This window comes from Pholis gunnellus (assembly GCF_910591455.1).
Source record: "Pholis gunnellus genome assembly, chromosome: 9".
NCBI classification, from domain to species: domain Eukaryota; kingdom Metazoa; phylum Chordata; class Actinopteri; order Perciformes; family Pholidae; genus Pholis; species Pholis gunnellus.
In genome coordinates, this window is record NC_136535.1 from 24,236,223 (window position 1) to 24,378,444 (window position 142,222).

The 142,222-nt window shown below is 45.3% G+C and overlaps 1 protein-coding gene and 1 long non-coding RNA gene across 3 annotated transcripts; both read right to left on the bottom strand.

The window, feature by feature from the left end:
• Nucleotides 1-56,322: 56,322 nt before the first annotated feature.
• LOC306701321 lies at nt 56,323-58,688 on the bottom strand. Its single transcript, XR_013767233.1, has 2 exons — nt 58,403-58,688; nt 56,323-56,612 (listed from the first exon to the last, which is right to left on the bottom strand). It is a non-coding gene; the product is annotated as an uncharacterized lncRNA (long non-coding RNA).
• Nucleotides 58,689-59,443: 755 nt separating this feature from the next.
• epha4l (eph receptor A4, like) lies at nt 59,444-109,479 on the bottom strand. Of its 2 annotated transcripts, none has more exons than XM_079165739.1 (17): nt 109,259-109,479; nt 107,430-107,497; nt 104,284-104,947; nt 86,652-86,807; nt 80,025-80,360; nt 73,288-73,412; nt 73,006-73,165; nt 72,042-72,153; nt 69,670-69,728; nt 69,082-69,195; nt 68,237-68,422; nt 64,704-64,765; nt 63,655-63,864; nt 63,357-63,506; nt 62,746-62,942; nt 60,774-60,932; nt 59,444-59,677 (listed from the first exon to the last, which is right to left on the bottom strand). In XM_079165739.1, exons 1-17 carry the CDS (start codon nt 109,353-109,355, stop codon nt 59,563-59,565), a joined length of 2,970 nt encoding a protein of 989 aa, XP_079021865.1. In that variant the 5' UTR covers nt 109,356-109,479; the 3' UTR covers nt 59,444-59,562. The 2 variants fall into 2 exon arrangements, with proteins under 2 accessions (XP_079021865.1, XP_079021864.1); XM_079165738.1 differs by having other exon boundaries at nt 63,357-63,567; nt 63,647-63,864.
• Between the last annotated feature and the right edge of the window lie 32,743 nt (nt 109,480-142,222).

The following is a 142,222-nucleotide window of genomic DNA, read 5'->3' on the forward strand; positions in this document are numbered from 1 at the left end:
GTGTTTTCGATTTGCAAAGTTTTGCCGGAGCTTTCAGCCACATCATGTGGCCTTCACCGGCGCGTGGAGTTTGCTCACATCCAAAAACCATCCATGAGCATTGATAACCGCCTGCGATCACATGACTGAAATTCCAAATATACTTGCATCATATGAACAACTGAACCGTCTCCGTGGAAAATAGAGCAAACGTCATCGGCTGATGAAGGCTACGAGTTGTGGCTGAAAGCACAGGAAAATAACCAAGTAAGTGGACCTTTTAGCATTTTTAGTTTACAGAATTATCTGTAAAATTCCCCCAATATCTCCCTGGATGTTTCTTGTCCACATGTATTCACGGTATGTGCTGTATGTGTCTGTTCACCACACCAGCTCCCAGCTGCACATCCACACTGCGTGCACCTGTGGGTGGATAGATACACCCGTGATGTCACAACATGATATTTAGCTCTTAAACACCCTGGTTCTGTGCATCGCTACTCTTCCTCCCCTCCTCCGTCCGACACTGTTCTGGTTCCGTTTGGACGCGATGAAGGGCAACTCAAAACAGCTTCATCTGCAGCGCGGCGGGGGCGGAGTCTGTGAGAAATGTGGCAGTGTTGTTTTTTTTTAGGACCCACAGGAAAGCTGAACAGAAGAGAACCAAAACCAGACGTGCTCACGAGAGAAACCGGTGGAAGGGAACCGGACTCTGCCTCTCGGAGAGGTATGCATGTGTTAAAAAACATCGGCTCTGTTATGCTTTTGCTGCATTAAGACCTGCTGCTTTGGCAATGCACACACACACACTCGCACACACAGACACACACACACACATGCTCCGACTCACTCTCCTCAATGCGTATGGTTCGCATTGGTTCTGCTGCTGGCTTTTGTAAACAGCGCTAACCGCTTGTGTATGTCTGAGTCCTGCAAGTTCTCAGACTTCTGAATGAAAGGCCACCTCTATCTCTCTCTCTGTTTCTCCCTCTCTCTCTCCCTCTGTCTCTGTGTCGCTCTCTCTCTCGTTGCTGCCCTCTGACCTGTTTTACCGTACGGGCTGTCACAGGCGTGCGCTCTTGTCACGCGTGTTTAGGTAAGTCTGTGACATGTGATCCCTGCAGGCCAAGGGTTACACACATTCACTGTCGTCCGCCGCTGTCGACTGTAAGTCGGTAAGAGGACAAAGAGTGTGTGTGAGTGCCCATTAGTTTTTGGCCTCGCTCACTCCTTGCACTGAATCCCTTCCTAGATGCATCACTTTGTGGAACTTCGTGACAAAAAAAAGAAAACGTAATCTTGGTCTTAAATTGAATCTGGTTCAATCAGACAGGCATGCAGTGCATGAATGCGCTAAATTGTAGTGCAACTAACGAGCGTGACCGTCGTTAACCTTCGGCACAATTAACGATGCTCACTCACTGTTGCCGGCGTGACTAGTGCGACCAAAGGAGCAGAGTCATCAGCCACGGTCTATTCCATCAGCACCTCTAAAGTAGCGAAAGTCAGCTTTTCAGCTCAAAGGGTACCGTTTCGTGCACTCTTATCACGTGCACTTTTTATGTGCGCCTGATGAGACTTATTTAAAGTTTTCTGTCATCATATGCACAACCGTTACACAGAAGCACTCATTGACAATGAATACATAAAGTAAAAGCAAAATAAAATAGTGCAAGTTAACAGGACACAGGACTGCAATGCAGATAACTTCTGCCATGCTTTGCCGTCATCGTTGTGTTAAAACCATTTCAACAAGCGTACGCCAATTCTAGACATATATATATATATATATATATATATATATATGTATATACAGAAAAGTTGCTGGTCAAATATCTAATATATGGTATCTGTGCTGCATTCATGTGGTGTCGGAATAATCGGCAAAAGGAATTGGTTCGTGATCATATTTCATGGTTCACCTGATCCGTTATATGCTCTTTAGTTGTCGCACAAAATACTAGAATCAGCTATCAACATGTTTAACACGGTCCAAGTAATTCAAATACAAAAACATCGTCTTTGTAGCGTCCATGTTGTTTTTCAACTACGGAAATGGAACCATCCGAGGAGCACGGGAAAGCACCAATAACCTGATGTACCGTAACGCTCAACTAGAGTCTGATTCAACCGGTCCTGACCAGACTCTGTGGTTATTGAATCTCCTCCGTGTGAATACAAGTAATGTTACCGGTACTACCAGTGCAGAGACAATGACCAATATTCACACAGGCCAAGGTATTGGAATAAAAACCCTCCTGTAGATGAGAGACAGAGAAACAACATCCACATTTCTAGCTTGTTGCTTCTCAACAAATACTAAACACTTCCAGATTGACTATGAAGACAGAGTGTGTGAGTTGAGTTGGGAGGGAAGGCAGTTCATGAACTTCAGGGGGTTTTAATATTTTCATCCTTTGATTCGATGCCCTCTAATTTTGCTTTTTAATTTCTTAATTTGTTTTGATAAATGTAACTGTCACCCAAGTTTCCCACATGGACAATAAAAACAGAGTAACTGGAAGATGACGTGATTACGCTAGAAGTCAAATCAACACACACACACACACACACACACACACAAAGAAAAAACGGAAAACAGATCCACAAAGTGCTGATGATGTGATCCAAACAATGTTTTGACAGCGTAATATTTTTGGTTCCGGTAATTTAAGGATCCGAATTGAAATGAATTGAAGTGAAAAGCGACAGAAGACAGACACCCTCTCAGACACGAACGCAGATACACAAACACACGCACATCTTGTCCACATTAAGACAGTAACCCTAGCCGTGTCTGCCCCTCATCCCCAGTCACAGGAAGTGAGGTCAGCATAGAGACAGAGTATGTGTGTGTGTGTGTGTTTTGATGTCCCCCCCCCCCCCCTGGTGTCTCCTTTCTCTGGGAGATTAGATTTCAGCCATCACTGAGGCTTGCTAATTAATGTCACAACCTGCTGGCTGTGTCAGCACCAATTTACTACACACACACACACACACACACACACACTCACACACTCAGGCCAACACTTGGCACCTATATGCACACACACACACACACACACACACTTCCTCTCCTCACCTGTCACAATTAATGTCATACTTTTGCTTCTAACTTTCTGCTTTCCCTCTCTCCGTGTCACTCTATCCGCACATTTTGCTTCCTCTCCTCCGACACATCGCCGTCTTTGTTTCTGCAGTTCCTCCGCTCCCGCCCTTCTTTCACCTCGCTGTCACTACCGATTCTCCACCTCTTTCGTTCCCTCCCTATACGTCGTCCCCCCTCTCTCCTTATCTTTCCTTGTCAGCGCCCCCTTCTTCTTCTTCTGCCTTTGCTCCCTTCAGTACATTTTTTTTCTCCATATGCTGCTGGAAATAATGCGCTCCATTAATCTTTCCGTCATCGTCACTTCTCTTTACTTCCAGTTGTCCTCGTCTCCTGTTGATCCACTCTCATCTAAAGACATTTAGAAAAAGGATACAGCCTACAACAAATCTAAAACTTAATGGGATAGTTCACAGATTTTGAACATCATGTTTGTTAAGGGGAGCACGACTCAGCTGTGAAAATAACCCCTAATGATGTCACAGTGATGTCATCAGGGTTATGTCTTTGAAAGTTTGAAAGCCACGAGCTATTACTAAGCAGAGAATGTCAAATGACAAGTTGCATTATGGGAGGTGTAGGTCACATTGATGGTTCTTGTCTGGTAAGCAGGAACACGGACCAATCAGCTTCCTGTCAGGAGCTACTGACAGCGGCAGCCATCGCTGAGAGGTGACTGTTCTTTTTAAACATCAATGGCAACAAAGAAGTTAGCGTAGCTGCAGCTGTAGCACCAGTTATATCACAACTGGAAGAACATTTCTTCATTGTCAAAGGAGCTAAGAACGGCACTGAAGGCTTTCCTCAAAAGGAAAAGATGTTTTTGATCTTCTCACAACTGGCTCCAGTAAGAGTTTGATTGACAGATGGTTCATCCAATCAACCTGCTACCTGTTTATTTGAAAGTGCCCGCCCCTTTTCCAAACAGTTTCCAATGACGGCCTCACAGATGGTTTCTGTGTAACGAAACATCTGGGCGGGCCTGCTCAGTAAAAGCAGTTTTTGCGCAGAGAAGAACAATCTAAAAAGCTACGGCGTAGAGAAAAATAATCATAAATATATAAAAAACAAGAGTATGAATGCAGGGTGTCTATAAAAACAGAAAATGAAATAAGAAATAAAACATAAACAACACAAAGCGTATAAAAATATTCAAGATTATTTTTTTTCCAATTTAAAGCAATTGATTGACAACCATTCATAAAAGTATACCCTTTACATAGATTAGCATAATTTGACATTCGGATTGAAACATACTGTATCTAGTGTCAGCTACATGACCCCCCCCCCCCCCCCCCCTCCCCCCCCCCCCCCCTCCCCCCCCCCCACAGGATGCCCCCTGCGTAGCTTTCCAGTACAGTCATGTTTGGATGTGACCTCGTGTTTAACCACATCATTCCCTCCGGCTGGCAATCAATAATTTGTGTCCAGCCAGTCGGACATCTCCCTCGCCCTCGGATGCCTCTGTGTGTCCACGTCATGCTGTGCGAGTATGTTAATGTGTGCGAGTGTTTGCCCCTATCATTAGCCCTAATGATTGACAAAGTCCTCCCATTTCCACCTCCCCCCTACCTCCTCTCCCCTTCCTTCCCTTATTGACCCTCCTGTCAGCGGCCTGTCACCGGGACTTCCTCGTGTCATCAATAGAAGGACTTTATCTCGATGGGCAGTCACTCCCCCCTCTCTCATGTACCTTATGGCTTATCTGGGATACTGTATCTGACAGGGAGGTAAATTGAGTGTGTGTCCGCCCGAGTGCATTCTTGTATTTCTCGCTTTAAAAAGGGCAAAATGTCCAAACAGAAGTCGAAGAGGTGAGGAACGAAAACATTTTGCTGATCACTTCCAGGCGTTAGATTTCAAGCACTTTGAGTGTTTAAGAGAAAAGTTCCCACCCCAAAAATATCCCTCACTTAGGCATATAAACCTAGTGTTTAACCTGAGTTATATAAAGTACAATTACAATACAACGATCCTAAACATGGATCGGTGTTTTAAAGGATGAAATGTTGCACTGCAAAATTAGAATTAAAAAAATCTAGTCTCAATCTTTTCCTTCAAATATATTGTTTGTGGTGTTCCACAAGTATTCCGGCTTCCATTTACTCAGAATGATCAAAATAATGAATGTGTCTCTTTTGGTGACTCACTGTCATTATGAAGGAGAGATGAAGTAATGTGGTGATTGGCCTAATTCATCGGCTCAAAGTTGTTACATGTGCATATTGTCTGCATTCAAATGATCTTTAAATCTAACTGTTCTAAATTGAAGATGACTCTTTTTGGCGCGTCTAGTCATGTGACTGAATCATCTCCCTATTTTCCCATTTACTTTAACATTTTGATAAGAAATGTATTTGGGACATTGCTTTTTTTACTGTTTTGCTATGTATCATTGCACATATGCAACAGAATCTGAAAGTGTGTCCATTATAGTTTTCCCCATCAGTGTGTGAAACAGCAGGTGAATGTTTCCTGGGATAACATCTTGCACAGGTCGTGCTTTGGCTTCGCTTTGTGGTTCGTTTGGAATGAATACAAGAGGAACCGCTCAGCAATCCACCGCGACAACAGAGACGAAGAGCATCAACTCCACAAACCTAAAGGGCCGTGCAGTTCTGACCAGCTTCTATTGACTTTAACTCATGACGTGCGGTTCATCGGTCAGAATGAAGTTCCTCACAAGCGCAGCATTTCCAGTCAGTGTGTGTATCAGAGCGACTGATGTCAAGGGTGTCAGATTTTGGGGTTTCTCTCAGACAGTAGTTCTAAATCTCATTGTTTGACACAAGCTCTGAGACTCTCTATCGCTCCCCCCTCCCTTCCTCCCCCCTCACCTCTCTCTTTAGCTGGGTTTCTTTTTTTTACTTCAGTAAGAGGAGAGCGAGGAAAGAGACGAATGGTGGAGAACAAATTAATGGTAAGAGGAACGTAAGAATGGTTAAGAGGTATTACAAGGGAGTAGAAGAAGAAGAGAGGGAGGGAGAGAAAGCGGGACGGAGAGATAAAGGGGGAGAATGACAGATGGGCCCAAAGAAGAGAGGGCTGCTGGGTTCAGCACTGCGGCAGAGCTGAACATATGACAGCTTTACAGTGGGCTGTGTGTGTGTGTGTTGGCTCTCCTATACAAGTGTGTCTGTCTGGGTTGGCCTTTTGCAAGTGTGTGTGTGTGTGTGCACGAGTGTGTTCATGCACATGCTCACGTCCGTGCCTTGGCAGGGTGCCAGTGTTTACCTAGGGCATTTTCTGTGTGTTGAATGTAGCCAGAGGGACCGTTCCTCCACCTGTTATCCTTCCATTCTTCTCTCTTTTCTGTCATCCGTCTCTATATTGACTTAACCAGTGATAAATCAGAGCCGCTGTATGTGTGTGTGTGTGTGTGTGTGTGTGTGTGTGTGTGTGTGTGTGTGTGTGTGTGTGTGTGTGTGTGTGTGTGTGTGTGTGTGTGTGTGTTTGTTTGCGTGGGAGACGCATGTTTACCTTCGCCGCGGCACATGTTGGTTCAGGGCTCAGGGAGGATTTCTCACCCATCTTTAACGCATTGAAATTTGTTTACAAAGTGTTGCTGCGCTCATTTGCTCTTCGCAGCTTGTTTTTTCCCGATACATCAGCCCTCCCGGCACGCGGAGGTTTTCCAGAAATAGGCTTTGACAAGCATTACGCAATGAAATACGGTGTGTGTGTGTGTGCAGGCGGATGTGGTTGACATCTTTTGTGCTGTTTTTCTTCTTTATGCTCATTTGTTTTCTTTCGCTCCAGATGAAACCTCCGTTTCTGCCTCCACCTCCCTCTCAGCAGCTCGTGCTGCTTCCCTCCGATCCTCCCCCCCCCCCCTGCCAGCCGTCATTTTCGCACTTCCTGTTTCTCCGGCTCTTGGCTGCAATGTCTGCAGCCGAGGCGAGAAGGTCGCGAGGCGCAGGTGTGTGCTGGAGTTGGCGTCGCTCCGTTTCTGTTTTTTCGGCTGCTCCGCTGTTGTCCCCGCTGCTGTTGAATCTGGCACGGTGTGAGCATGTTCTATGTTCTATTGTTCTATTGTTCCCTCCATGAATATTAGGTGTTATGCTGAGCTGCTTTGTCCGGCCTCCACGGCTTCGTGAAACGATGTTATGTGCAGCAATTAGCATCGTTTGGTGTGTTCCAGACGGCACTAACTGTGCAGATAAGTCACCCATTATAAAGGATTTGAATGGCTTCACTAACTACCCATTCAATGCATTGTATATCAGTAATACACCAACTTCTAGTGTGCCAGGGTTGTGAAAAATCTCCTTTCCATATTGCTAATCAAGAGTTGTATTTTATTGCGTGTATTCACCATAGGTTTTCATATTGCAGGATGTTTTAATGTCAGAAGCCTGGAACTGACTTGTGTTCCACATCGCCTGCTTGAATAAAGGATAGAAGATTATAAACTGTGATAATTCACTCAATAAAAGAACAGGCATCATTGTAAAGACTCCCCTGTGAGATGTAATATCCCATCCTTTGTGCGCGTATCTTCGATCTTGGCTCCGGCCTTTTGTAGCTCAACCGTGTCACATAAAACGTCTGTGACGGAGCAAAGAGAGCAGATGTCACTGCTGCTGTTTTTTTTTTTTTGCTGTAAGGTCAGAACTGTGTCTCTACAGCGGCCAGCGGCTCGCCTAATAATGGAAGACGTGAGATCGTGACTGTCACGCGCCATTGATCTTGAGTCAAGGGTGAAGTTTACTTTCATAAACGTGCACCGCATGCAGGACACGCGCGTTCATAAACACGCAAATCCTTTTCGCTTTGCGGCCTTGGCCTAGCCTAAAACACACGGCATTGATCCACAACTGATTTGGCTACGAAAAAAGAAGTTGACCAGAGCATTCAGGGTCCCTGGCTCGTCTTTAAACTGCCGAGGTGGATCACAATAGGGCGCAGGGTTGTAACGAGAGGCCGGGCAGTAAAGCCAGGACTTATCACTGCGCTGTGGGAACGCTGGGGAAACATTGGATCAGTGTCAGAGGGAAGGTTGATTTAGCGTCGCATGTGAGCCGGGGATGTGTTGTTGTTGCGTGGAGGGTTTTACAGGGTCTAGGGAGGGTCAGGGACTCCGGTGGAAGAGAAACAAAAACAGAACCAGAGGCGGATGAACGCAGACAGGGAGAAGGGAAATTTAAGAAAAAGAAAGAAATGAAGACAGAGACCGCCAGACGTTTGGGTCTTGGGAAGTCTGCCTGCGTCTGCGGCCGGCGACAAACTATTTGTCATGAGTCAAGAATGACAGAGGGGAGAGCAGCAGTGGAAACCACAATGTGATCTCTCGCCTCATTCATTCACTCTGGGATGCCATCCTGCTTCTGGTTTGTCTGTTTAGACGTTGCGTGTGCATGTTGAGTGTGTGTGTGTGTGCGATTCAGCAGATGTGCATGGGCTTTACTTCCACGGATGTATCTGTGGTAGCGAACTTGAATGTTTGTGTGTGTGTGTGTTGTGGCAGATGTGGAAGCTTTTACTTCCCTTGACAAATATACTGTGGCATGTTTGCATGTGTGTGTGTGTGTATTTCTGTACCTAGGACTGTGTCCCAGAGCTCGTGCTGAACAGTATGTAAATGCCAGGCCATGCTGGTCCTCCGGGCAAACAAGCCCCATAGGGGAGAGGAGAGTCTAGAAATGACTTTTCCGCACGCTATTTCCGAATACATTCCCCTCTGCTGCTGCTGCTGCTGTCTGGGCCGACTCTCCAGGTCCACACACACACACACTATAACACGTAAACATTCACCCCTCTCCCCCATGCCAACCCATGCTGAGTTAGTAAAATGCTACTTAAAGGGTAAGTCTGGTGATATTCTATATTGTTCTTGATTTCAGCTAATCCTATATGGAAAAAAACGAGGGCTTTCCTCGACCAAAGGACTTCTTAGTCTACTAAAAGTCATGCGATACTCATCAGTTCGATAGATCTGTAAAACACAAAGAATTAAACAAAAGCTTTTAATCTTGTGTTTACCAGAGATGTGCTCATAAATGTCTTGGAAATCAGTTATTCTGCATGAAAAAAAAGCATGAAAATAGACAAAAGAAATCTTAGTCATCGTGGACCAAAACAACCATTAAGTTGACAAGTAGACGCCAGAAGCAACAATGATTTGAACCTACTAACAGCCAAAGCCTGGTGCGTCTTATTCCTCCGTGCCGTAGACGTTCCATTGTTTTAACTATCAAAAACACATCAACGAGACACACTTTAGCAGTGGTCTTTCATTACCATCAACACACACACACACACACACACACACTGTAGTTTATTTTTGAAGCAATCCACAAATTGAAGGTCCTCATGAGTCCAATTGGTTCTGAGGGACGGGATCCAAACCCAGGACCCGAGTCGGACCAGGTCCCGATTTTAATCAGGTAAAGTAGGGCCTTCGGGTTTTGCTGCCACAGGTCTCCAAACACGCTCAGTAGATGTGATTTAAGTCTATTTGTGACACTTCTTTAACAGTTTTCAGAATGAATCAACACGATTGGTGCTGAGAAGTCACCAATAGGGAGGAGAAATGGAGAAACAGTAATTTCTTCATTTAATACCATCAAAAAATGAACCCAACAAAAGTAAACTCTTCCCGAGCTGTTCAAGGACTCCTCTTTGAGAACTGCTGAAACACGACATCTACATCAAGCACGCGCTCTTGTGTCAGCACCATCCTCTCACTCACCTGATCCACTTAACCGCTCCCAATTAATCCAGGAAGTCCCACTGAGATAAAGGATCTGCCCCAATCTCGGCAGCCAATTGTCACTCTCCTGATGAATCCACTCACCTGGTTGGCTAGATTGCAATCAGTCGGGCTTGATTGAAAGGCAAGGGCACAAAAGGACAAAGACAAAATCACTTAGGCAGCCTATTAGGCCTGGAACGGTGTGTGTCCCGTTCGGTACAATAACGTAGGCACTGATAATCTGCTGCTGATAAGGAAGCGAGTTTGCAGACCTCAGGGGGCTGTCAAGAGGTGTGTGTGTGTGTGTGTGTGCAGAAGTATGTTGCTGTGTCATAGATAATACGCCTGTGTGCAAGCAAATGAAGGCCATAGAGTTTTTACCAGCCATAGCAGTATTGTTTTCACCAAGTAGCCTGTGGAAAAAGAAGGTGTGCCAAGGTCAGTAGCTGTTAGTTCAATGTGTCGGATACATATTCAAACAACATTTAGTTGAATATAGTTATTGGGGCGGACTCAGTAGGGACATACACTGCGGGTTTCGGGACCATAAAAAATGCCAGTGCTATAAATTCAGTGGCATTTTAAATTCAATATCAACATTTTTGTTGTAATTAAATTGTACAATTAGTCAGTTGCTTATAAGACTCAAATCTTTATGGCCATTATTGACTTCCATACATCTGTACATGTCTTGTGAATTCCCTGTGTGTGTTTGTGTGAGTTTGTTTTATTCACTATGTGGGGACATCTTCACATTGTGGGGACTCGCCTTTCTATCGTGGAAAAAAAATGCAAGTCACCATAATGTTTAGTATTTGGTTTCATATAAGGGTAAGCCTAGGTCATGGTGAGTCTACAGGGAATTAATGTGTGTGTGTGTGTGTGTGTGTGTGTGTGTGTGTATGTGTGTGTGTGTGTGTACAGTGAATGTGTGCCCACGCTCTCTCTCTCTACTCTAATTGTGGTCTTGGCCCTTAATTCACAATCAGTATGGCCCTTGGATTACCATAATACACTTCCTACCACCAGATTCTCATGCAGCACAATGCAGTCAGTTTTGCCAAAACCTCAGTGAGATTAAAGCTTAGAGGGTCTGAGTAGAAACCCTACAGAGGATTATGGTCCAGCCCCGAGGTCCCTTATTTTAGAATAGAGGCCAGGAATGTTCTACATCACTAACGCCCCTCTAATCCTTCACTGTACCGATATACTGTATGTGTGTGTGTGTGTGTGTGTGTGTGTGTGTGTGAGGGAGGAAGAGGGCACAGTCAGTGGATTGAGGATCTCTGGGCTTGTGTATGCATCAACAGTCAGGTGGAGGTCAACTGGGTCTGTTAACAGATGGATTGACGCAGGGATCAGAGGGTCGCTGTGTGCACATGTGTCTGTGTGTGTGTGTGTGTGTGTGAGTGTGTGTGTGTGCGCATGGAGGAGGGGGAGTGTGTGTCAGTAGGGAGGTGTCCAGTGCTTTTTTTACAAAATTTGCAAGACTGAATTCTGGGTGAAGGTTAGAAAAATAATGAATCCGTGTTGCCTCTTTGTTGAGAGCTTTTGTGTTTTGTACCCACAGTATGATTTGCTTTGTTGCTATTGTAGAAAATTTGATTTTAAACCCAGTTTAAAAGGCCCGCACATATAATATTTACCCAATTTTCCCACTGCGGCTCGTCGATGTTTTGGGGTGACAAGAGGAGACAGCAACGTGAGCGGAAGGAGGAGGCCTCCTTTTCATTAGCACAGGTACAATAGTGTGTGGCATTCACATCTGCTGGTATTGATTTTTGTTTGTAGATCTGCCTTTTGTGAGAGGTTAAATCCACCGCTGTCTAATGATGCTTTCATGTTGCGTGTCTCTTCATCTCCCTCCCTGTCGCTGCCTCTGTCCCTCTCTCTTTCTAATAAAGAGAATGGGGCAATATGCATCAGACATCAAACGACATCAAAGCCTTACATGCTGTTTACCTCCGATGCTTTCTCTCCTTCATGCTCCCACTCTCTCTTTTTAGTGTGTTTTTTTGCACAGACATTACCTTTCTGCAGACGCCCGTTTGATGTGGAGCATCAGCAAACAGTGTGCTCGCTGTACACTGAGGCATTGTCCACATCTAATAGGCAAACCGGCCCTGCAAGTCACCGGATTTTCCACACTTGCATTGTAATTATATACAGTAAGCGTGTCTTTCTTATGTCACAATCACTGGCATCCCAGGAGAGGGATGTTACAGGAATGCAAAGCGCATGGCAATATGCTTTGCTCGACTTGGTTTTGGGGGATTTTGTGATTTATTTTTGCCATCTGCCAACATCAGCGTTGCCACCAAACAGAGACAGGGGTGTTGTTCTGTGGACCTTTCAACCTGTTGGCAAGTTACACCCAGTGTATGAAGAAGTCTAATGCCCTTTGATCTTGCATTAGGCTGGTCAGCCGGCTCCAACCGTGTGTGTGTGTGGGGGGGGGATCATAGACTGTATAAAACAAGTAAATCGTGACGTAGTCCTCGTGGCGTCACCCATTGGTTTGTGGACTGCCATTATAAAGCCATGAGTTCAGCAATTTTGCCATCGTCATCTTGGAATATGGCCGTCGGGGTTTTTTGCAACCGATGAACGGAAGTGACCATATTTGGACTGCGGAGGAGTGACGTAGAGACACCAGAAACGTCTCTGGAAGCAGTAGAGACCTGTCAATCACAGTAGTCCCGCCCTAAAACATACCCTGCCTTATGGTCTATTTGAATCTAAAAGGTCCATTAATTTACTAAATGATAGTCATTTGTTGAAGAAGACGTAAAACTAGTAATTGAGACCATAAAGTCATATTTAAAATGTTTACTGAGGTAATAAATCAAGTGAGACGTAGAGTCAGACTTCCATGCAATCTGACTTCTTTTTGTAACCAGAGGAGTCGCCCCCTGCTGGTCAGTAGAGAGAATCCAAGACACTTCCGGCTCGGCTTCACGCGGTATAACCGGAGGATTCCGCCTGGTGGGGACATAAAATCTGTTTACACAGTCATATTGCAGGGACTGGAAAAAAAACAAAAGTTGAACATCTTGAATATGATCGATTGCGCCAGAAAAAATCCCTTAGTCCATGTTGTGACAAGTCCACCACTGATGCCAAGCAGCATCTTAACTATGCCCAGGCAAAACAAGACTGACGGCCGTATTCATAAAGAATGGATTCTGGCCGCTGGTAGAACCATGAATTGCGCATCACTTGCAACTGCCATCTTCCCCGTCTTTAAGTCCTATTTGCAAAAGTTGTGACTCTAATGACATTACAGCAAAAACATGCCCATAACGTTTTGCAGCTGAGTGCAATTTGCCCTTTTGTTGCATCTGATTGCAATTATCCATGTGGCAGAAGTATAAACGTTGCCCTTGCGCCAAGAACACAGACAGCCGAACGATTGCAGATAGAAAAAGAAAAATTTGATTTTTTAGACCACAAGCCAAAAGGTCCTGTGTAACGCTGTGCAGAGGCATTCCTCTAAACTTCAGGCAAGGAATTTAAACATGACAGGAGTACTGTGTTTGAGATCAAATATCCCAGTCTGTCAGTATACTTGTAAATGCGCTTTAGTCAGTGTATCATCCTACTCCTTATTTTTCGGAGGTTTTCTACGAAAAGCCAGCAACACGTGTCAATTTACGCTCGTTACACACATACTGTCTTTTCAAAATAAACTTCCTTTTGGAAGAAACCCTGAAATACTTAGTTAAGTTTAGGCAACAAAACTACTTGGTTAAGTTTTGGAAAAAATCGTCATTTGGGTTAAAATATCCACAGAAGTTACGTGACAAACAAATCAACATTGACTTCTCGTTTCACACGGGAATGAACAGCGGTCTCCTGGCCGAAAGATCGCTGTTTGTTGGCTTAGTGGTGCATTTCATCCTTTTGTGGACGCCTGGAGAATGAAATGGACTTGCATTTATATACCTTTCTAGTCTTCCACTACATGGCAATATTCACACATGCACATCAGTATCTTGCCGAAGTAAACATCAACAAGCGTTCTGGAGAACCACCGATCATCCGATTAGTGAATAACCCATTCTTTCTTCGGAGCTGCACCCTCCACATGATTAAATTATTTGAGCAGTATTAGTGGCCGCATATGCCACAATCCTTTGGTGAATTCGTCATTGAGAGCCTACAGCCATGCTATTGTAATTGTAAAGCTGTACCCAATGCTAACACCGACACACATGCTCACAATGACAGGGCTACCATGTTTTAACATCATTTATTAGGTTGCTTTCTTTTCCTTGCTTGTTTGAATGATGATCATTTGAGAACAGCCATTTTCTTTATGACGGGATCTCCCTGATTGACATTGAATCTGCTTATTAATCAGGAAAATGAGATAGAGCAATTTTAACATGGCATGATGCCTTCGTAGTGCCCCTGGAGGCTATGTACATGTGGACAGGGGTCAACGTGGGGTCAGTCAGTGAATGGAGATGCATGAGCGTGGATGTTTCTGGCTGACCGATGAGGTGCGTGTGGGATCAAAGCGTGTCAAGGGTGTCCTCGGGAGTTCGGCACTGACTAAGACGTGTGTGTGTGCACGTGGGGTTGTGATGAAGTGAGGTGTCCTGTCCTCCTCCAAGGGCCTGTAACTCAGGGATTTCATCAATCACTCGGCCTTCCTCCCTTTGCTGTCCTCTCACTCTTTTAATTCTCTCTCACCCTGCCTCTGTCACATTCCTCAATCAAACTAGCTGTCCGTTGTTTTTCTGTCTCTTCTTCTGTGCCCTCTATAACACTGGTACCCTTCTAAGCCTACACTTTGTCATGTTTCTGACTGTCCTTCCTCGTCCATCGTCTTGCTTTTATATTTGCCCATTTACTTCTTTTCTCTCTCGCTCTCTTTATCTTTTCCTCCCTGTCACTCACACTTGTCCTCATCACCTTAAACTCCAGCTCCAGGTGAGTCCCATCGTGGCTGTGATCTGCCAAGGCCTCCCCCGGTAGTCATGATTTATGAGTGCTTTTACAGGAGGTATGTTTGCCTAACGGTCAGCTATCAAGGAGAAATCCCTCCTCCCAGCTCTTCATTTCCTTACGGACTTTTAACAGACCCCAGCTGTCAACTCCAATGACCCCCTTTTTTAAAGAACAGTCCGAAATAACAGCTTGCTCGCCACCCACACATACACCTCCAGCTGTGTGGATGAAGATCTTACAAATTCATTTATGTGACTGATTCAGGACACTTGGGGTTTTCTGCGGTGCGTGACCCTGTTTGAAAAATCCCCGTCAACCTTGTTATAAAATTCTTATTTTTGCTCACCAGGGTGCTGGTGTTGGCCTACTAGTCGCGTCGTGCTTTGTGATATATGAGTAATAGCTCGACACAGGCACCTGAGGATGGCTGCCTGTTCTTTGTTAGGGCTCCTTGAGGCTGATAAAGGAGGGAATCAAACATAAGTTATGCCTTCTTTGGTTGGTTCTTGTTTATCTTCGCATTTCAACCTCAGCTTGAACCAGGCGACAGTTTCTAGTCTTCTTCAATACAGCATGATGTTCATTTAGTATATTATGGTCCATTTAGAGTCAAATAGACCATAAAGCAGAGTATGCTTTAGGGCGGGGCTTACTGTGATTGACAGGTAGCTACCCTACCAGCTCCATAACCAGCGTCTACGTCACTTCTCCACCATCCAAATACGGTCGCTTTCATTCACTGGTTGCAAAAAAAGCCCAGATGGCGACAGCCGTAATCCAAATGGCGACGGCCAACACGCCGAACTCGAGGCTTCAAAACGGCAGTCCACAAAGAAATGGGCGACATCACGACGACTACGTCCACTTCTTATATACAGTCTATGGTTTGAACCGTGCACAAATCCCACCAAATACACTTGGCAGAAGAAAAAAACAACACACATTGTTAATCCCCAAACTCAGCGTGAGTTTACTACTGAGCGTTAGTGGGAAAAGTTGTCCTGCTGAGTTCCCTGGCTAACCTGGAACAAAACGCCGGCAGGGGCGGTTGAAAGAACTTCAGTGTAACGTTAGAGCCGGTGTCGGGGCTAGAGCTGTTTTTCATTTGCATCCCTGAGTAAAGTACGAGACGAGAGAGAGGGGATGGAAGAGGAAGGGAAGTATGAGGATGAAAAGTTGTTTTGAAGGATGTTGTTTGGGGGGAAAGAGATGTAAGGATATGGGGTTATCCTCCAGAGGGGTGTTTGCCATAGCTTTGAGGCCTTGGCTCTTGAAGCGCTGACAGACGTGTGCTTCATAGCACATTTAGCAGCGTGTTGATGTAAGTCCAACAGCATGCATACGGAGACTCCCAAACAGGTGGGGGGGAAGAGGAGAAGGTGCTTCTCATATAAAAGCTGTAAGAAGTTGTTTGAGGTTTTGAAACCGTGACTGATTTGCTATTTGCATGTGCAAATGTGTGTTATGTCTGAGTGCATTCTGTCGGTGTTTCCTTCCCATGTGTTTTTGAAATGCGCGCTGAAGCCGTGTTCGCACTGCGGGCCTGACGCGTTCGTGTCCACATGCTGCCCGTATCGGATTCTGATGAACTGTTTACATCCATTTGGTTGTAACTCGTATCGCGTTTCAGAGCGAGCTGACACGCTCGAGCAACGGTAACAAAAGACGTCGCATCTGTTCTTAAACTATTACCGCTGCTCTTGATTTTCAACATTATTCAAATGCGGTAAGAGCCTTTGAGACGGAGCTAATCTACTTGCCGTTCTTCCGTTGTTGGATAAAAAAAAAAAAAACGTTTTAGTTGTTCACACTGATTATAAAACATCATCTCTGTGCCACATGTGAGGGAAATGGGATAGAATCAGATGCATTGTGCAATAGAGCTGCAACTAAACTTGCATGACTTACCTCCAAATATGTTGCATTTATAATGAATTTATCATGTTATTTGTCAACACAAACATGCAGATAATCAGTTCAAATCAGTACTTTATTATGGCTTGTCATGGAATCCAGAAAGAAAACCTTTTGATTGATGTGCTAAGAACTATTTAATATAAGCTTTCTCAAAAACTACAACATTTTGGAAACACTTGGCAGGGATTTTTTCCCCCTCTCTTAGTGTTCTTAAATAACATTTGTACATCTTTTGGAAGCAGTGTTTACACATGAAATGTCACATGCAGGAGGAAAAAGTCAAAGTCTCTCAGGGAGGGTAACGGACGGCTCAAAAGCGGAAATGGTTCAAATCAACCCTCAACATAATGGGAGGGTTAAATGTTTAATTAACTAACAGAATAGTTAAATCAACTCTACCATGAACACAGCATCATTGTCAGCATACGGAGTGTGTGTGTGTGTGTGTGTGTGTGTGTGTGAGAGTGTTTATGTGCCTACATGCATGAGTGGACTGGAGAATGTGAGCATTCGTGACCCCTCATGTGTGGTCGGTATCTGTGGGCCCTATATATATCACGGTCGGGATCTTTCTCTTCCCCTTTCGCGGTGTCACCTGAGATGATCTTCATCCCACGCCCACTCGCCCTGAGGCTTCAGGTGTATGAGACCATTCATCACCTGTCAATCACCTTGTCAATAGCTGCCAATCACATCACTCCGCCCCTCGACCAACTCCCCCCGTTCTTCTCCCCGTCTTTGCCCCTTTTTTAAACAGGCACCCTTTTGTTTCAGCTTTTTTTTCGAGGTCTCTGATTGCTGTTGTTTTTCAATTTCATGGCCATTTCTTCCCCATAATCAATTTGCACAACATGCCCATTATTTATCACTGTTTGCCTCAGTTGCAATTGTCTTGGTATTCAATAATCATTTTCATTCTTTTCTGCTTGGTAATTGAGGGCAGTGGAATGTGTGAGTGTGTTTTTCTTCTCGGTCTAGTCAACTCTGTCTGTCTGTCTGTTTCTCATTCTCTTTTTGCACCGTGTGTGTGTGTGTGTGTGTGTGTGTGTGTGTGTGTGTGTGTGTGTGTGTGTGTGTCTGTGTGTGTGTGTGTGTGTGTGTGTGTGTGTGTGTGTGTGTTGGCCTGTTGTGTGAACACAGTGGCGAAACCGTGCATGGCAGCCAATAGAGCTCCACAGCAATCACACTCGATAAAAACACGACAAAGAGCACACACACACACACACGCACCCACACGCACACACACACGAACGAGGAAAGATGTACAGTCAAGTCACACAAGAGAGGAAACACACAAGGACGCGCTGTCCGTCTCCAGCCTTTTTAATTAAAAGCCAGAACTCCCAAATGTCGTGAAAATGACACAGTCAGGCAGCCCCGGTATTTACAATGCGATGAATTACATTTTCATGCCGAAAACACAACACTAATAAATCACACTTTTCACTTTTAATGCAGGATCCGGTGACAAAATATGACAAAGTTTTATGCTGGGTTTTCATTTCCTAATGGTTTAGGCCTTACCCCTCTCATTCATTCCTCACTTTTTTTTTCTTCCTTGTCAGCTTCCATCACTGTCCTCATCCATCCTGGGCTCCTTTCTCCTGCCTCCAACCTCTTGACTCTCCTGCCAACGATACTTCTTCTACCTCTTTTCCCTATACTCCTTTGTCCTCCATTTTCCTTTTTTTTCTTTCTTTTTTCTTTCCTTCTTTCTTCCTGTCTCCTGCACCCCCACTCATCCCCCCCCCCACATCATTGGGAATAGGAGGTAATTTAGAGCGATGTAGGTTAATGACAGCGGAGACTTGCGTCGGCCACAGTGGCCCGGTGTCTGGGAACGCGCCTGGAATCCAGACTAGGACATCTGACATCCTCTTCCTCTCACCGTACGCACTGATGGGCTCTCTGAGCGACTCCAGCCTCATATTATCCTGCTTTAAGCTGCATAAACCTGGGGAAAAAAAAAAAAAAAAGCGTCCCTCAGTGCCCTATTTTCTTAGCGACTTGGAAAAAAGCTACAGCTAATAAGCTGCCTGGAAGAAGGCCGTGCGAGTGCCTCTTCCTGCCGCTCACCTGATACCAAAATGGAGCACGGAGCACGAGCCTGAAATATTCAGACACATTCTATAGGTGACTCCTACACAGACCCCGGCCCATCTGTCAGTACAGTATACAAGGAGGCATTAGTCAGGGTGCTCTTGACCATGACAGCTCCCCCCCCTCTCAGCCACCCCAAACATCCCTCCGTTCTCACACAGTTGTTTGTTAATGTCCAGCCCGTCTCACACAAAACCCTCCTTTGTCTAATTGGCTCTTTAAGACGCCCCGCCGATTAAAAATCTCCCTGATGGCAGCAGAGAAGGGCCGTGGCTATAGCATCTCCCGCTGAGCTGTGACAGGCTACTGTTTACCAAAACTCTCCCTCTGCCCCCCCTCCCTCTCCTCCTCCGTCATCTTTGCTTTCTTTTCCCTGTGACTCTCCCACACAAAGGGAGGCTGCTCAGGGTGAGGGGGGGTGAAGCCCTAAGGCAAACAGACAGAGGCCCGGGCAGGAGGACAGAGGGCCATTGATGGGCGGCATATTGACAGGGATCCTGAAAGACGCCTCCGACAGACGGGGAGAAAAATAAACAGGCAGAGAAAAGAAAAGGATGCTGCATGGGCATCAATTCAAGCTAAAGCAAATGGCTCGCGGTTACTAATTTGTCGCCACCAAAACGTCTGAACGCATTTTAAATCGAGACTTTAAGTTTCTGGGAACAAAGTGATCATCGGTTTAGGGGGGGAACACCTGCGCTACATTTATCCTCGCAGAGCCAAACTAAAATCTCCCCAACGGTCAGTTTCCTCTCCAAGATTTTAGTCTGGGGAGAAAAAATAAACATCCACTGAAAATGGATTGAGACCAAAAGAGCTTGGAGCCAAGCAATCAGCATGGTATGGGCAACACTTTCTTACCTCCCAACTCGTCAAATACTGACTTCCCTCAGCATCTGATAACGACGCACGAGACACTCTCTCGTGTTTGTATGAGACGCAGCAGGTCTTCAACTAATTTCAATGTAAACCCATTCAAGGCATCATCAGACGCTCAGAGCAACTGATGTAGAAGTCCAAGCAACTTGGGCCGAGAGGTCAAACTAACACAGTGCTTTAACTCAGGACGCCAGTTACGTAGCAAACGTACTTATATTACAGAATAAACATGATCTCTTAGTAAACCTAACCAAGTAGTTTTGTTGCGCAAGTTAACCTAAGTTAAAACTAAGTGAATCTACGTTGGAATTTTATTTTGACAAAACACTTTGCATGTAACGAGCAGAAGCTGACACTCCATCCATGACACGTTCAAAACTGATTTTTCCTGCTGAAAATTCAGTACAAACCAGGGAGTAATAAAGGCTTATAGGGTAATATAACACTGCGTATTGGCAAATACAACTGGCAGGCTTTTACAGCACGGCAGCAGTCAGCTTCTCTGTTGTCTCGACTGCATGTGTTTTGGCTAACGTCTGTCTGAACAATGCTTTAGGGTCAGACATCCATGTTGGTGGAAAAGTAAAGTAATTTGGCAAAATTCCCCAAAGATGTTGCCAGTTTTTCTACTTTGAACATCAGAAGCAAAGACTAGTGACGACACAATAACATCCAACCCGGTGTGCTGTCGGAGGGGTCCAATTATCTTCCTCCTCGCGAGCTTTAGAGGTTACCTGCCAAAAGCAAATGCATTCTGAGGCACAATCAAGTGAACATTTTGAGCTAATGCTGACTACTTCCTTGATTAAATGTTACATGGAGACGTTTTGTACAGACATCTTGTCCTGTATGCTCTCTGACTGTGACTCAGTCTGGTTTAGCTGTGACAAGAGAGCCAACACTAATAATCTGTAGAAAATATCTGGCCACGTTCTTCCTGTAGTTTGATGGTTTTCACAGAGTGCATAATCTGCTATTTCACTCTTTTTTTGCCTCAGGCAAATTTGAGGCTTATTATCTGTTCAGCAATTAGCAGGCAATCTGCTCATTATCAAGCCAATTATCCCGCACTAATAGCATGCTTAATCAATCTCATTTCATCAATTATTACCGTTTAAGGAGGTGAGCGCGAGATAATGACGCAGTAATTTCAAGTCAGAAAGAGTTGGAGAGATAAGAACCAAGTTGTTTAGACTGGGAGGATGTGTGCGTTCCCCCATCGGGAGTTCCGTGTGTGTGTGTGTGTGTGTGTGTGTGTGTGTGTCTGCATGTCTGTGTGAAGTTGAGCATGCAGAGATGAATGGGGGCGGTGTGTGAATCGGCGGGTGTGCGTGAGGTGGTGTGTGTGTGTGTGTGTGTGTGTGTGTTGGTGGTCGAGGTGGCAGCTGCTCTGAGTGCAACATTGTCCTCTGGAGATAAGAGAGGGGGGGCAGGGGGGGGGGGGGTCACAACTGTAAGACTTATCAAAAGGGACCACGCACCATTACACAGCTATTCTGACAGCCTAAAACCCACCATTACACACACACACACACAAAGCATATAGACTCACACACAGCCCATATGGATGCATGCTTGAAAAGATTTGCCTGAGCATACAAAGACACATTCTATACGCATGCACAACCCATATGGATGCATGAACAGGCACAAATGCCTCACATAAACACACACACACACACACACACACACACACACTCAGAATAGCAAACATGCTGTTCCTCAAACCACAGTCATTTCCACAATAACCCACTCATGCAAGTAATCCTTGTGTTTTCCTCGCACAAACACAACACTGAGTACACACTCACTCACACACACACACACATACTGTGTCCTCGCCATTGCTCATGGATGCCCCGGCGCGATGCCCTGAAGGGGGCACGGAGGACAGGGTATCATTTTCAAAAGGGGACCCATTGGCCCGTGTAGCCCTCGCCCCACAGGGCTGAGTATGTGGGTGTGTGTCATGATGAGGGGAAGAGAGGGGGGGGCATTAATTACCTGTGTGCCTCTCCTGCTGAGGGAGGCACAAAGGTCGCCCCCGCTGAGGGGCTAATTATTAGGAAAAGAGCTTTTTTTTAATTTACCGCTGTCTGCTGCCATTCCAGGGAGGAAGAGAAGCGTGTCATTCAGCGCCGCCGCACGTGCGCCTGCAAAGCACTGAAAATGGTGCACAGGTGGCTTGGTCGCTTTGACCCCCCCCGTGACCCCCCCGTGAGGACAGTTTATCTGGAGCCATGTTGTTTCCTGCGATGCTCACAGCTGTCAGTTACCTGAGGTTGACTGGAGGTGGGTTGAGTAACAGAGGGCTGCTGTCGGGCAGATGATGATGTAATACTCGGGAGGAAGGAACTGCTGGAAAAGACATGCAACGACCTTGCGTCACGTCGTACACTGTGTGTGTACAAATTATAAGCACAGAGAGACGTTTATTCAGCTATTACTCAGTAGCTCGTTGCAGTTATGCAATTATGTTTATCAGTATACTGTTACTTTGATATTCATGAAGATTGTTTCACATCTAATCAAGAATTTAATGGAGGGTCAACGTTAAGACCATCCAGTCACTCATCTACATTAACAGTGGCTGCAGGTCAGTGGAGGTGCTTATAGACTACCAAAAGAGGAAAAAGCACCTTCTGGTAACACCAATTAAAGTTGGTTAATTGATGTGTTTTGCGCTGATAGCTGGCTCGGTTCAGTTCAGAGTTGCAAGCGGCCATCAGGGCAAACTTTAAAATAGCTTTGATGGTTAAAAGAGCTCCAAACTGTAATGTAGTTACTGTCGTTGAGTGGAGTATCTTGCCCGACAGGGATTCTAAACGTACAGTATACATAAAGAAGATAATCCAATAAACTCTGTGGCTGCAGATGCTCGGTCACCTTTAGTCTTCGGTGTAGTTGAGGGGTCAGCTGAGAGGTCGCTGTTATATGTCTGGAGAGAGTCGAGTAAAATAACCTAATAAGGTCACTGCTGTGCCATGTAGTGTTCTGTGAGTGATTAAATCTAAATCTAAAACACTTGGTGGAGCTATCTTGTAATATCGATATTATTAAAAAGTGACCTACATAAATGGAAATGTTGGAAACCATCAGCAACGCAGCCTAAAGCATGATGTCATCGTCCTCGCTGCGAACAGAAATCATAAAATGTGTCTCACTCGCTGCTCGACGGTATTTTGCTCATTATGCCGACACATGACTCTGACTGATGGAAACTTAGTTTTGTCTTCCGTGAATGATCATTGTTTTCCATCCTTTCCCTTTTTGGAAGTTGAAATTAGAAAGTAAACTGAGTGAATGAGGAAAAGAGACAGAAAGTGGATTTCTGTGGATTTTTCAATCAGCACCGGGCGGCTCTATGAGCTTCTCCTCTGTGTGAGATATTCAGTCGGGTTCGCTCCCTCCCGGCTCTGCCTCCCTGCAGTCTGTCAGATCCCGCTCCTTCTGTCTCCCCGTCTCCATCTGCAAAGCGCCGAGCCCCGACCGCTCGCCCGCACCCCGGCCCCTCAATGCACCCCCCCCGGCCCGAAAGCCAGCATGGGGTCCCAGTTCTCCTGACACAGACTGATCTCTCAATTTGAGGGGAAGTAATCCATTTAGCTCGTGCACGCGGCCTCCATTTTAGTGCTTTTATCTAAACCCACCACCTCCTCCTCCCCCCCGCCTGCCCCTCGTTGCAGTGTCTCATGATTTCGCAGCCGTGGGTTTAGGAGGCGTCGGGGCTGAACTGATCAGCGCACGGCTGGTTTAGCCTTTTCAGCAAAGGCTTGTGAATAAGCCGGGTCGATTTCGGTTACATGCTCCGACATCTGCCGGATTAGATTGTTATTCTGGGAATGTGTCTAAAACATGCTGCAAATACGATATTCAAATTCGGGGTAGTTGATCAGAGAGCAGCATTTGTCTTTGCTTTTGACTCTCGATGTCTCTGTTTTGACACGTATGTCTTGTTTTAGTCAGAATGACAAAACAACCCAGGACAAATGTTGGAATTTTGACATTTCTGCAAATAACGGGACACGTTGAGTGTCGACATTTCCGAACCAAACACACATGCTTCATCAGCCTCATATCACGCTTGCAGAAACGCACAATGCCACGTGTTTAATGTTGTGAAACAATTGGTTAGTTTTAGGAATGTGTACGACCTGTTACGTCACATGTTACATTACGTAACAGGCACAGCAACGCTCTGTGTAAAAAGCATAATGACAACTTTTACTTTTGGTTTCACACGGGTCACAAACACGGTGTTTCACCCACAACATCTACCCCTCCCCACTTTCTCACTTATGATGCTCGTTATCATGTTGCTCGTTGTGTTACATTACTTGCTGTGACCGATTGAAAAAAAAACGTAGCTTACAAGCTTTTCTAGTAACTAATCAGGGAAAAAACAATGTGTGTTTTCACCAGGAAGTATATTGCCTTCCTAAATGCATATTTCTATATTACTGTTGTGTGTTCTGCCGTGACTGTGGTCAAGTGTTGGTTAAGTTCAGGCACAAAAACACACATGAATGTTAATTTTGCTATTTTGTATTTTGGTATTTGTTATTTGGATTCTGTTTTAAAGTAAAAACTGTAAAAAGTGTATCTGTCATCCATCTTTGGATTGATACTATGTATTCTGCGTATACAGTATCTTTGTTCTATCTATACAGCAGTGTTCACGCTTGTCAGTTCTAATCCACGATCTGATACCAGACGACACCCCTCGAAATCCCGTTTTTATCCGGTGTAGTCAAACTTGAGAGCAGCAGGAGCTTACTCTTACTGCAGCGTATACTGCGGAAAGTATTTGAGAGGAGACCTCAGAGCTCACCGGAGTAGAAGTGATGTCGGGGAAGAGAGCGACTCAAAAGCTCCTCTGAAAAGGACGGCGACTGGTCGGCCCCGGCCTCTGCAGCGAAACTAACCGGCTAAAGGTGTCAAGCTAAGAGGTCACGACTCACACACACACACACACACACACACACATACACATGCAATAAAGACGTACTCAGATACACACACAATCCGAAGATGGGCCGCTGTTGCCATGGGAACAACCTGCCAAATCCTGTGAGTGAGACGTATTTAAATGTAAATTTATCTGCACCAACCCACCCCCAGAAATCCAGATTCATTTCAGACACCCCCTTGTCTAGGTGCGTTTGGCCACGGCTGGTCGCACTGCAAAGGCCGCACAGCCCCGAGGTTCTTTAAGGAGATTATCGAACCCACGGCGAAAACCGGCGGGGGCACTGGGGCGCTGGGGGGGGGGGGGGGGCGAAAACTAATAAACACGAAGAAAAAAAAAACAGCAAAGACATTTGACAAAAGGGGGAGAGAATGGGAGGAGGTTTGTCGATGATTTAATTCAAACTGTCATGTTCCTGCTTGAAACGGAGACAGATTAATTCTAGCTTTAATATGGATTTACAAAATGATACTGAGCCATTTGGGGGGGGGGCAGCGGAGGGGGGCGCAAGTGCACGTGCATGAAAAAGTTGAGGATTTGGCTGAGCATATCTGACTAAACCAAAGCGGCAAATTAAGGCGGACGTTTTTTTTCCTCACTTATTTCTTTTGTCGAAACCAGTGTGGAATACAGATGTTGGGCCTGATGTCGTGGGGAACAAACCCCTGAAGGGAAATAAATAAATAGGACAGGACAGGAAAAAGCAAGAGAGGAGAGAGGATACAAGGGTTTCGCTTCCAGGATGTTCTTCCTTGCTGTAAAAAAAAAAAAAAAAGAGGCACATTTGGCCTGTACTTAAGATGTGTAGGCATCTGGTTGATCCAGCTGTTTGTGTGAAACACAGCGTGCATTTCACCACCTGTTCCATCCCTCCAGGTCAAGGCTGAAATACCAACAAAGAAAAAAAGATGTGGGACATTTTTGGGGTAACAAAAAATTACATATACACACGCAAAATTGATTAATGGCAAGATAATCAACCACCCAACTGTCAGTAACGTTTGATGGAGATGTGGCCAGATGGCGATGGTAGCGTGAAAGCGTTAGACATCACGTTTGTCTGACTCAGTCTTCACCACTTCAAACTAGTGAGAAGAGCTCAGACAAAACCAAATGTACAGAAATATCTTGTGTGAAAAGACCAACACTTTGGTCAATATAGTACCTAATTCCTGCTTTGTGTTCTCCCAGCAAGAGAGGTAACTTTGAAAGACATCCAGGGGATTTGTCTAACTCAGAAAACCGAAGCCTCATATTAGCTCCGGCTGAACTTAAGAATTCATTTTTATTCAGAACGAGGACTGTGCACTTGAATTTTCTTTGGGAATATGTCCCTAATAAAAAGAAAGCCACCTTAAAAAGGTCACTTCTGTTCTTCCTGCTATCTCAAGCTAATTGGGATGATCGCTGTAACCGTGACCGACTGTATTTAGTAAAAATTCCAGGCATTTTAGTCTGATCATAATTAAAGAAAAATATTTTAGTATTTTTTTGTAATCAGAATATATTGAACATTTCAGGCAATCTAGTCTATCCAAAATATCACCTGTTGTTGTCATTGTTAACTTTAACTTAAGTAAGGTTCGCTGAGCCCTCTTGACTGTTCTCTCTTTGTTGGGTTTCAAGTTTCAAGTCTTCAATACATGCATGACTCCCGTTTAGAGTCAAATAGGCTATTTGTTAGGGGCGGGGCTATCTTGTGATTGACAGGTCGCTACTACAACGTTGTGCGGTCTGGCAGTCGTCAGTGTTTACGTCTTAAAACTTTAACCCTTTCACAAAGTGTTCTCAGTTCATTAAAGTTAATTGTTCCCTTCTGGTTGCCTGAAAATGTCCGTACCACAAAGAGAAAATCACTCTGAAGTGTTGAAGCCTACTTAGCTCCACCCTCTCAAGTCCTTCTGGTTCCAAAAAAAAACAACAAGAAAGCAACGGCCATGAACCAAGATGGCCACGGCTGAAATGTAGACGGTGGGTATAGTCCGCAAAGAAATCCTGCACAACAATGTTCCAGCCCACCGATCAAAACTCAAGAATCTCGAAGTGTGTCTCTTATGTTGCTAATGTGAAGTGTTTGTGGTCTCACTACATATGTACAGAAAGTTACTGCATGCCTCTTAACATCCTCAGTAGTGGTGTAATCCTTGAGTAGACACTGATAACTGGGCCCATTAGCGTTAGCCTTGAACCGGAGTCCTCGGGGAGTACACGACATGGAGGACGATTCCTCTTGCTCCGCCGGCTCTGCCGCCCAGAACCTCGCTCCTTAGTGTTTACCTATATATTTTACTCCGACGGAAGGAACAAATTAATCAGCGAGTGCTCTGCGTAGCACGGTGCAAATGTGCTGTTTGTGACTAATGATAGTTTGAGGTTAATTTGTACACCTCCAAATGCGTCTCCCGTGGAATGAGAATGTGTGTGTGTGTGTGTGTGTGTGTAGGCTAAGTGCTGATGCGGCCGTGCGTACAAACACACTTGCTTATGTTACATTTACTGAGCTCCCCTGGGCTAAGAAAGTGCCATTCCTATGGAGGTATTAATGAATCACTTAGCTAGCAGTTACAGCTGCTTTAGCCCATATAAAGAGATACTGCAGCCTGTTTTACATTTTGATACGCATCGTTTACCCTTCTTTTACCTCACGCTCACATGAAAGCACATCAGGTGAGAAATCTTCCATCACAGCCGTTATCCCCCGTAGACACCTTTGTGGCTTCATGACTCAGCATATATACAGTCTGTTTCAGAAACAGAAGCTTGCACGGGGAGTAAATGGCTGCGGGGATGTCACTCAAATTACCCGAGACAAGGAAGAAGTGAAACGGACAAAAGACAATAAATAAAATATTCAGAAAATACATATGTACACTTTTATAAAGATATATACAGACTTAAAAAAACAAACATTAAAGGAATAGTTTAACATACACATAAAAAAGAGTAAAGATGAGAAGACTGACACCACTTTCATATATGAACCTGGAGGAAGCAGCTGGTTAGCCTAGCATAGCATTAGTGTTAATTCCGTCAACGTAAATTTTCTTTGACTAAATATGTTCGACAACAACCTTTTTCTCCACATCAACGTGCATGTTATCAAAAAGAGATGTCACTGAATTGTAGTTTGGAAAATAAAAAAAACGTAACTGACATCTCTTCTTGTTTTTGTTGCCTAAAGACGTGAGCGAGGAGCCCCAACGACGGGGCGCCGTTCATCTGCATTCACCGCCCACGTTTCAGTGACACGAAGCCAACCAAAAACCCCTTGGTGAGAGAAAAGCTAGAAGTGAGCCAGTAAATAGCAAAGCTATCTATTTAATTACGTTGTATACTTGTAATAAATATCGAAATGTAAGTTTGATGGCAATCTGCATGATAAATAAAGAAAAACTAAAATAATTTGATGATAATAACCATCAGTTTTTAGCAATTTGACCCCAACAGGTGTTGTTTCCACTCCATGATAAAAAATAAACAGACATATGACACAGGACTAAAAATAAAATAAAATAGACATAGCTTACAACATTAAGAATACCAAAGCAAATCTCATAAATACGTACAAAAATCCAAGTGTATCAACAATCTGCTGTTTTACAGGGGGTTATTATTATTTCTTGAGTTAAGTCAAGCTAACTGCCTGCTAGCTCCGGCTACATTCACCGTACAGACATGAGCGTGGCGTCTTATCTTCCCTTTGGCAAGTAAGTCAATAAGCTCATTTAACAAAATGTCAAAACTGCTCCTTTAAAATTGTGAACTATACTAGTGTACTATTTGAATTTATATTTATATTTGAGTATGCAGAGTGAGGTTCAAAGCCCAGCATTAGATCATCGTCTCTCCAGTCAGCTGAATGGCATTATGTGTTGCCTCTGTAACTGTCAGTGTAAAACGGTCATCATTATGTCACACGATCTTCAGTGGTGCAGTGGGACGGTGTTAAAAAATCTGTAGGCGTTTTACTGCGGGGCCAGTGACGTAGCGCTACTGTATCAAAAAGTCATGCCGAGTGCATCCGTCGCAAACTTTGAGTGGATCAAGGGGAACGGCGGAGACGGGGAGACAAGCGAACGTCAAAGCCACTTATTTTTAGAGACATTTGAGAAACGATACTTTATGAATGATTTGATTTTTTTCCCTCCTGAACAATTCCAACCCAGATTGCTAAAACCAACCAGAAGAAAATAAAGTGGTCGTCTCAGAAACATTTCCCACAGCTTTGTTGTCTTTCCAGACGTCCCCCCCCCCCCCCCGCCCCAAAAAAGAAAAATGTTCCCCATTATAACGCACCCCTGGGTTCTGCTGTGGACTTGGTGCGTAAGATGTTTTCACGTGTCCCCTGCCAAACGCTCGCTCTCAGCCCGCGCATGTTAACGACCACCCCAGATGGGCCGCATCACTTCCTCCGAGAGCAGCCTGCGACTGCTCAAAGTGAGAGAGAAAGACGGGGAGACGGACACAAAAAGGCGAGAGCGGTGCTTGCCAGGGGAAGGAAGAGAGAAGCGGGGGAAGAGAAGAGATTGCTGGATAGTTCTCCATTTTTTTATCACAACCCTGCAAGCTTTTGACGAACAGTGACGTGCAGGAGGAGGCCAAGTTCAACACCAACCCCCCTACGAAGTACATTCTCACAGCATGGCATTAACACAGACGCTGCAACCAGCAAGAAACGCTTTTGAGCCGATATCAGACGCTGTTGGCTAATTATAAATATAGAAGCAGAAGTTAACAACAATGAACATTGAATTTTACAGTTGCAATTGCTGAAACACAATTTATGAAACTGGGACCCTTTTTGTCCAAACTCTGCAAACATATACAGGAAATACAAAATATCTTACATCTCTTGAAAAACACTTCATTCAAAATATATAAACTCTAAAAGATTATGTTTTTGCATTACAAGCACTGTATGTGAGAAGTGGATGTAGTCGTAGTGAGGTCACCCATTGGTTTGTGGACTACGGCTATGAGGCGTTGAGGCTATTTAGCCATCGCCATCTTGGAATACGACCGTCGCCACAATGTACAAGAGGCATAGCTGTACAACTCTGCTGCAAAATGAAACTCTGGAATCAAAAATGCTACGTCTGACACACACACCGTTGTTCTAAGAACCGGTTGAACACTGGTTAGCTCAATGTAAAACACTGCTATGACATACGTATGTAGAACACTAGTGTGCATGCCTTATGAGGACGTTGAGCCTTTTGTATGTTCATTGTAACACTTGTATTTATTTGCAGTAGTCTGTTGTAAAATATTGTTGTATTATAGAAACACAGAGATACTGCAATATAACAAATGTCCCCCTGGGGATGAATAAAGTATATATCTATCTATCTTTCTAAACAAAGACATTTTTCACCAAAATACTGTTTACAACCCCATAAACGTTATATGTGTAAAGTGTTCCTCATAAAGAACGAAGTCTACACAAGTTAGTGGCTTCCATATAAAATAAAAGTAGCAATTTTAATGTCTTGGCAATTGCAAAAAAACTGTATCACAACTTGGGTCTCATTTGCATTTCCTGCACTATTTCTAATAGAACTGCTGTCAACCAGTTACTGAGATGAAGGATTACTGAAGAAAACAGGCCGACGATACAAGAAGCACGACAATGATCAGTGGTGGAATGTATAGTATATTTAATCAAGTACAATGTTGGCAGTTGGTTGTACTTTAGATTTTTCATACAAAACATGATCAGTTTATAAGATATGATCTACTGTTACAGATGTAATTACTAATAGTATATGAAGTAGTTATGCATTCTAGTACTTCTGTAGTCACTGAAGTGATATTTTTCATAGGGTGTTCGTTACTATGAGTATTTTGTAAATGTGCTTTTGCTACTTCTACTCACTGGAGTTAATGATTTGAATAATTACGTACAGTACAGAACAACGCGTTGTTCACCGGTTTGGTGATTAATAGTCCTGCATTTGTTGGACCTTTATTTTGGCAGGACGTGGACCCTCTCCGAACCATCGTCACCTCCACCTCCACCTCAGAACTCCTCCGTTGTTCCCTGCTGTCGGGCCCGGAGGGACAGACCAAACATTGGCCGTTCACACTCAGGCCTGAGTCCTTGCCTGTGGGCCTCCAACCTCACTTTTCACTCTGATCTCCAAGCCAGGATGCAGTTGGATTTATGTCAAGGTGGAGGAAGGCCAGCACTACAACTCCCTGCTCCTCTCTCCTGTCCCGGGGAACTTGCTGGATGGATAGCAGCTCCCAAACAGCTCCCTCTTCCTCGTCCTCCCTTTCTCTTCCTCCCTCGCGCCATCCTCATATTTCACTCCTGACATGTGGGAAATCCCTCCACCTCTCACCCAGAACCCTCATCGCTACAGGACCGGCTCCCTCCTGTGAGCATTGTGGTGTTTTAGGTTCCCTTTTGTCTAAATTAACATGTGCCGAAAGCAGAGTAGATTGGATCATTTTGACATTTGGATCTGTAAATATTTGAATGTGTTTTTATTTTTTTTCTTCGAGTTGCTCTCCAGAAGGTCAGAGACAGAGATGTGGTTTCATGTTTAGTTTGGACGACAGTGATTTGCTCGGCTTCTGCTCAATCTCACATTGTTGTAATGTAATGGGATGTGAGCCACAAGGTCAGATTGTTATATATGCACGTGTGTGTGTGTGTGTGTGTATTTGTCTTTTTTAGTATTTTTATGTTTTCACATGTTTGCATTGCTTTCCCACTTTGCCTCCCCGTCCGCGTGTTTCTGTTTTTCTGTTAGCGCACTTGTGTTTGTGTGTGGTTAGTTGAGGTTGATGAGAAAGCCAGTGTTTGGCAGGGGAGCCATTGCGGCCGCTGCTCTGTTTATACAAGTTTCTGGCATGGGCTTTGTGTAAAGCGTACTGTCCTCCTCTGGCCTTACAGACGGCAGCACACACACACACACACACACTCCTCTGTAGCTTTGCTTTTCACATAATTCAGCATTTTAAGAATAACCTGAGTTGAAATCCAGTCGGATCAGGGTAAAGGAATTAGAATTAATCAATCTTGTAAAACCGCTTATGCTTCACACAGCCACGGGCCCTTAGTCAGCGAATGAATCACTCACTGTTTGTTTGATTCCAAGTAAGCGTTACTGAAAGACCGAAGCTGGAAAACAATTTAACATCTGCTGCGTGATAGATTACAGTATCGTTCCTAACTAATTAAGTAATGGTCAGGTTTGACTTTCTTAGGAATCATTGTGGCTCTCAGTAGGGATTTTAAAGTCAAGATGAAATGAAAAATGACTTTTTTCTCCCTCTTAGATCACATTCCCAGTCATTCTGTGCACTTATTTAACAATACATTCGAACGTTTATTACATTTCTTTGTATTTTTATCTCAAAATTCATTCATGTTCTTCCAGTAAAACAAGAAAACAAAGAACAACATATGATGGAATTGGTCATCTTGCTTCCCATAAATATTAATGCTGTGCTTTCCATAATAATGAAACAAAGAAATGTTAAATATCATATTACTCTACAGCACTAACCTTACTTAGCCATTCCATGAAATATGTTAGTTGAGGTTTTTCTGAGTTATGTTTTGGATTTCAGTCCTCCAGCCCGGTTTCATTCCCAGGTCTGCAAATATAATATAATATGCGATATATATGTGTGTGTGTGTGTGTGTGTGTGTGTGTGTGTGTGTGTGTGTGTGTGTGTGTGTGTGTGTGTGTGTGTGTGTGTGTGTGTCTACAAACACATAACCATCAATTCTGTTTACAGATTAGAGCACATGCTTGTATTTTTTGTGTTAAATAGCAGTATTTTACACAAAACAAGCAGAGGAGGTTTACTATGTTTTTCTTTCAGGACTAGTTGGGTTTTGTTCAAGCACCACCAATCAGACGCCAGTATGTAGCCAGAGCAAATAAATGTTTGGAGGATACAACAAGAGTAATAAAAGTGATTGGGTGGTGTCACCTCATCCCCAGTGGAAATTACAACCTTGCTTACGGAACGTCCACACTGTTCTCTGACTGTGTTATGACTAGCTCCGGATTCAGAACACTCGATGTTCCTTCCTGAGAAATGCCCCCCCCCGCTATATGGCATGAACACTTGTACTGTATCTGGACAGTGTCTTGTTAAGCTGTATTACACTTTCACTTGACATTTAAATCTGCCTCTAACAAAGTTAAATTGGGGTTTTCCTTCCTTGGCCAAAACACAGATTGCGCTTTATGTCTTTCTCTCTCCTAATATTTACATGCCGTAAAAGAGCCAGTAAACACCTTGTCTTGATTGCTGCTTTTATTCCAGCAATCCATTAGGATGTTTTACTTACTAAGCTGCCTGTAACCTGGTTGGATCCACAAGACATACGCTTATTTCCATTGACATGACACCAAATGTTCTCTTCAACAGCTGATTCGGTTCATGAGATCTTGGGTGCATCTTGAGTGTATTTGGGTCTGGATTTCATGCCATGTTTGTTTTAAGACTGCATCCCAAAACCACAATAAACATTTTTTTTTTCATTCTACAGGAGGGAAATGTCTCATTCCTGGCAGGGAGTGCTATAAGGAACACACTTTACATCTTTTTGGCAGCTTACTTCCATCATTTTGCCACAACTAATTTCCAGATTTGACAAAGACGGTGGGAAGTTTGGACCGGTTGAAGCGAACATTTGGAAGCATTGATTATATATTTGTACATGCCTGACATGCTCACTGACCCGAGTCTTAAGAAAGACCAGTAAAAGTCGATGAAATGCAGTTTTAACAAGGAAAAAAGTGGAAGACCCGAGGAATGAGATTGCTTGTTTTGCATGCTGTACCAATATGGTGTTTCCACAATGCTTGGCATTTGGTTGGTGTCTTTATCTTATTGACATTTGAATCCTCGGAGAGAATTCTCTCTTGACCTGTTTACAGAGGACCAGTTTGTCTTTTACGGAACACTAAACAGGGACCACACTATTGATGGTGGGATACTTGTGCTAAGACACTCTTCTGCTCAGTGTTCATTTTGTAAGTCTTAAACAAAGAGACACATATTTAGATGTGATTCTTTAAGGGCCTTAAATTTAATTTAGTTAAATTGTCAAATAGTCACTATGTCGTTCATTCTTGATATTTTGTGATTGGTGAGTGAACCCTTTGGCTCTTACCTCCTTCTTCTGCATTATTTTGTTGTAGAAATAATCAAAAACATGACAAAGAAGAAGTGAGAAGACCACTGGTAATGGTGCCATGCCATTGTTGACAGCCCATTATTCAGAAAGCCCAATAGTCCAGAAAAAATGTCCCATCGGACCAAAAGTCCATTTGTCCGACGGGCCTTTATCCCGAAACCAAACACCCATTGTTCCAAAGGTCCATTGTCTCGATATTATTTTTCCATTGTGGCAAAGGCATCACTCACCCTAATCTTTCTCTGGTTGGCTTACCATGATATTCTTACCCTAAACCTAAATAATCTCACTCCTCAAAGCTTAAACCTAACCAACCGCGACGAAAGCATTGAGTAATAAGAGTCAGAGCAGGGCGGGTCATGTTTTTGCCAGTAGGAAAAGCAACTGGGAAGGTTCGAAGATTTATTCTTGTCCTCCTGAGAGTGTACATTCTTGGAGCTATTGGTAATCGCAACAATGGAGGTTTTCGGGGTAACGTGCTGTCGGACAAATGGGATTTCGTTGGGACATTTTTGATGCAATGGGACACAGGAACTATGAAAAAGACCTCATGAATGTTTAATTTGGGGGCTAAGAGAGCCCCCCTGATGATAGTTGAGTCTTCTACAGTTTAGTGCTGATGTAATGTGCTACTGCAATTTGAAAGCATGCAGCAGGAATGCATCATTCAAATCATCAGTGACACAAACTGCCACAAGCAAACATTGTGTCCTTAATGAATGCAGAGCAAATGAACTGATAATGCAGTTTCATAAATATTTTAAGAACAACAATGGCAGAAGCGTTCTATCTTAATCGACAGAGCCTGGGACGCAGCCTGACAGTCAGTCGTCCCAAACTGTACATCAAATCAGAGGCTTACACTAATGCCGTATTTGCTGAAAAGGCATGGCTGTGACTCCACAGTATGTAAAGAAATGTGTTTCTATCCACCTATTTTTATGTGCATGTACAATTTGCACAGAAAACAATGGAGTGGAAAAGCCAGGAATTCGGAAAAAAAAGTCAAAATATCACAAAAAGGTTTTACGCTTGGCTGTGGTGGAAAGGTTGGTGTAATAGTATAAATTAATCATGACGTACATGAAGCAGGTGACTTACTTACTCACTCAAATGTCCAATCCACTGAGACTGTGACCTTTCTCAAACTAAAACATGAGACAAAACAAAAATGCCATATTTCATGGCATGGATTTCATTCATTAGGTTTGGATGACGCTCCTTTAATTACATCATTTTATTTTGCCCTTATTCTGCAATGGTTTAATGCCACCAAACTGGAGAACCAGAGCCAACAACTGTTTATCTCGATGCATTGCTAATATGTATATAACAGTAGTGGATGGAAAACGCACATTCATTCTAATTTACTTTTGCCAATTTTCGGAAAATTCAGTTAACATTGGTGCTATATTTGGATGGCTACCTGGTCCAAGACTGAACTTTTAATAACCAGGAAAACTATTGTTTGTGTCCCTTGTGAAATCAAAATTATACGTTGACTTATTAGATTTAAGTCCATAATTTGAATAACGCATCAAACTAAGTAATTTCAAGCCAAACCATGTTTTTTATTAAACCTAAAATGACAATTTTTTTGCAGTTTTTGTTTAGTTTTATTTCAATTTACAACGTTAACCTTGTGTTAAAAATTGTGACCCTAATCTGGGAGGAAATATGTTTGTCTTGAAATGTATTTGAGAATGCAGTTTAGTTGTATGGGAACCAAACATGGAAAGACACAGGGTCAGACCTTTGTTGATGGCTGCAGCTGATGTTGGTGGCTAACTGGTTGCTGAAATCAACAGGACAGAGAAAAAGAAATTGAAGTTTCTAAAGTGAAATATACTAGACACTCCCTTATCTCCACAGTTCTCTAATTGCATTAAACACACAACAGCTGGAAGGGTTTCATAAATAAAAGGGTATTTAAAATGCTACTGATGCTATAAGGTGACAGTAGTAATCAGTCGCCTTTAATTATTACTTTAGTTACTCAGTCCGGCTCAGCCACCTTAAATCTGCCTCTGACCGCATTTGGATGAAAGCAGAAGTTAGAGTTGCATTAAACTGGCGTCCACCCAACCTCACTTTGTAAAACGGAAATAGGCAGAACCTATTAAAACGAGTCAGTTCCCTCGTGAGTTCAGTCATGTAATTGCTCCCCTGCCTCAGAAGCTGCTTGCTCCTTTTTTTATTTTTTAGAAAGTCACCTTTCCTGCCTGTGCTGCTGACACACCTGTTTGTAATTGGTTCTTATTAGGGGGGTATCGTTTTGCACCTGCACCCCTCGACTACACTCACTCATCCGGCCAATAAGGAACAAACGTTGTAAAAGTCAGCCTATGAGGTACCGGGGCTTGTAAAAGTCGATTAGACATGAAAGAGGAGCTGGGATTGATGCCGGCCCTTCAGGGGAGGATTTTGGTGGAAGGCTCTGAGAGCAGAACAGCCTGGATTTATTCTAGCGGGGGGAAAAAGATACGCAAGATGGGACAGATAAGTGTTTTGTCAGATGGATGTAGCTAAAAACATGATACTCAGCTGATATACTATTTCATATCAGAGAGTTCATGTTTATTTCTCTATTTTATTAGAAGTTACTTTCAGATACTGACATCTACTGTGTCTGTTCTTTTATTCTTGTGTGTGTATGGACTTGTATTACTCATGTTGTGGGGACATAAATCTGTTTACACAGTCACATTGTGGGGACTCGCCTTCATTTTAGGGACACGGTGCTGGTCCCCACACCGTCGATGATTAGGGTGGCTTGGTATAGGTTAAGGGTAAAGTTAGGTAAGGTTTAGATTTAAGTTTTGGTTAGGGTAATGGAAACGCGACGGTGTGTGTGTGTGTGTGTGTGTGTGTGTGTGTGTGTGTTTACTTTTACAGCTATCTTTGCTCATGAGGACCAAGCAATTTATACCTTCAGAGTGAGGACGATTTTAGAAAGTCAGGACACATTTGGCTGGTCCTTACTTTTGGGACAGACAGGTCTGTTTGAGGGTCCCTACTTGTTTTTAAGGTTCAAGTAAGAAATAGGGTTTTGGTTAGGGTTGAGCGCATGCATTTAGTTGTGATGGTTAAAAGTTAGCGTGAGTTGCTAGGAAAAGCATCATATCAGTGAGTGTCCTCACAAAGATCTGACTAACTGTGGTCAGTACATTCTAAAATACACAAATAGAAGAGACACTTATCATCATACTTTAAAGGACCTTCACACACATTAAAAAGGAATGTCTCTGTCACACACACACACACACACACTCACACACACACTCTCTCCCTCTCTTGACAGTGAAGCAATCGGACCATGCAGAGTCCCCCCCCCCCTCTCTCTTCTCTTCTTTCCTCCCTCTCCCATTCCTCCCTCGTTCCATGCCTTACCCCCCTCAGGACAGGTTCAGGCTAAGGGCAGCTGAGAGGGGGAGAGGATGGAGAGATGGAGGAAGTGAAGGAATGGAAGGAGGTGCAGCAGCAGCAGCAGCAGCAGCTGTCCACTAATGAAGTGCCGGGCTCCCACTATAAACCACTACCGACAGATATAGCCAGAGGATGGCCGCGTTGTGCAAATGTGCATGTTTGTTAGTGGGTTCGCATCGGTGTGGGTATGTGGGAAAGTCAGTTTGCATGTGCATGAGTTGATGAATCGGCAGAAAGGGGAAGAAATAGGGAATTGTACAGTAACAGTAAATATTGAGAGTTATAAGAGTTATAAGAACACATATTTTTGCCCAAATAATAAACTTTTCAACCATTTTTCACAATCTTTATAAGCTTTGATGAATTATAAAATGCTGCTAACAGACGGATGAACATTAATATTATAGTGTTAACTGAAAATTCAAGGATCTTATATTTATATGAACGGGTTCTTTGGAATTTCTATTTATTTTCTTAAAACCTGCAAGTGAAGCCTACTCAAAACTTCCTCTTAAAATTTCCTGGACAGTTGGATAGGAACAACATTGGCTAAGAATTTTAGCACAAAGTAAGAGGGGGGAGGATCATTATCTCCCTAACAGTGAACAGATGCAGAGACGGAGAGCAAAGAGCAGAGACACTGTTATTACAATCGTGATTTCACATCTAATCATATTCTGGCTAAATTGTCGGCTAATAGAATACGGCTTGGAACAAAACATTTGGACCACTTGAAGTACGTTTGATGTGACTTGCCAGATGCCTGAATGGCCTCCAAAGTGGACCCATAGTTTTAAAGATTTCTTCTTCTTGTGTGTTCAAGAATTAAATAGATTGCTTTTTTCGCAGGCCTGCTCCTGATCAGTGAAGAAGTGGGGGGAGGAAAAAAAAAAGTCACACAAAAAAACAAATTGAATGTGAGGTCTTTACACCACTGATGTTTTTAAAACTGCTCCAAAGAAGAAAACGTTCGAAGAGAGGGTAAAAGAGTAGAAGACTAAATAAATAACCAAAAGATCATCTGGTCCTGTGTAAATGAAGAGAAACACAGGAGCTGATTCTGCATATTTCTCATTTTCTCATAGGAAAAGGCCCAGAAGGGAGATGATGGAAGGCAGACAGAGAAAGGGGAGTCGCGCACTAGTGGACGGGTGCATCTCACAGCACTGGGTGCGTTTGAAATTTACAGCGTGTGATCTCGCAGATATTAAAATCATTACCGCTGTGTCTTAGCATAAGCTTTCCTTTGCTAGAGTCAAAGGGCTGTGTTTTATGGCTCTTTTATTTAGTAATCCACAGACGTTTCTATGAGGCACAGTTTCCCCTTCTCAGCCTGCTGTTCTGACTGCGTTCCTCTTATCAAAGAAGGCCATTGTGTTCTTATTATTGAGCCTCTAATCCAGTTATCAATCCCGGCACCAGGGGAAGAAAGTACATACAGTTAGTTCTGTAGGTCGGCTCACAGGCGAATTGATTTGGAGACAATAGCATACAGAGAGACGGAGAGATAAAGAGAAAGATTGAAACAAATGTTTCCGAGAGAAGGAAGCAAAGTTGCGACTCGCTCCCATATGTGCACGCCCACACATGCGCAGACACCTCGTCCTCAGTTTTAACAGCCTTGTAAAGATTATGAATAATATGTGATGAATTTAAAAGAGCTTATTGCTGTGTGCGTGCGTGTCTGTGTGAGATGGCAGTCATCCGATATAAGGAGCGGCACAGACTCGGGGAGCGAGCGGCTCCATGTATCTGGCATTCCACTGCAGGGTAAACACTGAGTCAGTGCTGTGGTTTATGTCAGGCTGGAGAAATTCATTACGTCTTATCACACATTCAGGTTTCAGGGTCACTAGCAAGAGCATAAACCCACACATGTACTCAATGTTTATTATTGTGCACTTACATTTATTACGCTGCTACATTCTCCGAACATGCGTATGGGGCTATAAGGCCCAGGCTGAAATGTATTAAATGGGTCGCTTTGCTGGAGAGTCATGCATGGAAAACTCATTGCTGACATTCTCGGTGCATGAACAGAAGTAAAAGGGTCTTTTCAACCAAACTGCACCAAAAACAAAAAACATTGTCTCTTTCCATTAGTGGTATCTAGGAATGAACATTAGTTTTTTTGTTACTTTTTTTCCCCCCAGGTTTTTAGATATCTCTCTCCGAAAAACCTGTGCTTTCTCTTTATGCAATGTCACGCTACTTCGTCATAAGTCCTACTGCATTTCTCTGTCTTTTCTTGGTCTTCGTCACTGGAACATAAAATGTTGTTTTGGGGGTTTTGATGGAAGGACTGGTACTGTGTTTTTTCTTGGGAGGATAGGCTCCCGATAATGCCAAATTTGAGAAACAAATCTGACCCAAACTCGGAGGATATTTTTGGTTTAATTTATTACTGAACAATAAAGACACATTGGCCATGCCCTGTCTTGATATCCCTCTACTGACGGGGACTGCCCATTGTTCCGATGTCCCACCTTTCCGAAACCCCAATAATCCTGAAGACTGTCTCATTGAACTGAAAGCCCATTTGTCCAACAGCCCGTTATCCCCCAAATACACACTCCCCCAGCGGCAAAGAGAAGCACGTGGTTGATTAATTTGTAAAATGACATAATTGGTTTTTTTCGCACATGGGAGAAGTTAGCCCTCAGGGCTCTGCCAAAGAATATCTTTATTTAAGCAACTAAACGGCTTTGGTTAGGTTTAGGAAGATATAATGGTTTGGGTTAAAACGGACACTTCCTGGAAGAAATCTCTGCTCACTAACTTCTCTGTATGGGCAATACCATTTTTCCCAATGTGCTTCTGTTTGTTGTGGAGGAGTGTGTATTTTTGGGGGACTGGACCTTCAGAACAGTAGGCATTTGTTTTTGGGATAACGGACTGTCAAATGGGACATGTTTTGGGTTATTTAGGTTTAGGAACAACGGGCCATCGGAATACTGGCATGGCACCCTTCCCCCTGGGCAAACAAAAGACGATTGAAGGTATTAAATGTAATTTCTTCGACACCACAAATCAAGTTCCATTCACTTCTATTGCGCTGCAGTAGAGGCAAAGCTTTCTGAGATGGATATCTCCAAACCAGGGTGAATACATCCAAGATGATCTGCATGAGTGGACTCCACTCAAAGTAAGCAAGAGAATGGTTTTGTGATTTTGTTTCTCTGAGCCTTAAGGTGAAGGAAAAAAGAAGCGTGGTAATGTGAGACGTTGAGAATGAAAAAGAAAGAGATTGTCTGTATTTCCCAGAGCATTCCAGACGTACCTGTCTGATACCATCCACTTCACTTCTCTTTATTGCTGCCTGTGAATGGTATGCTTTTGATAAAGCGAAGCATTCAAGGCCATAGTTAAGAAAACACAAATCCTCAAACTGCATCCCCCCCCCTTCCACTCGGCCTTAGCATTTTTTATTCATACCTTAATGATCAAAGGATGCCTCCAAGCTCTTTGACCCGTCAGATTAGCACAGCATAGTCTCCTCTGCGTTGAAATAATCCTGCATTGATGTAATGGATTCAGGCCTTGGGAGTGTGAAGGCCAAAGAGACGTACTGTAGATTCAAATTATTTGTTTTGACTGGCCGTTGCTCGAGCTAATTACCCCTCAAACCACACACTACGACCTTCTCACCCTCACACAAACGCACCCTTTTATTGATTAAAACTCCTTATGTCTTGCTGCTTGCACGCTAAAGCTCTCTCTGTTATAATTTCCCTTGCAACACACCGATAACTTTCTTGGCCTAGAAATTAGTTAGCTCTTCTGTGGATAGAGGCTCCCTTGTGTACAGGATGGCTTTTCATCTGACTCTAGCAGATACCCTTGGCCCAGTTCATAACATGGCCGCCATGTAGGCCGTTAACATGTGCTGTTGAAGATTACTAACCGCGTCGCTCACTCGGTAGGAAAAAAGTTTCGGACTGTTAAATCACGCTGTAGTGGTCTTGAATGAACAGGTTTATAACGTGTATGTGTAGTGACCTCCTTGACGTATTTGTTAGCTGCTAATTAGCCGTTTTGCTCTGCAGTGCACCAGTTACTGGAAGAGCTGTGTGTTTGGGGGGAGTGGAATTGGCAGAGGTTTGAAGCTGCAGCGGAAGACAGTGAAGGGAGTATTTGAGTGAGCGTGTATGACTGTGCATATGTGTGTGTGTGCATGCTCCTCGATGGGTGTAGCTTTGTGTGCCGCATTCTTGCGGTTTGCAGCTCCGGTGACTGATGTCCCGTCCTTCCTGTCTGCCGGTGTGGATTGATGTGCCCGACTGCGCCGCGCTCAAGGCCGACACTGCTCTCACCGAGCCCCTCCCTGACCCGCCGTTAGCCTGGTTTGGCTCGCATTAGCCCCGGTTGACCCTGATTCGGGTTGTCCCTCAGCCGAACCCACCGGGTACAACTGGCACAACGCAGCTTGCCTCGGCCCAGCAGCTCTCACCGGGTGGGGGGGAGGCTGGACCTTGGGGCCAGCACATACACGAGCCCTAACTGCATTGTCATTAAGCTGACTGTCAGTAAAAAAGAAAAAGCCCTTTCTTTTACCTTGTTTTCCTTCTCCTGCCTTCTGTCTCCCCCCCCTCCTCCTCCTCCTCCTCCTCCTACGCCTTGTCTGTCTCCCTAATACTTTTACGTTCAAGGACGGAGTAGTCGTTTGGTGCTTTACGGTGGAAAGGAGCCGGGGCCGAAATGAAGGTTTCTTCCACTTTTATGTGTGTGCGTTTGTGCGAGAAAGTGCACTTCGTGGGAGGGGGAGTCGCAGGGCTTCAGGAGATAGATGACGACAGCGGGAGGGCCGCTGTGAGGCGATGACCTCAGTATTGTGGAGATTTAGTGAAGTGCATAAGGGCGACGCGCTCTTTTGACAAACAGAGCGTTGTGGATTTCAAGCCATTGGGCAGCACCCGTTCCACCAATACACACAGTGTGTACTGTGCTGAAAGGAGAGTCCTCGGTTCATAAGTTGCACAAGTAGCCTCACTTCATTCTCACTAACTCAGTCTTCTGCGGGCCCTTCCGAAGTTGTTGATTTTCAGCTCAAACGTTTGATTCCGAGTTGTGTGCACGTGATGCATTAGCTTGATTAATCCCCCATATAATGCGGTCTAATGATGGTTTGATGAAAACCACACACGCCTGCAACAGCATCCACTGCACACGCCCCCTCATCCCCGGTCAGTCCCCTCTAAATTCGCCACACATGCGAGGCAGACAATCCTGCTTGACATCTCCGACGTGCCGAGGCTGTATTGCATTTTTATTTTTTCTTCTGTCCCAAACAAAGCCCCATAACTCAGGCACCCCTTTCCATTCCAGATCGTAAAAAGGCAGGGGCGGGAGGAATGAAAGGCGGGGGTGGCTGTTTTACGGCGGGGAGCGGGGATGTAAATCCTTTTGGGTCTTCAAAGCGGGGGGGCTGGGCTGCAAAAAGGCCTCCACGACTCTGGGATACAACCCGAAACAAAAGATGCCTTAATGATTGCTAGATGTCGAAACAAAAGACGTCTAGCAATCATCAAGGACCCCCTGCAAGTACATCTTTATTAAAAAGGGCAGATCGCATGCGGATATGGTGCACAAGCACTGAATACACACACAGCTAGTGGAGAGCGACCAAGAGCTTTATATCATCCTAATCTTTGCTTCAAGTGCATCCTCTCCTCTTCCTCCTCTTCCTCCTCTTCCTCCCCCAGCATCTCCTCCCTTCTTCGGCTAACTAGCCGTGTTGGGTGACCGTAAGTGCTGAGAGTGTGCTCTGCTGACGAGCGGTGTGACCGTATTTATGGCTCTTTCATAGGTCCGGCATGAATTATGCATGAGGTCTCGTTGTGGCGCGCAGAGGAGCGCTGGATGTAAATCGATAGGTGTTCACTTCGACTGACACAAATGATATCTCCCCCCAAGCAGCTCCCTCATCTCTCTCTCTCTCTCTCTCTCTCTCTCTCTCTCTCTCTCTCTCTCTCTCTCTCTCTCTCTGTGTCTCTCTGTCATTTTACACCTCGTCCCGGGGTAATAATGTTTACCAATGCGACATCACTCGCGCTTTCAAAAACACATGTGAGCAAAACACAGGATTAGGCTGGCTTTGATGAATGCATTCATGTGTCGCTCGCAGATGAATAAGTAAATTCTATTCATTTGCCTGAAAGGGGAAAAGAAGGGAACGAGCATTGACTGGAGCGCTCTCTCTCTTTATTCCCATCTCTCGCTATGAAAGTGAAGTGTCTCCTCTGAAAGGGGAGAAACTGATGTAATGGCATGCAACAGTGCGATCTCTGCATGACAACAACGGCTGAAGGTTGTGCTTTACAGGCTAATAGCTGTTAAAAACACTCACACGTTGTTAATTTTGAATATGTTTTTAAAAGTCATTTTCTCTCGTTTGTTCAGCACGTTATCCTTGATAGACCTGCAGATCTTGGTTGCAGCTGAAAGAGGTTTAATGTCTTCTCTCTCTGGTCCAGTTTTCACCTCATACACATTTACACTTATTAAAAAACAATTAAAGTCAAGTGTCCATTTTTATTCGATTATATGTAGCATCTTTCAAATCATTGTGATGATTTCTGTGTAATTAGATCATCTCGGTTCATTCTCAGAGCATTGCTGTCTGCCGTTGTGTATCTTTGCCAAATAAAAGAAGTGTACATATGTGGCTTTAAAGTTGCTTTGGAAAATAATATTGTGCTACTTTGTAGCTTTTGGTTTTAATGTGAAGTTGCGTTGGACCTCGACCCTTTTCCTGTTTCCTCAATTAGCAAGAAGTGTATTAAACTTTTAATAAATTTAAACTTTATTTGTTCCTTTTAGGGAACAAATAAAGGGCCGGTTAGAATTTAAACGGATATTGTAGGATTTCAGCAAAGATTAAATAAATTCCAGACAGTCTTTTACATTAAACAAGAAATGTTAACTTTGCAAGTCTACAGCATATGTAATGGGATTACACCGAGTAACCATCAACACATTTCAATCCTCCTCACTCTGCCGAACGTGTCTTCCTCCCGGAATGTTCTCAGGTCAATCTTTCTTCAGTTCAGTCAGTGGGAACTCCTTTTTCCACTCCACTGCCATTAGCCTCCTGTCCGCCTTTTCAGAGATTGAAGGAGTGTTTATAAGTATCATTTGTTTCCCCCACACAAAGGGACTCTGTGAGGCCTTGCTGACACACCTGTTTTGGTGGTCAGAAAGGTCACAACCTCTCAGTGAAGGGCCAGGGGAAGTGTGTATCTCTACGTTTTAGTGCCTCAAACCGAGCCTCGGCCGCTGTTTGGCTTTTCTGGGTTGGTTTTTCTCAGTATTTTATTTTTTACATGTTTTATTTCCCGTGCAGTGCCAGTGGTTTGCCTTCTTTATTTGGCTTTCTTTTGTTTTAAGGCGACGTTTTTTATGCCTCTGCTTCTGTCGTGTATTTCTGTTCTCTTGCACACACACACACACACACACACACACACACACACACACACACACACACACACACACTCCTACTTCCTTAAACCCATTTTGAGCATTTCTCACAGAGGCGAGTTGTCCTAATCCACCTGGCTTTGGCTCTCAACTTCCCAAATGCCGACATGAGAGCTGGTCATAACTCATCACACACACACACACACAGAGTCACACAGCGGCCGCTACTCCAGAGGCTTTCTTTGGTGAGCCATCGGCGCCGTATTACATTAAAGGTCAGTTACTGAGTTTCCATTTTAGCTTCGCCTTCCGCCGGTAGCACGCTGTGAGCCAAATAAATTGGAGGATTGTCTGTCAGGCCGCCTGTTTGATTTCCCTCGGACGGCTGGGAGAGTTTGGTTTTGGAGGTAACGACCTCTGCCGCCACCAACGCCCCTCCTACTGAAGTTACATTTAACGGCTGGCTTGGGGAAAGTGTCATTATGTGCGGCTGCTTAAGTCTTAAGTGTGATCACGTCAGTGAGAATGTGAGGAGTGAAATGTGACCGTCGTGATGCGGTTGGTCGGACATGTGTCTACATACTGTACATGTCTCTGGATTAAACCATTTTAATACTCAATAATGGTTTCAAGTGATACATCTGCTGCCTATAACCATTGATGATGTCATGGATACTATCGTAAACTTAAAAATACATTAGCTGTACAATTAATCAACACGTGACCTGTTGTCATTAGAGAATTTGTTATAAGGCAGATTTTGATGTAAAGAGGGTTAAAAGAAATTTGAATTATTTTATAATTATAATATTTAATACTCAAAATGAGTAATGATGATAATGTTATTGCAGAAAGAATTACCGGATAAACTGATGACTTAATCGACAGTCAGTAAACAACAACAATCACGGCTTTAGGCTGTATGCTAACCGTCACGGCGATGATGCTAAAATTCCAATGTTTAACGAGTATTGTCCTTACCATGCGCACCATCTTAGCTTAGCGTATTAGCATGCTTACATTTGCTAATTAGCACTATGAACAAAATACAGCTGAGGGCTAATGGGAATGTCATTCCTTGTGCAGGTATTTGGCTATATTGAGAGAGCCGCATTTTGACATGATGATTGTCACATGAAAAGTGAAAGGATCACCCAGTTATTGCAGTTCATCCTTTGGGGAACATGAATGTCTGACATGTTGGCATTTAGTCATTGTTTCCAGCTTCTCAAATATGAGGAGTTTTGGACTGTTATTAAACTACAAAGAAAAAGAAAGCTGAAGGAAAACCCCTGGCTGTGGGACAAAAGTGACTAAATAATGAATCAATTAATCAAGAAATACAACAAAATATATTAATAGTATAATGGTTTGGGTTTAACTGTTACTATACAGTACACGTTCTTAAACCACAGAGCTGTTGTGCCCCTCGACTAAAACTGCTGAGAGAGAAGCCAGAGGTCTATTTATAAGTGAACTGAATTCCACACAGTCAGCACACTTTCTTCTTCTCTTTCTCCCTCCGCTCACGGCTGTCCCCAATGGAAGCGTCAATCTCCACTGTTTCAGGGACTGAGTTGCCCCTGCAGACCTTCTAGAGAGAGAGAGAGAGAGAGAGAGAATAAGCAGAGGTTGTAGGGAGGAGAGCATTGTTTGTGGGGAAGGTGAAGTAAAAGATGCTCATTGATCGATGTAATTGCATGTGTTCCTGGATGAAAAAACGTTCAGATGTCAAGTTTTTAACAACTACAGAAAAAAACGGTTTGTTTGAGTCGAGTATATCCAATGTTGTTTTTTACTTTTTGTGTGTGTGTGTGTGTGTGTGTTTCATGTCATAGACTGTTCTTGACCCACACAGGAACCACGTTATCCTTGAAGTGAAGTGAAAAACTGAAAATTGAAAAAAAACAGTTGGTTTTCTAGTTGTGTCTACTGTACTGTGTGACTGTGTTTACATTGGTACCTCTGTCTTGTGTGTTTTGGACCTCACAGTTTGGCTTTCTGTTGTTATATTGCCTTGCTTTTGCTTTGTTTGGTCTGTCGAAGCACTTTGTGAACTAAACTTGTTATTATAATTATTATTATTGACTCTTTCTTTGAGAAATATCTCCAGCACCTAAGAGACAAAGAGCGGCCGTTGGACGAGAAGGGAATTTAAGTCAGTGGACCTCCGTGATTTGTAACAAACAGGTTACTTGACCCAGTTTAATTGCCAATTAATGAGAAGCATGTTTCCATGGTGATAGTCTATCCATAAGTTCCCTAGATAGGTCCATCCGGTAATGACGGTAGAGATACGGCAATACTAGCTATTAATAGAGCTTCAGGGTTAACACAGAGCCGAAGATAAAGGATTCCCTTCTGATAATCAAACTTTAAATCTTCGGTGAATACTTCATTACTGGTTCCCGTCCTTCTATTTGCAGGTAAAGCTCTTTCTTTTATACTGGTTGTGTGACCTGTGCCATGTTGGCTGTTGGCCCTTTTATAGCTACTTAATGGACTGTACGATTAGTGTCAGGGGTTCAAAAAGCGTTCGCAGGCGGACCGGTGAACCAAAGCAACCAAGCACTTCATTCAATTAGCCTAACTGTAACCTCATTACGACCAAGCCCTGACTCCATCGCTGCACGCTGTGCGGTCCCACTCACTTGAAGTCAACCAGTCAAATTTATGCGCTAAAACGAAAAAAAAAACACACACAGACACATTTCCCCCACACCAAAGAGCTTGTGTAATGTACATGCACTGTCGGGATTTGAGGGCAAACGTGATACTGGAAAAGTCCCGCAGCGCTGTGCCTTACACAAACACACACACTCCCCCCAATATATGTGTACACCTTAACTACTCAAAAGGGCTTGCTGTTTTAAACTTTTATACCCGCGAGCACATTTCCTCACAAACGTACACAAACACACTCCGCCTCGTTCCTGCTCACGTATTTTTACTGAGTCTCCCGGGCTGATTATACATGCGCACACGCACACAAACACAGACGCACACACGCGCTGCAGCCGACATGGCCAGTCGGCCCTTAGTTGTTTTTGGACTCGGGAGTCTAGTTAGCCGAGGCGAGTATCAATCATTTAGCCAGCGGAGAGCAGCTCAGTCGATGGGGTCGTGTATGGGTGAGGAACCCCGGCCCAGCCCCAGAATCCCTCACTCCGAGGGGGGTTGAGGAGCCCGGGCTGTGCGCTGCAGTTCGGAGATTGAATGATGTCTTAAATAGCATGTAAGGAGGCAAGCTGAGCGAGGCTGGATGAAAGGGCTGCGAATAAATATGCAGGCAAATACCAGCCCCGCTTATTACACAGCTTTTATGAAGTACTCCATTTTCACTGTCCAAAGAATACATGCTGAGCATTGTTGATGTTGTTTTTTTCAGAAAAACAAACTCCTGCTGCACAGCGAATTATATCACTCTGTGCGATCGCTACTTCAGTAGCTTTTGTTGATTTCTAAATCGGCAGAAAGTGCAGAGGAACGTGGCGGGAAAGGCCAATTTATTAAGTCATTCATTTCCAATCATTTCTCATGCTTATTTAGGATCTCTTAGGAGCTGGAGCCCATCCCAGCATGCACGGTGCAGCGGGAATGGAAACAGCCTTGAGAGGTCAGCAGTTCGTCACAGAGCTACGACAGACATATTGTAAATATGAGTTATTTAGGCCCTCTTTTATGTAACACGCATGTTTTTGGATCGCAGAAGTACAAAATAATCTGGTACTCACATTAAAAAAGCTCCTTGAAAAGATTGGCTTTATTGGTCATGATTCGACCAAGACTGCTCCCCCTTCTTTTAATGCGTGAGGGGGCGAGCGCTCATTTCAAAGCCAGCACTCTCATCATATGACGGGAGAAAAATGACTGTTTTCGAATATGGCCTCTAATTAACATGTGGATATAGGCTCAACCAGATGTGAAACGGCAAGAAAAGCTTATTTAGTATTAAGTACATGTCATACGCAGGCGTTTAAAGTGCTTTAGGTGTTTAATATGCACTTAAAAACAAAAGGAGAACACAAACGTTTTTAACCCGCTTTTAACATCTGCTATAAAATTCCAGCAACATATACAAGTGATTATGGATGTGTACTGCTAATGTACAAATACTGTACGTGTGCTATCACTGTACAGTGTGCATTCAATAATATAATCTCATGATAATAGTTTATTCGTATAATATAATATGAGAATATGAGTCCTGTTGCCTAATCCTAACCAAGCCAGGATTCCGATGAACACGGAAGTTTCTTCTGAAAAAACAGTGTATGCATGTAACTAGTAAGGTAGAGAGTCATAGTTTGAAGCTTAGGGGCACTGCGATATTTGACAAGTGTGGAAGGAGAATGTGTTGACCAGGCACTTTTCGGTTATGTGGCATGCACTGCAATAATTCGGCTAACCGTGGTGCTATACTAGCCGGGAGGTGTTGGTTTTGAACATGTTCATATTGTTGCTGGACATTTGCTCGAAGTATCTTGTTGGCTCTTTGTTAACAAAAGTGTTTGGCAGCAGTATTGACGTTACGCCCGGCACAGCGCTTCTGAGACGGCTGTCCTCAGCCCAAAGTCAAAGAAAAAAAAGAAAAAAAAAAGGACCAACGACTCACTTTTGTGCCGCTTCATTTGAATGAAACTCCCTCCTGTTTGTTCCTCTCTCCACACCTGTGCACGGAGCGCCGCCGCACACAGATGGCCGGTGCACTGCTGGCCCTGGTTGATGCGCTGCCGCAAAAATAAGGTCCTTTGTAGCAGTATGAGTAGTGGTAGTAATGTCAGGACCACTATAGCTGTAAATTCTCACTTTTTTAGTGTTTTTATTATGTGTATATATGTATGTATTGTACATATTTTAGCAAGTGTGTCACGTGTATCTTGTTTGATGGCAGATTAAAACCAAACATAACCAAAAGTAGTAATTGTAGTAGTTGTAATACTTTTTTTTTTAAACGCGAAACACAAGACCGCATTATCTTGTATCACACAGACACACATATATCCCTTGTTCACAAAAAAAGCCCCGCCGGGCATGGACGACATGTTCCACACAGACGAGTTGGGCTGTTCCATACTGTATGTCTCTATTCATGATCTTATCACAAAGCGCTGCACCATGATCCCCTGGCACGGGTGCTATTTTAATTCCATTCTGCAGCCTGCTGAAAATCGAGGATTAAGACCTTGTGGACGGTGTGTGTGTGTGTGTGTGTGTGTGTGCGTGTACATGTCCACATGTTTGTGTGTGTGTGGAGGCTTTCATGTGTTGTAGCCCACATGTGAGCTGCGATAGGAATCTCATTGCTGTCAACAGTCCAGAGGCCGACGCTGCGATGAACAGAGAAAAATCCCCGAGCCCATACTTTCTCCACGCCGTTACCGAGCTCTCTGTCTCCTTTAATCTATTACTCCTTCTTCTCACTGCTGGGCTCAAACCAGCAGATGATGGATGGCCGCTGTGTCACGGGGTGCCTTTTCTTCCTTTCACTCTTTTTTGATCCCAACTTTTTGAATAAAATGAAGACAAAAAAAGGGGTTTTGGGGTTCTTGCAAAGAGTTTGAAGTGAACCGCCTGGCTGTCTCCCAACTTCTCCTCTCTACAGGTTTCTTTTCCTCCTCCTGTCTTTCTATATATATATATATACTCAGCGGTCCGTCTATCTCAGTCCATCAGGCCGTTATCAAGGGGATTTCTGAACATTTCATTTCACTGTGATAACCAGGTTTCTGCTTGAGCTGATAGCCGGCTGGACCTTCATCGGGCCGCCGAACAGACACAGAGGGGGAGGAGGAAGAGGAGGGTGGTGGTTGACTTGATTAACCTTCATCTTGCTGGCGGAGATGGAAGCCAAAGCCACATCACCCGCTCACACTTTCACTCCTAAACCCTCCAGTTCGTGAGCAGAGGGGACCAAGACCATGAGGCCCGGTGGCCATAGGGAAAGTGGTTTGCTCTAGAGATTAACATGTTTGTGTGTGTGTGTGTGGATTCGGCTCTGGTGTGCAGAGTGAGGTCAAAGGTCAGCCTATCAGGTGGGGCCAGCAGTCTTGCTGGTGGATCTGGATAAGAAGCAATTGAGTGGTCAAGTAGGTGACCTCCCTGCGCCTTCATTTGGGAACAGGCCACCCACCGGCAGCCTTTGGCCCGGAGGTGAGATTAGTCTGGTGGGGCCGATAAAGCTCCACGTTCTCCCAACAGAACCAACAATCCCTGTAGATTACGCTCCTGGAGAGGGACGGTTTCCCACACAAAGCAGGTGGGGAGAGATGCAAAGGGCTGCTTACTTAAAGGCTCTTCTTCTTGTTGGTTTGGTGACTTAAGCCTTGAGTGAAACATACCAATTTAGGTTTGCTGCAATCGTCACTGTCGAACAAAGGATTTGGGTTTTTTTCAAGAAAAGCAGCTTGCGTGTTCAACCAGCACATGGTTTGGCTTTGCCGTAAGTGTCTTTCTATTTCGTCCTTCTAACCTTTGGACAGATGTTGAGGGCCATGACATGACAAAAAGCCATGTTTTATAAGGTGCTGAATACTGACTTCATAAACCAAAAAAAAACTCTCTGTCACTTCATCCAGACCCCCCCGAAATCCCTTCATCATCCCTCCATGTCCAACTTCCAGTTTAGACTCCCAGCCATTACAGAAGAAGACTTTTCATGAAGGCCCTCTCACCATGAAATGATCTCGACGTTATGTCCGAATCATCAGGACTGGACATAAACATACTTTACCTGCAAGTTCCCGGGTACAAAGTCACTAGAATGTTTGACTGTGAATAGATTCACTCATTGTACAGAGAATCCATAGCAAGTGAGTGCGCGTGTTGATACATTTCTATTTCACGGCAGGCGAGAGTATTGGAAGAAAACAAACAAGAAGGTGAAGAACAAGGAGAGTAGTTTACATGAAGACACCAAGTGGAGAGACAAGAGAGAAAAGGTCAGTAGGATTCATCTCATGGGGAAAATACATTTTGTGACACACCATCCCAGAATTGTCAAGACATTTCACTTAGAAACAAAATTTCCAATTGCTGGTGGCATTATTATTAGGATACATTATCTAGGAGCCATGAGAGTCTTTACCAAGTCTCATAGCAACTCAAAGTTGTTCAGATATTCACATCAGCACAAACAGGGATGGACAGACCGACCATCAGGCCTAGTTTGCCATCCAAAGAGCCACAACGCTAGAGTGGGTAGAAAAGCTTTGAAAGACAGGAAATCTAGAATTCCATACCAAAAAATCTAGGGGGACATCTTCGCTGCTGTTTTTTTCCTCTTCTCTCTTTGAAAGATCTTCACTGAAGACTCTCATATAGACATCTGTGTGTTTGACTTTCAAGCATCCTTGGGTAAATGCTCTCAGATCTGCTGCCAATTACTTAAAAATCTTGACTGAAACATGTTCTCAGCTTTGTCTCTAAAGTTGCCAGCCATCAATCTCGACTCGCTTTCCTCTCCCTTTACTCTCCTTCCTCACCCGCTCAGAGCTCTATTTCTGTTTGTTTCGTTCTCTGATTCTGATTCGTCTCCCGTTCATTTCCGTCACTCACATGAGACTCTTTTGGGGGGAGAATAACAGTTGCCTTTAAGCCGGGTTGTAACCAAGAGAGGGTGCTTCTCCCGTAAGTGTTTGTTCGTGTTGTCGGTTTGGCTGCGATAGTTAGTGCCTCTGGTGTTTGCTGAACCAGAGCTGCGTTTGGCGGCTACACAGAAAGCGTTTTGACTGCGAACCGAGAGGTTTCAAACAGCTAAATTAAGACACATTCTGTCATGCTGCCAGAATTTGCTCCCGTTTTGTTTCCGACATTGACATTTTATAGGCCCTTTTATGTGTATCGCTGCATTAGTGTTGTCCATCAAAAGTACCTCGTAGACCAGACGCAAGGTCAACTTTATGCTGGAAGCCTCTCGATGAATACGCTCAGACGTTTGAGAGTCTCTGCCCAGCTGTATTCCCACTGAAGCTTTCAGCTCTCGTGGTTTTTCTTTTACCCAGCTTTTGTCTTTTTATCCCCCCGTCAAATATTTCCCTTATACCTCACAACAGCACTCAGTTTTCCTCTTAAACCGTCCTTCACCTCAACAAAAATGCCAACCAATAACCTGGAGAGCTAAGAAAAGAAAACTCGTAGACTTTGGTTGAGAGCATCTGGGGATTAAGATTGAAGCGTTTGGATTATGGATTATCATATTGTGTGGATTTAAGGACGTACTTAAGAATGACAACACAAAGGACGGAGTAATCATAATGTCAGTGTGAGGGTTTGGCGCCCCATTGTGATTGGCTTAGAGGACGGGCCAGGAGGGGGTTCTATCTTTCGAATCAGGAAATTGAATTATGAAACAAAGTGACCCAATGAAATGGGTTGCGGTGACAGTACGGGGCGGCGGGGGTTAAGCTAGTTTGAAGGGCTGGCACTTCACCTGAAGGTTTCTTAATTAGATTGGTTGACAAAAGCATTGAGGCTTCTAGCAGTGTGTGTGTGCCGGGGGGGGGGGGGGGGAGATCAGAAGCCGTAGGATTGTTGTCTCTTGACTCGGTCTTCATTTAAGCCTCTTTATGCGGCTGCCAGTGTGAGATGCTTCACTGAATTGAGGCTCGGTGGAGACAAGTGCTATGGTTCTTTTAAGGAGCCCACAAATCCCTGAGTTTGGAAATATGGACTGTTTAAGGCTGGGGAAAGATTATGGCAATGACGAATAAACTATAGTTGAGACGACAATAGTTGGGAATACAAGTTATTTTGGCCTGACCCAAAGACGTCCAATCAGATACTAGTATTTACCCAAATGACACAGTTGTCCACTCCAGCTACAACCTGAGAATGTAATCAGATATACATTGTTTTACTTTTTTCTTTTGTCATCCCTTCAATACAAGGCTAGCATGAGCCACATTACAAACATGTATTGTGGAATTGTTGGTGGATCTGAAGCTTCTCAACAGCGCTAGATAAACTAAGCAGTTATCCAAATACTGGATGGTCATTTTTTTCCCAGCATCCGTGGTGTATTTTGATCCGTGAGAAGGATCAAGTGCCGGAATTTTGGAGACCATCTCCTTGGCCCATCTCCCTGAGAAAAAAAGTTAAAAGCGAGGCTTCACTGACGGGAGGTGAATTGTGCTGATTTTTGTTAAGAGAGCGGCAGCATTCCAGCCGATTCGTGGCCAGTCCCTGAACCTTCAACATGACTCCGCTTACTTTGGTTGGCCAAGTGTAGCAGACGGCCAGCTTTTACTTTCCGTGTGACCTGCGCTCTCAAACTCCCCCTGTCTGGGTTTCTTCCTCTTCACTTTATCTGTGCTGCTTTTTTTTGTGCTGCATTTAGCACTTTTCTTTGTCTTGCTCCCCCCCGCCGTCTGTTTCTTTCAGCAACAATCCATCCCCCTTCTTCTCTTTAGCCACGTTAGCAGCGTCACCAGATGATGAATCCTAATGACATTTGTGATCACCTGACTTTATAATAATAAGTTTATTACTTTGTGATCCTGAGTGAAATATCTTGAAAAGGTCAGGAATGACATTGCATACTCAAATAACCCTCGTCCATACATGCATGCTTTACAAATGCATTTATTTTGAGCGTTCAAGCTCCATGGTGAGTTGTCAAAATACAAAACCTTCTCAGTTTAGGGCAAATTCATCAAACTCAGCCTCAAGCTAATCTTTTTCTCATTTTTCCCCTCTTAGTTTGCCAACAATCTACGAATGAGGCACACTTTCCCTTCGAAATGAGCATCTCCCACTGCAAACTTCAGAGCCTTTAATGTCTGCGTGCCTTGTGCTGGTGATTTCTCAGGAAACGTGCAAAACGCTGTTTGGCTCAACGTTTTCTCGAGCTCCGTTTCTAAAACTGTCCTTTCTCCCCCCCCCCCCCCTCCCCCCTCTCCCTCCTGGGCCCTTATCAAAGACTCAGGACAATCAGTGGTTTATCGCTGCTGGAAGTGAGAGCAGGAAGCAGATGTTGTTCTGATTAAACACACACACACAGACACACAAACACAGTAAGTGAGTGGCGCTCGCCGCCGCTTCAGGGCCCGAGTGGAGTTGAGGGCCAGCAGTCTAGGAGTCCAGACTCATGATATCAGCCGAGCATGTGCTGCAGACGATACACACTACCCGTTTTCTTATTTTATGTGTGTGTGTGTGTGTGTTTAGGTTACAGTGAGCGACAGGCAAAAAGGAGGCCAAGAAGCTGCTTGATGCGCTACCTCGGCCTCTTCCTTCTGTTACGTAACCGCTCCATTATGTGCAATCATATAACGCAGTAATCAATGCACGATAGTTAGGTAATCAGCTGTGTGTGTGTGTGTGTGTGTGTGTGCATGAATGAGAGACAGGGAGATCGTCATATGGTTTCTACTTTATTAAGAATGCACTTTGGCACCCCTTTTATTTTCTTCACTTTAGGCTATTATTTTACAAACTAGATATAAAAGGACATAAATAAATGACATAAGTTACATGTACCTAGAGCTCCTTGACAAAAAAAAAACAACAAAATAAAACAAACAAGGCCAAAAAAAACATGATCATGTCAAAAAAAAAAAAAAAAGTACAAAAAAAGATTGAGAGAATGTTAGATCTACATGTCTAGATCATATGGCATCGGAAGGCATACAATGACAAACATTAACTCTTGCGTTTTGTTATTTGTTTTTTTTCCGTTTTTCGTTTTTTCAAATCGTCCAACATTTAAGTAAAAGGAAAAAAGTATTTTACAGTACATTCTGGTTTCCTTTCTCCTTCCCAACAAGTCTTGCATATTTCCAAACAGGTCCTTTTTCTTTACGATAGATAAAAACCCCCAAAAAGAACGACGCGTTGCCTAAAAAATAAAAAAGGGGAAAGAGCTGTAGAGCTGTATTAAGGACGGAGGTGTTGTTGTATTATATGAAGCGTCACTTACGAGTTCAGAAACATTCGCATAAGTATAGTTTGAAGAGATAAAAGGAACAAAAAAAAAAGGAATATAGTCCATTGGGTTAAACCTGTAGCTGTATGATGTGCTCTGGAAAAAAAAAAAAAAATTAACCCAACAGATTTCCCTTCTTGGACACCTTTTCCTCACTTCTCGGATCCTTTGTTGTGTACAGGTGCTTCATTTTAAACTGCCCCCATTTCCTCACAGAGAGGAGAAGAGGGGCTGGTTCCGACATTCCTTCCCCGACTTGTCACGAGCTTCGGAGAGTCCGAACTCTCGTCTTGAGTTCGGGAGTGTTTCTGCGGACGGGAGGCTTTTCGACACTCTTTGTCTCCTGTGTGTCCGCTCGCGAATGAGCTGCATTCCAACAAAGCTGTGTAATAAATGCTGTTGCTGAGTAAGTAGTTCGCACGACGGGAGCAACACACAACCCCCCCTTTTTTTTTTTTTTTTAACGACAAAAAAGCAAAAAAAACCAACAGTTTTTTCTTTTCTTTTTCATGTCAGAAACAATACATCTGTTATCTTCTCTTCCTCGACAGTGGCATGAAAACCGACACAATTACTGATAGTACTTCAAAGACGTTGTCACTCATACCGCTACACTCACGCACACACACACACACACACCCGTGTCATCACATTCGCACGCTCAAATCAAACGTTTGTTACTTTACATGCAAACAAATAAAAATAAGAAAACCAAAACAATAAAACAAAATGTAACTTTCAAAATAGAAGTACATTATCCGCTGGAGCAGGGCTTCTCCATTATATTACATTCTTCTTATTGTCTCTTTTTTTTTTTTTTTTCAAGCTGTCAAAATCATTCATAGTACTTCCAGCAGATTGCTGGGACGGCCACGAGAGCGTGGTTTGACAAGTTGGCGTGTTTGTGGCGGTGCGACGTCCCGGACGCTTGAGGGATGGGATTTTTGTTTTTTCACCCTCGGCGTCGGGAGGAGACGCAAAGGAGTCGGAGGGGGAAGAGCGGGAGGAGGAAGACAAAGAGGAAGAATTCTGGTCGCGGCGAAGCCAGAGCGGGATCCCGTTTGTGATGGAGAGCGGCAGCTGGGGAGAGAGAGAAAAAAAAGGGGGAGGAAGAGAGAGAGAGAAAGAGAGAGAGAGAGAGAGGCTGCATCAGTCATGGCGGTTTTGAATATAAACAATTTCTGCTTGGCATCCAGTCCTGACCAACAATACGTTCTCTCCGGCTCCAGACTCGATGGAACATTCGACTCATCTGCTAAACAAAGTCCGATGCCAGAAGCCGGAGCATCCATGTGAGAGCGTGCGGCCGCCCCGCGGGGGAAAAATATGGATTTTGTGGCAACGATGTATTAACTTGTGCGCGCCACATGCTGCTGTGTGTATACATAATATCTGAAACATGCCCTTGACTTATTGGCACGCATCGAACACGCACCAACGGACGTTTAACTCGCTTGTGTGTGAGATGAATATTGGTATGGATTCAACGGCCAGTGAGACCGCACCACGCTCTCTTGTGCTGCCAACTGAAATAAAAAGCCTTCAACATTCCTCCAGCAGGAATATGATTAATCACAGCTCATTGACTTTTATTATCTAACTATTGTTTCATGTTTAAAACAGACTTATACGGCTTGATGTTGCATCTTTGTATTGAAAGTGAATGCTGTCATTCTGAAATACTGCTTTTATACTTTTGAATATAAAATATTGGAAGCTCTCCGTATAATGAAACCCAGTTCACCAGCTAAAGCTGTTAGTAAATGAATTAATTAGTCGATCAACAGAAAATGAATGTGGGATTATTTATTTATAACTGATTAATCGTGTCAATCATTTTTCAAGCACGAATGCAAAGCGTTTGCAGGTTTTTGCTTGTGAAATGTGATGACTTTACGCTTTCTTTCATCATATTTCATAGTCACTTGATTGTGTTTGGGTTCCGGATTGTTCGTCAGATAAAATGAGCTATTTAGTAACACCGCCATCGCTCTGTGAAATTATAAAAAAGGGATTTGTCACATTTTACAGACAGAACAATTGAGCGAGAAGATAATTAATAAGGCAGATTAATTAGGTTTATTGTAAGTTGCAGCGTTTTTCAACACCATCACAAACTACGGCTACCGAAGTGACCTAAACATGTAATTCGAACATCTATAAACAATAAAAACTGAACATTATTGTGATTGATTTATTGCAGGGCTAGATTTACAGAACCCAATTAAGTGGTGACTAGGTGTATTAAATAAAACAGCAGTTATGTAAGTGGGTGAGATCAGTCTTGAGCTCGTGCTTTCCTAACCTGTGAGCTAGTAATCATGACCTTTTCCTCAGAAAATCCCAAAATGGAAACCCGGCCACGTCGAGAGAGAGAACAACACCCGATACGTTCCGTCGAATGAAAAATGAGAGCGTGACTTCTACCTGAAACCTTCCTGCTGCCATGACAACATTTGAATGTGTGTTTGCTCGAGAGAAAGAAAGAAAGAAAGAAAGCACCTTTCTCCCGTTCCCTGGAAAGTGTGTTCCCTGAGCTCTGGCGGGCTCTGCTCGGCTGATTGGGAGTCGGCGGCTGATTAATTCTACTCATTAACATGCCAACAGCATCAGGCCCGCAGACTGATCACAGGCCAGTGGCTATTGATCTGCTCTGGCGGCCTGAGGTGGCGCGGCCCACTTGTTAATTAACACAGTTTCTGGAGCTGAGGGGCCGGTGATGAGAGAGGGGGGGGGGGGGGGTCTAATGAATCTTTTAGGCACTCTGTGGCTAGACATAGCTGATACTTGCAATAATAATGGGAGGTTTGTGTGTTTGTTAATAGTGGAGAGTCTAAGTAAGAAACAAATAAAACAGCATTGATCCTCACCTGGATGCCGGTTTGAGTATTCCTCTGTGTGTTTTCTTTTCTTAGAGATGACGACGCTGATGATTCATTCTGCATCCGTACTAACAATCAGTCTGTCCAAATAAAAATCCCGCCAATACATTCCTTCATTCTCGCGTCCAATTAGGAAAGCCAACTCAACTGGTCCAAATAGCTGTCCATCGAAAGTGGGGAGGAAGAGTCGGTGGGTCCTGCAGGGGGGGCCCGGGGATTTGATTGAGATGGGGGAGATGAATGGAAGAATCCAAATTGTGTGTTTATCTGAGGTTTAGGGGGGCTTTTTTTTCTTGAGAAGACAGAGGAGTGGGAAGGCTCCTCTGGAAGATCAAAGACATTCTTAGCAACGTCCTGAGGGCAACAAAATACAGCATCCTGGGAGAAAAACAAGGCCAGAACAGAGCCAAAAAACACAAAAAAAAAGCTGCTCAGACTAAGCCCCTCCCCTGCACCGCCGTCTCCCCCCCCCCCCCCTCGGAATCCAACCCTCAACCTCTCAGAGATTCACTGTTTACGTACGGCGGCCCGGGATCCTCCGTTTTGTCCGCGAGATATCAAACAGATCCAGCTGAGAGAGAGAGAGAGAACAATGGCGGCCTGCGAGTCCCACAGAAACATATTCATGTACAATAAACACAGTCACAGGAAATCAAAAAAGTCTGCTCCGCGGATTATTCCAGAAAGAAAGTTCCAGAAACAACACTCTGGCCAAGAGGAGGACGGAAGGTACGATTCACCCCCCCCCCCCCCACCACCCCCCCTCGCTTTTCCTTCCAGACCATTAAAGGCACTCCAGATTTGGCCTCTCGGAAGCACTATTCCAGCCGTCCATCCATCTATTCAAAAATGCTGCAGACAGAAACGTCCCATTCTCCAAAACGACAAAACAAAACAAAAAGCGGGGAAGGTAATGGTCTGATTTGAGAAAAAAAAAAAAAAAAGTGCCATTTTCACCACTTTTTTTTTCTTCTTCATCAACATCTTTTTAGATCCAATTTAAAGTGCATGGATGAGGTAAACTACATCTTCATAGTTTATTTGTCTCTTTTTTTTATATTTAATCTTTTTTGTTTGTTTATTTTTTTTTTTTCATAAGAAACGAAGTCGCTTTGCTTCCTTTTCCTCTTTTTCTTGGTTGAAATCTCTCAGACGGGAACCATTCTGCCTTGCATCTGTTGCATTTGGGACAGCATTCCCTGGACGCTGGTCAGGATCTTGTTCTGGTGCGCCGCCAAGGTGATGCCTATGCGAGCCATGTCCCTGCGAAAGGATGATGGGGGCGGGGGGGGGGGGGGGGGGAGAAAGAGGGCCTTTTTAGGACGGGGGACAACAATAGCAAACACAAGTAAGGCCTGATCCACACGATGAATTTTACAGCCTTCCAGTGGAAACTGGCCTGACAGTTTAACTGCTGTATTAGGAATTCCACTTGCCAACACAGCAACCCGAATCCTCTGATCTTAATAGCCGAAATTATTACGAACCAGTGACGGAGACTGAGAAACATTTAACACATTTGCAAAAGATGTCACATATTGATTCTGCTCCAATCCTAGAGGAGTTTAATAGTTTGATACTTTGGGGGATACACGTATTTTCTCTCTGGAGTGAGCTGAGAAGATTGATACCACTCTCATCTCTGTACTGAATGTGGAGCTAGCAGGCTAATATCCTAGCTTGGCTAAAGAACAGCTAGCTTCATGTCGGAACTACACGGCCGCACATTGTAGCACTTAACCCTTTGTGAAACCACAACTTGTCATTCTTTACTTTTTCTATTTCTGTTTTAATTAAACAAATGAGAAAATGTTCATTTCTAAAATGTAGAAATGTTGCAGAGCCAGGCAGGCTGTTTTCTCCTGTTTTTAAGCTAAGCTAAGCTAAGCTAACCGGCTGCTGGATGTGACTTTCTACTCAGCGTAGAGACATGAGAGTGAATTATATTGCCTTGTTTATATTGTTATTGCTTTTATTGTTTCTGTTTTTACCATGTAAAGTGCCTTTTGAGTACCTTTTTTAAAGCGCTATACAAATAAAATATAGTATTATTATATGTACAAATTTCCCCGCTGTGGGACTAATATAGGATTATCTTATCTTAACTTATTCAATTTATTTCTAAATTCTTCAAAAGTAAAATGTTCTTTTTCCTCCCTCAGTGCTGGAATAACTCACGTTAACTACAGAGTATCATTCTTCATCTTAGTCTTCCTCAAATAAGAGAGCAATTCAGCCTAATTCTTTCTACTACCGTAAAGACAAATGTCCCAGTTCCTTAAAATAATTCCCTCACTGTAACAATAGTTTTTTTCGCCGTGCACCTCCTTCTTTGTCACACTCTCCCCTCCGTACTCACTCTTGTGTCATGTGGACCACGGCCTCTGGAGTGGTGTAGCCGGCGGCGGTGAAGTTGTCGCTGTATCTCTCCATGCCGATGGCCTGCAGCCAGTCCTCCACCGTGCCCACGGCCGAGGTCGCCTCGGGGCTCCCCGGCTCCAGCAGGGTGGTGTTAGGCCTGGTGGTGGGCGGAGGAGAGGAAAGTGGAGGGTTCATTTCGTTAACTTAAGTTTCTTGTCAGTTTGGTTCTGTGTTCGATGCTTCGATCCATCAACTAAACCCCAAACCGTGACGCGTGCAACGTCTTTGCAAATAGACAATACAAGTTCCTTGTTAAGTGCTTTTGATCCACTTTCTTGCAACGTCTGGAAAACCATTGATCCATGACAACGGCAACGACAAACGTTCCAGGAATTAGCCTCATTCCTGACTATGACGCTGTAGCATCAGAGCGGCGCGCCGATAACAAGCGAGCCATACCCACAAGTCATAAAAATGCTCCACGCTACATTTCTCTCCAGCTTTTCCCTCCTCGATGGACTCAGCAGGTCTGTCGGGGGGGTTCAGCTCTTGCTACGTGCCCCTGTTTTGTGGGTCCTACCAGAAACCGAGCCAAGCCAAACGTGGTTCCTCCCTGGGTGTGACCGCCACAGTTAGTTAATCCTTATTTTACAGAAAACACATAACCCTCGGGCTGCACCGTGGGGACGTTTAACGCACCGCGGAGTTCCTCCACACGATCAGCAGAATGACCTCCCTCTTCATTCACAGTTTTCTTCTTATCTCTCCTTACGATTGAGTGTCGCAGCAGCGCCGTCGGCCATGAAACATTTACACGGGGGCCCTTGCGAATCTGAGTCGGTGACTCTCTCACACACTCACCCTGTCTCTCTTCATCGTTAGGATGTTGAGGAGAAGTGTGAGAACAGGATGTCAAGACTCTTTAATAAGTCATCTCTACTCAGTAGGTGGAAAAGATTATGCATGAGGATCCCTTTTCACACACACACACACATTTGACTTTCCCCCCTTTCCCTCTTGGAACTGTAAAAGCTGCATTTATAGGTTGGAGTTCTGCTAATTACTCCACGAGGACTCCCCTTCTCGCTCGCGCCGCAGCCGAGTGTGTGAGCGCACGCTCGTTAAACTCCCAACTCAAAAGAATCCCACCGGCCTGCGCCCGAGTCTGTAAACACACGGAGGTCATTCGTAACACGTTTAGCCGCTCGAGAGTAATGGTGTCGGACCTGCAGGGTCATGTTTGTTTTTAACTCGGCGTAACATCGTAATTCCCCCCCCCCCCCCCCCCTCGTGTTAGAGCGCTTACATTTCTCAGTGTACAGCACCATTAAAGCTACCTTGCAAATAAATCCATTATAGAGAGCGTTTGTGCTAAAAAGAGGCACACGTTGCCGGTAATATTTAATGGAGAATGTAAAAACACCGGCGAGAGAATAGGAGAGCATGCGTTTCTGAGTGTGTGTGTGTGTGTGTGTGTGTGTGTGTGTGTGTGTGTAGTAGAATGTTGCGTACGCAATGCACTGTGCGGTAAATTGGCTGCATATGTGTGTTTTTATGCACATTATCTTTTAAACATATTCGCGGGTTACCGCTGTGAGCGTTATGGGAAATTCCACAACTTTTCTATTCTTCTAAAGAGAGTTTATTCGGTGACGGAGACACTTTTCTGCTTTGGAAGAGTTGTTCAGTCGTGCAAAGAATATGTGAAATACACTTGTATGATGGTGATATTCCTGAATAATGTCACCCAATCTCTAAAATGATCCGAATTTCTAAAGAATTTATCAAATTTAAACATGACTGTAGTGGTTTTCTATTGGCAGTAAACCGTTTTTTAGGGACTATTTCTTCAGTAAGAAGTAGTTCCTCAATGAAAACTGTTCACAGTGTGTTCTGTGGATGATCCAGAGTAAATAGGGGGCATCGGGGGCTGAGACCAGATCTGGATGAAAAGAGTCTCCCGCTCTCACCTGACAGTGGTCTCTCCCCCGGTCCTCTTCAGGGTGTTGGGGTTGCGGATCAGCTTGTCCAGCATGTTGACGATCTGTCCGAACTTTGGCCGGTCGGCCCTCTCTCTCTGCCAGCAGTCCAGCATGAGCTGGTGGAGCGCCACGGGGCAGTCCATGGGCGGGGGCAGCCGGTAGCCCTCATCAATGGCCTTGATCACCTAAGGCAGGAGATCGATGCTGCTGTAAGTCACTTTGTCTCTGAGTTTGTCAGTTAAAAAAAACAACCTTGATTGCAGCGTAGCCATTTTTACTCATAGCTTCAATTTTTTGTCACCTTACTTACGACACATTTGCCAGACGTTTGTTCATGCATTAATTCAATTCTTTATCATCATTAGTGCCACTAGAATTGTGAATTCATTGTGTGAATGAGAAAGGGGGAATACACTGCTGGTGTCGTTGTATCACCCTTGACGGTAATTTGATTAAAAATGATGTAGTATCTTTTCAAAAATGTTTGACAGTTGCACAAGCGACTGGGAATTATTGCTCACGCTCCAATATTCCAACCTAATTCCAGCTGTGTATTATTTATGTTTGCCTGCATTTGATTTCCATTTCTCCAGACTTACGTCTTGGTTACTCATGTCCCAGTACGGTCGCTCGCCGTATGACATCACCTCCCACATGACGATGCCGTAGCTCCACACGTCGCTGGCCGAGGTGAACTTCCTGTAAGCGATGGCCTCCGGGGCCGTCCAGCGGATGGGGATCTTCCCCCCCTGTAATTGGAAGATCGGGCCCATTAATGAAAACCGACAAGGTGACACGCGGGAGGACCGGCTGAGTCGGTCGGACACATGTTCGCCTCCACACACACACACACACACACACACACACACACACACACACACACACACACACGCTCACCCTAGTGGTGTACGCAGCCTCGGGGTCGTCCTCCAGCACTCGGGACATGCCGAAGTCGGACACCTTGCACACCAGGTTGCTGTTGACCAGGATGTTGCGAGCCGCCAGGTCGCGGTGAACGTAGCTCATGTCCGACAGGTACTTCATGCCCGACGCGATTCCCCGCAGGATGCCGACCAGCTGGATCACCGTGAAGCGACCGTCGTTCTTCTGCAGGAAAGGGAAGGGAAAAAAAAGGAAAATGTTTAAACATTGTGTCGTCTTAAATGTTTCGGAACATTTCACTTGTGGCGGTAATGATTTGATGAGTAAATTCTGTCTCAGTGTTAATAAATGGTTTATAACTATACAACAATATAATGTCACTGTAAGGAAATATAGGGATATTTCTACACTTACATCACAGCTTAGATCGTTCTATTAGATTTGTTTTTGAATGTATTCTCCACTAGTTAGAGCTCATGTTGCTTGATAACACAGTTTCACGGGGCTGTATGACAACATACAAAAGATTACTTATAATGTGCTATTCATTATCTATTGACTGTTTATAGACATACACAAACTGTATCAAGTTATATTCGTAAAAAAACACCTGAGCATTCATAGGCTGTAAATAACAATATGGTATATGAGTGTATGACCTTTAATATAATGACCTTTAATCTAAAATTTTCCTTATTTATGCTTCCAACTACTATTGTGCAACAAGTTGCTATCTGTGTATAATCAACTGCTGAGTGTTCCTTTTTATTTTAGTCCGTTTGATCTTCACTAAAACCCAAAATGTAGTGAACCCTGGAAATCAAACCTGCGGCAACCTCCTTGTCGGGAAAAAAAAAAAGAACAGTAAGTCTATCAAGGAGGGGATAAAGATTAGGGCGAATGTTTGTGAACGAACGCTTGTAATGTCGGGGAGGAGGGGGGGATGACATGTCAGATAAGATGGGATCGGCACGCTACGCTCGTATCGCATGCTCACACACACGCACACACACGCACACACACGCACACACACGCATGTTCGCAGACAGAAACGCATGACTGACCCTCAGGAATGCATCCAGCGATCCGTTTTCCATGTACTCTGTGATAATCATCACTGGCTTACCTAGGGAGAGAGAGAGAGAGAGAATGAGAGGCAGCTGATTATAGAGGTAAACGATGCACATCACAGCCCGACGCAACAGGGGGGGTTCTCGAGGGAATGTGAGTGTGTGAGTGTGTGTTAGGCCATCCATCTCTGTCCCGTAGTGATTTAATTAGCTCAGTGTTACGGTTGCCCTGACGTCCCACTTACTTTCCCCCCTGCACATGCAAAGGCATCTCCACTGGAACACAACACACACACACACACACACACACAAACGCACAGCATCTTGTGTTTATGCAAATATGAACTGACGTTGGACGCATTATCCAAAGTCTCATCACGGTCACTCACCCAGAATCCCTCTGACTCGCTATTTATGTCACTCACTGTCCCTTTGCCCTTTTTCTCCTCTGCCAACTTTCCACGCATCTGTCACTCTCCCGCTAGCTCTTCTCCGTTGCTTTCTTTTCACCTCCCCCACTCTCTCACCCCCACTCCCCCCCAACCCCCCCCCCCCCCCCCCGCAGATCCCTGCCACTCCTCTCTGGCCTCTTTCACCTCATCCCTCTGTCCTCCCCTCTCTGTCTCTCTCGGGGAAGCGTCTGCGTCTTTATCTGAGCATGGGCAGGCGGCGGGGAGGGTGGACATTCCCTAGTGGATCTCTGTCTGTCTTTGTCTCTTAGGACGGAGGGGGGGAGCGGTCATGAGGAGAGAGAGAGAGAGAGAGAGAGAGAGAGAGAGAGAAAAAAGGAAAGGAAGGGAGGCTTGTTTTTGTCCCAAAATGGCAGCAAGCTGGTGCCTAACCAGCCATGGCAACAACACATGCTGAAAAAGTGCCGCCATGAATTCCTCCCGGAACAGCACAACTGCTCTTTGAGTCCCATTTCACAGTTTAAGGTGGACTTAAAAGGCCGTTGCGTTGAAGAGAAAGTGCTGACTTAGACCGAAATGGCTAGCGGGGAGGTTGTGTGCAAATCTCCAGCAGAATGCCTAAAAAGCGGTGGAGAGCCGGCCGAGCGGGTTTTGGCAGGCGAGGTCTCGAAGGTGAAGTTCCTCGGCTCCACAGCAGGCCTGCTCGCCACGCCAAGAGGCCGTCAGTCACCGCCTTACCCGCCGCGTGATTGGCACTCCATTAATTACGGGGCGCTCCGGCGATGCCCGAAAAAAAAAGGGAGGAAGTGGAGTTAAAGTTGGGGGAGAGCAGGGGGGGGTCGGGGGGCCTTCTTTGTCAGCCATCTTTGTTCCCTTTGTTGCTCGCCTCTGCCCCGGGGCCGCCGGTGATTGACAGCTCCCCAATCAAGTCTGAGGAGCGTCTGACCTGCGACCTTAAACTCTCGCCTTCTCAGCCCCGCCCTCTTCCTCCATTTCCATTTGCATGCTAATTCCTTGTTTACTGAATACGGCCTGCCGGCTTTGGCAATGAACTCTGGGGCCAGTGGGCCGATTATCACCTGCCAACAAAACAACAGGGGAAGGGGACAAACGCAACAGGGGGACAATATTGGGGGGGGGGGGGGGGGGGGGGGGGACGCGGGCTCTTCGGAGGCCGTGGCGTTTGCAGCGAACAAAGATCTGGCTTTTTAAAACGCAGATCTTTTTCTATTTTTAATTAGCACGCTTTTAGTTTATGTAAATCAGCTGTTAAACATATCCCGTCTGATTCCGAGCTCTGAACGGAGGCTGGACTTTAATTACACACTTTGCGTGACAGAAACTTTAAATCCGTACAGGCTTCAAGACGGTGGACTGCAGCCAGCAGTCCTCAGTGAGAGAGATTTCTTTTGCACATTTATGTATTTCGGCGTCTATTTAAATACCCTCCATAATTAATGAGGCTTAATTGTCTACGTTGGAGATGCCAGCAAACTGAGGCCAGAATGAGAATTCCTTTTAACGTGATTGTAATGGACAGCGGGGAGTGCAATTCAAATAATGGATTTTTAATAGATTCCACCGAACACACTGAAGTGTAAAGGACTAATTTGCCCAAAACCTTCACGTCAAGTTCCTAAAAAGTGAGAGTGGATGGAGGTGGTATCACGTTTGTCTTCTCGCTGTGGCTCACCGTCTCGCTCCGTCTCGTTTCTCTTTCAGCCTCCGGTTCGGTAGTTCTACCGCTCGTTCTCTGTCTTTCCTCTAATCCATCAGCTCTCAACCAGCCTTCTCCATTTTGCACCTTCCCCGTCCGCTTCTTGTCTCCGGTTTCTTTCCCCTTCCTCCTGTCCATCTGTCCACCTTTGTCTTCCTCACTCTAGGGTCTGCGAGGTCACCCCCCCTCCCCCCCGCCCGGTGTTATAGGTGATATGCAATTCTGCCCGTGCTGCTGTTTACTTTCAGCTCCGGCCGGGCTGAAAGTGTGTATGCGTGCATCTTTCTGTGTGTGTGTGTGTGTGTGTGTGTGTGTACAGTGTGTAGAACAGTGGCAGAGACGGCGTTATCTAGCACAGATAGGGCCGGGCTGTTGTTGTGTCACGACGCATTAAGGCACTTCATCCATCGAACCCCTCCAGCCCAGGCTGGCTCATCAGCTATGGTAACACTCACGCACACATGCGTGCAATCAAAGGTGGAGGGACGCCGACATGTGCTGACACACACACATATATATACACGCATATATATACACGAACACCTCCGGCCCTAACAGAAAGCACCGGGGGAAGGTGTTGAAGGTGGGGGGGGGGGGGGGGGGGAGAGAAGAGAGTGCCAAGGGCAGAGGGAGGGAGATTTGCCCGGTGTTTTGTGGCCATGCAGCAGCAGATAGAGGAGGGATAGGGTATCACTCCCTAACCCCAAACACATTTACAGCTGACATCATGATTAATGAGCCTGGTGCCGCGCTACAGGGTCTGTTCCTGGACCCATTAGACCCCCCTCCCAAACTGCCCAGCTACCTCAACTCCACCACCCCCCCTCACCCCCCTTTCCCAACCAATGCTGGACCCCCCCTTCCATCTGGACAAAGCCCACCTGGGGATACCCCGGATGGAGTGTGCGGGCAACACACATGCACAAACACGTATATATATATATATATATATATATATATATATATATATATATATATATATATGCGAATGCAGGTCTCACTTAGGCCTTCAGATGCTGCAGGTATGCCAGCATTAAAGCACACAAGCGCCATACAAACACACACCTTTTGGCTGGTAAAGATTGGTTTGTCCCAACACTCGCCCTTTTCCAAAGTCACCCAAACCCGCAGACGTACTTAGCGGTGATTTATTGTTGCGTTTATTTGAAGGGAGAAAGGGGGACAGCGGGAATGAATGTCCTGTCTGTGTCATTATAATATAAAAGTCATTGTGTGTGTAAATGGTATCATTGCAATTTCCTTTCCCCCAAAATAGATTCAGGTTTCTCAAATAGGGAACGAATCATGCGGCAAAATGTGTTCTTTCCGTCTTATGGAAATGGGGGAATTCTCCTCCTGCACCCGTTAAAAAAGTAAACGCAATAACATGCTCGACGTACATTTGGTCACCACACCCTCCAGGTGGATGATGTTGGGGTGGTCGAACTGGCCCATGATGCTGGCCTCGGACAGGAAGTCCCTCCTCTGCTTATCGGTGTAGCCGGCCTTCAGCGTCTTGATGGCCACGCAGATCTCCCTCTTGCCCGGCATCTTCAGACGGCCGCTGCAGACCTCGCCGAACTCCCCTGAAAACACACGTGCTGGGGTTTAAAAAAGAAGTGTACCAAGCGCTCTGATACCACAGTGCACGGATTATGAATCACATCGAGGAGGGAGCATGTGTGTGTGTGTGTGTGTGCGTGCAGGTTAGAAGGGGTCCGATTTTAACATTGATCAGGGCCTCTAATCCCTCACTCCACTCGCCCACTGGAGCAGGGAGAGAGAGAGAGCGAAGGGGAAGTGTGTATTGATTCTTTCTCTTTATTATTTTGTCATTGGATGACTTTTCTCTGGCCACAGGAAGAGAACAGACAACATATTTAGCCTCCTCTGATTTTTATTTACTTATTTCTTTACTCTCTCAGAGGCAGACCAGATGTCATTGTCTGAGAAAACAATGTTCCTTCATTCACAAGGGGCCCATGAGAGCACACACACACACACACACACACAGCCACGCACAGACGCGAGTCGCTGAGAATGATGTGGCAGCTTCAGAACTTTGCATAAAAACGAATACTAACTGCACTATTAGGCCATTAGGTGAATGCTTTTATCCAAAGTGTGTTATAATACGCCTTACCGCAAAGGCTCCCCGGAACACTGCATTCATAATAAGTGATGTAAAAAAGTCTTATGAACGGCTTATATAATGGGAGTATAAAAACGAAACGTGGCCCCTCACCGATGCCGATGACTTTCTCGATCTTGATGCAGGAGGCGTCGATCTCTTTGGCGAACTCACGGACGGCTTGGTTCGGGTCCTCGTAGGTGAAGGGGTCAACGTATATCCTCACTCCTGAGGAAAGACGTTTGGGGAATGAAAGGAAGAAGAAAAAAAAAAAAATGAAGGTTAATTTATTCCTGAATGTACGCTCCATCTGTTCTTTATTTCCATCACGCTGCAGGCTACACCGCCTTCCTCTGTGGGACCTCCTCCTTTCTTCTCCCCGTACCTCGCTTCACACTCTAGACTCCATTGCTTTCCATGTCACTACGGCTGACTCCAATGAAGATGGAGCTCATTAACTTGATTTTTTTTTGTTGTGGGGACGCAAACAACAACAACCTTGATGACTTGATAATGAGGTGTTTGGAGCATGTTAGGATGCAAGTACATTAACTTCAAAATAGTTTGCCCCCCCTTCCCGCCCACTACCTCATTTTATGGGCTTCATTTGCGGTTTAGAGTGCATGCACATGAACACACCTGCCAGCGCTAATGTTTTTTTCAATTATAGAGTGTGTGGGCGGGGTGTTAACTGTGAGTTACCTTGATGCAAGTGCTTCTCTTCGTCGGAGTCCTGCTTGGCCTTGCTGTACTTACTCCTTCTGGGGGCAAAGACAGCAGGACGGTCAGTCGCAGTGACAACAGCACATGAAGTCTCAAACGTCGGGGATAATGTGTAAAAAAACAACAATAGAAAAGGCAAAGCATTGTCTGTAAAAATAACAAATTATAATAATAACAAAGTGTCAATTTCGTAAACCCTAATTAATACTCAAACTAAGACTCCGAACCCACTACACATCAATTTAATTATGTGAAGAGGCGACACAATCACTGATTACTGTTCGGACATTAAAATTCTTGTTTGATGTTAATTATTCATTAAAGGAGCTCATTACAGGGACAGAAACTGCTTTTGAATGCTAACCTAACATAATTTTTAGAGTTTGGTTTCTTAGTAATCGCTCTGAGATGAGGGGATAAAAAGCTTGAAGAGAATAGTTTCTGGGTAATATGCTTATTAGCATCCTTGCCAAGTGTTGGATTAGAAGATTAATAGCACTCTCATGTCTGTCTGTTAAATATGCAGCTACAACAAGTGGAGGGTTAGCTTAGCTTAGCATAAAGACCAGAAACAGCTAGGCCGGCCCTGTCCTTCTACAAGCACATCCAAAGCTCACTAATGAAATATTATCTCATCTGTTTGATTGAGTACACAAAGTGAAACCCAAAATGTTTAACTGTTCTTTAAAAGGGGACATGTGATGCTACAAGCCAATCAGATTTGTCTCTCTTTGTCACATGCAAGGTCATCCGAGAGTAGCTCCACCGACGGCTTCAGAACTACTTTTGCAAAGGTGCGCCATATTTTTCCTCGCAAGCCAATCAGAGTCCGGTGTTTCAGACAAATAATGAATACAAGCACAATCAGAGAGACAATGTGAGAAAAAGAATGTGTTTTTTTTAAAGCATGTGAACGTGTTCTATTAGAAACCCAAAATACATAAGTATGAACCTGAGAACCAACATGATATGTCCCCTTTAAGATAAAATATTACACTGAAGGTTCCTGAAGGGCACTGAGCAGCAAATCAATCCTGGAAGAGATGCACTTAAATCCCTCCGAATCCCTCCGGCAGCCTGACACCTGTGCTTATATTGATGTGTCGGGTCAGTGGCGGAAATGACCAGATGTGCGAGACATTGTTCTCCTCTATGGTTGTGTAATGATGGTAAACGGGCGACGTGATTACAGTCCCTCCCCACAATCACCAGGATGGCCGCGGCAGCACAATGACAGTGGCCGTCACATGCATATAAAAAAGGCTGAGACAACCACCTGCTTGGCCGGGGAGAGAGGCAATCACATGGAAAAGAGAGGACACACACACACACACACACACACACACACACACACACACACACACACACACACGCACACACAATCAACATCCCCCTTCACTCCCCATCATTCTCACCACCAATACACACATGCAAACGATGATTTGCTTTCCATATGAAGAGGCACACTCACACATAAAGGGATCAACGAAAGCCCATAAAAAGGTGCACACACACACACACACACACACACACACACACACACACACACACACACACACACACGGGAATCAACACACAAACCATTAACGCTCCCCTCCCCTCCCCCCCAGTGCCACCACACACATGAAAAGAACACTTTTTCACATAAGGACGTGCATAAACACATACACACCCCCGACACACACACACACACACACACACACACACACACACACACACACACACACACAGGGAGAGTGTGGTTAACACCCTGAGGTGAGGCAGACCCATCTGCATGTAATCCCATCTGTGTGACGGTGCTTTGTCCTGCTCGCTGGTTAACACCCTGAGATTGGGTCACTGCAAATCCACCTGATGCCTCTCTGTCTGTATTCTATCTCCTACCTTTCACTGCCCGCTTATCTCATCTTTTTTTCCCGCTCTCTCCCTCTTCCTCTCTCTCTCTCTCTCTCTCTCTCTCATTCTCTTCACGGCGGGCAGCAGGGCGCAGCGGGAGAAAATAACTAGCGTTCGGGATTACAGCCACTATAGCCGAGAGATAGAGGGGATGGGAGCCGGGACGGATGCAGAGGACAGGGAGCGAGGGGGTCGCTGATTGCATCTCTTCAGCTGTCGGAGCTGTCAATCACGTCTCCGGTGTGGCGAGTCATCACTCATCCGCCGTGAGCGAGTCCCACTGGCTGTCTGGCTCAGTGTGTGTGTGTGTGTTTTGGCCTATGTGTGTGTGTGTTTTCGAGCAAAGTCCATCTCCTGACAGCTACTTTTCCCCCGGCGCTAAGCAAGACATCCGTCGTCCAGGAGGAAAGAGGGACAGACAGGAAGCAGGAAAGGGACAGACGGGCGACGCTCACCTTCGGCTGATGACGAAAGCGCTGATGAGGATGATGAGGAGGACCACGCTGCCCACCACCGACACCAGTAACACTGTGGAGTTGGCCCCATCGCCGATGATGGGAGCTGGAACTGAGGAAAAAGGGAGGAAAGATGGGAGGACAAAAAAGGAGGGTGGAGGGGAAGAGAGAGAGAAAAGGAGGACGGTTGGAAAGAGACAAAGAGCAAAGTCAATATCATTGCGCTCAACCAAGTCGCCGCACATGAAAGAGCCTGTGTACATTCTGTGTTTGTCATTGACCCCCCCCCACACTTCCTCCCTGTGTTTCCCTTCCTTTTCCACTGAGACAATGCCGGCCCATTAGGATGGGTGCTTGACCATGTCATTATCATGCGCTGCTGTCTCTATCTGCATTACAAAGGGGACACCTGGCCTTACAGTGCATCTCTGTAGCCCTCTACGACGTCATAATCTCCCTTTGAAAGACGCAAACACAGATTTTTGTCCCTATAACAGGCACAGAAAATTTGTACAAAATTGATCTGTTCTTATGAATGCTTGCACTCCACTGTGGAACATTTGTGAGGGGGGAAAAACTGTTTAGCTTTATAACATTTAAGGCCTCTAATGAGAAGCAAAGAGCAGCAATCAGCAGCTTCTATAAGTAAAACTGTCAGAAATGGTCATAGGCCATTATTCAAAAACTCATATAGCTTGAACCCCTGGCTGGCGCATCCACTGAGACTCATTGCAACCTGAATAATGGAAGCTACTCAAGTTGCCAGTCAGGTGCCGGAGCACAATATCATTTATCTTTTATAGACGGCAGCTATTTTGATTAACGACTCCATAATGAAAGAGACCAACTCGTAAAAGATGCTATCGTTGTAGGACTTTGCAGAAACAGGCGTGACAGAGCTGGCATCGAGCCTCTCGGGCTCTGCCGTGCACGGCCCAAGGAGCGGTGGCGTGCCTGAACTCACCGGAGTTGGTCATGAACTCAAACGGGCCGCTGAATTCCCCGTAGCCGGCCGCCGTGCGCGCGCGCACGTGGAACACGTAGGAGGTCAGGGGGGTGAGGCCCTTGATGTCGGTGTTCCTCGACGAGGTTTTTATGATTCTGTAGCTTCTTTCATTTTGGTCCTGAGGATGAAAGATGGTTGAGGGAGGAAAAAGAGGGGACAAGTCAGACTTGGCTTTCTGACGGTCTACTTTGGAGATCCTTTCATCAGCGGGAACTACATCTCCCGTGGGACCCCCCTCACCTTCTCATAGTACTTGACCTCGTACTCCAGGATGACCCCGTTGGCTCTGTCCGGCGGCTGCCAGGCCAGGGAGATGGTGTGTCTTGTGATGTCCTTTGCCTGAATGGAAGACACTGGAGAGGGAGCTAGACAGATGATCAAAGAAAAAGGGGGGAAATATTTTAACCCACTGCTTTCTCCCAGTCCCCCCATGTTATTTTAGCCTTGCAGACACCAAGTCTGTTTTATGTTGCTCTCCCACAGTGAATCCACCACTTTCTGCTCCTGCTGAGAAAGTCAAACAGTGGGCCAGCCCACAAGGCAATCGCTTCCATTTGTCTTTAAAATTTGGCTTCCGTTCAAAGATCCGAGGCGTTACAGAGCTGTATGGCCGCGCAGCTGAATTGCCAAAGCTAGAGTGTATGGCAATACTCTCCTTCTGAACTAATGGGCTGGCATCAATAAAAAGTGATCCAATTTCCTTCTCGGCTGACGCTAGCGTCTTAGACACTTTTCTTGCGAGCTGGCAAAATGATGTCTAACTTTATTTCCTGCAGATACGCAGGTCACCCTGCTGCTACACAGTCCGCCTCCAAAAGCTCAAAATGAGCTCAACGCCTTTGCGTTTATTTTTATTTTTTTTGGGGATGTTTTTTTTTCTTCTTTGTCTTCGTGAGAGCAAATCAATTGGTTTTCATTAAAGCTCTAGTGAGCTATCTTATCTGGAGCCCTCTCTGCTGCAGCTGATAATGAGGCCCATATTTCAAGCAGCCGCGCTATCTGCGTTCAGACGCCTTTAACATGTGAAGGTTAAAGCACAGATAACGGCTCACGCTCGTCCCCTCCCTCCAGTACATCGCCGCCGCCGCCGCACAAATCAGACCTCTATCTTCAGGGAGTGTGACAACACTTAAATTGGGTCATACACACTATTGACGCTTGGTATCCACGAGACTGGAAGAGGTAGTGTCGTAAAACAGCGAAACACTCAGATTGAGTTTTGAGCAGAGAAGAGGATACATGGTGGAGCAGGTGGAGTTATAGACTATGGAACAATAGCCTTACACAGGTGAACACTTAATTCAGGTACAAAAAGACCTCAGACAACCTTCTTCTCACATTAACAACTTGTACCATCAATCAGAGGTGGGACCAAGTCAATGTTTTGCAAGTCACAAGTAAGTCTCAAGTCCTAAACTTTTAGCTTCAAGTCCAAAACAAGTCATAATGCACTCTTCACTAAATGGAATGCTACTCCTCTTTCGTTGACCATTGCAAAGTTGTTGATCTTTTGGTATCATTTTTTCCAACTGCCTCTTCGTAACGTACCATTATCTTCATTGTTCTTCACTACAACTTGATTGGATGCCATCCAATAATAACAGTTTCAGATTCAGGAAATGAACGGAAATGAATTGAAACCTTTTTTAAATAACATACTTGGTATTTTTAAGTCAAAAGGCTCAAATCCAAGTGAGCCACAAGTCTAAAGTTATTAAATCTGTGACAAACCATGTGACCCGAGTCCAAACCTCTGCCCTCAACAACCAAACAACCTCAGTCATCTATTCTCCAAAGAGAACAAAGCACCACGCAAAATATTAATAATGATAAAAAACAAACATTTCCACTGATGCCCAGGTAGCATTTCTTTGTGGCGTCTGCTCTTACAAGTTCACGAGGAGTGAATCTTTGACCCCTGGTCCTCAGTGAGACTGTAACCAAACTCGTTCCAGACCATCTGCCTTTTAAAAAATTACAGTGGGATGATTAATGAGGGGTTCACTGTGCACCAATTATGATTGGATTATCTATGACATTATATACATTCTCATCACTTTGACCGGGGGCTCCAGGGAGCCTAGCCTGCAAGCTAACGCTAACAAAACCCTGCTTTTAGAAGGGGATTGAGTTCAAACGGGCCTGGAATTCAAACACCGGATTGAATTTCAGGGGGGTTGAAGAGGCGGCTGGAGTGGGGGGGGCGGGAGTGGGGATGGGGGGGGGGGGGGGGGGGGGGGGGGGGGGGCAGGGGGTTTGTGACCAGTAGGGGTTGAGATGGAGATGGAGAGGGATGGGATTGCAGACATCTTTTGGTAAATAGATTAACCCAAAGGTTGTGTAATCCTGTTGGCCTAATGTGTTGCGTCTCAGTTAAACAATTAGATGGCGGCCATTTGTATCCCTCCAATCAATCTTACCCGGCAGCGAGAGCCAATTTGAAGGCCCTCCTGGGGATGACCGGGGACGCTCTGGCTCAGACAGAAAACACCCGAGGGGTCGCAGGGCCCCCGTGCCCCCCCCCCCCGAGGTAATACACACATCCATCTTTCCACCAAAGATGACAGAGATGGCGATTTAATTGCGTTCGCCTCCTCTTGTTGCATTTATTTTATTTTTCCCTCGACTAATGTGAGGATAAAGATGAGTGATTTTCTGAGTGGTCCCTTCTGAGGTTCCCTACGTGAGACTGCAAGGTTAAACACAGCCAGACACAAGATAGGTGATCCATCAAGGCCAAAGTTTTCCTCTCTTTTTTTTAAGATAAATTAGTCAGAGGAATGCATTAAAAAGCAAACTGACCACAAATAAATGTGAAATATTGTCAAAACAACGCGTGCACCAGGTGAACAATGCTGATTCAAGACTGAACCTGAACTGTCTACCCTGAATGGAGAAAAGTTTAGCCCGAGGCGGAGACTGATCAGGCTAGACCAGCACCTCTGTAGATGAATTTAAATATGTGGGGCAGATCTGTAATTTCTTACTGCCTCCTGAACGCGTGGGCTAAAAAAAACGCTGGTGGAATAATAAGTGAGAGACGCGATGAATATTCAGATCTCATTTTCAGAAATGTGTGGTCCTGAAAAAAAAAAACTCTTTCACAGCCTGCGACACTTGTACACACACACTTACATACAGCACACACACACACACACACACACACACACACACAGCAGCACAAAGGACCTCATTACACAAACAGAAAGATAGAAACTCACATAGAAAAACATACACCTAGTCCCATTATCTCACACAGACAGAGAAAAATACCCAATCACGCCGCCTATGCGTACATTATAATGAGTAAAAACCTGGCAGAGACACATAGAGTTCTCGGTTTGGTTTTTAAAAAATATCACTGCCCGGGACAATGGTGGAGGTTGCGTGTCAGTTTTATTTTGTTGTCTCTGCGTGGAACACAGTTTGTTCAGTGAGCGAGTTTGTCTTCGCGGGCATGTTAGGCACAGAGTATTTGTGTTGCGAGGAGCAGCTGTGGTCAGTGCGAATGTGCGGCCGATTACAGTTCGTCATAAAAAGAGACAGGGGCCGGGGGTGCACATGTGGTTGCCAGATTTGGAGCCTGGTTGCCAGATTTGGAGCCGCTGGATTTTTTGCTGCCGCCCAGGAAAAATAGCCGTGGAGGGGAGCCGTTTCTCAGGGTGTATAGAAAATGGCTCCTGCGTACAAGATCCCCCACTCTCCCCCACTCTCCCCCACTCCCCCTCACCCCCGTAGAGAGAGCCTGCTTCCATCTCCCCAAACACATTTCCACATGTACGTCTGTCCCATTTGCCGTGAGAGATGGAAACTCACACACGTGTGCGCAGATGGACGTGACCACACACACGCTCTCTCATGCACTAATTCACTTCTAGTCACCTAAGCCTGCCAAGTATTTTGTACCGAGACATAAACACCTCTCTCTCTCTCTCTGACTCTCTTCCCCCCCCCCCCCCCCCCCCCCTCGTTCTCACACACGCACAAAAGTGCTTGATCCCATAAAATGGGGAAAAAAAACATCCATTTTCAGCCAGAGGTCAGCTCAAAGCCTGGACATCCCCCGCCTCCCTTCCCTCATGCAGTCCGGGTGAAAGGGTTACACCCCGGCTGATTTATGACGACGGGATTGTTCGTGGCGAGGCGCAGAATCTGACCTCTTCGTGAGCACACAAAACGCATGACCGGTCACGGACGCTTGCACGTGCAATCAGCAAGTCTTCATTTTTGTCTCCCGGGTTATTTCTCCGCTGCACCTTCATCCGTTTTCTTCTCACGCAAAGATACATGATATCGTACAATACACAGCACAAAATACTCCAACCTGCCTACCTCACTTCTTCCCCTCTCTAGCCGAAATCTGAACTTTTATGGAAAGGCGGTGGCAAAGGGGTGTCTTTTCCACGGCACTTATAAATCCTAATAAAGCTATCATAATAAATGTGTAATCCGCGGTGTCTGGGTGACGGGAGGCGATGCAGAGAGAGAGGGACAGCCGCAGATGACTGGCTGGATTACCAGCGGCTGAAACCGAAGCTTCCAAAGCCCCTACCGAGCATTAGCAGGAAGAAATCCAATCAGTCTGGAGCTATTCGCTTTAACACGCACACACACACACACACACACAAATTAGAAGAGACACGCACACCCGGAGACACATAGAGGACATTGTTTGAGAGGCAAATGTGGAGCATTTCTATCCACGGGGCGCGCAAACATTCTGTATAGTGCATTTTCTCACTTTTAGCCAAGCGTGCATTCGGTTTCGGCACATGTGCAAACACACACACACACACACACACACACACACACACACACACACCGTAATAGAGCTTCCAGCTGCAAGCTTCATATAACTAATCCTGGGGAACAGTTGTGAAACATGCACCAGTGACGAGCCAAAGGCAACATCATCTATATCTTACAACTTGAAGTCAGCAGATTAGCCTGGAGGAACAGGGACATCGCTGTGTGTGTGTTACTACGTCTTTGTCTGAATCCGTGTTTGAGAGTTGGCACTTTGGGGGGTCTTTTTGCGCAACCCTGCGCCAGAGCGACCGCACCGACGCGCTATGCTATCGCGGGCCCTCCGCCCCTGGACTCCAGGGTCTGCTCCATTACGGCTCCCACGCATGCCTGTCTGGCAGCACTCTCCCACAGGCCGCGCATCCCATTCATCTCCATCTTCCTGACCCCCCGGCTGATAAATCAAGCCACTGTTGTCCTTATATTGCCGGTCCGAAGCCCTATTCAAGGTATTCGCTTTTTATTTTCCCAGGGATGGGAATTAGTGATAAAAAAAGGCACTTTGCTTGCCACCCAAGAGCAGAGCAGTAAAGAAGACCAGGGTAATGATCGGCTATAAGTGGAGGAGAGCAGGGAGGGATGAAGAGAAAGGGCCGGGGTCGTAAAACCCATTTGCACAACAACCGGTTACAAAATGGCTAAATGACAAAACAACGGGAGGCTTTGGACGCATACCCCCCGGGCCAGAGGGCTCTTCTCCAGCTCTGGAGGAGATGCTGTATTCATGGCTACGTGTGTGTGTTCCACTAGATTAATTACACACACACACACACTCATGCACACAATCCAGCAGCATTTGTAATGAAGCCTCCCACAGATCAATACAACTCATCTAATTCATTAGCTTGAGAGCTAAATATAGCACGTCGCCCCCCCCCCTCTATCTTCAGCCTCGACTTCTCATGCCTAATTATGCAAAAGTGAAATACTGCAGAAAATCATCTCCCGCTGCAGATAATCCATCAACCTCCTCAACAATCATCCAGCCTTAACCAAAATTATTTACAGCTTTAATAAACTTGTTTTGACACGCAGATTGCCCCCCAAAAAAAAAAGTCTGTCAAGCGCTCAGTGGAACGAAACTGTGCTCTGCATCAAATATAAGCCACACACACACAATTACAAAGCTTCTCTGCAAAACATACACTCTTTCCTCTGCAGGCTCACGCAGACACGCCAAGAAACTTTAAAAGCAAATTTAGTCGACTGAGCGATGAGGAGGATCATTTTATATGATCAAAAGCTCCAGAACTACGACTGAGTGGACCTTCAGGCAAGATTGTATCTGTCAGCTGCTGCTTCCAATCTCAAAAATGAATTTTCAATCTCCAATCTAATCCACGGTTAGGGTTCTGTTTCCCTACTTGACTAGTAGTTGGTCGACAAATATAGCGATTGGCTGAGAACAGTTGTTTTCTTTGGGGGGGGGGGGGGGGGTCATCACGTTTTGCAAATGTATTTGTCTGGTCAGCGACCGACTCTCATTCAGCGAGTTCTTTCATTGACTAGTATAAAGCTACAGGTCACCATGATTACATATAATGGGGCGGCTGTAGCTCAGGAGCGGGTCGTCCTTGGGTAAAGATACTGAACCCCAAATTGCTTCTGACGGCTGTGCAATCAGTGTCTGTGTGTGTGTGTGTGTGTGTAGAAGCTGATATGCAGTGTAAAGCGCTGTGTGGTGAAGACTGTAAAAGTGCTCTAGAGATGCAAGTCCCTTTACCATACTGTGTGTATAACTGTTGACTGAAAATATGTTGATGTGTCCACATAAACAATGTTTCTAGACACGGGCCTCCCGATCAGAAACACATATTTTCTGTGGTATGAAGGGGCATAACTTCCATAACGTTCTCTGTAACTTGTGGTTGTATGGTAATAGTTGGCCTGGTGTGGAGATCACGGCAGAGCCAAATCCATAAATCTTTGCATGAAAACATGTAATCTGCAGTGTCTCACCGGGGTCCACCATGAAAAAGATACTGGTCAATATATCGGGCCAAACGGTGTTTCCGTCTTCCAGTCACATCGACAGAACACTTATTTATCACGCTGGTCACTTATTGGAAGCGGTTAACCTTCTTTCATGTAACACTATTGGATTCCTTCCCACAAACCCAGCCTGAATCACCCACTCCCTCCATCATCAGACCATCGGCGTCTTTTCTTACCGGCCTGGTTGGTGGTGACGGTCACGGACACGGCCTGTTCCGGCCCGGGGCTCTGAGGCGAGACTCCGTTCACCGCCCACACCTCGAAGGTGTAGTTGGTGTGGGCCTGCAGCTCGTTGATGGACACCCTGGTCCCCTTCAGGCTCAGCTGCTGGGGGCTGAAGTGGACGCTGTTGCCGCAGGGCTGACAGCGCCGGCCGTCAGCCCCGCAGCGCTTGCACACCACGTTGTACGTCAGGTCCTGGCGCCCCCCCGAGCTGAGGGGCGGGCTCCACTCCAGGTTCACCGAGGTCTCGTTCACGTTAGAGATGAGGTGGGCGGGCGCCGACGGAGGGCCTGTGGAGGAAGGAAAACACGGGGAGAGGTTGACGTCGTTACCAGTAGCGGTTAGAGGCCGAATGCTGCGCATGTAGAGAGTTAAAATGATGTTTATTAAGACATTATTTCTGTGATCACAGTAAATTGGTGGTCGTAATGTTAACAATATGCATTTGGTGAATACTGCAAAGAAAGTCTCCCAAAGGGTCAAGATTCTCTCCACACATAGGAAAGATGAAAATGTGTAATTGACTGCGTTGCCCCTTCATTGAGAGCAGAAGCTTCTTCAATTCCCTTTTAATGTCCTGTCCATTACGGCGAGGGAGGATCCAATTTCACCTCAAGTTAATTCAGCGCGTTAACTGAAATCCAATAGGCCGGCAGCTTTCTCTCTCCCCATTCATATGTCGAATCAGCTGTGAGGTGGCAGAGCGCCCGAGCCCGCTGCTAACAGTGGGGCTTTTTATGGCACCCACTCAATAACTTTAGGCAAAGTTTGCTTTGGACCCTGTTATTAAGTTCCCGCTTTGATGTACCGCGGTACGGTTTAATGCGAGGAGCAGCTCCACAGACACACACGTGACGCAAACTCCCCGTCCTCATCAGTTTCAATCTCACATGTCGGCCCTATTGTAATGAATGTGTTTTTTTTGTGCTGCTTTCAAACATAAGCGACGGTAATTGACTTAACTATCTCTCTCTCTATCTCTCTCTCTCTCTCTATGACTAATGAAGCGCACGCGAGCGGGCTGGGGGGGATCGATGCCGGGTGAAATATGAAAGCTAGTCAGTCCACGGACGAATCATTTCACAACGGAAATTAATTATCAGTGTTATTTTTGGAAGGGGCCGCGTGGCAATGAGTAATTTCACTGGGACGCAGAGAGCAGCCGAGGGGGACAGTGTGTGTGTGTGTGTGTGTGTGTGCGTGTGTGCGTGTGTATGGAGGAATACATTGCGCTTTTGTTGCCGCATTGTAATGGAGACGTGGAAGTGCAATTTTTGCCCGTGATGCATGCGTCTTCTTAACCCTCCTGCTGTGTGTGTGTGTGTGTGTGTGTGTGTGTGTGTGTGTGTGTGTGTGTGTGTGTACGGGCTGGACTCGCGTACGCCAGCGTCAGTCGGGCTGGCAGGCCGTGAAAAGAAGATGGAAAAGGACAAGAGGGGGAAGACAAACACCGTCTGTTCATCCAGGAAAGCAGAAAGCCACTGATTAGTATGGAAGGAGCGGGTCAGGATGGATTGATGGGGAGGGACGGAAAATGGATGGTGGCGGGCGTGGAGGAGAGTCTGTTTAACTGAAAAATGACCCAAAAGGGGTCACAAGCATGAAGATGAAAGGACACAGAGTACACTGTGCTAATATTAGCATCGCTTAACTTCCCCTTACCAACCCGCAGCCTTCGTTGAAACACTATTAATACATTCCCATTAAAAATGCTCTGCCCCTTCCCCCCCACTCCTCCTCCTCCTCCTCCTCCCGTCGCTCTTTCACCTCATTCCCTCCGTTTGCGTCTCAGACAATGGGAACAAGTTACAGATGGGGTTTCTAAATGAAGGTGCCTACACCCAGCCGTCATCATAATAGTGCCTTTGTCAGTATGCTAGGTCGAGCTAACCTGCACTCCTTTTCAACACTCGATAATTCGCCGTCTTGAGATGCACCGTGAAGCCATTACTCAGCTGTTATCTGGACTTATGGCGTCGTAAACTTAACAGGGCAAAGGTAATAAGAATGTTTCCAATCAATGTCTGAGGATGTGTGCGCTCTTGTTCTTCTGTTTTCCTCCTCGCAGGGATAAAAAGATTTTATTTTAAAGGCCCTCCCAATTGAAGAGATTTGTTATTCAGACATTAATAAAGGAGGTTCAGGGAATAAAAGCAATCGCAGTAGCAATAAAAGTCTGTTAGCTAACTTTGAATCTAGAGCCAGATGGTTAGCTTAGCTTAGGTTGGCATAAGGAAAACTTATTTTTGATGTATATAATACGTTGTTAATTAGGGAGTTTTAGAAGAGTTAGTCAAACTGTCTACATCTTCTTCCTTCAGCCCTCATGCTCAGCTAAATGTCTCCTGGCTCAGCATACAGACATTTATTGATCTTCTAATCTAACTCTTGGCAAGCAAATACAAGTATTTCTAAATACTGAAGTATTCCTTTCATGTGATAGTAATGTCCTCAAGAAATATATAAAGATATGTGTGTGTTGGCAAGTGTGTGGACTATACACACACGCCTCAGGATGATTCCTGTTTGTTACAAGACTTGCAACAGCGCTGTATAACTTTATGACTGTATAAAGTCTTAAACACATTCCACCATATGTCAGTATTCCCCCTGCATTCCACACACACAATCTACCTTTGGCTGTACCTGTCGCTCTCCCAGAATGCACCGGTGGGAGCAAGGGAGCGTGGGAGAGCTATCAGTTGTGACTGACACCCGGTAATTAATCCTGGGAGAGAGAGAGAGAGAGAGAGAGCGGCGGGAAGGGGGGGGTAGACGGCAGTGCAACGCTCGCACAACCTTCGTATAACGTCGGCTCAACGTGGCCTTAAAGTTCACACTCCGGGGGGGGGGGGGGCTTAGAAAGATTCTCCAAGAAGAAAGTTTGCGATTTCGTTTTCCCCCTCATCTCCTTTTCCGTTCTCGCAATTTGCTCCGAGGCCTTATTTCTGTTGTTTCCTGTCGCTCATTCGCTTCCATCTCCCCCTTCTTCTTTAATCCGTCTTTCTCATTTTTACTCCCCTCCCATCCTCCCGCCTTTCCTCTTCCTCTCCTCCTCCTCCTCCTCGCTTCTTTTATCCCCCTCTCCTTCTGTCTCTTTCTATCAGTGATTGCTAGCCGAGTGTTGTGCAGGGGTCGAGGTACAGAGCAGGCTAAATTGGCCAGAACATTGAAGCCGCTATTACCGTCCGGCTGGGATTCATTCAGTGCCCGCCCCCCCCCCCCTCGGGTCCTCCCAGACCTGCGTTCATTCCTCACTCCGTCCCTCCTGCTTCCTCCACCAAAACCGCCGCTAAGAAAACTGGGCAAAATCTGAGAAACCCATCAAGGGCCAACAGAAAACCCAAAATGGAGAACAGCCCCTCCTTATAACCTCCAGCTCCCACGGCTGTCTGTCCCTGGTCCTCGTTACGGCCCTGTGGTGTATGTGTGTATGTATTTATATTCACCCGCGTTTATTCATGTGTATTGCCTGTTTGGCTCTGATCATATTTTATACACTAGCGGAAGCTGTATGATTATGAATTGAATGAGCTGCTAATTGTGTTCAGTTGGGGATATTTTCTACCTGATGTTCTATGAATATCTGCCTCTAAACTATGTGAACTGCACGCTAAAAGTTGACCATTTTTGTACGGTTGCCTTCGGATGTCGACAAAGATTGTCCATGTGGCATTTTGCTAAGCATGGTTGTCGACAAAAAAGTATAAAAGCAACAACAAATAGATCAAATGAACAGCAAGAGCGATGGAGGCGAGCCAGGAAACAGAAAAGCAAGACGGGAAACAGAAAAATCTGACAAAGAAAATCTTTTAAAAGTAATATAACGCGTTTATCCTGCCAGGTTCTTCGGGCAGATTGATCCAAAGCGTGGGAGGCTAGTGCCCCTTGTTTCTAATCTGGAAACCAGCGTTTTTCGATCGAACGTATAGCACAACGTAGAGATCGCCGATCAAACAGAACAATTGCCGCAAAGATGCGAGACGGGCGCATGCAACATGGAATACAGCGTGAGCAGCTGGGCCTGCACACGAGCAGTCAAACAGTGACGGAATTACGCAACATCCAGTTTTAATCATCGTCTTGCATCGCCAGACTCCCAGCTAAGAGAGGGGAAAAGCGTTTTCAATTACCCCCCCCCCCCCCCCCCCCCCCCCCCCACACACACACACACACGCACACACACACGCACACACACACACACAGACCCAATTACCAGAGATGCCGACTCTTTCCCAGCCTGACCTCCAGCGAGGCAAACTGGGAAATGACTTTAAGGAGTATTTTTATTTTTTCCTTCATCTGCTCTGTTCGTGACTCCGAGTGGGTTTTGAGAGAAAGAGAGTGAAAACAAGATGTGGATGAGGAGGCATGTGTGAGTGACAGCTGTAATTACAGAGCTCCAACATGTGGGTGAGAAGTAAAAAAAAAAAAAATAATAATGCACTAGGAAGGAAAACAGCAGACGACAGACGGGGTGGGAGGTCAAGGATCAAATGTTGGCCGACTGACGGGGCCGGGGGGGGGAAAGGTCACGGGGGGAGTCGGGCTAATGTTCAGTTCCTAACTGTGGAGACGGGATCGCAGAAGAGACGGCGTGGTGAAAGGAGCCAAGTAATGAGCTCTGACAGCTGTTGCTTGCAGCAGCTACTCAAGTGCCACACTGGCTAACAGGACGATAACGATGAGCTCTAAGATCACGCTTTAAAATAAAACTACTCATTAGTGATGTGACTAAACGGTAAAGGGAGGTGGGAGGCGAGTCACAAAAGTAGCGAGGCTTATGTTTTTATTGTCATTGACTGACAACTTGTTGTCAAAGTTTGTGACGTTTTTGTATTTTCATTTTTACATACTACATACTACATGCTGCTGCTGTAAAACAGTTAGTGACGTCCTTCTCCTGGTTAATATATATATATATATATATATATATATATATATATATATTAAAAGCGGGTGTAAAACAACAAAAACACAAAAAACGATGCAGAAAAGAGCTTTTGAATAAGTCTGGACATAGCATCCATGTGAAATTCATGTTTACATCAATTTGACGGTTTTCTAAAATGTAACTTTTCTTCTGTGATTTCTCGCTCCAGGCCTGCAGACCTGATTGAGTGTAATCAGTGGAATGGGACACACCTGGGCCCCTATGCATAAAAGCCTGAGCAGCAACAGATCTCCTCTCACTCCATAACTCACTGTCAAGGCTTTTTTTGGTTCTTGTCCACACAGCACATGTTCAGGCGTCCACTCCTACTGCTTCCTCTATCCATTCGTTTGGCTTATTTTGACTTACATTTTGGTACATTAGTGGGACAATTTGCTGGTCAAAGTAAACTATTTTACTGTTCGGTGACACAGTGCAAAAACAGCTCAATATGTGACAATCAAGGATTTTGCAGATTAAAATCTCGTTCAAGAATATCTGGTGTGATTCTTGACAGTGAAAATCTTCCACGATTGGAACCTTGTTTGTGTCGTCGCGTCGATACCGTGCAGCAGCAGGGGAATGATTCGTTATGTTTGTTGCCTCCTGGACGGTCAACTGTTACCGAGGAGGGGTCCGAGCTGCTCGTCGGATTCATTAAACTGTTACACCGGGCGATGAATCCACAGGAACTTGACAGATCATTCGGGTCGATATGCGAGAGCCGGCTCTGAGCTGAGCAACTTTAACAGATGTTTCGGTCGTTCAAATTGCTTTATGACGCGTACTCACTCGTATACAAAGGCCTGTCATACGTAAGTATGTGCGCTGTTACTTTCCTGAGAAATAGAGTGTGGGGCTTTGTGTTTTATGTGCCTTTTTTTTTCTTTGTGTATATTTCTACAAGTGTCAACTCCCAGTTATGTGACTCAGAGAGGGAACGAGGTCTAAAAAAAGGAAGATGTATCATTAAGCAGCAGGATTGTTAAAAACAATATTTGTCGTCGCAGGCATTTGGCTCATCGGGATGGAACAAAGTGCAGACAAACACTGGGAAATAAAAAGCTCTTCCTTCAGCGTAATGCATTCCTGTATGTAGTCACCTCCTCTTTCTCCTTGGCACCTTACCCTCTTCCTCTATTGCATCTTATTAATTCTCTGCCTACATCCCCAGCTTCTGCCCTTGTTTTTTCCATCTTTTTCATCACCTCCCCGCCAACGATCTTATCTCTTATTTGTCTTCCTCCATCGTTCTCTCCCTCCTCTGTTGTTGTGCCGCCTCTCTGAAGAGGACTGGATCTGGGATGCAGCGGTTTATACCCTCATTAGTTCTCTGTCACCGTGACTGATCACTAAGTACCACCTGGAATCAAAAGACGCCTATTAAACCAGCAGCCGCCCGCTGTATGTGTGTGCAGAAAGGCTGTCGCTGCGAGTGTGAGAGAGAGAGAGAGAGAGAGAGAGAATCCATGACCATGTTAAGGCAAAAGCAATCCCTGTCTTTGTCTGTGTGCTACTTATACACTTACAGTCGCATGCTTGGACTAATATCTTATCTCACAGTTCGTCGTGGCTTCCTCAAATATAACTTATGTATTCCGATATGCATCACGAGGGGCTTTACGCGTCACAATGTAGGTGTACTTACGGGTGCAGGGCATGGACGCCGGGTCCGTTTCAGAGCGGAAGTATCCCTTGTCGCAGACGCAGGAGGTGGATCCCTCCCTGACGGAGTAGCTGTGGAGCGGACACTTGGAGCAGGAGCCGTCGGTGGCCAGGGCGCGGTAGTAACCAATCTTACAGGCTGAAAGATAACAAGAGGGAGGGTTAGTTTGAGATTAGATTGTCACGTGAAATACAGTAAATATTTACAGCTCTTTTAGTCTAGAGAGGAAGGGATAACACGATACCAGAATTGTTGCCGATACCAATAAAAGTGATATGCCTTGAACCCCATGAACTTCTACATACACTTCTTTATTGCCATTTGCACACTGTTTATTGCAAAGTTACTGAATAGAGCTTTAACGCATCATATTGCAACTCAATGCAGCCTCCGCTAATGTTCGGTGTTTGCGACCTCATTTAGCCAAGCAGGACTGTTACAGCTAACGTTAGCTTAGCTCTCCTCCTACTGATTTTAACATGGATTCTTTTGTTCACAATGTAGCATTACCAGGGAAACTGTCTATCATCCAGGACGCCATTAGTCTCGAGCGCTGATCCCCAGCACCTACACTGCCTGCGGTGCTGTAGAAAAACAAGCACCATCGCATTTTGGCATAGACTTGGTGCCCAGTGACATCCCTACTTCTAGGAACCATTTAGTCAAGTTGACAAATTGCCATCTCCAATAAAAAATTCCCCGTGATCAGTTTGGAAGCTACACCCAGAAACCGTCTCGGGTTTCTGGTATGTTGCCATAGCATTTCACTTGACATCAAATAGTTGAGGAGAAGAGAACTTTCAGATCTTGCCCATTTTCGCCCAATTAGCAACAAGAAAAACAACATGTTGCCCAGAGGCTCCTACTTCTCTCCCCAATTCCTCCCTCCCTTTGTCTTCATTTTCCATCTTCAGTGCTCTCTCCCCTTTCTCCTTTTCTCACGGACCTGCATTCTATTATTGAAAACAGCAGAACAGGACCAAAGGGCGCTATTTCCCTTTTGACAAAAAGAGAAGATCAAATAACTGCGTCTTGTCTTTCTCACAAAATTTAAGCTATGCTCAATTGGCAAGACTTGGATCCGCAATGAAACCAGAGCCGGTGGCATTTCAGACCGTTTAGCAAACAAATGCCACCGCACTTGGCGCACTAGGAGCTCTGTCACTCTCACGGGGCTGTTTTTGCCTTAAACACACACACACACACACACACACCTCAGTCTGAAACGGTAACCTAAGTGACACTTTTTCTACTTTTGGCGACAGTGCTCGCCTTTCTTTTGAGTGACAGTTTGATTGGAGGGCTCGTGTTTCAAGGAGTTTTCTCCCCTCGTCTATCGGTTTCCATAATGGCCGGGGAAGCCTCGCGGGGTTTCTGTTTCACCCTCTGAGCGCTGAACCAGGCCGAGGAGGACAAAAGAGCAATTCTCCAGGAGGTGCGGCGCAGACAGCCGCGACACCGATTGGACCAAATAACCTCTCAGTCAACGGAGGCCGCCATGTGCTTAGCAGTGGGTTTCTGGTGGAGTGGGCGTCGTGTATGTGTGTGTGTGTGTGTCTGTCTCGTTATGATGTAAAGACCCGTTGGAGACAGAACGGGTAAATTTATACCCAATATAAATCAGATAATTACACACGTATAGTCTGCAGGGGTAAAGCCAATGCCCCCTCCCCCTCCCCTCCCCATGCGCACACACCAACTTCACAACCCAGATCTATAAAGTGCATCTTGAAGGCATGGATTCCAATGCCATAGTCATAAATACATCAGGGGATCCTTTATACAAAAGAACAGTCGCATAAACAAACTCCTACATGTGTTCGCCACACTAAAAATCAAACCGATGCCTAAACACGCGCACCGCAGCAAGGAGGATGTCCGTCCTCCCAACAAAAACACACATTGCACAAAACACCTGACCCGCTGGCACATACGAACAGAAAGAGAGAAATCCACAACCCCCCCCAAAAAAATACTGGGAAATCCCTCAATAAAGCCCGGCGCTTTGCCTCACAGCCGCCCTTCTCTTAACTGCTGGATTAGGGTAGCCTGGTGTTAACCGAGCCGGGCTAGCAGATACCTGCTGAGCCATTCTTGGCCCGTTCCCACTCAGTCAATCAGGGCTAAATCCCTGCCGCTTCACTTGCTAACGCTAAGCTAAGGGTCTCTTTGATTGCAGCCTGCAGGGGAGTGTGAAGCCCCCGTTTCTTTTCTTCACGGTTGCAAAAAAAAAGAAGGTGGGGAGAGATTAGCCCGGGAGGCACTTTGTGTTATCTCTCTATCTTTTAAAGCAATCTTTCCGCGCCCAGTCTCATCACTAGAGACAGGACACTGGGATTTGTGGGTATTGTTTAAGAGGTTGTGACTGCTTCAGGTGACAAAACACAAAGTTGCTGTCAGGGTTTTTACTACATGTGCGCTGACCAGGAAAGCGTCTCAGAGTTGAGAGCCGGGTCAAGCAGCTGTCTGAGACCATTGCGCCCCTCGCTAAAAGCTGAAGGGAGAGTTAATTGAGTCCCATGCTTCACAGCCTTTGGGCCTGAGCCTCTTTTAAAGAGACGCACTCTAAGAGCGGGCTACCTCAAACTGTGCACGGTTGATGAGTTTTTCCCTTATTAAGCTGTCCCGGAGTGAACACCCCCCCCCCCCCCCCCCCCCACAGGCTGGCCCAAAATTCTTTGCCTAACTTCAAATCCCTGCTCACAATAGACTCTCTCTAGCATCTTCATCTGCGGTTTTTTTAAACAGAAATTGTGTTTGAAAATGTGATGTCAACATTTTGAGGCCTTGTTTATAGCAGCGACTGCCCCGCAGGAAGAAACAGTGGAGGGAAAAAGAGAGGTCGATATCAAGAGTCAAGCTGGAGAATTTGCTTCCTATTAGGTGTGTGTGTGTGTGTGTGTGTCTGTGTGTGTGTGTGTGTGTGTGAGGGAAGAGACCACAGTAGTGGGTGGTCCGAGAGACCGTGGCTTCAGAGAGGAATCTCCCTTAAGACTCACTGGATTTATCACTGTCCGGGGCCAGCCCTAGCAAACCCACACACACACACACAGACGCAAATACAGACACACATGTATTTAGTTTTTTATGGGACGTGAGCTAAGAAAGCCCTCATCATATCCTCTCATACAGCTCTCAAATGTCTAACCCAATTTTTCCACCCCATCTTTTTTATACCGTCTCCTTCTTCTTCTTCTTTTTTTTCCGCCTCGCCGCTCTCCAACTCTCCTGTATCTTTTCTTTTTTTTTTTTTTTTCTCCCCCTCACTCGCCCTCTATCTCTCTCTGTCTGTCTCTCTCCTGCTCTCCGAGGCTTTCTCTCGGCAGGCCTCCTTTTCAGACAGAGAGGGGTTTGTCAGGTGCCAAATCCCTGAGCTGAGAGATCAAAGGCAGACAAAGAGACTGGTGACTTACTGTTCTATTCTGGAAAGGCAAAAAAATGGAATCCCTCATAGACCGGGACATCGCATTCTTCCCTTCCTTTTCTCCCCCAGCAGCTCTTTCACTCATTCAATCCTCCTCTCTGGCTTTAGTCCTTTTTTCCCTCCCCTTTTGTCAGTCGCCCCCCACCCGTCCACCCCATCCCTGTTGTCTCTAAGCTGAAGCACGTTTGGTAGGAAAGAAGGCGACGAGGGTGGAAGGGAGAGGGGACGTGGAAGTAAATGAGTAGTTTTGTCCGTGTGGCGGGGATTCGGCCGGCTGAATTGGTCGCGCCGCGTGAGGGGGAGGGAGGAAAAAACGTGGAACTTCTGTTCGAGACGAAATCGTCGACGCAGCCGTCTGCGATGGGAGTGAGCGCACAAAAGCTAATGATACAATGATAGCCGCCCACACGTGAGCCAACTTAAAAACCCCAGCGAAGTTTTTCTCTGAGTGGCAACAAACCTACACACCAGGCTTTAGAGCGGCCCGTGGATGCTCCCTAACACCAAAATAAAAAACACATCTACCCACACACACACACACTCCCACTTCAGCCCACCTTGAGTGACCCGCATGCAAAGCCTGATAGGCGAGCTATTCTGCAGCCTACACAACAAAGTATCCGATACCCTGGGGACTGAAAGCATGAGAGCAAACTTGCGCTACAATAGCGCCTCTAAAAAAAAAGAAAAGAAAAAAGCTCCAGGAATATAACACCCAGCGCACGGCACACAATAACTAGGCCTGCCCAGGCAGAACAATCGCCCCTCTTATAATCAAAAAAAAAAAGGAAGAATTAAGTTCAAGCTACGCTATTTTCTCTCCTTTCAAGCCGGCGCTTTATCTTCTTTGGGCGATGAAAACCCGGTCACTCTTTTTTTAGTCATAACAGACAGTGAGTGCTCTTCAGAGGAGCAGTCGGGAGGCGTCCTCCACAAAGCCGCTCTTTCAGAAAAACGAAGCTATCGGCTTTCAGGACCTGAGGGCAAGGAGAGTCTCTCCTTCTCCTGCACCTTGAGGAGCCACAGCCATCTCTATTTAAACACACCTCTCTGACATACCCCCCTCTGCCTTTGTGTCTCCTCTATCTCTGTTTCGCGCTGCGTTGCTCAGGTGGGACAGGATTGCTATTCTAAGAGTGCTTTGCTGCAGTCCCGAGCTGGATTTTAAAAAATCTTGGATGCATATACTGTCTATACCCACCCAGACATGCATATAGATCCAAAAAAAAGACCATCCGCACCAAAACACCTGAGCCACTGGCACATTAGCAGGGCTAACTAGCTGCTGACCGTTAGCATCTGTCACTGGAGCAGCAGGAGAGTGGAGCAGGTTAACTCATTAATTCCGTCACCGGGGGTTATTAATTACCTCCGGCCCTGACAGCGACACGCAGCCACACGGCCGGCGGAACCCATCAGCGTGATGGATGAGGGACACACGGCCTCCGAAACTGATCACCATGATTGATGACGAACACTCGTCACACATCTTGACCTTGACCTGGGTGTGTGTGTGTGTGGGGGGGGGAGGGAGGTCCCACAAAAGTGGTATCGTCCTTTTTAAAATGCAAAAAAAAATGTCAACCCAGTGACATCTGGGTTTGACATCCCCAATGGTGTTAATGAAGGCCAAGAACAAAAGCCAGAGAGGCTAACGATGTTAATGACGCACAAGCCGACCTTGCTGACAATCACCGCGGCTTTGCTAATGGTGGCCGGTGCCAGGGGGTCGCAAGGGTTGCCAGCAGTTTGTCTGTCAGGTGCCCGGATGATTTATAACTGTATTTTCAGCGGCGCCGATCCATCACACAGGAGCCACCCACGACACCGCCCTAATTAAAATGTCTGCACCTGACACATAAGAGCACCAGCCAAAGAAGCTTGATTATGAGCAAAAAACTACACCCTGAAAAACATTTTAAAGTCACCAAAATACTTTGAACTGTTCCTCAACACCAGAGTGCTTCCAGAAATGTGCTAATTTACAGCATGTTCTATGTTCCTAACGGATTTCGACGTTGTGTAAAACCTCTTTTTCTGAAGCCGAACCAACGATTTCCTGCCGCAACGTATGAGAATGCACCGTGGCGCCACCTGCATTGTTGGGTATATTTGGATTGCATAACAGAAATATTGTTCTGAAGACTTCCTGAGGACAAAGGTCTCCACGTTCTTATTGACACGTAGGCCTCAAACTTCCTCCCTAAGTCCTTTCAGCCATGGCCTTAAGTAGGAATATTAGTACAATGGTTATATATCGCACAAATCTAAAGTATTCCGCCCAGCCACTCCAGAACGGACAAGACGCCTCCTTAAAGAAAAGTGAGACCAGGGTACGAAAGGTGGATTTAAGGAAAAGAACGAGACAGAGGGTATAGAGGCAGCAGACAGATCCATCTTTGTTTGGTGAAACACTGTCTAACTTGTGGAGGTAAACGTGGAGAACCACTCAGATTCCACTTTTGCACCGCTGCCAGATCCGCGAGGGTCGCACCACCCGGAGCCGGGCATGGCGCCAACCCACCGAGGACCTTTTGTGCCCTAAGATTGGCACAGCAGGTGGGTAATGGACTATAGTTCAAGGCAAACAAGACAGAGATATATATATATACGCAAACAGAGGCTTCCAAACCCCCTGCACACTCTCAGGTATGCACACAAAGCCCTTCAAAGGCCCTCTGGACTACACAGATGCACTTTGCAAAAACCACGCGTGCATGTAAAACACACACAAAAAGACACAAACACGCAAAACTGGCTTTGTTTGAGCACGGGGGGACAGGAGGACGGCGGGGACGATGGGAGGTAAACAAACTCAGTCAAGGTATTGTCTTGGTCCAATTTCCTCAAGGTCTCCAGGGGCTCCAGTCTCATGTTGGACATGTGTGTGCAGCCGCGTGTGTGTGTGTGTGCGCGCGAGCAGGCAGTGTATCTAGCATGCTTTCCTGACATTGTTTACGATGAAAAGAGCTGCATTTCAATTCAATTATGAAAAAAAAAAAGAGGCAGAGGGGCGGGGGGGGGGGGGGGGGGGGGGGGGTATGCTAATGTTGCTGCACACGGGGACACTCCGCACACACACCGCTAAACAAATGGGAGAGCCGAACCGAGGAGAATGGGTCAGGAAAAGGGAGGACGTGTGAGGAAAAAAAACCACAAACACACACTAAGAATAGGTGAGGAGGAAGAGGAAGCGATAGGGAAGCGGTCTCAATAGGGCCTCATATCCAATGCTGTAAACAAGTGCAAACCACGTGTCGCGCTGGAGCACAAATACATAACAAATCACTGACAATACACAACAATACACACCACTGTAACACAAGCTAATGTTATGACTGTACTGTTATTCAGGCTGGCATTGCATATGATGTGCACACTCTACAGCTGGGCCATGAATCAATATCATATAGATGTCGTGATAAGAGATGCAATGTCATGTTGGATTTGGTTGTTGTGAACTGAAGAAAAACTAAGGCTGCATCACAACACGTGATGCAATGTTTTGAGCTTTTCTGAGTGTTGTAACTCAGTAAATTGAACAGAAAAGTACATTTGTGTCTTTTTACCTGCAAGGACTGACATTCTGTTCACTATAAAATAAGAAATCTAATTCTCAGAGGCTGTAACATGGACTCCACGAGGTTCTCCACGAGGTTCTCCACACGGTGACGGCTGAGCCAGCGGTGCCGAAAACAGCAACAGTGTTGACGGAGCTAACAGCGCTAACTAACTACTAACAAACATTATTTTCATAAATACATTTTCATGCATCAGTGAAGGATTTTCTATTCTCATGTTGCCTCACTGTCATTAATAATACGAAGCTGTTGGGTGATCAGACTCAGTGTATTGACATCTATTGAATCTTGTGATAAAAGTACATTTCGGTGGAATCATGACTATAATTGGGTAATTTCAGTTTATTATCAGGCTCTGAAAGGCCTCTCAGTGTTCCGACTCGTTCTGCTTTCCACAGGTGTGTGTGTGCCCTCAGATGGTATGATGCCGTCACCACAAAGCCGTATCACAGAAACCTGAAAGTGAAAAACGAGCCTCGACTTCCACTTCACAGAGCCCAGATGGATATGGAAACAAAACGAGTAAACCAGCAGCCTACAGACGGGGATCTTCAGAGGACAAACGACTCCAAATGACAATGAGTTGACTTGCAGAGACTGCCTGCTGGTCAGAGTGAGTTCTGGATGCTCTGCTTCATCCCTGCAGTAAACGCAAAAAAGCGCATTCAAACACACCTCGCGTGCACGTGATCGTACGGCGTGTCAATGTGTCGACACTTAACTGCACAGAAACACACGCAAAAAAGCTTTAATTACCGAGTTGTCTAGTGGTCTCGGGGGCGAGATTAACATCGGCCTTGCCAGTGTCTCGGAGGCGGCTTGACGGGTTATGAGGAGGGGGGTCGGAAAAGGGTCGACTCGCGGGTGAGAAGAAAGGTATTTTTAGGTTGTTTGCTTAGGTAATCTACTTGTAGCTCGCAGACGACAGCCTGTCTGGGGCCTCAAAGCACCTTCTATTGTGCGTGTGTGTGTGTGTGTGTCAGAGAACACTGTGCACACCGTCACTCCTCTGCATTGTGTGTGTGTGTGTGTGTGTGTGGGAATACATGCAGCTATAGATGTGTGTGCTTATGTGCGTGTGTGCGCTCAGCCGGGGCACATAAAAACCTTCCTGGGTCAGTAGCTCTTCAACAGCTCAGCCCAATGACAAGTCTGCCGGCCTCCGCTGTGGATGTCACTGCTTTCACCTTTGACCTCTCCTGGTGTCACTCAGGCCTCACTCTCTCCAGACTACTTTCCCCTCGTCTGTCTCTCTCGAAACAGGATCGAGGTCATTGCTGTCGTGGAAGCGATACACCCCCCCCCCCCCCCCCCCCCCCCCCCCCCCCTCCGACTTGAAGCCGTGCCGGCTCCTGTTCGCATGGAATGGCTTTGCGTGACGTGTGTGTGTGCATTCCAGAGTTAGTAACATATATGTGTCCACAAACTTTGCAGTCGGGTGCATAAGTTGCCCTCCGTAACCCCCGGGCTAGTTGAACCTGGCCTTGCATGGGGGGGGGGGGGTGTAACAGGAGCCTGGGGGTTAATGGCTGCTGCTTAGACAGGGTTACTCTGCTAATGTGTAACGTTTTAGCCGTTTAGCTTTGATGTGAGGACAGACACACACGGGCACGGCGAGGATGGGAAGAGGCAAACAAAAGGGCGGTGAGATTCAAAATGCGCAGCGAGCTTTGAAGTCAGTGTTGTGGATACACCACACGGAGAGGGCCAAAGTTGAGTTTCTGTTGATTTTCTGATTTGCATTTCTTGGCCTCACGTCTGCTGCTCTCTTCCTGCCTTTTTCCTGTTATCTCTCCTTATCTCTATGGTCTCTTTCACCACTTAGGGCGATGCTCCGTGCTTGGCAGCTCTGTCAGTGCTTCGAGCAGCGCCCGATGTTCCCTCGCTGAGCTGCCAAAAATGTGGTCATGACTTCTTTTATTCTCTGCCAATCTTGTATCTTTACACACCGAGCACAAAAGGGTCCAAATCACATAGATTTTAATTTCTTCAATTCTGTAGATTATCCAGAGTAATGGGTCGTGTGCTGTATAGGGGGACTATTTCTTCAGTAGGAAGTAGTTCCCGTGAAAACGGTTCAAAGTCAGGCGAGACACCCCGACAACACGCACAGGTAGCGATATTGACAGTAATATCAACCGCAGCAGCCGGAGGTCGCGACACGACCACACGAGGCTTGTTCAAAGAGCGATCACCGTCTGTACCCATAACCCCCCACTTCACCTTTCACATCTCCAGCCGTTTATCAGGGCCTCTAGACAGGAGCCAATTCATCTCCTTCACACACACACACACACACACACACACACACACACACACACACACACACACACACACACACACACACACACCCTCCGTTCACACACAATCACGCTCCGCTTAGATTTCTTCGCGCCTCCTTTTCATTTCAATCACTTCCTCTTTCTCTCAATCTCTATCCTATCTGTCTTTCTCTGTTTTGTCCTGTTTCGTCTTCCGCTCACATTCCACCTCAGCGGTGCGAGCCTTCAAGGGAGAGAGTGTCTCTTTTTATTTATTTTTTTCCTCTCCTCCCCTTCCCAGCAGTATTTGACAGCTTGCCGCAGATCAGGGCAGATCAGAGGTTTCTAATCCCACAGACGTGCCCCTAGCACGGACACACCTCCGCCTATCGGATCCCCGGGTGCTGCGGGACCTCCACATCCCCAAATTACATTTCAGCTCCCCCACAGAGAGGTAACACCTCACAGGCGACCCCATGGTGTGTTTGATACACATGCAGTTTGCATGTCGGCGTGCATGCACGTGTATTCGCAGCAAGAAATCTGCCACCCGACCCCAAAGGCTCTGGGTTTAAACCGAGCTGCATGTATGTGTGTTAGACTCTACGCAAAAAGAGTTGCTTAGAATTAAGTGCCGGACTATTTTGTTTCCTGGAGGAACAATATCGTCCTCTATAGTTGCAATAGAGAAGAAGCCAAAACTGTGGTTCCAAATTGCAAAAATAGTCCTAAACGGAGCGTCGCCGTTGCAGGATTCATTCAAAACTGACCCTGAAAATCCAAAGTGAACGAACTTAAACACCTGAATATGTTTGAAGGTTTCTACAAAGCAAAAAAATATTGCTCCAGCTCAGCGTTAGCTGTAAACATATCGGAATCGTAAGCTCACGTGAGTGGATGTTTCTCGTCTAAAGGCACCTTGGGGGGATCGTAGTGGACATTATGTCCTCACGTTTTCATGTACGCAGCATTGTCCCTTCAACCCCTAATCATCGAAGCAGCTCTTTTCTAATGCAGCTGTGGTGATGATTCATATGGTAGAGTTTGATAGCCAATCGAGTGCTGGAAGTGCTCCAAACTCTGTCATGCAGGTAATGAACAGGACTGAAGTACCTCCTCCCACTCAGCAACTCTATCGCATTGACAGATGTTGTCCACAAAAAAAAAAGATGTTTCCTTTAGAAAACCCTGCCGGTGTTCCCTCATTTTTCTTCCTACAGACAGAAATCACACATTCTAAGTGTGTGTGTGGGGTTTTTCTTCCAGGGAGAATGAGCCAGTGTGCCATTTAATCCGCCACCGTGATTAGAAAAGAGGGGATCTCAGGCTCATTAAAATGGGCACTGCGTCCAGTCTCGGGGCACATCAGATTACACAGCGGCCCTTTTATTGCGAGGCCTTTTTTGTCATAACCCCGAACTGATTGCCACGGAACGGCCTTTGATACGGCCGCTGGACTCTGCGCCCCCTGAGAAAACAAAAAAAGGATGCAGAGGAGGGGAGCAGAAACGACCACCTACTGTCGGGACGGAGGGAGCTTAAGATCGAAATCAGCGGCGGAGGGGGAGATAAAACATTTCCGAAGGTGTTTGCAATCAGCCCGCCATTGTCGGGTACTTGGCCGTCCGTCTGAGGAGCTGCTTTGTCTGCGGGGCTCAGATCGTGCAGCCCGATTGGAACGTTAATAGAAGTTTATGATACAGCACGCGATACGTCTGCCGCAACAGATGCACAGAATAAATATAGGACAGATAATGGTTCTCACACACACACACACACACACACACACACACACACACACACACACACACACACACGCACACACAACCTCCTCACGATCAGTAAGACATTGCCCCAGATCAAAGGGATTTCTGTGCAATGGTGAACCGACGGATGAAGTGTAGAAAAAGCACAGTTGCCAGACTGGAACTAAATCTCTTTACACTTCACTTCCCCTCCATGTTTTTCTCTCTCTCTCTCTCTCTCTCTCTCTCTCTCTCTCTCTCTCTCTCTCTCTCTCTCTCTCTCCCTGCCTCCTCATCTCCATCTCCTCCGCTCTTCTTGGCGAGAGAGGTCTGTTCTCCCTCTCTGTCAGCACAAAGAAGGTGACAGAGGCCCTCTCTCTTTCCCTTTCATAACCTCTCTCTCTCTCTCTCACTCTCTCTCTCTCACTCTCTCTCTCTCTCTCTCTCTCTCTCTCGCTGAAACAGTCCACTTGATTGCTGTCCACTTCTCCTTCTGTCCGTCTTTCTCTGCCTATACATCCGTCCGTCTCTCTTTACCGCCTCTCTCCTCTCTCACTCTCTGTCAGCTCTGAGGGAGAAAACTAAGGTTTTTTTTAGGAAAGACTCGAAGTGAGCGGAAGAGAAAGAGAGGGGGCAAGAGAGCAAGAGGGAGAGTGTGCAGGAGCGCAGGAGAAAATGGAGGGAGAAGAAGGGAAACAGCCGGTGGATTGGGGGAACGTCGGGGACGGAGAGAGGGAGAGAGGGAGAGAAGGAGGGGGCGAGAGGACTGCAGGGTTGTGTTGGTAGAGAGCTGGGGTATTGATTCAGGGCCTTTTGACATGCTAATTTGCTTGCTGACTGCTTTAATCGCTCCCTCTTCCCATCGCGGGCTTCAAAGAGAGGATGCTTTTCAAAAAGATGAGAGAGGAGAGGGACAGAGACATTTTATCATCCTTTTAAAGCCCTTTTTGACACGTCCACAGCTATATGTTCCTCGTGCCAGCTGACGATGTCAGCAGCACCACAACAGCTTTCCTCACATTACCTCGTAGTAGTCGGCTGATTTTTGGGCTGCATCTGCATAGAATACTGTTCAGAAGGTAGTGAATCCATGCTACCCATTATCTCTCATTTAGCTCTGATCCAACAGGTTTTGTTGCCTGAACCTAAACCTTAGTTTCACGACGTTAACCGCGTGGCATTGTGCGTTTCTGCAACGGTACAAGGCTGAGATGAAACGTAGTTTTTTGTTCAGATGCGCTAACTTTCAACGTATTTATTGTGAACATATTGCAGAACAGTACAATGACATCAAGATGTTTCTAGAGCTGTTTAACCAGAACCATGATTGTCATCATAACATGCTGTTCGGTCTCATGTCCAGAACTGAAATCTTATTTTGGCATGATTCATCTTATTCCTCTTATTTCTAACGAAGCTTGACATGCTTCTGGCTCTTCCCTGAAACCAGCGTCAGTTTGTTCTTTGAAACTATGCAAAATAAAGCACACTGCTCCAGAAAAACCCCTAAAAGTAACTTTGCATCAGCTTTAAAACTCAAAGGCAGATAAATGACTTAAAGATGGATGTTCCTGGCAGCCCTACACACACAGCGGCGTGGCCGAGGCTGCGGGGAGCGCCGCAGCCGTCAGCCCCCGGGGTCATGCTCGGTCGCTAGCGGCTTCCTGCCCTGAACAGGGCACCGCGAGGGGAAAGAGAGAGAGCGAGAGAGGTGATGAGTGTCGAGAACTGCAGTAGGGAACAAACACAGGCAGGACGGCAGCCCGAGCAGGAAAAACATTTCAGCACCTCAGCTAATGACGGTTGAATTACCCCCCCCACACACACACACACCTCCCTCCTCCACACAGTCAAGGGAGGATTTGTGTGTGTTGAGAGGATTTTGTTTTTCCTTCATCATTTTAGGAGCTAAATAAGAATAGCCTATATATTCTTTTGTTAAATGCTTAAAGCAATTATTTTAGCAAGAAGGGGAGGTTGGCGGATGATTGCTCGTGAGACATTGTGTCCTCTCTTTCTCCCTCTGAGTATGAATCTGTTGTTCTTTCCTGCTCTCCGCTGGTAATAAGATTCCTCGACTCTATTCAGAAAGCACAAAATGAGCCTCTCTGGTGGCAGGGAGAGTGATGAGTACATTCACCTCCATTCTGCTGCACTCGGCTCCTCGTGTGTGTCTGTGTGTGCTAACACATACTAAAGCATGCGTGCATCTGCTATACTTATTTATGAGTGTGTCTGTAGGCTTGAGTCTATTACTTAACATGTCCTTTTTTATTTTACATGCGGTGTGTGTGCGTGCATGCACGGCTGAATACACGAGCGCACACATGCACATAGTGGTTCCTGTCGCCTAAGACATCCTTCCCTGCACGTGTCTGGATTCTTTTTTTATTATTTTTATTCAGGTTTGTGTCTGTACACTCACACACTTGTGCATGTGTGTGTGTGTGTGTGTGTGTGTGTGTGAGTGTCTGGGGACCATGATAGGTGGTGATGTGCATGTGTGCTGCTGCTCTGGAGCTGCCTCCCTCCCCAGCAGTGAAGGTAATCTCATTATTCAGCCCACTTCCTGCTGCTGCCACCAGAGACAGGCTGACGAACACTAACCACCGCGACGGCCGGCGCAGAGAGGAGGGAGGGAGAAAAAAGAAAAAGAGGAGACGAGACGATAGAAAAGAAAAAGACTGAATGTAAACGTGCAAAAAGGAAAATGAAAGAAAAATGGAGGGAGATGGAAAAAAAGATATATGAAGAGAGACAAAAAAAGCCATAAAAGCAGCAGGATGTTTGAAGAGACAAGACATGGATGGAAAAAAAACAAGCAAGCTACCAAGCTGGCCAAGAAGAAGCAATACTTAATTTGAGTGTATGCAAGAGATAAAGGGGGGAAGGAGGAGGAGGAAAATAGGAAGGGAGGCGAGGAAGAGCAAGGGGACTGAGTCTGTGTATTTAAAGCCATCGGGGACCGGCGGGCTAAATAGAATTACGTGGTGAATTTAGAATGATGCTCCCAAGCGCATATTTAACACTGTCAACAGAGGGGGAGAGAGAGAGAGAGACACACACACACACACACACACACACACACACACACACACAATGAGTGACACACAGGAGAGAAACTTCATCCCTAAAACCTCTTAATCCAATATGAATGAGAGTTTCCAGTTTGGCAAAGACTGCTGGGAATAGAGAGGGGGGGGGGGGGGGGGTCTCAGGTGAGAAAATGCTCCGATCACACACTGACTTCATATTCGGCCCGAATTAAGCCATTATCCACACACACACACACACACACACACACACACACACACACACACACACACACACACACACACAGTTTTAGAGGGAACATGCAAAGTGGTGAAAAGGAAGGTTAAGTTTGCAGCATTTATCTAAAAACACAACACAAGGAAAGAGATCAAATGTGCAAAAGTTCAAAAGAACTTGATTTAAGAAAACAATGGAAATGTAAAAGATAAAGAGTTAAAAACGTCCTGTTTTGAGGCAATGTCAGCTGCCATTAAGGTGAGTGTGTGTGTGTGTGTGTGTGTGTGTGTGTGTGTGTGTGTGTTGACCGGTGGTGATGATAGGTTGTGGGGTGACGGTCAACAGCTCAACCATGAACTGGCATTCTTCAGTGTGAAAAGTGTCTGTCACCTTCACGCCTCGGCCGAGCTTTACCCTCAACAGACACACACCGACAAATATAACGTGAAGGAAACACACACACACACACACACACACACACACACACACACACACACACACACACACACACACACACACACACACACACACACACACACACATACATAACTTGACATTTGCTGAAATTCGTGAAAACACACATCATTGCTCTGCAGAGGCAAAACATGCTGCAAGAGCACACCGTCGTTCAAGTTTCTCTCGGCCGACAAAGAAACAAACAGTTAAGGTGATTAGCATTCTTCCATAATGACGTGTGTAGGTCTCACTAATCCCTCCTCATTAACACCCCCCCCCCCCCCCCCCCACACACACCCACACCAGATGAGGAGCGAGGGGACTCCCTGACCCCGAACCTTACACAACAGAGCGTGTGGGGGGAAGGTGGTTAACAGGGAAAGGGATCCCAAATGCAAACAGACAGAGTCCCCCCTCTCCTTAGATCAGGGGGCCCCCTTGGCCCTCAGTGCCCCTGGTTGGCCCCTCCTGCCTTGGCCCCTGGGTGTACACGCTGGCCACCCTTGGCCCACCTCAAGCACAGACACACATGTGCATGCCCCCGCCACAGCTGTCAAAATCCTGACGTCTTAATCAATCCTGGATCCACGACCCTGTCGGACGCAGCGCTAAGATGGATGCGGAAGGGGATGACCCCTGACCTCTGCCAGGGGTGGAGAATACAATTCTAACCCCGTCAGCCCCCCCTCCCCCTCCCCGTCTACCTCTTCCCCCCCTCCCAAACATTGCCAGCCTCAGTCGGCTCCGCTGCTGCCCCAAACAATGATGGAGGAGAGCCCATTCATCCTGGGCTGGGAACCAGGGGCCAAGGTGCCCTTGTAACCTCGCACGAACACAAGACAAGCGCAGACACACAAGCATGGGAACACACAAGTGAACTTGTGTGCACCACAGAAAACCTTTTGAAAAGAAAAGGTTTTAAATCAAATCTATCCGTATAGTGAGCAAAGGCTGACCCGCGCTCATATACTTTTTAAAACATTTTGATATATAACAAAAATAAACTATTAACAAACACCTTACCCCACAAATCTCGCTTGATATCCAACCTCCCTCCCCCCCAAAAACAGCAAGTCCCTCGGTCAACATGGCCCAATAGAGCCTGTCACATTGGGGAATATTAACCAGCTCATCAGTGCACTTGAAGACTGTCAGTGGCCAGAGACCTTTTAACCTCTCAGTCACTGGATCTGACCCACACTGACGGCATGCAGCGTTCAACCCCCAATGTCTGTCATCCAGTTTCAAATTGGAAGAGAAAAGCTAAGAAACAAAAAACTGTGTAATTGAAGCTAAAAAAAGGTGAATGAAGTGGGGGCACTGGGCAATGTAAACTCAAACTAACTAAAGTAGATGCAGTAATATGTGAACTAAATGGATGTATTGACTTGAAAAGCAATACTGGCAGACACTACGAGACTGCATTAGTCATAAAAAAAAATCATGGTTTCCAGATCTTTTATTGCCTTCTTGGGAGGGTAACGGCTATTTATTTCAACTGAAATTAAAGAGAAGAGATAAGGAGTCTGTTTCAATGTTGGTTAGGATAGACAGTCTGAGATCAGGGTCTCATTCTGATTTGAAACGAGAGACGTTAGTATAGTAAACTGCATGATAGAAAAGGCAATTTAAGGGAGTTTGCCTAAATTACTTTCTGGTCTCCTTCTCTCAAACCCCCAGTACCCCCATTGCCTCCCCCACCCCCAAGCAGCCAACGGTACCCCTAAATCACCAGACCTGTTTGTCATGCAATTAGTCCTCCAAGATAAAGGCTCCCTCGTAAATTAGGAGAGGTGTAGTGGTCCGTCCCCCTGTTAATCACCCGTGCCCAGCCTCTGACCCCTCTCTGCTTTCTGTGTGCGGTGGTGGTGGGTGGCGAATGGGGTGTACCAATAAACCATCATGGCAGAATTGGCATCCGCTCCTCTGGTCTAGCTGACAACTGTGCCTCAGCTTGGCAAAATGCTGCATGTGATCCACAAAACAGCTGCTGAGTGCTGCTAGACGCTATCCACAATACACTAATGCATGCAATAAACTGCAATCTATCGTCTGCAATGAAAAACAAGCAAGTTAAATTAAGGTGGAGTTGATCAAAAACGCCATTTGTTGCGAGAGTCTTGAAGCAAAGAATTTGCAAAGATCTATTGGCAAAGTTTAATGGGTATTTCTAGGCAATTTTCTGAATTCAGCAACATGCTGCAGGCTCTAACATGCTCCTGATTTAAAAGCACAGACCTTAAAACCTCATCAAACAGCGTGGTATAGGATCACGTCGAGCTGAGACTAGAATAATCGTCCGCGAAGGGCTATTCCCCCCTACCATATAGCACTATTTCAACCCCATCTCACAGCTGTGTATTTTCATTCTTCTCATACCTGCTCGGAATGATAAACTCATTCTCTCTCTTTCCCTTCCTCTAAAGCCGTCTATCTCTTTTTCCCAGCTTCTGGCTCCAATGGGAATAAGAGAAAGAGCAGGTGGGGGTGAAAGACACAGCGGTAGTGCAAACCAGTTGGAGCTCTATCCTTCCTCTCTCGGTGTCAACCAATTCCTCCTGGGACGCATCCCATTGCACAACACCTCCCAGTGGGCCTGCTAATTACTTCATTTACAATCATCATCGCTTCTATCGGCCAACCAGACAACTGGAGAGGAGAGTGCAGAGGGAGCGGGAGAGCGAGGAGTCAGAAATATCCAACAGAGTGCGAGGTGGGTGAACGGAGGACAAAGAGAACGAAACATAAAGGATAAAGACAGAGAAAGAGGGTGGGGAGAATTAAATAGATGGTATACTGTAGGGACTGGCAGAGTTTGAAGGTAGAGAGCGATCTATAAATAGAGAAAGCCCCAAAAAACAAATGTCAATTATTTACCTTGGCATTCTGCATTGCGCTCCTCGAATCCAGGGTTACACAGGCAATTCCCAATGGGCACCAGCCACTCTCCGTCCGCCCCGCAGTACATCTTCGGAACCTCCTTCTCCTCTGAATTATCCACGCATGAGCCACGAATTTCCACAAGCGAGGAGGTATCGGCTCCAGTAATGGTATCGGGGAACTGGGCCAAGTTCCGCACCGCAAGCGGACATTTCTTGTAGAAGACCCTGACGGACACGAGCGCGATGCACGCTCCGACATCCTGGAAGGCCAAATAGAAGCCCTTTCGGCTCAAGGCCCCCACGTCCCGGACCTCCGTGTTCAGCTTCATGATGCGATCGCCGATGTCCACCTGCGTGAAGCTCTCGTCCGCGGCGATGGTGTCGATCTTGCCGAACTGGTTCTCGCGGATGTAGCGCTCCTTGTCGTTGTTGGACTCGTAATAGTACAGATTGAAGGTTTCCTTGCAGGTTCCCATGACACCCGGGAGGCTGTTGCAGTCCCGGAGGGTGAACTTGATCTCGATGTAGACGCGCTGGGCACCGCCTCGGGGGATCCAGTCAGTGCGGAGCCAGTTGTTCTGGTTTGGCTCCATGACGTTACACACCTGGTACGTCCGGATGGGAATGTTCTTTTCATCCATAATACTCACTTCCTCCCACTGGGGAAAGGAGCACAACAATAGAAATAAACGTTACAAGGGTATTCTTAAACCTCTGACTTTCAATCTGCAAATTAATTACTCATGTTGTAAAAGAGAAATATCAAAACCAAATTGCTCTCCTAATTAAAATGGCTTATATAAGTATTGCACATGACTGGGAGCCGGTCCATGTCAAGAATGAGAGATAATGTGCAAAAGAGCATGCAAGAAAGATTAGTCAATATTTGAGTCTCGGCAGAGCAATTAATTAATGGCTAAACTTAATGCATATTTTATGAATGGCACCTAATAGACTTGTTAGGTCCTAATATAGAATAATAAAGATATTAATATTCATGGCTTCTCCTCCACCGCGAGGAAGGAAATTTGTAATTAGTTCTATGCCTCTGCAATGCCTACACTTAAATTACTCGGGTAGTGGTACACAATGTCGTCTTCACACGTACACACACTTGCACGCCCGAGAGAGGAAAAAGGAAGGAATGAAAAGGCAAGATTGTGTAGATGCAAAAAACTAAAAAGGTCTGGAATCAATGCTAATGATCTAATGTGTGCCTGCTTTACTTCAGCATATACGACGGGGAGACGGACGCACATGTTCAGCGCTGTTAGTATGAACTCATAGGAGAGAGGGAGATGGTGACGTGGGGCGCATGGATCACCTTATCCTGCGCGGCCTGTTTTACTTTTTGCCAGGAGGGAATGTTTGTTTTACTTATGATAAAGTTCCCCTCTCGACAGTTCGCCGTTGAGCAAATACAAGCCCGTCTTGAGAGGCTCAAAGCGCCGTGTTCCCTGAAGTTTTTTTTTTTCCGCCGTGTGTTTTAAATAGAGTCTTTGACTCAGCCGGGCTGTAAACAAGAGCAGACAGGCCTTTGGCTGCCGTAGCTTCAACCATTTAGAAAACTGTAAGAAAGAAGAAAAAAAAGAAGTCATAATGGAACAGTGGAAGATATAGGTTACGCTGCCAGATTTGATTTGACGCCTTATCATAAACAATCTGGTTTAAAGCTGTATTTCCCCCGGAGGAGGGTGGGTTAATGCTAAACATAGTGCCGCGGCTGTATGATTTGAGAAGATGTCTATCATTCCCTGCTGTTCCATTCCACTCCGCTCTCTTCCTTTAGCCCCCCCCCCCCCCCTTTGTTGTGGAAATCAAGCAGCGCTGAGATAAGGCCGCACCTTTCCCCGATAGCGGGGAAGAGGGAGAATAAGGCCAATTGGTCGTAATGAGAGGGTGAATGCAGGCCTGCCGGTGGTGCCAGGACCCTGTCAATCACTTGTTTGCGATAAAATGGCTGAAGACCGGGCGGACGGGGGGGGGGGGGGGGGGGGGGGGGACGCAGCACCGGCCAGGTTCACTGAGGAAAGCTCGTGAGCAGAACGGGCAACAGCTGCACAAGGTGGAATCCCCCCCCCCCCCCCCCCCCCCCTTTTTTCATTAGACGATTGTCCCTAATTTGTATTAATTTTCATGAAACATAAAAAGGCTGATTTGTGCTCATCATCACATTTCTGTAATGAAGGAGTGACTGCTATTTGTTCAACATGAACAATTATTCGTTTATGTTTATGCATTTTTGTTTGACTTGGTTGAGGCATGGAACGGGCCTTCCCTTTCCTAAGCCATCACTGCCCCGTGGCCACTGTGGGGCCCCTATATTTGCTCCCTTATCAGGGCCACTGTAGATCTCCCAATTAGACCGAAGGGATCACGCATTCGGTCGACCCTGTCCTCCGTCGCTTTACAGCGAGATCCAGTCGTCCTGCGGCAAAAAGAGCTAAACCCTCTGCACTTTCCCCCCTCATTCATCAGTTCTAGAGGACCCTCTCTCTCTCTCTCTCTCTCTCTCAGCTGCCAACTCCCCTCTCTCCCGCTCCCTCTCCTCGACTCAATGGTGGAAAGGGATATAAAGTTTCTCCACAAAGACCGATTCAATCCGCCGTCTATTCAGGAAACCTGACGCCCGCTGCAGTATCGGCCCCTGCATCTGACCATTACAGAGTGGTTAGAGAGAAGGGAAGCGAGGAGAAAAGAGGGGGAGCAGGGGTTGGGGAGTGAGGAGGTGTGTGTGTGTGGGGGGGGGTTGCCTATAGACCGGTGGTTCTCAAAGTGGATTCGGGGGACCCCATGGGGCCCTGGAGGCTGTTCCAGAGGGTCTCTATATACGACAAAATGTCTCCCCTTTCTCTCTCTCGTTTAATTCACCCATATTTTAGTGTACGATACTGGAAATGATGCCTTGATCTCACCCTGAGCCTAATGTCCCTACAGTGCAGACAGCTGCACAATAAATCATCAACAATGATGTTCCCATAAAGGACTCACCAGGACTAGGTCTTATCAAAGAGGGCTGTGTATCTGTTTGGCGGTCCACTCCAGAGCTCTTGCCAATAATGGATATTATCTCTCCATTTTTGTTTGCTCAATAGGGGACCATGCGTCCTAACAAGGGGACACTTCTTTTGCAGCACTTACCCCTCCTTCTGTGGGGTTGGCGACCCATCCCAGCTCCCCCTGTACGGATCTGGAGTCCAATAACGTGACTGGAAAACAAGAATGGGAGAAGTGAGCATGCATTCTGAGTGCGTTCATACAACATCAGCATTGGCATGTAATCCATTTAAATCGGACACACCGAGAAGGAAAAATGGGTTCCTATGTTTTTCACAAAAAAATAGGTTTATAATGAATAGAAATAAGTAGGAAAATATTCTCATGATGGATGTCGGTACGCACAGAGTGAAAACTGAAGGCCAGCGAGTCCTGCAAATGTTTTCTTATGCGTAATTCCCTGCTGGGCTAAACGCGCGTCGTTTTGATTGATTTCAGTTGAGATAAAGATTTGTTTTGTGAAAGACAAATGTAGCTACTTCCCCCAGTGTCCTTAAAGTAATAACGTTTCATCTCGCTCAGCGTCTGCGAGAAGCATGTTTGATGTGATCGGATTCAATTAGGGAGCCGTGTGCAGAAACTTGCTGGTTGAAGAACAGACGCTGTTAAAATGCCTCCGACAGACGGACAGACGGACGGGCTGTTACGCAAAATATGTTGTTGAAAAGAGTAAAATATTATGTATGTGAAGCGTTAATTAAAATATGTGTCCATTTGAACTAAATGGCGTATATTTTAGGATTCTCTTTTAGGGGTTTTGAATTCGGTGCGAAGCTTAATCAGCTGCTCGGTCGAGATTAATAAATATGCCCGTTATGCAAGTCTGTGATATAAATTATTCGGGAGACTGCAGACTGATCCATTTTAAAGGCGGAACATTTGTTTCAAATTTAACTTAACCGAGCCCGGGATTCGTCCCGAGGACTTGTGCCAAACAGAGACAGAATTCTGCAGGAGACGGACTCCGTGCGTCCGATGAGATGTGTTTTTTAAATCAAATCAAATATTTCATGTATTAGTGTTTGCACTAGAACCCGTGGTGCATTTTAAAGGCTGGACACGCTGCGCCCCAGGACCCCGAGTCCCGAAACCTTCCGAGCTCACTGTTTCGTGTCGGACACACACCGTGCTCCATTTAGAGATCTCGCGCTTCGATGTTCGGCCGCTCTTCAGTAAACGTAAATCATCGGGTAAAAGCAAAGAGCAGGAAGCGCTGTTATTAATCGCTTTGGAACTATTCTTTAATTCGGCGTGGAGGCTTAGTATTCACACCGAGCAGCACACTTAAGCAATTGGTTATCTTGACATTCCCATAATCACCTTCCACCAAAAAAACCCCACCGTGACAGCGGGAGCGATCACTGTGAGCGATTCTGAAATTGATAAATTACGATCTGCTAAGCCGCTCGGAGGTGCGAGTCTCCCACTGACTGGTGAATGTTCTTCATTTCTGCTCTACAAGACATGTCTTTTGTACATGCACCGCCACATTAAACTTGGTTTTTTTTTACGCAGGGAGAGAAGCTTGACCTCCCCCCTCTAGATCAGCATGTATCGTGGGGGGCTGCAAGTTATTCCTGCTACCAGGCTTTCGGCAACTGGCACGATCCAAGCCCGAGCCCGAGACCAAAAAACAGCCGATGCGCATTTTGGACAGCCACTTCTCATTCCAGCTGCGTTCACATACAAAAAGAAACCCCAGCAAAAGTCGCTGCGTAAAGGTGACCGTCGGTTGTTGTTGTTTTTTTGTCCACCCCGTATACTTATTGCAGCGTATACGCACTCGCAACTATAGGGGGGCCACGAAGTGAGGCTCCGCAGCGCAAACACACACAGAGGGGGGAGACGGAGCGGGGATGAAGTCCGAAGTCCGCGGGCAGTTATGTTTTGTTTTTTTCTCCCGACAACCTTACCTTCATTGGGGGGATATATCCGTGCCGGCGAAACAAACGTAGAAATCCCAAAAATAAGAAAGGTGGCCGTGAACAAAATCCCTGCCATGAGTGCCATTTGTGTCGTTGTTCCGTTTTTCCTCTCCTCTTTTTCTTTCGCTGCTCTTCTCCCAGGTCCTGCTCTCTCGCTCTCTCTCTCTTTCTCTCTCTCTCTCACTCGCCCCCTCTCTCTCTCCCTCTCTCTCTCTCTCTTTCCCAGTGGAATATGGGTTTGAAGCGGACAGGGAGGAGAGACGCAACGAGCGCACCACAGCCAGGAGGCGGGTCTACTCTCATGTGCGCTTTGACGCGGACCCGTCAATCCATATAGGAAACGTATAGTGGACAAGAGTGGAGGAGGAGGGGGAATAATCATTAATTGCACCCCCCACTCCCTGCACCCCCCCCCCCCCACACACACACACACACACACACACACACACACACACACACTCCAAACAGCTCACTCTGTCGTTTACCAGTTAACACTAGTCAGAGATAGGAGGAGATGGTGACAGTGTGAGATGGCAACGACCCACATTCGCCATGCAGGTACAAAGGCGATGTAAAAACTCGGAGGGGGGGAAATGTCCGTTTAGTCAACAGTGAAAACGAAAGGGATGTGTTTGTGTGTGTGCGTGTGTGTGTGTGTGTGTGTGTGTGTGTGTGTGTGTACGCACGTGAGATGCCTGGATGCCATACATGGCAACTGAGATTTGTTTAGGGAATGAAGTCAGCTCCAATCGCAGCTCCCTTAACTTTAACTGGGAAACATAAACTGCTCCTCAACTTTGTATTCATATGAGTAAAAAATTCAATGCGTCAGTGTTCGTCCTCTGTGTCCCCCAGCACTCACACTGACTGCTGCTGCTGATCCTGCACGGGGTCCGGCTCCGCTCGAGCGCAGCGCAGTCCAAGGCGGGCCGCATCGGACCAAGGTCGCCACCTAGCGGTGATGTTGACGCCTGTTCTGCCTCCAAAATTGGATTAGAGAACAAGCAGGAGCATGACCTCCATACCATTACATGCTATTGCACTTTGTGGAAATTGAGGATGCCTTCTTTTGTGATAGGAGGCGAGCCTGTATTGGATTATGGTCCCTTGCTATTATTCGATTATTATCGAGGCTTTATGGGTATTTATGTGCACAGAGATTCATCCATCAGTACAAGTGTACGGAGCCGACCTGGTGTTGTGGAGCCGCAAAGGTGAACGGGTGTGCAGGAATTGATGTTGCTCCTGCAGTCTTTTCTCCAAACAAAGGCTGCATTGTTCTTGTTTCGAGAAAAGCCAGCTGTGTCCAGGTTTTGGGGTTCTGCCCAGGGTGCTCTCCCTCTTTTATGTCCTCCTACACAGGTCTTCTATTGCTCCCATGAGATGTGCCCCGTTGCAGCGGCAGGCAGGCAACCTTTCAATGATCTGCAGAGGAGATTGTCACCGTGTGGGCAGGTCCGGGCGTTCTGCATCGCCGCACAAGCTGTGGCCGGTGACTGCAGATAGCTTTCCACAACCACTACCAGCACCCGTTGTAATATTGTGTCTTCTTGAGAGTCCTAAAGGCCCCACCAACTATCAGTAAGACACACAACACAGCCTTTTAAGTTGTTTAGCTTCTTAGTGTTGTTGTTTTGTGTCTCTTTGTAATTGTTTAGTTTTTCTGTAGTCAGTTTGAATCTTTTTGAGATTGTTTTTTGTCTCTTTGTAGTGGTTGTTACTTTGTTACTTTGTGGTCATTTTGTGTCTCTTTTCGAGGTTGTTTTGCCCCTTTTCACAGTCGTTGCCTGTGTCTTTGCATTATTTTTGTGTCTGTTTTTAGTCGTTTTATGTTTTTTCTTGTCATTTTGAGTCCCCCCTTGGTTGTACGTGTCTCTTCGAGTGACATTTTGTTGGTGAAGGCCATGGGGGCCCCTGACACTTGGAGGACCCTGGGCCTTTGCCCGTTCAGTAATCCTTCCCTGCTTCCTGCTCCTTTCTGAGGGCATCACATGAATCAAAAAAGTATCTTAATATTGTCCTCACTGCTATGTGAAATCCATATCTTTAACATTTAAAGGAAGCCGCATTCATTTTGAATTTCCGATGTTTTGAGATGGTGAGACTGTAAGACATTTTCCTCACACTCAGCAGGTGTCTGAATGCTCTTTTTTCTTCTCATTTCATTACAGAGTCATACATAGAGACAAATATATGACTGTGTCTTTGTGTAGAAACGTTATCCGTAGCCTCTAGCATCCACATTTGGCAGATCCCAAGCGCTCCGGTTCCTATGTCTTTTTGTAGCTGTCACACCAACCTCAGGCTTCCAAGACTTTATTTCCGCCCTTACAAGGAAACATCGTTTTTCTCATAGGGGCGATGTCACTGCGAATAGACCTGCCATTGTCTCAAACGCTTCTACAGACATAGTGCAGCTTTGTTTTGTCCCTCGCAGATGCCACTCAAAGAAAAAGTATTTAACATTTTCTTTTTTAATGTGTAACTGGTCTTTTTGGGCGGCTATGGCTCCGGATTGTGGCTTTGCTCTATGTTAGGTCAAGAAGAATGAGGCTAATTTAGGAATACACGGAGAGGTGTGTGGGTTCATGAGAGTCTCCTGGGGATGGGACACATGTGCCTTTGTGGGGTTATGGTCTGTCTTGCTGAAGTATTCCACCCAGCGTAATGAAGGAGACAAAGCACCTGGTGCTCCACCGAAATTGGCCAATTTACCTCCGAACATTAATTGTGCAAAAACCCCGTCCCGGATGACCGGCACTTTCCACTGTTTTTCTCCCCTGACGCGAGCGAGGCAATCTTTAAAAGCCAGAGGGGCACCTGCAGGGCCGCTTTTGATCTTCTCAACCAATGACAAATTAAAAAAAGACCAACAATGGCGGGCTGTGATGGTGGTCAGGACAGGGTGCGAGTGGGCGGATGGTGTCTCCTTGTCTTCCTTTAATTCGTGTCACAGTGTTTTTGATTGATTACGCTCCCATCATTTCCTTTATCTCCCTGTCAAACCATTGGCTTTTTTTCCGAGGGCGAAGTGGCGGAGACCCCCCCCCCCACACACACACACACACACACACACGCCTCTCCTCCCCATTCCCTTCCTCTACCAGCCCACTCCCGCTTTCTACAGATGGCATCTGCTGCCCACACATCTGCATTGTGTGCCAATCACTCACACCGACTCCTAATCCTTCGCTTGAGCGCACACACGCACACACACACACACACACACACACACACACACACACACACACACACACACACACACAAGCACAAACACAAGCTCACTCAGATAAACTCACACAAACTTGTGTCATAGTACAATTTGCTGATATTTGGGACTCCTACTTTTATACACTTTCAACATTTTCATTCAGGGTGTCAGTCTTTAGAATCATATCAGAAGTGATTTTCTTTCAAGGTTAGCGAAGCATAACATCCATTTTTGCTAAATATTGGACTAGTTTTACACCACAGTGTGTAGCTATGAGGACTGTCACTGCTGAAGGGAAATGAGCGGCTTCCTTCCACAGCAGCCTCACAAACATCCGCTGCTATTAGCAGTCATTGCTGCCCTAATAGGATCCGTTCTCCTCATCCGGCTGTCATATTATTACAGCTAATAGTCACAGTGACTGGTCATAATGTGGTAGTATTTGAGTTTTTCTAATGTGTAGTCTATATATAACCACATCATATATGAGTATTTGTGCGGTGGACCAGCAGTGCATTTCACGTGTCCTCCCTGAGGAAACATTGACGTTGAGCACGTTAGAAATGAATTCCCTTCATCTCCAGAAGGAGAGTTTAAACACCTTCACACTTTAGACTGTAACACCAAGAGAAGTAATTGAAGAATATGAACTACGTTGTTGTTAGCTGAGATTTTGTAAATGTAGACATATTCAACTTCTTGTTGATTGTGATGTAGTCCTGGAAATGTGTTATGTTAATTGAAAAATATCATCATTTTTCAATGATTTCATTCCACATAACTTGATTGATGTAGTTTTGTATTCAGTGATTTGTTGGATTTTAATGGTTTTGAGATGTATATATGAAATATTGTCCACTTAAATAAATAACTTTGGTTTGGAGTCAGTGTGCAGGCTTTTCATGCTGATTTCCACTAGCCTTGCACCTTCATGTGAAACGCTGTGTGTACGTATACAGTCTTTCTAACAATGTAACGGGATGCGTCATCGTGCTGATAAATTTGGCGTCAGTGCTGTTGATGACAGAAACAATCAAGCTACTATAAGCTGGTTAGATAACACCGGAAGTAACGTTGTGCCAAAGATTGTCCGTCTAACCCGATGTCTGCGGTGGAAGTGATGGTGTCGGGGCCACGTGACCTCCTCCTGGGAACCAATCAGGACTTTTGACTTGTGTTTCAATAGCCTGCGAAATTATCGGCTACCGGCCCTTCAAAAAACCATCAGACAATCAGTCACATCCCCTCAGGAAGCCCCCCACACATTTAGTGTCAACAAAGCAAAAACCTCCGTCCCCCCCTCCCCTTCTCATCTTCTCCCACCTCCCTGAATACAGTTTGGGCCATTGTTGCCACTAAAGCCCCTATAAAGTCCCTCCTGCTGGCCCTCTGACCCCACCAGACTATGGGCCCTGCCCCACCGCCTTCGGATCCCCAGCTTCACGCGGTGTTCCTCAGGCCCCGCGGTCAGGAAGACAGTGCCCGGACGTCAGAGCGAGTGGGAGTCGGAGGAGACCAGAGCAGAAAGGGGAGAGGAGATCAAAGCAGCAGCAGGAGAGCCGCTGTGAACCGGAATGTCAGAGATGAGATAAAAATCCACTGGACTGGAAGATATTGCTCACACAAACGCACGGATGCACTCGTGCACACCAGCGATACACACGATGGGACTTGTTTTTTATCTTTCCTGTGATCTTCTAAATCTCCTGAGGATGTTTCGCAGTCACATAAATCTCACGTTTATTCTGCAAACTAATTTTGGGTCCATAAATGGCGTCGTGAATTGCTGATGATCCATTTCAAACGTATAAATCTGTCATCAGTGGAACTATATTATCTCCAGAACTCTCTATTAATTTCACATTTAATCTTCTTCTTCTCCCAGCCGAGCGTCTCTTCCTGTGACATTTTCTAAACAAACTGCCGTAGTCATGGCTCCTCTGAGCAGATGGACCACAAGCGACCGCTCGCTAAGCCCCCGTCCCCCTCAGTGACTGTTGCTGTTAAGCTTTCCGCTCTAACGCGGCACACGGTGATACAAAAATAACGTTGGCAGATGTACCACTCAACGTTTCTTATTGGCTGAGATGAAAACCTGTTGCCAGCTGATTTTTTCAGCTGTAGCTAGCTAGCTTAAGGTAATTACTAAAACTCTGTTGGTTTCAAACTCCATCTCACGCTGACTTTTAAATGTTTTCAGCTAATTTGCATAAAGCAAAAAGATTGTTAAAAAGGCCTTGATGGATACATACATGATATCATTAAAAACATGTGGGTAAAGCTGTTTGTCTGTGGCAAAAAGAAATATAAAAGCAATACTGTAGGTATTCAGGCTGGTCTCATCCAGTATTCATACAAAAGATCATTTCATATGTCATCCACATAATCATGAATGAGGAAGTATAAAGAGTGCAAAAGCACAAACAGGGAAAGTGAAGGTGGACGGGTCCAACAAACAGCCACTTTTCAGCCAAAAGAATGTTCGTTCCTCATGTGCAACGAGAAGTAACTTGAATTATGCACTTCAGTAACGGCTCTTCCCTCCTTATTTTAACCCAAACAATGACCTTTTCCTCAACTTAATGAAGTACTTCTGTTGCCTAAACTTAACTAAGTTGTTTCCTGTGAAGTCCATTTTGAATTGTGTGCGTGAAATGAGCGGAAATTGACACGTGTTGCTGGATTTCGTAGGTAAATGTATAAATATATTATATGAACCGTTGTATGAGGATACGTCGTGGTGTTGCAGGGTCAACGGCATCCTGTCAGTTGATCCTCTGTCTGCGTGAATCCTTTCAAACCTTTTATTGAAACGTCCGTTCAGTCGTCACGCCACCAGTGTGTAAAGGTGTGGAGTCAGATAAACACCGTTTAATCCGCTCCTTACTCTTTTGCTCTCGTTTTAGGCTTTTGAAAGGTTAAAAGGATCAAATAAGACACCAGCCTCCAAACTCTCTAGATACCCAGTATCGTAGGAGTATAGTAGTAGTAGTCCGGGTCTACTGTTGGACGGTTTGGGTGCAGGGTTTAGTGAACGGTCAATTTTGCCATTTACAGATACAGTAATAGCACATTTCTGCCGATGTGATAAAAAAAAAAGCCTCCGTCCCCAATGCCCTGCGCCACATCGCTGGCTGTTATCTGACCTATTCGTGCCCCTGCCACCCAGCGCGTTACCCTCTGTCGGCAGTGTGTCAGTCAATAAGCATCACGGCAGGTCTGGCGCTGGAGCCCAGCAGGTCGCGAGCTCTCTCCGCGGTCGCAGAAAAGAAACCGAGCTGCAAGAGACCCTTTTGTTGTCAGTGCAGAATTACCTGCAGGCTTTTTCAAAGCGGTCCGTTGTTGTTGTGTCTATAGTCTGTTCTTTACCACCCTTCATTTTCCAGTCCTGACTCGTTGTTCTGGGAAATGCCACTGGTTTGAGACTTGTCAGCAGGAGGTATACTGTACAGTATGTGCTCGCACACAGAGAGTTTCTTTAATGCCACACTGTAATACCACTTCCCCCGATCAAGACGTATCGAGGTTACGTGCCTTTCTCTAGCAAGTCTGATGGAAAGTGCAACTGAAATGTGTATTTTATAGAAACCTTTATTGCGTATATGGCCGTGACTGAGGTGCATGATTTACAAGTGGCTGTGTGTTTCTTTACGAGGCGTACAGGTAGCGAAGTTGTGTCTAAGTCACAAATGACTCTTTGTAACCACATGAAAACCCGCTCAGTTTTGTTGTAGAAGCATCATTTTTTCGGGTTGTTAGGGGAGGCTGGGTAACGATCCAGCAAAACTCTCATCTGGCTGCCAGATTAAGCTGCTGCCGTTAGATGCATTCAGATGTCTGCGGCGGCACAGTCGCTCAGCGCTTAAAGCGTCAACACAAGCTACAAATCAGTCCCAACTCCGGGCCGCTTTAGAATTTGTATGTAAAAGATTACACGCGAAAGACATTTGGCAGCCGCGAAAGGGAATAAGCACTCCGGGGGAGATGATTTAAGGTGTCTCAAAGTTAATTTATGGTGCGGTGTCAGGCGCTCCGGAGCGCCTCCTAATCATCACACTTAGAGGAAGACAAGGAGGCGGTGCAGCGACGACAAGTGCATGTATGATGAAGATACGGAGGGCATGTTTGCTTCCATGAGGGACATTACCTCAAGCCTTGGTGTGTTAGTAATGCTGTGCGTATGCGTACATGCACACGTGGAGATTATTTATGACATTTCTGTCACACAGCATTGATAAAAGTGGTGCGGAGACGTCCTCTCTCTGTCTCCAGTCTGAGATATTGTTTTACTTGTGAGTTTGCGACTCAGAGCACGGATGCAGACACGATGCGTCACAGACAGTCACACACGCAAGCTGACACTTGGCTGAACCGTCGAACTTGACGGTGTGAGTTGGTGACGGAGTTTGTGTTCCAACCGTCATCTCCTAATTTAGTGAGAATGAAGAGAAGCCACAGATGTTAGGTGGGAGTTTGTAAGCACACAATGAGCATTTTGGCCTTTTCAGGTGTCACTCTCAGACAAACCGGTACAAGAGAAAGGTGCCTGTGGGAAGAACTTATTATCATAAACGTATCAAATCCTGCTCAGTAACGGTATTGTTGGCGTCTCGTGACAGACATTGTTGCTAACCAAAAAGCTAAAGCTCCATCCGAGGTGAAAAAACGGTTCCCTCTTCCTGTTTGATTGCCATAAAACAATCAAACTTTACTGCCACACAGCGCCCAGTGTCACAACAAGTAACAAGCAACACTGGCAAGAGTCCAGCAAATGAATGAGGCAATGATTTATCGACGCTAAGCGGCTTCACTGTGCTGTCTTTGACTGATTGAGTTCATGAATCTGTTCATTCATTTCACAGATTGATGCCGGTGATGGAGAAGAAAAAACATAAAGATGACGGAAAAACCGAGGAGTGGAGAGTCTCATCTCATCCACCGCTAGATGATCGGACAAGAGAGGAGGTACAGCGGAAGCACTTGGTTTATATTTAAATCACTCTGAGGTGCCTCCCTACAGCTTTTAATAACTCCTTTTTTACAATAAGAAATTATTATTAATATGCATAACATGTCATGTTACCTGACAGTTAAAACCCCGTGTGAGTCAATATTAAAACCTCTGTGTGCTAATAACCAACACGAGCCAATGAGCTTGCTCTGTGTGAATCATGCACTTTGCAGACTCAGACTCAGGCTACACATCATACACACTGAACATACTTTACATGCATCCTTTCTGTGCTCCAGTGAAAGCAGCAGAATCACGAAAATCTGACAATCTGACGAGATATCAGCAAACGCCCACAGTGCAGGAGCCGCTCTAATCGTGTGCAGAGATGGAGGAAAGGTAAAACATTGTGTTCAGACCGGCTGCTCTCCCCTGTCCCCCCTCTTCCTCCTCCTCCTGGCTGTACTTGCTCCATGGGTGCTGATGGAGGAGGTGGGTGAGGCAGAGCAGAGAATGGTAATCACCTAAAGGTGGGCTGGTTGCTATGGCGTGACAGCGGCGAGGGCCAATTGAGTTGCACAGAGGAGGAGAGAGCTGTCGAGCTGTCGAGACCACTGAGGATCACACACACACACACACACACACACACACACAGAGACATACACACAACACAGTTGGACTTACTCTACGAGTGTAGATCCATTAGCTGCATTAATCCTCAGACATTACTTCTAACTGACAGTCATAAATACAAGAACAACACACACACACTGAGCATAGTCGCACTAATGATGAAGACACGCGAGGCACACAGTCCAGAAAACACGAGCAAGCACAAAAACGAACTCATTCAAAGTTTTCAAACAGAGTCATCCAGAGCGACTGACAGCTGCCCACATATTTGCTTGAAACAAGCATTCAAACGCACAGACGGGGGAGAGAGGGAGAGAGGGTGAGCGAGTGGAGGGAGGACGCGACATCCAGTCGCACCAACCATCTAAAACACAGCGGCAACACTCGCAGCAAAGGGACCATGTGTGCTGATAACGAACTGTGCCAGCCCAGCAGCAAACATCAAGCCGAGGAGCTGTGCGCTGCAGATGCAGCCTGCTGTCTCCCACTGGACCCAAACTAACACAAACAGTCAGCGAGACATGTGCTGCAAATATAAAGAGAAGAAGAAGAGGAAGAGGTTTATTCTGTCAGAATCCAAACACGCACGCTCACACACATGCAGACAAAAAATCCCTAATAAAATTCACCACTGCTGCTTATACAGATCATCCCTCCTCACACACACACACACACACACACACACACTTAAGCACACAGGTAGCACCTCAGTGCCAAAATAGCAATTACCCATCCTGTGCTGTGAGATAGGAGCTGCTGGCCCCCGGAGCAGCCGCCTGTTATTACTTATGTAAATATCGCATGGTAGTGTCTCTATCCAATTTGGAAAAGAATGACAGTGTGTGTGTGTGTGTGTGTGTGTGTGTGTGTGTGTGTGTGTGTGTGTGTGTGTGTGTGTGTGTGTGTCGGTGTGGTTTATCTGCATAGGATTGAAGGTAAGAGTAGGGTGTGTTTATGTGTTTGCTGTGTGCACACTTGTGAAGACAGACGGTTTCAAGTCATTTCAGTCGAGTGGAATTGGGAGGCAGATAGACGGCAGAGATGTGATGGAGGAGGAGGAGAGGAGGAGAGGTCCATACGTTTAGAATAGAAATGAGGTTTGTTATTGAAAGAAAAGCAACGGAGAAAAAACCCATTCCAAAATGGAGCCTTTCAGACTATGGGGTATAGGAATGGCTTTGAAAGGTAAAGAGAAAGTGTGGAGGGATTATATTTCAAGATGATCGCCAACATTTGAAAAATAATATTTTTGATGATGGTGCTATAGACGAAAACCAAAATGACTGCAATTCATCCAGAGGGGAACGTGAATGTCTCTGTACCAAATTTCATTGCAATTCATCGAAATAGTTGTTGAGACATTTCACTCGAAACCACAAATGCAAACGTTTTTGCGGTGATGGAGGAAAATTCAGGAGGATTCATCCTCTTGGGACCACGATTTCTCTTCACAAGATGTAGTGGCATTCTGTCCAACTGTTGTTATATCTTTAATCTGGACCACAGCGGTGGACCGACCAACCCAATCAGCATCGCCTTCCCTGGAGCCATTCCACTATATTTGGCTAAAAAACAACTAAAACAGCCATCAACCTTACAAGTCACATAAAACTCCACATTGTGCACAGTCGCAAGATCACAAACAACAAGAGCTCACAGTATAATCTGACTTCCAGCACCTTTCACACTTACTGTTTAATGGATAAAGAGTCAACAGCAGCCGGCTAATAATTGACAGGCTGCTGTTTGTCTCGGCTCAGACAGGTGGACGATGAAGAGATACCGCTCTGCTCCCGTCACCTCAGCCGAGACCCCGTGACCTTTCTCAGACGTCTCAGCGTACCGCATGAACAAATCATGGGACTGACAACACGGAGCAAGTTTAACACGTTGTTACAATGACTATTCTTTCGTCAATAAGCTTCACAGTAATTGATTGGTGTTTTGTATTTTTCAAAACCATTTAAATTCCTTTCACACGTTTCTCACAACCTCCGTGTAGAAGAGGTTTAAAGTGTTTAAAGCTTAGTCATAATTATTTGAATAAGTTTGCACATACAACGAATTTGGCTTGGTGATTGGTGCATGACAACACACACAGTGCAATAGTGTAAGATACGTGGAAAAAGTACAAAAAATATAAACTTTTTCAAGAAAATATGATTCACAAACTAAACTAATCTACAACCAATATCAAGGAGAATATACATGTTGTACCTCGTGCCATACTCACAGTCAAACCTTCATTCAGAAACCCAATAAATAAGTTAATAACACTAGTTTATGCCCGTAGAATTATTGTTAGTTGCAGAGGTAGGACAAGGTCATTGTGTTGTCTTGTCTTTGCTCTAAATCCTTAAGTCCAATTCTAAGTGAAGATCAACGAGTCCCAGGTGGGGTCCAAATCCTACATCTTGCGTTTAGAATCCTGAACTAGTCATTAAGCGCCTTTTACCACATCTATTGCCATTCAAAGACTTTAACAGCTGGTGTAGGGAATTTACAGAAATAATGATCAGGTGCACCACGGTCTGTTATTACTCGTAATTATTATTCATTTCTGAGCCTGATTGTGTTGCATGTTGTTTTGTGTTGACCACAATATATTCTTTATCTGATTGATTCATCCACTGTAAGGAAAATGAGGAGCTAATTTTCTCTCTCGATAACACGATGTAGAGTTGCAAAGTCTGTTTTGATTTTGTCGAATCAAAGTCGTCAGATTCATAACTTGAATCTGGCTCGAGTCCACGTCTTCTGGCTCACTTACAGCTTGACAGCCGATTGCAACGTGACACTGTTGCACTCAAAAATAAAGTCTCACATTCTACTTAAAAGCGTGTACAGGCTTGTGCCGTAGGGTAACATGTTCAACAATAATAACAGAAGCTCTAACAGAGAAGGCACTAGGTCGTGGTGAAGGTGGACTTAGCAGCGTTTTTACAGTAAAACTTATTTTCGCCAACATCCTGGCCATCTATCTAAATTGTATTCATATTTTGGCAAAAATGGTTTATCCCCAGTCCTATTTTTAGCATGGTTGTACGGCCCGCTGCACAGTCCAGCTGTCTCTCTTTGAACACCAGTGAGTGAGCCCTGCATTAAGCCACTTGAGACACACTGAATCCACTCACAGCTAAAAGCAGGTGGGCTTCCATCCATCCCACCACTATATGTACGGATATACCTTTTGGAGTGGAGTCCCCAGCGTCCCCCGTTTGCAACCGAACCTCTGCAATAACTCCCCCCCTCCCCTCATCCTCCTCTCCAGTTCCCCCCTCAAAGGTTGCAGGTAAATGGGGTAATCTCCTGGCCCATCGCCCCCTCTCTCTCTGGATGGATGAAACTCAAGCCCCCCATCGCAGCGTTTAGATCCCCATCCTGCCCACTCCTCAACAGGGCCCACCTATTTCTCTCTCTCTCTCTCTCTCTCTCTCTCTTTCCCTCTCCTTCTCTCTCTCTCCCTCCCTCTCCTCCTATCTAATCACAGTCCATTAGCCGCCCCATTAAAATTCTTTTGTCCAATTTGGGAGGAATGCTACCCTCGTGGAAAAACAGAATGAAGCCACAATGGGGCCTTTTCAAATCGCGCTCGACTTTTATTACTGAGAGTCGCTGAGGAGTGCCACCCACCTCCAAGCACCGCTGTGTCTTACAGTCCCCTCCTGTTTGCTCTTGTGTGTGTGCGTGTGTGTGTGTGCGTGTGTGTGTGCGTGTGTGTGTGTGTGTGTGTGTGTGTGTGTGTGTGTTAGTTTGGGTTAGAGAGAGAGAGAAGAGAGTACATTGAAAATGCAACCTGTGTATTTATATCCATGACATATAGGGAATGCAAAGTAGAAGACATTATAGGATGTTCCAAAATCAGCATATCGTTCCTTGAGATTTGGCCCAAAATGTATTTTGTGATGTCAGAGTGACCTTTGATCACCAAAATCTAATCATTTCGTCAAAGATATTTGCTCATGGCATTCCTGAGGTATTACGAGGTAGCAGTGACCTCTGATCACCAACATCTGATCGGTTCATCCTCGAGTCCAGGTGGACTTTGTGCCTCCAGGGGTTCCTGAGATATCGCATTCACAATCGTTGGACGGACAAACAACCCGAAAACGTGATGCCGCTTTGCCCCAGCGTGAAGGAAAACGTATTCGACCGCCCGACTATGCTGGCCGCTTCGGTTCCACCCCGATAGCTCCTAGGAGGAACTGCAGGGGAACTAAATGAAGACCCCACGGTTCCTTCTATCGAAGCGCAGATAAGGTTCTTGGGTTCCTGAAGCGGTCTCATGCAAAGGTTTCTGTGGTTGACGGGCTAGAATAATTTCAGACTTCAGAGTGGAAAAGTCAACATTCTGCCACTGCCTGTGGCCGTTTTTTTTCCAAAGCAGGGACTTTTACGAGGACCACAGAACTTTCTTTTTGGGCACTTTCACAGCGGAAACATACGTCCAGTTCTGGTTCCCGGGGCCTTGTTCCTGCCAATCCGCAATACATTGAGACAGTGTTCAAAAGCCCCCAGACTGCTATAACCTGGGTACATTTATTCAGACTTTAAGGAAGCTCTGGGTGTCAGGTGTGACGGGAATGTTTTGTCTCGACGGTTAAACACAGAAGTCAACTTTTCAGCAACTCATAAAGGAGAGATATACGGACACAAGACGGAGAGCTAAAGGTTCCCATCCAAACATGTTTTAAAGTGTGCAGGAATACTCCGCCATGATTCATGTTTTGTTTAACAGAGTTTTCCCACCGTAAAAAGTTTTTTTTTTTTAAGGGGCTGGAAGGACATCTACTCTTTCTCCCTCACTGACAAATTGAGATTTTAGGGAAGTGCACAGACATCTCTCCCCTTCAGCAGAGGAATGTGAAAAAAACTCTCTGGTGACTAACTTTGAACACATACAAGTCAGTGTAGTCAAGGTCAGATTTTAGAGGGCATAAACATAAGAAAAACACATTTTTTGAGTGAAGGGGATCTTTAAATCACCTTGCCAATAAGTTTCCAATGTGGTCGCGTACTGAGGCAGAAAAGAAAATGACCAGAAAATGTTTCCACTACTTTGGAGATGGGCATGTTGCCTTTGTACTTCAAGTCTCCCTCTCCACCTCTGCACTTCTCTTTTTTTAACATTCATTCAAATTACACATTTGCACATTTGTGACTCTGTGTTTGTTGTCTAATCTCATGCAAACATTTGTCTCCATCGCACTTTGCCAGTCTAATTTGCCTAATCTTCAGTTTTTCAGAAACGTGAATGCACGATCATCTTCCAGTTCCTAGTCCACCTCAGTGCTTTGCTGTTTCCACTCTGTGACCTAGCAAGCTACATTCACTGTGTACAAGACGTGGACGTAGACATCGCGACGTCACCCATTGGTTTGTGGACCACCGTTTTTGAAACTTCTAGTTCTGCCATTTCGCCGTCTCCATCTTGGATTACGGCCCTCGCCATGTTGTTTTTTTGGCAACCAATGAGCGGAATGCAGAGGAGTGACATAGAGACAGCGTTTATGGCTCTGGTAGCGACCACGTAGCCCGCCCTAAAGCATCCCCTGCTTCATGGTCTGTTTGACTCTAAATGGACCATCATTTACTAAATGAACATCATGCTGTATTGAAGAAGACTTGAAACTAGAGATTGAGACCATAAACTCATGTTTACAATGTTTACTGAGGTAATAAATCAAGAGAGAAGTAGAGTCATTTTCTCATAGACTTCTATACAACCAGAGGAGTCGCCCCCTGGTGGACATTAGAGAGAATGCAAGTTTAAGACAGTTCCGCATTGGCTTCACTCGGCAGAACTGGATAAAAACTCCTCATTATATTTCAGTGACACAGAATCAACATCAAGAAAAGCATGCTGGCCCAAAATCCCTCTTCATCGTTCTCTGTAACAAGACGCTGTTTAAATTGTCGGGCCTTATTTCATGCTCAGTTATGCCGTCAAACACTGCACTGAATTGATGTCACGGTTTAGTGAGCGTCTCACTCGTCTCACTGCTACGACTGTTTTCTACAGCGTGACATCTTACAGTCCGTCTTTGAGCTTGTATTTTAGAAGCGTGTGGTCGTGTTTCGCATCCGCACGGCAGCGATGTGTGCCTGTGGATGTGTTTGAGCCTCAGAGAGTCTGTCCGCTCCTCTTTATGATAGAGTGTGAGTGTTGTAGTGGTTTTGCTGTGTCAGACTGATTTATATATTTCACATACTCTGCATGCTTTTATGTGTTGTGCTTCTGACATGTATGTTTTTAGTGTCTAACAATGCAACATAATCTTGTCTCTTGTCCGTGTTTCTATTTAACATAATTTTCCCTCATTTGTTTGCTTTGCATGTGTTGTTTTATGAGCCTCTGTGTTGCACGTCTTGACAATGTAGAATAAGAGTGTCTTTCTACTCATATTCATATTCTCTCTTCTGTTATCGTCTCTGCATGCTTGTCAACGGTAAATGATGCGTAACTTTAATCTTGTTTGACTGTTGTGACTTTGTAACGTCTGTCCAGGGACTACAGATGAAAAATAGCCTCTTGGCGAACTCTGGCGCATTTGCAGGAATGTTTTATTAGTGTGCACTGTCCCGACCAAATAAACCAATAGAAATTTAAAAATTGAATAAAAAGTGGTTGGTCTAATTACAACTAGTGGAACTGAGATTTACCCAGCAGAACGTGGGAACCCCTTTTAAAAAAGTGGACGAAGTGTGTGAGATCCAAATGGTACACACTGACGCTTGACTGGCATACACACTCAGGCTTATCTGTCAGCATTCTGGGACACAGGCTGCAGACGACAGGCAGGTATGACAGGCCAAGACACGCTGATAACAGATAGGACCGGCCATCTGACAGAGGGCATACGTGTGTGTGTGTGTGTGTGTGTGTGTGTGTGTGTGTGTGTGTGTGTGTGTGTGTGTCGGACAGAGTGGCTAGAGGAAGAACGGGAGGAAATGCAGACCCTATATGTGTGACTGTGCGTCGCTCAAGGGGGAAGGCTTCCATTACACCTACCACACGGTAATTACTAAAATGAGGCCAGCACTCATAGGAGACGGGGGGGCTTTCCATTACCAGTTCTCTAATATGTAACAAAAGGGTGCACATACGATGTGTGTGTGTGTGTGTGTGTGTGTGTGTGTGTGTGTGTGTGTGTGTGTGTGTGTGTGTGTGTGTGTGTGTGTGTGTGTGTGTGTGTGCCAAGGCCTATCATAACTGTTCTGAATGGTGCGTTTTTTATCACTAATGCTCGGCGCTTTAGGTGTTTTGCTGGGTTTTTTTACCATTAACATAATACTTGCAAACAGATTATAACAAGTACACATTAAGTGGAATGGGAAATAGCCTGGATGTCATTGCACGTGTGTGTGTTTGTGTGTGTGTGTGTGTGTGTGTGTGTGTGTGGGTGAGCACGAGTAGGTGGTTTGGATAACCCTGATGTGAATGCGAGTGGGTGGGAAAGGTGGAAGAGATGGGGGCAGGCTGACATTGAGAAAAGGTCCCAGCATTTATGTGTGTGTGTGTGTGTGTGTGTGTGTGTGTGTGTGTGTGTGTGTGTCCTTTATACTGTAAGCCTGGATGTAATCCAGAGCAGGAAGCAGGTCAGGGCGTTACAGTAGGTGTTAAAGCTCCACTGCTTCCCTGAAACACTGCCGTTGACTGTTTCACTCAGTGCCCGCTAATATGGAGCCCCTATTGGGTTTCAGCGCCGCGGCCCACAAACCCTGTCGTCGCAGAAACCGACCAAGCGAACGGTCAAGGTCGCTCTGCGCCGAGACGCGGACATTGAACGAGTCAGTTCGTTTATGAAGTTGCAAGACTGAGTCTAGCGGTGCAGAAACAGCTAAATGATGGGGAAATGTTTTTTGTGGGACGGCAGCCCACCGTTAAAAAAGTCTGTTTAGACGCTTGAAGTTTTAGCACATATGCTAATTCTAATGTAAGACTTGTCTCCTCACTGACTTGGATCATTACAACATAAACGGTTCCACAGCAGATGTTCAAAGCTTGCGTCAGAGATCGGAGTTTGAGCTCCAGATGGTTGTTTTCCCAACAAAATTCATCCCCAGTTGTGTCCACTGTCTTGACAATCTGGGAAATTGCATGTCATGTTATTTCCCGCTATACTCTGAGTCTTGTACTGCTGAATCAGTCGAAATGAAGACAATGTGAGGCATCACAACATGTCAGGAACTTCCTGTAGAACAGCCGCGGCATTGTGAGAGATGCTCATTTACTTCCGACACCGGCGGCCATGACACAGGAACCTTGCTGTCTCTTCAAAGAACAAGACACGTCAACACTAACTCTCTGGCGGGCCTGTCGGACATCGGGCAACTACCTGTCAACAAGATCTCAGCGCCCCTTATATCGCCCTCTCCCCCCCTTTCCCATCCCCTCTTCATTTGCTGATAACGACCTCAGAGCAGTGTATTCGCAGCCTGTTGGTCCATCCTGCTACTTTTTACTCTCTTTGATGACCATTTACATTTTAGACAGGCGGTGTTACCCGTTCCTTTGTCCTCCCGGGCAACACATTGGCTCCCGCTATAGCATCTCAGAAGGTTACGATCCAAACCACTACGCTTGACTAATTGGAGGATGTTTATTGTGTGGAATGAGGGTTTTAAACTGACCAGAGACCAGTTATTCCTTCCCCACTTTAACCACAGACTGATACATCAGCAAGGGTGGAAAGTGATTTTTTAAGTGCTTTTACTTGAGTGTTTCTATTTTATGATACTTTATATTCCTTCTCCACTACATCTAAGAAGGAAACATTGCACTCTATACTCTAAAATCCATACAATAAAGTCCAGATGAAGCTACTGGTTCCCAATCTTTTTGGCTTGTGACCCCCTTTCAGTAAACCAGCGTCTGGCTGGGGCCCCTTGTCATGTTTTTTCTGTGACTTGTTAGTTCCACCAAAGAGACATTTCACCTCAAAACTTCTCCGATGGTTTCACAACAGCTTGGGACCAAAACAGGTAAAAGTGTCCAATAGTTCACTAACAAAAAATGAAATATCAAATTACAAAGCATCAGACGTATCCTTTTGGATACGTCTATGTTGGCCCGACCCCTAGCTTGGAAACCACTAAGCAAAACTACAAAACAGACAGAATTTAACTGTCTGTTTTTGGTTTTGGAAGGCAAGTAAAGCCGGCCTGATCCTGGATCAGACCCCTTGCTGTCAGTGGAGTGTTAATGCAGGGTGAATGGAGGGCGGTGGGGGGGCTTTAGACAGAAGCTCTAGAAGATCAATGAGGCCTAACGGCTTGATAAGGAGTTGAGCATTGGTGCTATGGGAGCAGAGGTGGGGGGGGAGAGGGGGGGGGGGGGGGGGGGTTGGATCGCTGGGGTACCAGCTGACGTGAGACTGTTTCTGGGGCAAAGCTGGCCCGGCGTGAGCCTGGTGGCAAACGGACAAAGTCAACACACCCGTGATTATTACGAGTGCCGTGTCCTATCAAAGCTTTACGGGAAGTATTTGTTCTCATCCTTGGTAGACAGAACAACCTTCTCTTTGCTGCTGCAATGACCCACTTTTTTCCCAAAGGGGTGATTCAAGTTTTATCTCATCTCTACTGTTGGAAAAAAAAGTTGCGTTGAAAGCATAATATGTGGCTCATTAATTTTCAAAGAAAATACTTGAGATTACGATATCTTCTCTGTGGAGAATAGTGCATGAAATCAGCTTTATTCCCCTGAGTTATGTACAGCTATGTACAGCCAAGTGACTGTTACACAAGATGTATGTTGGTCATTTATATTTATATTTCCACTCTGAAAATATCAAGCAGCATGAGATCACTGCCATTTGTCTTTACTTTGGAACGAGTAAAGGCATAGGAGGAAATGCATAAAGCAGCTTAACAGCTGGACGTTTTAAAATGTACGAGCACTCGTCCCACAATAACCTTCTAGTTCACAGTTTGCTGAATTTGTTGTGTTTCCTCTTTCGACCGTAACGCTTTCTTCTCTTATCGTCTGTCTATGTATTCATGTGTTTGTCAGGTGAGAGACGATCATTTGAAGCCGGTGTCCTCACTTTGGTGTCAATACACACATTCAGGCTGGCTTGAAGGATGTGAGGCTGGGGGGGGGGTGGAACACACACACACTCACACACGGGCACGTGTTCTCCTATAAACCTTTACTATCATCGTTTGACTATGTGACCTCAGTCAACAGCCCATGCAAATGTTGAAGATATGCCCCACACATGATTTCCCTTTGTTGAGTCTGTGACACACTGCTTTAAATATGCAGAGATCTGTTCCACCGACGAACTCACAGAGACAAAACAAGAACGCAAGATGTTTATTACAGATATTGTAAACACCTTGAGAAGCAAATAAAAGAGATTGCTCTTTGTTCCCAATGTGAAACAAGAATAAGTTGCTTTATTTGTCACGGACCTCACGTACGTGAGTAACGACACTTCCGTAGTAATTTCATTTTAGTATATTTTTGCATGTAACAAGCGGAAATTGACATGTGTTGCTGGCTTTCGTAGGAAAAAGCACAAACAATGAGCAGTACCTTTGTTTAATATAAGATATTATATGAACAGTTGTAGGTGGATACTTTGACTAGTGTGCTCTGTGGTTTGAGACTCTGGGGAAACACACCTATTGAACCTCATTTTGGAAAATGGATACCGCTCTCATGTCTGAGATTGAGATTGAGATTGTACTTGAAGGCTCCTGCTAATTAAACAGCATTTATGAGGGAATGATAACGTTTATTTTTAACCTCAAGGTCCATGAGATGCTGTTCTGAAACTTTCAATGGTATCAGATGACCTTCATCAGCAGACTACACTACATGGATAAGACCATGTGGTGGGATTGTCCCTGGACAGCTACAAAATAGACCTTGAGGTGAGGTTGTTTTGCTAGCGTTCTAGAAAAGGGTTTTAGATAAATCCCCCAAAAAAGAGCTGAAACTAGGGTTTTTTTCTCCCAATGTAACATCAAAACAGTTAAATTTCCCCTACTGGAAGCACAAGTTTGCAGCCAAGAGTCGGAAGCTTGAACAAGGTATATGCCTCCCACATATGGAGCCCCATATGAGGCCTGAACCAGCGCCTCAGGCAGTGGATTTTTCAAATCAGGCTTTGTTATTGCAGGAGGTCGGGAAGGAGAGCAGATGCTTCGCTCATTCAATCATGCGTGTCACGGTCGCGGTGCCGCTCTCTGGCTTGCCGAAGCTCGACTATCTCCACGCTGCCAACCCTCCCGCCGCAGCGTGGCTGCCTGACTGTGTGCGTGTTGCAGGAAGAGATACATCTGGCGTCGGGTGCTAATCTGAGCCAGGTGGTGGAAGACCCCATCACTGTTGTCATAAACGTGACAAAACAGACTGCCGGGCAACCTCACAACCCACACTGACCCCACAGAGAGGAGGAAATGTGTGTGTTGAGCTCCTAGGTGCACAGAGAATGTATTGACCTGAATCTGTGTGTGTGTGTGTGTGTGTGTGTGTGTGTGTGTGTGTGTGTGTGTGTGTGTGTGTGTGTGTGTGTGTGTGTGTGTGTGTGTGAGAAAGACACAAAAACCAAAGTATTAATAGATAGAAAGATTTGAAAGTTGTTTTTTCTTTGTGTGTGTGTGTGGGCTTGTGTGTGTGTGTGTGTGTGTGTGTGTGTGTGTCCTTGATCTTCCACGGAAGCCCACCCGTAACTTGGCACATTGAGGCGTTCGGGGTGCTGGTGGAGTGTCAGCTGGTGACAGAGGGCTGTTTACCTACCATGACGGATGGGAGTGGGGTCACCAGAGAGGCAAGCATTTTATCTAACGCCACCTCTGACCAGCAGACACACACACACACACACACACACACATGCACACAGTGTGCACTGTCTCTTTCTGTTCAGGTTTTACTCAAACTGTAATCCAACATATTGCACAAGTCCTCCTTCTCATTCATCCTCTTTATCTTCTCTCTAAATGTAATGCCTCTCTGTTTCACAGACTGGTGGTTTAAAATTGTAAGTATGTTTCTCAGAATATTTATTTTCCTTATTGCTCATTTTGAAAGTAATATTAATCAAACTGTAATTCACTATATTACTGGATGTCCATCTTGAGCGTTTGTTTTTATAGACGCAGCAAATATCGGTTTCTGCCTTCTCTCCGATATTTATCACTTTCAGCTGTTTCTTAAAATAATCAGGATTCATTTATAGATCTGGAGGAATGACTCGTGTGACGTCTCACTCAGACTCTCCGTGTCTCCCTTTGAAGACACAGAATGTCTGTCTGTCTTCACAGGCCGTGTGTTAATGTGTAAAATGTCATTTTATGACTATGAGTCATTTTCTGGAAGGGATTGCTCATTGTGATGAACCCTAGTAAACAAAGCCACGTCACCCATTGTTAATAACAGAATATTGCTTATCGCTCATTTCAGGTAAATACAATGATAACAAAATCACATCATGTTCATTACATGTTCATTACATGTTCATGACATGTTCATGACATGTTCATTACATGTTCATTACATGTTCATTACATGCTCATTACATGTTCATGACATGTTCATTACATGTTCATGACATGTTCATGACATGTTCATTACATGTTCATGACATGTTCATTACATGTTCATGACATGTTCATGACATGTTCATTACATGTTCATGACATGTTCATTACATGTTCATGACATGTTCATGACATGTTCATGACATGTTCATTACATGTTCATGACATGTTCATGACATGTTCATGACATGTTCATGACATGTTCATGACATGTTCATTACATGTTCATGACATGTTCATGACATGTTCATGACATGTTCATGACATGTTCATGACATGTTCATGACATGTTCATTACATGTTCATGACATGTTCATGACATGAGGATAAATATTGAAGTGTAGTAAAATAACCCTATTGTGACAGGTTAGCATGGAGGAAACAACAGAAGTCAGTGATACTCTAGTTGTTTATTTTCTATCCTTTTACAACATTCATTTACATGTGTTGTGTACGATGATGGAGAAGAGTGAATATGATTGGGTGTTGGAGCTTGTTTATGCATCAGTGACACGAGAAGATGTGATTGCGCTCACTGTAAAGGAAGAATACACTGCATATGTTTGCATATCGTCTGCACTATGCGGTGTGTACACGAAGGCTCCGGGTTGTTTGTTTCTCTCCACCGGTCGCCGTACCGACGGTTAACACACACGCGGGCCGCACTGATGTAGTGCAGCGCTCTCCTGTTCACCGTCCCAGCTGGGTCCAGCATGAGGTGATGCTGAGAGGTGAAAGGCTCGCTGGGCATCTGGCCTTTGAGACAATAGAGTAATTACAGAGGATCCTAAACCCGGGCAGCTGCACACACACACACACACACACACACACACACACACACACACACACACACACACATTTGCAAACCACAACAGTCACCCACCGGAGAGCCCAGAACTGGTTCCCTGGTAAGTTTGTAAATACGAGGAATGCCACGAAAACCACATTAGACATATACGGGAAAAGATACATCTGGTGGAATCAAACTATTTCCTCTTGGAACCTCCTGAACTTTAAAAACATATAGTAAAGCACAGAAAATGTTTTTGGCAGAAATATAGGAAATATATATTTTCGAGAGAGAACTTTTGCATATAACCTCAGGCTCAGAGCCATTAAAGGAACATTTTGGAGATAATTATTTAAACGTTTCCACTGGTAGTGTGTATAATACATAACATCTATGAACCCTTCTGTGACCACTTAAGTATTGAAGTACCTGTTCTGATTCATGAAAATAAACACTACAAATTGTAGTTTGCTTTCACAGGTCAATAGGGAAAATCCCCAAAAGCATGTGTTCTACTGAATCCCTGTTATATAAATATGTACCGGTTCCACTGCTCTATTTCCTCTCAAGCAGGGGCGACACAAGAGGATAACAATCCAGAACCTCTACTCACCATAATTTGAGCAAACCAGTGAGTGAACGAGGGAAAGATTCCAGACTCAGTAAAAGCATTAGGTTACATAAGTCAGCTGCCTTCTTCCTGTTGGCAGAGGTTGGACCTTTATCTCTGACAACAAAAAAAAAAAAAAAAAATAGTTTCTAGTCTGGCACCGAACACAAGTTCCTCTGCACCGGCGTCGGCGGCAGAATCCAACAAAAATGAAACAGTCCTCGGTGAAAAGTCCCCGCGGCACCGTGACTCAGTTTTGGTTGGCATGGCGAGCGATGAAAGCACAAATACCCCCCCCCCGGTCTGCTACATCCTGACTAGCAGGGTGGCTGCTAGCCAGGCAGCAGCACAATGAGCCCTTCGCCGCTGTCGGAGGCTGCGTTAGCTCAGCGCTGCTCTGGCTTTGATAACGTGAAAATGTGGAGCGATCTCTTCCGTTGACTGTGCATGTTTATTGGCAAGTCGATTCAAAATGCAGGTCTTAGCTCTGAAAGCAGGCTGAGAGAAGGGAAAATAAATCTAAACTCTCCATGTGGTTCTTTTAACATCATGCCAGAAGACGTCAGGCGGTGCAGACGTAAACCTGATCTGAGAGTTATGTCATGTTGTGTACATTGTGTTCCTGTGATGAATTAGAGAAAATAAGCGTTCCTTGAAAACATTATGGATAGAGCAACTCATGAGCTGTTATAATATCTTTATTAAAGGCAGGGTTGGTCATCTTTAAAAACTAGCAAGAGTAGATTGGAAAAGATCCAGCCCGGTGTTGGCAACTCGTTTCCCCTAAAAGGAGCTTGCAGCACTAGCTCTAAAAGTTGCTCAATCTAGCGAGAAAGTTGCCAAATCGGCAACACTGACAGCCCGTCCCTCCGAAGCCTCTCACCCAAAATGATCACTATGAACGTAAACAAAGAACATGGCTGTTGTTGGTACTTCACAGCTGTTGCGATAGCAGCTTATCACACACCTACAACAGATACCAGATTTGTTTCTTCATTTTTTGTCTGAACATTTGATTGATTGATTGCTGTCAGGATGTAATGAGCATTTCAAAAATATCTCAAATGTTTTTGAGGATTATTACCTCTTCCTCTAATGGTTATGAATGATTTTGGCAAATCTTGTCTTATCAGCTTGCTGCTGAACGTTCATTAGACTTTGTTTAGGAGTCTATTAATCCTGCTTTTATAACAGAAAAACAGCTTCATGCGTGTCTACATGACAAATATGTGAAGCATACTCAGGTGGCAACGCAGGTGATACATTATGACTTTGTTTTATTATGATGTGATTATCCTATTGGATGCCTTTGTTGTGTTTGGAAATGCATAAAAAGCATTCTTGTTTGTCCCCTGATGTAAACACCTGTGGAAACGTTGGGCTTTTGATTCGGCACAATGTCGTCAGAGATAAATTGAGATCGGTGAAACGAGTCCGTCTCCTTCAACCACAACAGAGATCCAAGGCTGCCGGCACCAGACTGTGGCTGAGCTGTTTGACATCCTGTGTTTAAAAACTGCAACACTTTCTATGACGCCCATGTCTATAATGCATGACAAACATACTTATAGTGCATTATAAATCTAGCACTATAAAATTATACGAATTCTTAAATATCAATTATCAATATCACAGTTTTAATACATTAGATTGCTTTTAAAATGCATTATAATAACTGTTATAATGCATTAGAGTGTGATTCTAAGTTACTCTAAGTGGTCTGATGTTAATGTTGCTGTTATTCTTGCGTTGATATTTTTTACTTTTTACCAAAGTAAACAATGACCACTTAGAGTAACAGTGATTACAATAAAGCGCGGGCAGCACGAGTGAAACAACAAGTGAGCTTCCACAGCTTCAGCATCTTAAAATAACAGCTTCTTAACAAAGGTTCTGTGATGAAGCGACTCCGGGGTCACGGAGGTCACACCAGTCTGGCCAAAACCCCAAAACAGCAGTCTGTGTTTGCATGTACGGCTGGCTCTCAATCCTGAGAGAGTTCGCTTGTCTTTCCTCCTTGTGCAGAGAGATAAATACATGCACCACATCAAGCAATCTAAACTGACCTTCAAGAATGACGTCTAATATACCCATGTACTATTATGTGTCTTGTAAATATGTATGATTGCAAAAGCTGTTGTGTGTTTTAAAGCTGTAAATTAACATTTTGCAGCTTATTAAAAAAAGAAGAAAGATTGTGAGCTAATCTTCAACAATTCTCTAATGTGTTCATTATAAAGAAATCATCACTTTGCGGCAGGGCTGTCAAATCTCTCATCTGCTAATAAGAGCTGTGGAGCTGATGGCCAAACACAGATGACAGCCTCTTTGTGTCTCCAAAGTGCCTCCCAAACAAATCCGACCGACTCTCCATGAAGTCCATTCACGGAGCCATTAACGTAATTGTGTCGTATGACATGTATGAAATCAACAACAATGCTGCGCCGCCGCGGCATATTTAGGGAGTGTGATGGACTGACAAACGGATTGGGGAAGGGGGGGGGGGGGGGGGGGGGGTGACAGAGGTTTATGCGATGACAGAGGTTTATGTCGAGTGAAGACAGGTATACAAAGATAAAGGAAGGTTCTACAGTGCATCTTTGATGAAGACGGGAGTGGCAGAGAGAAATGCGTCATTTCTTTTTAACAAAACTTTTGAGTCTGCGTGTGCTTTGGATTTGATCCGGCTAACACGCTCACAAAGACAAGTCAAGGGTCTCCAACATTAATACAATTCATCCTGATGGTGAATGTCTTTACCAATTTATTTTGGGCAACGGTGAAATGTTTCAATATCGTGATGGCAGGAGGAGAATAGTCACCACTACCAATAGGATTTATCCTTTAAAGGAACCTTCGGGGGGACTTGAATGTGTAAACAAAAATGTCGTTATAATCCGTGCAATATGTGTTGAGATGAGGGACGTCCCGAGACGAAGCCAAGGATTACTATCGAGGCAGATCTGCTCAATGGGTGGAATCGGCTAGAATAAAGCCAATTAAGAATCTGATTCTCTCTCTACTGTTCTCCACCGTGTGAGTGTTCACAATAAGCAATTGAAGGGCGAAAGTGCAACTCACTGAGTTGTGACACAGAACCAGTATCTCTCCTTTCTTTGTCTTATGAGCAAAGAGCAGCAGACAAAACATTCAGGCAGCTTCTTACTGTTACCTGCCGCTGACCGTCTCTTTCACCGGTTATACTGGCAAACATTGTCGACAGCTGCGCTCATCAGTTGGTACTAATCAATGTTCAGTCTGTGAGCATCTCGAAACAACAAGCCAACATCAAACTCTCTAGCTGATTGCATCGATGTGAGGAGTTTGGATGGATCCACTTGGAGCCAATCAACTTCATATTTTCATATTGGATCGATTTTGGATCGTGCAGCTTTTCATAAACTATGTTCTTTTTTGGCAGCTAACAAGTATTTGGTAAACCAACATATTCTTACTCCCAACTGTCAAATACTGTTTCAAACTGTGACGTTAGCTCCTCCTCCTGCATCAGCTTTGACAGTGTCAGGTTCTTTGCGACAGGTTCCATCGTTACATAGTGTATCTTTCTAAATAAACTTCCAACGTAGGTTAACTCATTGTTCTGGTTTACTAGCTTTGAAAGTGATTGTTTTACACATCCAACCTCCGATCCCACCCACACAGACTGTCTTGCTCTTCATACTACGTCAGTGGCTCAGACCTAATAAGATCTAATAAGCACGCGGATAGTTTCACATGGATTTAGTTGAAAGCACGGTGCGATTCGCACAGAGTGAGAACGTGTCGGGTAAACGCCTACAAGACCAATTCTCTGTTGTAAACACAAGAGCATTTAATAATGGAAAAGAAAAAGGAGTGAAATAAAGAAAAAAGCAATAACACTGACTAACAGCCGCTAAAGAAACGTGTGCGTGTGCGTCAGCATGTTTTCTTGCACTCGCAGTCACGGACATTCTGCAACTTGTGTACGTGCGCGGTGCATAAATCTAAAAAAAAACTAAAATAAGAAAACCCGGCCAACCAAACAGCTCTGCTGCCAAGGATGCAGCCCCTCTACAACGAACTCAAGGTCAAAGCTGTAGTGCAACATCTCTTCTTGTCACGTCCGTGTCACGGGTTAGAGCTCTGACAGCAGCGCGCCGCTGTTGCGCCTCTGTTAATGATAACCCGACTCTCTCCCAGGGTTAAAGTCATTTACTAGGCCTGTTCTCCTGCCTCAGTCCTCAGTTACGGAGCACAGCTGCCGTCCCTCAATGGCACGTAACCCAGAGTATCAGAGACAGGTCATATTTATCACACTAAGCCGATGGTAAATGACTCTATAACACATATCTAACACACTTTTCCAGTACATGATCACTGAACGCAGTAGAAAATAGAAGCAGTAAAATGTCAAATGAGGGAACAACCGGCTGCAGTTTTATTTTTCTTTGATACTTTTGCACTAAGTTGGGCCTGAGAACAAGCTGCTGTTTTATTGCTGGAAAAAGAAACAGCAGCTTGCACTAGAAGCACACTTTTCACAAATATGGTGGCTCGAAGCAAATCCCCTCGATGAAGTAGAGAATAAGTGTTGTATGTTCTTTAATGTGTCTTTACAATATATGTATTGTTCATCCATCAGCTGTCTTCTACTGAATGTCCTGTCTTTTCTTATTTATATATATTTTATTCTTTTATTTAATTGTTGCTGTCTTACCCTGAGTTTGGTTAAATTAATAATACTACATGTTGATAGTAATTTAATCTCATTGCATCCAGTATAAATACAGGTCAGGTATTAGTCTGATGCTGTTTGTGTTTAGTCTATAGCGAAGCACAAAGACTTGAGGAAGAAGGGGAGGAAAGGTTTTTTCTAGCTCTGTCAAAAGTAAAAAATAACACTATAATATTAATATTGGCTCCTTTCCAATTGTGTGTGCCATTAGCCCCACGGCAGTGAGCCAGCACAGTATACTGGCATGGGTACACCTTAATGCGTCGCAGACACAATCCAGATATCCAGCATGCTACATATCAGAATCTGTCAGGAGTCTGTTGGGGGAGCTGCAGCCAATCAGAACGCAAGACAGGGGTCGAGGTTAAACCTGGTGGAGGAATCACCTCGAACTCATGTGTGCAGTGTGTTGCAGTTGCAACATGGACCAAAGTGGGTTTTTGCATCTTGAAGAAAAGAGAATAGTAAAGACGTGTGGAAACAGGCTGTTTCAAATGAAAATGACTTTACTTTTAGTTGGACATTTTGTCATTCCACCACCGTCACATGACTTCCGTTTCTTCTACTGGGACACAGGAGGAAGTAAATGATTTTTCTTCCTTAATGTATGCCATATTCCTTCATTTTTATGTGTACCTACATCTGTTCTAACTAAACGGGGGGCAGTAGAAACGACGCCATGTTTGATCCGAATACCATCAAGTGGATCATAAGACATGCTGAAATGTTTATTACCTAACGTATGTAATGCCGCCAGACCGTTCGTCTTGTGCCACCATGAGGCTGAGATTTGTGAGTTTGAGTGAAATGTGTTGTCGATGTTGTTATTGGATGGATTTCCATGGAATTTGGTACAAATGTTAATGTTCCCAACACCATCAACTCCAATTACATTGGGCATCCTGTGACTTTTTATACAGCGGCATCATCAAGTCAAAATGTTAATCGCTTTTGCATTAACATTACTCTGTAGACGTTCCAGTCCCAGGTTTACTTTGTGTTAAGTGCTTATTAGCAAATGTTAGCATGCCACTGTGCGCTTGTTAGCATGCTGATATTAGCATTTAAGGGGCCAGTATACTTCATTAGAGCTGCTGGTCAGGTGGTCAAATAGCTTCCGACACCGCAAGGGAACATGTACCCAAATATTAACCTCAAACAAAGACTAAAAGATGCTTTTCATCATTTCTTTATAGCTTCTTGTCACATGAGGGAGAACATGTGGAGTTTTCTTGGTCGGTGTTTGTTGTTTAGTTTCTTTAGTGTCAGCTGATATCAGAGCAGTTTCTAACATCTTTCATTTGAGGCATTATTGATTATGTCTCCATCAATAATGCTGCTGGTTCTCTCCTGCTGTTATTGGAGCTCTATTACACCCAACCACACCGATTTAAAGTAACACCACAATATAAGAAAAAGGCACAAAAAGCACACTGGGGTTCTTCCTTCTCACCTTCCAGTGTTTCATCTCGACGAATCAGAGCCCCTCCCTCAATCATTTAACGCCGATAGTGACATCTCTAGAAGCCAATCTGCTACTGTGCGTTTGCTCTCACTCTCTTTTCACACACATTGTCCTGTCAGTCGCTCCCCATGAAGCTGTGTTACAGTCCCATACGTCAGTGTTAACTGTAGCCATATGGCACTTCTTAGAAGCGTGTCAGTCACAAACCAGCCGTTGGGGACGGGCCCAGAGGCCGCTGACAGATGACAATTACCCGCCATTAAAACCCCATTGACAGGGACAGAAAGAGAGAGAGACAACGGTGGTAAGCAGAATCAATATTTAATGTTCCCGGGAAAGTACGGGGAAATATGTGCATCGTGGTGTATAAAAACACAAGAAGTATAAAGATAAAAAGACTCTCAATGGTTCCTTTGGTTGCAGTGATGAGATATACTCACATACAGACAAATTATTCTTACAAGCATCTTAAAGAGTCAGTGTTGATGTGTTTCTTTGTCAGGGAAATCACATTCTCACCCTCTGATCAATATATTCATCTCACACACTGGATGGAATGTGTGTGTGTGTGTGTGTGTGTGTGTGTGTGTGTGTGTGTGTGTGATCACAGCTCCGTATGGTCCACCCTGAGGACAGCAGAGAAACAAAAGCAGCGGCGTCTTCCTTGTCAGAGAGGCCGAGCATTCCTGTATTGACGTCTTCTGCGTCTTCCTCCCTGCGCTTGTCACCCCCCCCCCCCCCCCACCGAGCTGCATCTCCCAGCCTTATTTAACATCAGAAAGGAACCCGGCGTCTTCAGTACGTTACGTTTAAGTCTCACGGGCCCTCCTCCGTCGCTTACCAAACACTTAATCACGTTTTGGGATTGTCGACCCCTCTCCACCCATATTACTAATCCTCCCAGAGCCACACAGCTTTTGTCTCCGGCTGAAACGGAGGCTTAAGAAGGAGGCTTAGAGCCTTCCTAAAGAAGACACAGGCCCGGTCTCATGGAGTCAGACTGAGGAGTCAAACGTTCAGGTGTTTCTCAACCAGTGCAACATTATGAACCGGAGCATGAAATTGGGTGCATTTAGGAAGAAACCCAGCAGCCTGTGAGCAGCGCTGCACATAGATATTCATGTATCAGCACGTGAAATGCAGAGCGGTGTGTAGCACACAGCATCAGGCGGAGCCTAATCAGTCTTAATTGGTTCGGTCTGATTATTATTTATTATCATTTCCTCTAAAGCCTTTATTCAGCAAGCCTCTGGATACACACTCAGGAAACAGCTCCTAATTACTAATGGATGACGACTAAACACTGAGGTCAGCCGTGGTGTTAGAGGGGGGGGGGGGAATAAACAAAGAAAGTGGCTGTTTTCCTATTCATCAACTCATTTCTTCCAAATTACACTCTGTGTTCAATGTTCAGATGTAATTCCTCAACTTTTACTTTTAATAAACCAAATGTATGAAATCTGCTGCTGATCTGACTTCATTTTCCATTTCTTTATTCATCAAAAAATGCTTTTTGATGAATAAAAGAATGTTCAAGACGTTTTTTGACTTTGAAATCTAGCTTTAAGATGTTGTAAACTGAAACTTTAATGATCCTGGACGGGGAAACTTGCAGAAAGAACAGTATAGTCTCAAATACTGCAACTGAGGAATGGTGCTATACTATCATTGGGGTTGTCATTTTAATTTGGGATGGTACAGACTTTCACTTTACCTTTGAGTTCTTTTACCATCATCATCAAACTAAATAAACAGTGTTCAGTGCTGAGCGGTGTGAGAAGAGAAAGAGCTCGATTCTGAATCACCGTGAGGAACTCGTCTCACCCTGTCCTTGTATCATGAGCATCTTTCAAACATGCACCTCGTTACGTGAACCGGAGGGCGATTAAACATCTCACGTCTGAATAGGGGACTGAGTCACATTTACATAAAAGTCAGGACGGACATGTTACCGGATCGGACTTACTCACGTGTGCTTCCAGTCTCACCTCCAGCTTAGAACAAGTCTGAGATCATGATCCTCATTTATCCACAAAGAAAATAAAATCTGATTGTTTTCATGCACATCAGTCTATAGAATAATTCTTTTCCCTTGCCGTACAGGGCAAAAGAGTTAGAAACGTGCACTCTCTCCCTTTTCATCTCTGCTAACTGCATGAAAATATGCATGAAAATATCCAGTTAAACACTTCACAGCATGCGAGCAAACAGGAACTGAAGGCTTCATAGAAATGAAATCTGACGCACGTTGTGAAAGAGCAGAAAACACCTTCATCATATCAGGACTTTCCAAGTCATTTTGGCTGTTTTTGTAAATTTCCTCTCATGTCTAAATGAACACTGACATAAAAACACTTAGTATTAACTCACCAAAAACAGTTACTTTAACACATGGAGGAACCTAAGAAAGTTACATATTCTAAGTATGAAAAGCACTACTAATATGATAAGGTGGTGTTAAAGTGGATGAAGGTTGGTGTGATGATTAAAGCTACATCATTCTAATCTCCACCGCCCCCTCAAAGCTATAGAGCCACCACAGTCCAAGCCTCATTCAAGGGGGGGGGGGGGGGGGGGGGGGGTGCTCTTTCAGGTACACCCACGGGTGGCTTAGGGACACCCCGCCGCTCTGTCATTACCCCCCCCCCCCCGCCCCACACACACACACACACACACCACCACAGAGCACATACACACACTCTTTTCACCTCCATTATTAAAAGAGGTTCCAGGCAGTTGGTCAGACGGGCCTGCTGGGGTGCAGGAACAGTAGGAGGATGGGGGGATGTTGATTGAGGTTGTGCGTGGGTGTGTTCCCACCCGAGTCCCCTGCAGCTAAAAGTACATAGGCTAATTCTCTGTCAGCAGCCCCCCCCCCCCCCCCCCCCATGCACATGTATACAAAGAGCCACATCAACACAGACACACACACACACACACACATCTTGTGTCCACCCTAAAGGTGTCTCTATATCCGCTGGAAGATGGGTGTTAAACTGCCCATTGATTTGTTCCTGCTTCTCCTTCAGTGCACATCTTAATTTAGCTGCTCTGTTTGTGTGTGTGTGTGTGTGTGTGTGTGTGTGTGTGTGTGTGTGTGTGTGTGTGTGTGTGTGTGTGTGTGTGTGTGTGTGCATTCCGTTCATTCAGAGAGATAAGAGTGGCCTCCAGACATTCTTGATGCCCCCCTGCCTTGCTCTTCTTTAACCCAACTTAAAATCCATCTATCCCTTTATTTCCACTCTACATTCAGCGCCCCGTCGCTTCTCTGCAGCCCCCCCAACACACACGAACAGTGACCATAGTGTTGCATCGGGTTTTTTTTCTCCCCCACTCTGTCTTGTTCTCTCTGTCTTTGTTTCTTCATCAATTTGCACTACATTACAGTTGCCTTGATCCTTTGGCCCTGGAAAAACACCATTTATCAAGGCAGGCTGATGTTTGCACCTCTAATTCAAACAGGAAAGTCAGACTGGGGCTGAAAAATGGCATTCCATACGGGATGGAAAGGAGTGTGTTTGTGTGTGTGTGTGTGTGTGTATGTGTGTGTGTGTGTGTGTGTGTGTGTGTGTGTGTGTGTGTGTTTTGGGGGGGAGCATGTTGTGTTTGTTATGTCATGATCCCATCAACCTCCCGTTCTCTCCCAATCTGACCTGTGACACAAAAACGCTCAAACTCCAGCTCAGGAAGTCACACTCGTGCACACATTCATGAACTCTCAAGACACTCTCACACAAACACTGTGTCGCACATAAGCCCACAAACTCTCTCTTACACACACATGAACACAAACACACACACACACACACATTTATACTTGAGCATTGATCCACTCCCACACAGTGTCCAGGTGCAGAGTCTCCCAGTGATAAAGGCCCAGCAGGTCAGAGGGAGTCGACATAGATCTGCCGGCTCCGTCTAATGGGTGTGTGTGTGTGTTAACATGGGAAGTAACACGGCTGTACATGTAAACATTTAGACTTCTTACTACAGCGGAGAGATTGATTGCCGCTATCCTGTCTG

Coding starts and splice junctions, on each gene's coding strand:
- epha4l (XM_079165738.1), bottom strand. CDS start 109,355: ATGGCACTCATGGCAGGGATTTTGTTCACGGCCACCTTTCTTATTTTT. Junction 107,498..109,258: donor GATATATCCCCCCAATGAAG/GTAAGGTTGTCG, acceptor CTTGTTTTCCAG/TCACGTTATTGGACTCCAGA. Junction 72,154..73,005: donor TGAGTTCATGACCAACTCCG/GTGAGTTCAGGC, acceptor CTTTTTCCTCAG/TTCCAGCTCCCATCATCGGC.